Here is a 144,179-nt window from a genome sequence, read left to right on the forward strand (position 1 = left end):
ATACAGGAGATTTACATCACCAAGGTGTTAGAACCAGCCACATGTCAATACACAATGTACAAGAGAAACCAGGCAGAAGAGGAGAGTCACATCACCTAGGTTCTGGACCCAGAAATATATTACAATCCCTTCTTTGGAAAAGTCCAGGAAGTAGAGAAAAGTCACATCACTTGGACATTACTCACAGTGATAACTCACAGTGATATGTCCAATGTCCTCTGTGAAAAGCACTAAGGCAAGAGAATAAACTCACATCACCTAAATGCTGGGTCCAGCAATATGGCACAATCCCATCTGTACGCTGGGCCCTGGCAAGAGAGTCAAATCACTCAGGTGTTGGGCAGAATTGTATGTCACAATCACATCTGGATGAAGGTGGAGGCATGAGATTAACAATTTCACACATTTTTTAGTTCTAGGTATGAGACATAATACCCTCTGTATGTTGGGTATAAGTACATGAATGACAGTCTCAATGACGGTCTGGATTTTTATATGAGAACCTCAATCCCTCCTGCAAATTATGTCATTTATTGAAGTCAATGACTCACAGGTGTGCTGAATCTTGGTACCAGAGACACTAACCTCTCTATGGACTGAATTAACATATGAGATTCAATTTTCCAACTTTTGGCTGCAGCTGGGTATGAGATTCAGAACCTCAACAGTGAGCTGTGTTCATGAGGAAGGTTGACAGTCTTTACTGTTGGCAGGTTATGCATATGAGTGTCACAACCTCCCCTGTGTGCTGAGTTCTGTTAGGACATTCTCTGAACCTCTTGACAACTTTACACAACATGTGACAGAGTGTTAATTCTTTATGACCTTCATACAAAGAGGAGGCCCAGGATATTACTCATTTTCCTGACCCTGGCTATGAGAGAAACTACATCTGCTACTGGTTGTCTAGAGGTATGAGAGTCATTATTGCATCTGTAAGTTTGGATAAGATGTGCATCACAATCTCACTAGTGAATAAGGATGGACCAGTAGACTCACATCACCGCATTTTGGGGCAGTGATATGTCACAATCTTCTCTGAGGGCAGGGATAAGGGAGAAGTGCCACACCCACACGTGGGTGCTCGATTAGGGATATGTTACAATCTCCTCTTGAAAGCAGAATACAGTCAGCAGAGTCACATCACCTGGATGCTAGACCCAGTGATATGTTACAATGATCTGTGGGCAAGGACCAGGCAGGAAAAACACATCACCTGATTGCTGAGTCCAGTGATTTGCCACAATCTTCCCAGTGGTCAAGGTGCAGGCAGCAGAAAAGGGGGGTTAAATCTCCTAGATAATGCATGCAAAGATATGTCACAAGGCCACTTATGTGCTGGGCTCAGGCAGAAGCCTACTGTTTCAAGGGTGTTGAACTCATTGATATGTCACCATACCAAAACTACGCCAGAAACAAGAAAATAAAATCACCTAGGTGATGGAAAGGAGATATGTCATAATACTTCTGTGGGCAATTCCCATGTCATAAAGTTGCTGAATCCAGGCATATGTCACAACACACAATGCATGCAGGGCTTAGGCAGAAGAGGAGAGTCATAACACATAGGTGGTGAGTCCAGCAACACATCACAATCGCCTGGGCAAAGCCCAAGCCATAGAGAACTATGAGTCACATCACCTATGAACTAGGCTCAACAATATGTCACACTACCCTTTATGGGGAGGGCCCATGCAAGAGTCACATCATCTAAATTATGGGCCCAAAAATATGTCAAAATGCTCTGAGTACGGCTCAGGAAAATGAAAGAATCACATGACCTAGGGTTTAGGCCCAACTATATGTAACAAACACCCCAGCTTGCAGAGCACATGCATGAGCAAAGAGTCACATCACCTAGGTGGTAGGCCCAGTGATATTTAACACTTTTTTCACAGTTCCCAGACAGAAGGAGTGTCACATCACCTAGGTGATTAATAGAAAGATATTTCATAATACCTCTGTGGGCGGGGCCCATGCAGGAGAGTTGCATTACCTAGGTGTGAGACCCAGTGATATGTCTCAGTACACAGTGTGTGCAGGTCCCAGGCTGGAGAGGAGAGTCACCTCATCTAGGTTCTTGACCCACTGATATGCCACAATCTCTTTTTGGGCAGAGACCAAAGAGTAGAGTCACATAACCTAGATGTTGGGCCCAGCAATATGTCACAATATCCCAAGAAGAGGGTCTACACAAAAGTGTCACATCAGCCGGGCATGGTGGCTCACGCCTGTAATCCCAGCACTTTGGGAGGTCAAGGCAGGTGGATCACTTGAGGTCAGGAATTCGAGACCAGCCTGGCCAACATGGTGAAACCTCATCTCTACTAAAAATACAAAAAGTAGCCAACTGTGGTAGTGCACGCCTACAATCCCAATTACTCATGAGGCTGAGGCAGGTGAATCGCTTGAACCCAGGAGGCAGAGGTTGCAGTGAGCCAAGATTGTGCCACTGCACTCCAGACTGGGTGACAGAGCCCGACTCCATCTCGAAAAAAAGAGTCATATCACCTAATTAAGTGTCTCAGAGTTAAGACACAGTGCCCCTCATGGGTAGGGCTCAGGAAGAAGTGTGAAGTCACATATAACCTTTCAGCTGGGCCCAGCAAATGTGTCAAAATCACTCCACCAGGCAGGGCCCAAGTCTAAGAAAAGAGTCATATCACATAGGTGCTTGGCCAAGCAATATGTCACAATCCCCACTATGGACAGGTCCCAGGGAGAAGAGTCACACAATCTCAGCGATGGACCCAGATATATGTTACAGTGACTTCTGGGAGTCAGCAGAAGAATCATATCACCTGTATGCTAAACTCAGCGATAAGTCACTCTCTCTTCTGTGGGCAAGGCCCAGGCCGAAGAGGAGAGTCAAATCACCTTGGTGCTGGGTCCAAATATATGTCACAATCTCTTTTTGGGCAACTTTCAGGTAAGAGAGGAGTCACATAAAATAGTTAAAGGGGGCCAAGCAAAATGGCTCACACCTGTAATCCCATCACTTTAAGAGGTCGAGGTGGGCGGATTGGCTGAGGTCAGGAGTTTGAGACCAGCCTGGCCAACACGGTGAAACCCGTCTCTACTAAAAATAGAAAAATTAGATGGGCCTGGTGGTGTGCACCTGTAATCCCAGCTACTAGGGAGGCTAAATAGGCAGGAGAATCACTTGAACTTGCAAGGTGAAGGTTGTAGTGAGCTGAGATTGTGCCGCTACACCCCAGCTTGGGCAAAAGAACAAGACTCTTTCTCCAGGAAAAAAAAAAAATAAAGCTTAAATATCTGTCCTTTTCAGACAATAAACATGTCATTTAAATATTTCCATGAGAGATAATTTAATAAACAACCATATGTGAACATTTCCAGAAGGTGTCAAGCTCCATGTCATAAAATTTTGCATTAAACTTGGACATCGAGACAACGGAATACGGAACAGAGATATCCACCATTACAAATTCTAGACCCTGCAAAAACAGAGGAGCTGATGGTTTGAGAAATATACACAATGCACCAATTAATCTATCACATTTGCTTGTGGAAATGTATTCACTTTCTATAGCCATAATGGAAAAAAGATTTTTCCTACTTCTCTTCTCTGGTAGCATTCCCAAAGCAAACCCTTGGGGTTCTATTTAAAGTCACACAACCAGAAAAAAAACCCATAAATTTAACAAATAAAATATATCACTAGATTTTTCTGAAATATACCTTTCATAGTCTTTGACTTCTTAAACATCTTTTAAGCTCTTCTGATGAAATGTAATTTACAGTTATTAAAAAACTGAAATTGGGCTGGGCATGGTGGCTCGCACTTGTAATCCCAGCACTTTGGGAGGCTGAGGTGGGCGGATCATGGGGTCAGGAGTTCCAGACCAGCCTGGCCAACACAGTGAAACCCCATCTCTACTAAAGATACAAAAATTAGCTGGGCGTGGTGGTAGGTGCCTGCAATCCCAGCTACTCGGGAGGCTGAGGCAGGAGAATCGCTTGAATCCGGGAGGTAGAGGTTGTGGTGAGCCGAGATCGTGCCACTGCATTCCAGCCTGGGTGACAGAGCTAGACTCCGTCTCGAAAAAAAAAACAAAAAAAAACTGAAATTGAAATAAGTGAAAAAATCTTTCAAGGTGACAAACTCAGGAAGTGGCAGTGCTGACTGGGACACAAATATGTCCGACTCCACTGTCAAGTCAGACCATAATATCACTCAAAATATTCTTTCATCCCCATCCTGCCCATTAAATTACTCAGTGACCACCTTCCCAGGAGACACTGTACTGTACCCCACTGTAAGTCTTAGGTACATTTTGCTTGCAGGTTCTTGCATTGCCTTACTGGGGTGGGATCTTCTTGTCCTTTGGAAAAAAATTTATTTCAATAATCTAGAGAAGAAAAATCATTTCTGCCTTTTCTCATCAATACGAACATCTGATTGTCTCATCACCAATGTGTCTACTAAAAATAAAAATCAGGTTGAGAGGCTAGGCGTGGTGGCTCACACCTGTAATCCCTGCACTTTGGGAGGCCAAGGCGAATGGACCACCTGAAGTCATGAGTTAGAGACCAGCCTGGCAAACATAATGAAACCCCGTATGCACTAAAAATACAAAAAATTAGGCCAGGTGCCATGGCTCACACCTGTAATCCCAAAACTTTGGGTGGCTGAGGCGGGTGGAGAACCTGAGGTCAGGAGTTCGAGACCAGCCTGGGCAACATAGCAAAACCCCGTCTGTACTAAAAATACAAACATTAGCTGGGCATGGTGGCACACGCCTGTAGTCCCAGCTACTCATGAGGCTGAGGCAGGAGAATGGTTTGAACCCGGGAGGTGGAGGTTGTAGTGAGCCAAGATTGCACCACTGCACTCTAGCCTGGGCAAGACAGTGAGAATCCATCTCAAAAAAAAAAAAAAAAAGGAAACGAAATATCTGCACCAGCAACATTAACACAAAAAGTTCCATTAAACAATGACAGCCATTCAAATGTCACCTCTTCTATAAAGCCCTCCTTGATATTTCCACTGCTATGTTAGTGGCAGAATTGATAACTATTATCTTTCAGCTCAATACCTTATGTCTTTTCATGTACAAGTATTATTCTAGAGAATAAATTGTTTACACACCTATCCATGCTAATGAGCTATAAACTCCTACATGGCAGGTATGTTGAACCCTGTTCATCTGTGTAATCCAAATTTGATACATAATGGGTGTCATATACACATAAAATCAAAACGCTATCAGGGAATTATTGGAAAAGCTAAAAAAATTTTTTTAACTTTTAAGTTCAAGGGTACATTTGCAAATTTTTTGCATAGGTAAATATGTGTCATGGGGGTTTGTTGTGCAGATTATTTCATAACCCAAGTATTAAGCCTACTACCCATTATCTTTCCTGATCCTCTCCCGCCTCTAATAGGTCCTGGTATGTGTTGTTCCCCTCTACAGGTCTATGTGTTCCCATGATTTAACTCTCACTTACAATGAGAACATGTGGTATTTAGTTTTCTATTCCTGTGTTAGTTTGCTAAGAATAATGGCTTACTTGGCCGGGCGCCGTGGCTCAAGCCTGTAATCCCAGCACTTTGGGAGGCCGAGACGGGTGGATCACGAGGTCAGGAGATCGAGACCATCCTGGCTAACACGGTGAAACCCCATCTCTACTAAAAAATACAAAAAACTAGCCGGGCGAGGTGGCAGACGCCTGTAGTCCCAGCTACTCGGGAGGCTGAGGCAGGAGAATGGCGTGAACCCGGGAGGCGGAGCTTGCAGTGAGCTGAGATCCGGCCACTGCACTCCAGCCTGGGCGACAGAGCGAGACTCCGTCTCAAAAAAAAAAAAAAAAAAAAAAAAAAGAATAATGGCTTACAGCTTCATCCACGTTACTGCAAAGGACATAATCTCATTTTTTTTAATGGGTGCATAGTACTCCATGTTTTATATATGTACATTTTCTTTATCCAGTCTATCACTGATGGGCATTTAGGTTGATTCCATGTCTTTTTTTTTTTTTTTTTTTGAGATGGAGTCTCGCTCTGTCGCCCAGGCTGGAGTGCAGTGGCCGGATCTCAGCTCACTGCAAGCTCCGCCTCCCGGGTTCACGCCATTCTCCTGCCTCAGCCTCCCGAGTAGCTGGGACTACAGGCGCCCGCCACCTCGCCCGGCTAGTTTTTTGTATTTTTTAGTAGAGACGGGGTTTCACCGTGTTAGCCAGGATGGTCTCGATCTCCTGACCTCGTGATCCGCCCGTCTCGGCCTCCCAAAGTGCTGGGATTACAGGCTTGAGCCACCGCGCCCGGCCTCCATGTCTTTGCTATTGTGAATTGTGCTGCAATGCGCACACGCATGCATGTGTCTTTACGATAGAATAATTCATATTGCTTTGGGTACATACTCAATAATGGATTACTGGGTCAAATGGTATTTCTGTCTTTAGGTCTTCAGGCAGTTCCCATCATGTCTTCCATAATGGTTGAACTAATTTACACTCCCACCAACAGTGTATAAGCATTCTTCTGTGAAAAAATAATTTTAATTTTCTAAGAGGTTAGTTTTTTAGACAAATACTATACAAGGAAATTTTCCACAGGCCTAGGCCATCCAGCTGCTCTTCTGAGAGGCTACACTCTTACTCCTCAGGCTGTCCTCTAAGAGACAACTCGGGATGATATTCATTAGACATTCCAAGATACATGGCCACTGTGGGTATCTTGGGTTCTCCCAGACAGTTCTGAAACTCATGACCAAGAATAGAATACAGGGCTGCTGTAAAGGGCCCTGTAATTTCTCCAAAGCAAAACTTCAACCCAAAGACGTACTAGTAAGGTGTGTGTGCCTAGGGAAGATAAAAGGAGAGGTGCAGACATTTTTTTTTTTCTTTTTTACAGTGGAGTTCCAGAAGATTATTTTTCTACTTTTTTTAATCACGTAAAATGTTTATAGACTTGGAAGGCTGAGGCGGATGAATCACCTGAGGTGAGGAGTTCGAACCAGCCTGTCCAAAAAGACAAAACCCAATCTCTACTAAAATTATAAAAATTAGCAGGGCACGGTGGTGGGAGCCTGTAATCCCAGCTACTTGGGAGGCTGAGGCAGGAGAATCGCTTGAACCTGGGAGGCGGAGGCTGCAGTGAGCTGAGATCATGCCATTGCACTCCAGCAAGGGCAACAAGAATGAAACTCCGTCTCCAAAAAAAAAAGTGTTTACAAACAGAAAACAAATCTTTAAAAACCTGCCATCCACTGCTGTGTAAAAACATGATTAACAAAACACTGGGTTTGAAACGTACAATAAAGGACAAATAGTTGATAGTGTTGTAAATTGGAGACAGGAAGTTGTTTGTCGAAATTTATAATTTTACTGCAAGCCTTAGTTAAGCTAGGGGAAGAGGGTAGTGGATTAGAAGTCCTGCTTGCATACATCAGGAAGTCACAGAGGAAAACCAGTCCTCATGTGGAGCGTTAAAATAATTAAAAAGCAGGAAATTAGGCTGAAGTGGCTCTGCCGGGCGCGGTGGCTCACGCCTGTAATCCCAGCTCTCAGGGAAGCAGAGGCGGGAGGATAGCTTGAGCCCAGGAGTTCGAGACCTGCCTGGGTAACATAGCGAGACCCCGTTCTTCACAAAAAGAAAAAAAAAAAAAAAAAAAAAAGACTGAAGTGGCTCTAGTGCCCTTTGTTCATAAGTAAAAAATGTAAAACCTAACTCGAGTTTCTTATAAATTACTATTTTAGGCGGAAACAAAATTCAGGCTTAACCGATCATAAACTTGCAATTAACCTCTGATCACATAACCAGGAAATTTCCACCTGAATCATACAAATAAGGTGACTACATAACTGTAAGCAATTCTTGAATTTCGTTTGCCTTCTCACATGCCCTTTATAAAACTCTTTCCTTTATGCCGCTCAGGTGGGCCACATATTATGGCTGGGTGCTTTCCATTTCACCAATCACTGCTCAAATAAACTCGTTAACGTTTTAACATTGACTCCCTTTAATTTTTAAGAGAAGGGGCTGGGCGCAGAGCCTCATGCTCCTAATCTTAGTACTTTAGAAAGCCAAAGCTGGCGGATCACTTGAGGCCAGGAGTTCCAGACCATTTTCTGCCATGGCGAAACCACTTATCTACTAAAAATACAAAAATTAGCCAGGAGTGGTGGCGCAGTTCCCTAATCCCAGCTTCTCTGAGGGCTGAGGCACGAGAATCGCTTGAGCCTGAGAGGCGGAGGTTGCAGTGATCTCGCACTGCACTTCAGCCTGGGCGGCGGAGCAAGACTCCGTCTCAAACAAACAAAATGTTTCACAAAAGAGACTGGGAGCCCTCACCGGCCGCAGTTCTTCCCACGCAAACACCGGGTCGGGATTCTGCCCTGATGACCCGCCTGGCATCCCTGAACAATCTGGGAAATAATTGGGGCTGCCTGAAGAGCTCCTAAGGGAGGTCCAGACATGGTGCCGCAGGGACCGGGCGGGAGGCTGGGGTCCGGGTATGGGCCCAGCCGCCATCTTGCGGCCAGAGGGGCCTGAGGCGGAGCTGCGCCAGAGGAGACTCTGGTCTGCGACCCGGGAGCGGACTGTGGAGAGGCCGGTCCTGCTGGTTTCACAGCCTGGTCTCCCCTCTCGGGTTGCCCAACCCCGCACACTCACCCTTTCCCAGATTCCAGGATGTCCTGGCATCTTAGCTGTGCGTCTCCCTGCAGATTACAGGTCAACAGAGGCTGTGACAGAGTCACCGGAGGCTCCCGCGGCGTAAGATGCGGAACAGTAGAGACAGATCCGAAACTCTGGAGAGAGCAAAAAGCAAAGTCCCCGCCGAATGTCGGAAGCCACGCCCTCCCCTCCGGCGGCGCCCCTGATTAGGCGGTTCCCGCGCCAGCGCCACTGATTGGATAAAGCAACAGCACTAGTCCCACCACCCGCCCCACTCGGCATTAGTGCATTTTACCGACGTGAAAACATGCTAAAACATGCACACGGAATTACAGTTAATTAAGAAGTAAGCTGAGACATGAATGCACTTACTCTTTTCCTTACCAGGGTCTTGTATAATGCATCTTATTTGCTACTTAAGGGTAAGAAAAGAACATTTGGACTTTTCTTTTTCTTTTTTTTTTTTTTTAAAACCGAGTTTCGCTCTCATTGCCTAGGCTCAAGTGCAGTGGTGCGATCTTGGCTCACTGCAACCTCCTCCTCCCAGGTTCAAATGATTTTCTTGCCTCAGCCTCACGAGTAGCTGGGTTTACAGGCGCACGCCACCACACCCGGGTACTTTTTGTATTTTTAGTAGAGATGTGGTTTCACCATGTTGGCCAGGCTGCTCTCGAACTCTAGATCCCAGGTGTTCCGCCCGCCTCTGCCTCCCAAAGTGCTGGGATTACAGGCGTGAGCCACCGTGCCCTGCCCATTTGGAAATTTTTAAACCACTTTTTAATGATTTTCATAAGGCAGGAAAGAACCTCATCCATCCCTGAGCCCCTCTCTCACCATGCTGTACTGTGCTGCTGACCACATTGTGGGATGGCCATTAGAAATGAGGCGGGGGTCGGGGGCAGCCCAGGCTGAGAATGGTGTAGAAAAAATTATGTTACCGGGCGGGGCACGGTGGCTCACGCCTGTAATCTCAACACTTTGGGAGGCTGAGGCGGGAGGATCACGAGGTCAGGAGTTCCAAGCCAGCCTGACCAACATGGTGAAACCCCGTCTCTACTAAAAAATACAAAAATTAACCGGGCGTGGTGGCGTGCGCCGAAAACCCAGCTAGCTACTCTGGAGGTTGAGGCAGGAGAACTGCTTGTATCCGGGAGGCGGAGGTTGCAGTGAGCAAAAAAAAAAAAAAAAAAAAAAAGGCCGGGCGCGGTGGCTCAAGCCTGTAATCCCAGCACTTTGGGAGGCCGAGACGGGCGGATCACGAGGTCAGGAGATCGAGACCATCCTGGCTAACACGGTGAAACCCCGTCTCTACTAAAAAAAAAAAAAAAAAAAAAAAAAAAGAAAAGGAAAGAAAGAATTGTGTTACCCAAATTTGTTCATCTTAGAAAGGCTCCTCACTTTGGGAGGCTGAGACGGGCGGATCACGAGGTCAGGAGATCGAGACCATCATGGCTAACACGGTGAAACCCCATCTCTACTAAAAATACAAAAAAATTAGCCAGGCGTGGTGGCGGGCGCCTGTTGCCCCAGGTACTTGGGAGGCTGAGGCAGGAGAATGGCATGAACCTACCAAGCAGAGCTTGCAGTGAGCCGAGACCGTGCCACTGCACTCCAGCCTGGGCAACAGAGCAAGACTCCCTCTCAAAAAAAAAAAAAAGAAAGAAAGGCTCCTCAGTCATTCCGTGTGAAGTGGCTATTCCAGGGTAATTGTGCCCTGACTACACTGCATTTCAGTTTGGCTTCTCTTTTTTAAAATCGCTGGTATTTAATTTTCTAATTGAAAATGACCAGCTATTCTTTGTGGGTGTCCTGATTTGATTTGCTAGTTTAGACTCTGGAGGTAGGGGTGAGGAAATATTGGGTCACATCAAAATACCTTATCTCACTTAGAGGATATATAGGAATCTCTTAATAATATCTAACAGTTTTCTCAATATCCATAATATTTAACAGTGATAGCTTACAGGGCAGGAAGGGGACACAGAGGACACAACCTTAGAAATTTAATTTGGTCATAAGTTTTTTTGTTTTGTTTTGTTTTGTTTTGTTTTGTTTTGTTTTTGGAGACAAGGTCTCACTCTGGTGCTCAGGCTGGAATGCAGTGGCACAACTATAGCTCATAATTTGGTTGTGACAGTTCTTTAAAAAATATTGTTGGCAGGGTTTGATGGCTAACACCTGTAATCGAAACACTTTGGAAAGCCATGGTGGAATGATTGCTTAAGCTCAGGGGTTCAAGACCAGTCTGGGCAATGTAGTGAGACTCAGTCTCTACAAAAATTTTAAAAATTGGCCTTGTTTGGTGTTGCATGCCTATAGTCCCAGCTACTCAACAGGCTGAGGTAGAAGGATCACTGGAGGTTGAGGCTGCAGTGACCCTTCATTCAGCCACTACACTCCAGTCTGGGTGACAGAGTGAGACCTCTATGTGTACACACACACACACAAAATCGCACACACATATATATACACATATATACACACACAAACATACACATATATATTCCCTATATATATGTATATATACACCTTATATATATATAATCAAAATAATATATATGTTTGCCAGGCATGGTGGCTCACACCTGTAATCCCAGCATTTTGGGAGGCCAAGGTGGGCAGATCCCATGAGGTCAGGAGTTCGAGACCAGCCTGCCCAACGTGGTGAAACCCCTACTCTACTAAACCTACAACAATTAGCCCGGCGTGGTGGCCCGTGTCTGTAATCCCAACTCTTCGGAGACTGAGGCAGGAGGATTGCTTGGACCTGGGAGGCGGAGGTTGCAGTGAGCCAAGATTGCACCATGGCACTCCAGCCTGGGTAACACAGCACAACTCTGTCTTAAAATAAATAAATAAATAAAGTATATTGAAAGAAATTTAAGCACAGAAGAAGAGTGAAAGACTATGGTGGGGAATGTGATAAAAGGTGAGTGCGGCTCTACAGCTCAGTGAGACTTGGTTTCCATCTTAAGGAACTGCCCTCCCATACTGAAACCACAACCCAGCACATGCCATTTCTCACACTTTATACTTTGCACAAAGGCAGCAGAAGGAGGTCAGCAATATCGATCATGACATGGAAGTCTATTCCCCACTGAGACATTTTAAAAATGTTATTGTCTTAAGCCCTTTTCTTTCTAATAAAGCCTATACAAATACACACAAGCCCGAAGCTACTCAAAATAAAAAATCAGGTTTTTGAAATCCCATAAATAAGCAAACACAAAAACAGCCACTTTGACCAAGGAGAGAGTGGGATGGAGGGGTTTAGGAGGCTGCTCGCTTCACCTCCTGGCCCCATGTGGAGGACGGGATGGAGTCTAGGGAGACCCTGGGAAGTCACTTGTTCTGACTGGGCTTTCCCCCACCTCCACACTTTGTTAACCATTTCCTGGGAAGAGCTTAGGAACCTCCTGTGCTCTAGTGAGTCAGGGCCTCCCCTCACAGGGTATTGGCAAGGAGAAATTCTGAGACTCTGTGACTGAGAAGGTAGCATAGTGTTTGATAAGCACCTGTGGGAACTGTCATCCTCTGTAACTATCATGTGGCCTTGGAGGGTTCAGATGGCCTGGCCTGGGGCTTGGTGGAGCTGTTTGAGGGTCAGCTGCTTTAGGCTCCCACTTTCTCCTCAATCAAAGTGGCTGCTTTTGTGTCTGTTTATGGTTTTAAAAACCTGATATATAGCCAGGCGCGGTGGTTCACACCTGTAACCCCAGCACTTTGGGAAGCTGAGGGGTGTGGATCACGAGGTCAGGAGTTCAAGACCAGCCTGAACATAGTGAAACCCCGTCTCTACTAAAAATACAAAAATTAGCCAGGCATGGCGGCACGCACCTGTAGTCCCAGCTCCTCGGGAGGCTGAGGCAGGAGAATCGCTTGAACCCGTAAGGCAGAGGTTGTGGTGATCTGAGATTGTGCCACTGCATTCCAGCCTGGGCAACAGAGCAAGGCTCCATCTAAAAATAAATAAATAAATAAAAATTAAAAAAAAAAAACCCTGATATATAAATAGAAAGTGCAGCTGGAGGTGCCAACGCTCAGCGTCTAGAGCTGTGCTTCATGGGCTTACTTGCTGGCGTGAGACCAGATGAACTCTGGGTGTGAGGCGGTTCCCACCCTCGACCTACAATCCCCACATCCTTTCCCAGGGCCTGAGTAACCAACACAAGGCAGTGCTAAAGAGCGGGTGAGTGACGGGCTTCAAGCCCATCCAGGAAGATTTGAATGCCATCTGGGCTGGGGGCTGTCAGGGTAGGGACTATGGCTGCCAGAAACCAGGACGGTCATAAAAGCTGAAATTTTAAAATAATCGTTATTATATATGTATTTATTTTTGAATAGCTATCTAGTCTATTATTTGAAATGCATGTGACCTTACACAGACGGTTAAAGGCAAATACCCTTTTGGGTGGGCCCAGCTCAGCTCTGGGAGGGAGCCCTGTCTGAAAAGGCTGCAACTCAGGCTGTTAGTCTTCATTCGGCCGAGCATCTGATCACATCTTCTGTCATTCAGGACCTGAGGGGGTGGGGTTTTACTTATTATCTAATCAGGGACGCTGGGCTGGGAACTGTCCAATCAGGAATGCAGGTAGAGCGGACAGGGCGGCTTCCGGGTTTGGCGGGGCCTTTGTCTCTCTCTGCAGCCGGAGCTCCAGGTTTTGCTTTCACTGCTCTGTGTCCTCTGTTTCTAGGGGCCGAGTCTCTGTGGCTCCGTGACGGGCAGGTATTGGAGATCCATATCTAAGACGCCAGGGTCCCCGGAAACCTAGAAATGGTGAGAATGCCGGGTCCGACATCCCGAGAGAGGGGAAGGGGCTATGGCGAGACGCAGACCTCGCCGCAGTCAGTTCCACAATCTGCGCCCTGAGTTCTCGCCCGGGTCAGCCTTAGTCCCCTTCGACCATAAGATGGCGGCTGCGCAGCCAGCCAGCCCCCCGGGCGTCCTGTCTCTTCCCTGGTCAGTGACTGCGTCCTGGCCTGCAGCTCTCTCTGGGCGGCTCCGCACCCGCAACGCCGGGTCTCTCCCGGATTGTGCAGGGGACCATGGGAGGGTCGTCAGGGAAGAATCCAGACGGATGCCGGGTTCATGAGTGGGAAGAGCTTTGGCCCGTGGCATTCCCAGTTTCTCTTTCCTTCTATTAAAAAATGTATGGGAGTCAAAAGGGTTGGCGCGGTGGCTCATGCCTGTAATCCCAGCACTTTGGGAGGCTGAGGCGGGCAGACCACGAGGCCAGGCTGTTCGAGGCAGCCTCCCGAGTAGTTGTAATTACAGATATGTGCCACCACGCCCGGCTAAATTGTTTTCTTTTCATATGGCCATTAGAAAAATAGATGAAGCAGTCATGGTCCCTACAATCCAGGAGCTTTTAGTGTAGACTAACAGCTGGCTAATGGTTAAATTAAACATTATATAATTGGTACAATAAACAGATGTGTGCAGAAAACTTGGGCTGTATTTGTGCCACTTTCTTTATATAATTGTGACTTGTGATGTCATCACCTGAAGGGATATTTATTTCTTTTACCTTGTTAATACATATTTGTCTTTTAATAAAATTACCCTAGAAAACCTTTATAAATTTGTTTAAATTGCTTATTAGTATATGTTACATATAATTGATAGGGCAGTGTCTAAGAAAGGTTAAAATTATGCGAACTCTGAGATTTAAGTTTTTTTTTAAGGTCAGTTTAGGAAAAACAGAACTGGAAATATCCCAGTGGCATAGAGAACAGAATTCTACATAGAATCCATTCCCTGCCCCAGTTCTGCTCAGGTTCACCTTTTTGGAGGCCTTATATAGGTCTGGCCCTACCCTGAGGTGTTGCCTCATAGAACTGATTAGTGGAGATCAGAGTTTTGACTGGTGAATTCTGCTGCCTTTCTAGAGCTGGTGCTTACAATTCCCGAAACACAAAAGCAAATAAATTTTAAAAATAAAGTATATATTTTAGGGTTATAATTTTTTATTGAAACTAGTACTTGCATTCTATCTAGCAACTTGTTTTCTATTCCTACAGATCTAGGAGTTGCTCCACAAGTCACAAAAAGTAAACATAAAGAATATAAATTGTTCTAAAATACATTAAATTCTTTCTGCATTTCTGTCTATATTTAGCTTTTATTGTTTATATTTAAAAAAAAAATCAATGACAGAGAAACAGAAGAAATAAAAATGCTGGACTTTAAATCCTGGGAATTATTAAACAGTACCAGCTCCCAGGGTGTTATAAAAATTAAATTACATAATATGTTATCTCAGGCACAGTGCCCTGTAACATAATCTTTTTTCTTTTTACTTTTGTAGTATCTCAGCACTTTTAACTATAACTTTTTTTTTTTTTTTTTTTTTTGAGATGGAGTCTGGCTCTGTTGCCCAGGCTGGAGTGCAGTGGCCGGATCTCAGTTCACTGCAAGCCCCGCCTCCCGGGTTCACGCCATTCTCCTGCCTCAGCCTCCCGAGTAGCTGGGAATACAGGCGCCCGCCACCTCGCCCGGCTAATTTTTTTTGTATTTTAGTAGAGACGGGGTTTCACCGTGTTAGCCAGGATGGTCTCGATCTCCTGACCTCGTGATCCGCCCGTCTCGGCCTCCCAAAGTGCTGGGATTACAGGCTTGAGCCACCGCGCCCGGCCTTAACTATAACTTTTATAAGCCGGTTGAGGTGGCTCATGCCTGTAATCCCAGCATTTTGGGAGGGCACGGCAAGTGGATCACGAGGTGAGGAGTTTGAGACCAGCCTGGCCAACATGGTGAAAGCCTGTCTCTACTAAAAATACAAACATTAGCCAGGTGTGGTGACGGACATCTGTAATCCCAGCTACTCTGGAGGCTGAGGTTGGAGAATTGCTTGAACCCATGAGACAGAGGTTGCTGTGAGCCAAGATTATGTCATGGCACGCCAGCTTGGGTGACAGAGCGAGACTGCAACTCAAAAAAAAAAAAAAAAAAAAAAAATTGAAAAATTTTTGTTATTTATTTCTAAGTATAGTCTTTTATAATATATATTTTTTTCTATTTTACTTTAAGTTTCGGGATACAAGTGCAGAACGTGTAGGTTTGTTACATAGGTATACATGTGTCATGGTGGATTGCTGTACTTATCAACCCATCATCTAGGTTTTAAGCCCGGCATGCATTAGCTATTTATCCTAATGCTGTTTCTCTCCTCCTCCCCCCACACCCCGACTGGCCCGGGTGTATGTGGTTTCTCTCCTTGTGTTTATGAGTGCTCGTTTCAGTTCTTACTAATGAGTGACAACATGCAGTGTTTGGTTTTCTGTTCCTGTGTTAGTTTTCTGAGGATAATAGCTTTCAGCTGCATCCATGTCCCTGCAAAATACATGATCTCATTCCTTTTTATGGCTGCATAGTATTCCATGGTTGTGTATGTACCACATTTTCTTTATCCATTCTATCATTGATGGGCATTTAGGTTGGTTCCATATCTTTGCTATTATAAACAGTGATGCAATAAACATATTAGTCTTTCTAGTAGAATAATTTATATTCTTGTGATATATACTCAGGAATGGTATCACTGGGTCAAATGGTATTTCTGGTCCTAGATCCTTGAGGAATCACCGCACTGTCTTCCATAATGGTTGAACTAATTTACATTTCCACCAACATTGTAAAAGCATTCATATTTCTCCACAGCCTCACCAGCATTTATTGTTTCTTGACTTTTTAATAATTACCGTTCTGACTGGCAATTTATTTAGGTCTGGTGTTATAGATCTAATGTGACTTTCTTTTCTCATAGTTAGAGAATAGATCAGAGAATGTTCCTGTGTAAAAAAAATTATTTTATTGGATAATTTCAGTCATTTATGTAAGTCAGAACCAGTTCTCTTCACTTTCTTATTTTACCTTGAGTCAAATTATAAATTCTTTCCATGGCCACTTTGTAAATATGTATGTGTATGTGTGTGTGTGTTTTTCAGGAACCATTGAAATTTAGGGATGTGGCCGTAGAATTCTCTCTGGAGGAGTGGCAATGCCTGGACACTATACAGCAGAATTTATATAGGAATGTGATGTTAGAGAACTACAGAAACCTGGTCTTCTTGGGTGAGGATAACTTCAATACAGAATTCCTATTATATCCTAAAGATTTCATTTTTCTTTTTTGTGTAATGTTTTTAGGTAATTTATGCTTTGCATAAGTGAGTTTCAGATCCCTGTTTTTATAAAAATCTTAGGGTTTCATCTCTGTAGAAAAGAATTTCTTTAAGCTGTTTCATCTTGACCTGAACTTTCTGCATTCCTGAGCTAATCTGTATTCTTCACTCTGGATTAGAGTGGTAATTCCAGAAGTTTAGTGGCATAAAATATTATTGCCCACACTTTAAAATCTAATTACCAACACTAATTTTTGATTTGTTGTACTGGACTGGACAGTGAAATTAAGAACTAACAAATTTAAAATATTTTCTAAATATTTAGAAATTTCTTTTGTAAATCAATATTTTGGAATTGATTTACAAGAATCTTCTATTTCACCCTCTTTACTGAGCACATTGCCATGTTGGTGATTAGAGAATATGAGCAAGATTTATGTTATTTATTTTCAATAAAACAGGTATTGCTGTCTCTAAGCCAGATCTGATCACCTGTCTGGAGCAAGAAAAAGAGCCCTGGACTAGAAAGAGACATAGGATGGTGGCCAAACCAGGTAGGTGAGAGTGAAAGTGAATACAACAGATAACATAGATGAACGGTTTAAAGGTCAAAGAAAAAGCTAGTCCTTAATAATGTGATTTGGGAAGCTATGGTCCAAAGGAAGTAGTTTCTGGAAAGCCTGGGTTTTTCTTTTCTTTTCTTTTTTTTTCCTTTGAGAGATGGAGTCTCACTCTGTCACCCAGGCTGGAGTGCAGTGGCACAGTCTCAATCTAAGCTCACTTCTGGAAAGCCCAAGTTTTTCTTTTCTTCTTTTTTTTTCTTTTGAGAGATGGAGTCTAGTTCTGTCACCCAGGCCGGAGTGCAGTGGCACAGTTTTGGCTCACTGCAACCTCCACCTCCAGGGTTCAAGCAATTCTTCTGCCTCAGCTTCCCAAGTAGCTGGGACTACAGGTGTGCGCCACCATGCCCAGCTAATTTTTGTATTTTTTTTTTTTAGTAGAGACGGGGTTTCACTGTGTGTTGGCCAGGCTGGTCTTGAACTCCTAACCTTAGGTGATCCACCCACCTTGGCCTCTGAAAGTGCTGGGATTACAGGCATGAGCCACAGCACCTGGCCGAGTTTTTCTATTTTGCTCTCACATAACAGCGTCTTCTGTCTTATGCTTTTAAGTTCTCTTAGGACTCTGCTTTCCCTTCAGTGATCTGCCTTCTAATTTAGAGTGAGAGCCAAAGTCGTCTTAATGGCATATAAGAGACTGCACAATCTGAGTGCTTTTCCATTGTTTTGGGGGACACACAGATATCTGCATAATTTTGAGAAACTCTATGTTAAACTATTTTTTAAGTTCTATTTTTGCATCACCTCTGCAATGTGTGAGAGTAGTAGGTTTTTGTTCATTTCTCTGCACATTCCATCCTGTTTGTATTACTATAGTCTTCAAATATAGTTTGAAATTATAAAGTATGATGTCGTTCAGCTTTGTTTTTATTTTCTCAAGAGTGCTTTCACTATTCAAAGTTTATTGTAGTTTCATATATAAATTTTAGACTTGTATTTTTCATTACTGTAAAACGCCACTGGAATTTTGATAGGGAGTTTATTGAATCCATAGATCAAGTGCCATTTTTTGAATCTATAGATCTAAGTGCCATTAACATGGCACTTTTTATTTTGAGACGAAGTCTCACTCTTTCGCCAGGCTGGAGTGCAGTGGCACAATCTTGGCTCACTGCAACCTCTCCCTTCCAGGTTCAAGCTATTATCCTGCCTCAGCCCCCCAAGTAGCTGGAACTACAGGAGCTCACCACCACGCCCAGCTATTTTTTGTTTTAGTATACTAAGAGACAGAGTTTCACTATGTTGGCCAGGATGGTCTCCATCTCTTGACCTCGTGATCTGCCTGCCTCAGCCTCCCAAAGTGCTGGGATTACAGGCGTGAGCCACCACGCCTGGCCAACATGGCACTTTAGCAGTATTTATTCTTTCAATCTATAGACATGAAATATTTCCAATTTATTTGTGTCTTTTCTAATTTCTTTCATTGATATATCTTTCATTGTAAAGATTTTCTACCTCTTTGATTACATTTCTTCTCAGAAATTTATTTTAATGCTGTCGTAAATAAGATTTTTTTTTTTTTGAGACAAAGTCTCACTCTGTTGCCCAGGCTGGAGTACAGTGGTGTAATCTCGGCTCACTGCAACCTCTGCCTCCCAGGTTCAAGCGATTATCCTGCCTCAGCCTCCCAAATAGCTGGGACTACAGGCACGCACCACCATGCCTGGCTAATTTTTGTATTTTTAGTATAGATGGGTTTCAGTATGTTGACCAGGCTGGTCTCGAACTCCTGACCTTGTGATCCACCCGCCTCGGCCTCCCAAAGTGCTGGGATTACAGGCGTGAGCCACCATGCCCGGCCCTTGTCTTCAGTTTCAATGGCTCTTTTTCATTTTTTTGACTGATTCTTTTGCCACATACTTAATGTTCTTTGTTAAAATAGAAGCATTGACAATAGGCAAAATGCAGTTTTGTATTAGTGTCTTTAAACTTGAAAAAGCAAACACCTCTTCAAGTTTTTATAACCTGTTTTCAGAAGGTAAAGATCTTTTATTGGGCCCCCAGGGTCATGAGATGCCCTCTGGGTTTGTAGTGGAAAGGGGATGTAGCTTGGTCACAAGGCTGCTGGGTCTGCACTGGGGTCCACCTTCAGTTGGCTTCTTACAAGGGGTTTGGGTAGTTGTAATTCACATTTTATTTTTTGGACAGACTGAATTTCCCTCAAGACTTTGACCTGTAGGGCAGACACTAGAGCAGGTTTCTGCAGTCAGGTCTGTATATGGTAAGTCTTATTTAAGAATGTGGATGAGTATGGCATTCACTGTGTATCAGAGAGGATTTTTCCAGGTCACTGAGTGGGCTTTAACATAGGCAGAACTGGCTGTGAACTGTGGCTCAGGTATCTGAAACTGAGTCATTGAACTGCTTCAGGGACCAAGGTCTGCAGGCCTGCTGCATGGCTATAAGTGGGTACCTTTCTCAAGGCCTCTGAAAGGGTGTGACCTCTTACAGACTGTGGCTGGGAAAAGTATGAGATGATTACAGGGTAATTTCAGAATTATCAGAACACCAAGTTGGGTAGGCCATTTCCTGGTCTACACTGGAAAACAGGAGTTCTGTAGTTTGCCACCTGCCTTCTGAAAAGGAGCATTCCTCAGAATTGGGCATTAGCAGTTTCACAACTCCCTCCGTGGATCTCAAAGCTCTCCTAAAGGCACTTAATTTGGAGATTGGGTCTTGCTACATAACCCAGGCTGGTTTTGAAATCCTGGCCTGAAGCAATTTTCCAACCTCAGACTGGGTGCAGTGGCTCACGCCTGTAATCCCAGCACTTTGGGAGGCCGAAGTGGGCAGATCACGAGGTCAGGAGATAGAGACCATCCAGGCTCACATGATGAAACCCCATCTCTACAAAAAATACAAAAAAAAAAATTAGCCAGGCATGGTGGCAGGAGCCTGTAGTTCCAGCTACTCAGGAGGCTGAGGCAAGAGAATGGCATGAACCCGGGAGGCAGAGGTTGCAGTAAGCGGAGATCGTGCCACTGCACTCCAACCTGGGTGACAGAGCGAGACTCCGTCTCAAAAAAAAAAAAAAAATTGTCTCTAGTTTCTTTTAAATGCTTATTAAAAGTTTCTCATTAGTTTCTTTTAAATGCTTATTTATTAAAAATTTCTCATTAGAATCTTCTGTTTATGATTGCACTTCATTTTCTTTGAAATTTTACTGCCGTGGAGCACATGCCAGTTATTCAAAATACCTGCCTTCTGTGAGTACACAGTCACATATTACATTGATGTAGAGAATAGAGTTTGTTTTTGTTTTTGTTTCCTTTTTTTTTTTTTTTGAGACGGAGTCTTACTCTGTCTTAAGACTAGAGTACAATGGTGCAGTCTAGGGTCACTGCAACTTCTGCCTCCCAGGTTCAAGCAATTCTCCTGCCTCAGACTCCCGAGTAGCTAGGATTACAGCCATGTGCCAAACCGGCCGGCTAATTTTGTATTTTTAGTAGAGACGGGGTTTCACCATGTTGGTCAGGCTGGTCTTGAACTCCCAACCTCAAGGAATCCACCCGCCTCAGCCACCCAAAGTGCTGGGATTGCATGTGTGAGCCACCACACCCGGCCTATTTAGAGAAATTTTTAATGGTACATCAATATTGCAAACCACATTTTTTTTTTTTTTTTTTTTTGAGGTGGAGTTTTGCTCTTATTGCACAGGCTGGAGTGCAATGGCGCAGTCTCGGCTCACTGCAACCTCCACCTGCCAGGTTCAAGCAATTCTCCTGCCTCAGCCTCCCTAGTAGCTGGGATTATAGGCATATGCCACCATGCCTGGCTGATTTTGTACTTTTTTTTCAGTAGAGACGGGGTTTCTCCATTTTGGTCAGGCTGGTCTTGAACCGCCAACCTCAGATGATCCACCTACCTCAGCCTCCCAAAGTGCTGGGATTACAGGTGTGAGCCACTGCGCCCGGCCTTTTTTTTTTTTTTTTTTTTTTTTTTGGAGATGCAGTCTCACTCTGTTGCCTAGGCTGAAGTGCAGTGGAGTGATTTCAGCTCACTGCAACCTCTGCCTCCCATGTTCAAGGGATCCTACCACTTCAGCCTCCGGAGTACCTGGGACTACAGGCACATGCCACAAGGCCTGGCTAATTTTCATATTTTTAGTAGAGATGGGGTTTCCCTGTGTTGGCCAGGCTGGTCTCCTACTTCTGAGGTCAGATTTGTCCACCTCAGCCTCCCTAAGTGCTGGGATTACAGGCATGAGCCACCACACCTGGCTGCAAACCGTATTTTGAGTAAACATTTCTCTCATTATTGTTTTCCAGTTCATACTAGTGTGTTTTTTTAGTGTAGGTTTCTTAATATTCGTTTCTTGTGCTTTTTAATCTTACATATGTATTATAATTTCAGACAATTTGCAATTCTGTTTGTACATTTTAAGTCAATGTGGGATTTACTTCAGAGATACATCAGCCATATGTCTATCACAATGACAGTATATATATTTGTGTGTTTATCTATAAATATAACCACAATTTTGGTTATGACTTATCTTGTATATATTCTTTCTTAGTTGATTTTTTTTTTTTTTCTTTTTCTTTGTTTTTTTTGAGATGGAGTCTTACTCTGTCTCCCAGGCTGGAGTGCAATGGCATGATCTCGGCTAACTGCAACCTCTGCCTCCCAAGTTCAAGCAATTCTCCAGTCTCAGCCACCCAAGTAGCTGGGATTACAGGTGCATGTCACCACACCCAGATAATTTTTGTATTTTTAGTAGAGATGGGGTTTCACATGTTGGCCAGGCTCGTCTCAAACTTCCGACCTCAGGTGATCCGCTCACCTCGGTCTCCCAAAGTGCTGAGATTACTGGCATGAGCCACTGTGCCTGGCCCACCCCCTTGCCACTTTTTTTTTCTTAATTTTCAGTGGTTGTTTTATCTTGTCTAATTGAGTAGTCATGGAAATAGTTTTATTTTCACCATGTGTTTAATGATGAATATATATTTGCTCTGTGTGAAAGAAATACTTTTGTGATTTGAAGATAATTTATGAAAAGATTTATGATTCTGTATTTTTTCAGATTTATTTTGAGAAAAATTAATTGTAAAAACACATAACATAAAATTTACCATCTTAAGTCTATTGAAGTGTACATTTCAGGGCCAGGCATGGTTGTGGCTTACATGTGTAATCCCAGAATTTGGGGATGTTAAGGCAGGAGGATTGCTTGATCCCAAAAGTTTGAGACCAGCCTGGGCAACATATGGAGATTCCCTCTCTACAATTTTTTTTTTTTTTTTTTAAACCCAGGCATGGTTGGGTGCAACTGTGGTCCCAGCTCTTTGAAAGATTGAGAGAGGAAGATTACTTGAGTCTGGGAATTTGAGGCTACACTTACCCATAATTGTGCCACTGCACTCTGCCTTGCATGACAGAATGAGACCCTGTCTCAAAAAAAAGCTGTACATATCAGGCATGTTAAGTATATTCACATTGTTATGCAAAAGACTTCTGAAAATTTTACATCTTGTAAAACTAAAACTCAATATCCATTAAGTAACAGCTGAACATTTTACCCTTTCTCCAGCCCTTGACAAATATCCTTCTACATTCTGTTTTTATGAGTGTGACTACTTAAGATGTCTCCTATAAATGAGATCATATAGTATCCATCATTTTGTTACTGGCTTATTTCAGGTGACATAATATTATCAAAATTTGTCTTAAAGTGTGTCAAGATTTTTTTTAGGGCTGAATAATATTCCATTGTACTTATATGTTACATTTGTTGATGTATTTATAAGTCAAGAAAGGGTAGCTTCAGTCTTTTGGGTTTTGTGAATACTGGTACAGTAAACATCAGTGTTCAGATATGCCTTCTAGGTCCTACATTGCAGAGTTTGCATATCGATTTACAAATTGAATTGTTGTATTTAATAATTCCATTTTTTTTTTTTTTTTTTTTTTGAGGCGGAGTCTCGCTCTGTCGCCCAGGCGGGAGTGCAGTGGCGCGATCTCGGCTCACTGCAAGCTCCGCCTCCCGGGTTCCCGCCATTCTCCTGCCTCAGCCTCCCGAGTAACTGGGACTACAGGCGCCGCCACCACACCCGGCTAATTTTTTTGTATTTTTAGTGGAGACGGGGTTTCATTGTGTTAGCCAGGATGGTCTCGATCTCCTGACCTCGTGATCCGCCCGTCTCGGCCTCCCAAAGTGCTGGGATTACAGGCTTGAGCCACCGCACCCCGCCTTTTTTTTTTTTTTTTTTTTTTTTTGAGACAGAGTCTCGCTCTGTCACCCAGGCTGGAGTGCAGTGGCCGGATCTCAGCTCACTGCAAGCTCCGCCTCCCGGGTTCATGCCATTCTCCTGCCTCAGCCTCCTGAGTAGCTGGGACTACAGGCGCCTGCCACCTCGCCCGGCTAAGTTTTTGTATTTTTAGTAGAGACGGGGTTTCACTGTGTTAGCCAGGATGGTCTCGATCTCCTGACCTCGTGATCCGCCCGTCTCGGCCTCCCAAAGTGCTGGGATTACAGGCTTGAGCCACCGCGCCCGGCCTAATAATTCCATTTTTAATTATTTGAGTAACATTTATAACATTTAAAAACAGTGGCTGCATCCTTGTTTTACACCAACAGGTAACGGGTTTTCAGTTCATCAACAGATTTAATGTTTTTTTTTTTTTTTTTTTTTTTTTTTTTGAGAGGGAGTCTTGCTCTGTCACCCAGGCTGGAGTGCAGTGGCCGGATCTCAGCTCACTGCAAGCTCCTCCTCTCGGGTTCACGCCATTCTCCTGCCTCAGCCTCCCGAGTAGCTGGGACTACAGGCACCCGCCACCTCGCCCGGCTAGTTTTTTGTATTTTTTAGTAGAGACGGGGTTTCGCCGTGTTAGCCAGGATGGTCTCGATCTCCTGACCTCGTGATCCGCCCGTCTCGGCCTCCCAAAGTGCTGGGATTACAGGCTTGAGCCACCGCGCCCGGCCCAGATTTAATGTTTTTAAAAAATTGATAGTGGCCATTCTAATTGGTTTGAGTTGATTTTTTCACGTGATTTTTATGCATTTCTGTACAAATGTAATTTCCTGTGTCCTTTCAAACGCTTTTTCCCATTTTTGTATTTTTTTGATGAAAACGAATTTCAATTATTAGTCCATTTAAGACTTGTTTATATATTCTCAGTATTAACTGCCATGGACCTTGCTTGACTGAACAAAGGAGGATGAATGCGGGAATAAAGACAAAAACAAAAGAGTATATTTGGAAGAAGGGGTCAGGGGGCTCCTTGCTTCTAGTGAACAAGGGTCCTGAACTTCGATAGCCCTTGGTATTTATTCAGTAAGAGAGAGAGGGAGAAGGGAGAAGGGGGTGGTTGTCAGTCACTTAGGGCAGGCTTGCACGACTGCATTCTTTGAACAGTAGTCTCCAGATATTCCAGTAGATAACCTCGAGGAGCACGGCTCGGCACCAGGGAGTGACTGCCCTCAGCAAACCTTCTGGTGGCAGGCACAGATGTGAATGTGCCTACATCCTGCACTCATGATAAACAGTTTGCTGTTTGATCACATAGCCTTCAGTGGAATGCTGAGTTGGTCATGACCCTCGGGCCTTTAGCTCCCTACAGTTAACTCTTATCACATATAATTTGCAAATATTTTTGCTTATTTTCTACAAGGTATTATCACTCTAATGTTTTTTTGATGTGTGGAAATTTTGAAGTGTAGTGTAGTTACTTTTTTCTTTGTTGTTCATGCATTTAATGTCATATCAAAAAAAAATGGTGCCAAGACCAACATCACGTCATTTCTCTTTCTTTCCTAAGAGATTTGTTAGTAATTTTTATATAAGTATTTTATTTAAAATATTTTTTGTATATGATACAAAGAAAGAATCCAGCTTTATCAGTGTTGGTGTCCAGTTTTCAACATGATTTTTTGAAGAGATTGTCTTTTCTCTATTGTGTGCTCATGGCAACGTTGTAAAAGATTATTTTTTTTTTTTTTTTTTTTTTTTTTGAGACGGAGTCTAGCTCTGTTGCCCAGGCTGGAGTGCAGTGGCCGGATCTCAGCTCACTGCAAGCCCCGCCTCCCGGGTTCACGCCATTCTCCTGCCTCAGCCTCCGAGTAGCTGGGAGTACAGGCGGCCGCCACCTCGCCCGGCTAATTTTTTTTGTATTTTAGTAGAGACGGGGTTTCACCGTGTTAGCCAGGATGGTCAGGATGGTCTCGATCTCCTGAACTCGTGATCCGCCCGTCTCGGCCTCCCAAAGTACTGGGATTACAGGCTTGAGCCACCGCGCCCGGCCTGTAAAAGATTATTTAATCATATACCGAAGAGTGTATTTCTGGGCTGTCTATTCTGTTTTTTCATCTGTTTATCTGTGTTTGTGTCAGTACCACCTTATATTTGTAGCTATTAATATATTTTAAAATCCAGATATATAACACCTCCTTGTTCTTTTTCATGAGTGTTTGGCTCTAGTTTATAATCAAATTAAAAAATTTTAAACAATATTCTTGTAAAAATTGTGCTTTGGGGATTTTTATAGAAATTATATTGAATGTATTCATCACTGTAAGTTGTATAGACATCTTTGAAAAATTAAATTTTTTGACCCTTGAGTAAAACTATGTTGAAGAATATGTGTTATTTTCATATATATTTGGATGTGCCAGTTTTACTTGTGCTCTCAATTTCCAGTTTCATTCAGTTTTAGTCAGAAAACATTCGGTGTATAATTTTTATTTTCTTGCATTTATTTTTTGTTGTTGTTGTCAATTTGAGACAGGATCTCTTTCTGTTACCGAGACTGGAGTGCAGTTACTGCAGCCTCAACCTTCGGGGCTCAAGTGCTCCTTTCACCTCAGCCTCCTGAGTAGCTGGGACTACAGAGATACACTACCATGCCTGGCTAATTTATTGATTATTTGTAGGGACAGAGTACTACTATGTTGCCTAGGCTGGTCTCAAACTTCTGACCCTAAGAGATCCTCCCATCTTGGTCTCCCAAAGTGTTGAAATTATAGGCATGAGCCACAGCACCCACCTGGTATTCTTAATAAGACTTCTTGTGTATCCTAACAGAATACACCAGGTGCAAATAAGAATATTGTGTATTTTCTTGCTTTTAACTGGAAATTTTTTACGTGTCTGTCAAGCGTTGTTGGTCTATGATATAACCTAAATGTTCACAATCCCCAAATATTATGCTGCAATGCAGTCCTCAATGTTGGATGCAGAACCTGGTGGGAGGTGTTACGGCTTGACATCAACCTCTTGGTAAACAAAAACTTTACCCTCTGTTAATTTAAATGAGAACTGGTTCATTATTTCACACTTGCTCTGTCCCTTGCCATGTGGTATGTTCAGTTACTCTTTGCATTTCACCATGATTGTAAGCTTTGTGAAACCCTCACCAGAAGCCAACGTTGGCACACACTTGTACAGTCTGCCAAAGTGTGTACCAAATAACTTTTTTTCTTTTTTTCTTTCCTTTTTTTCTTTTTCTTTTTTTTTTTTTTTGAGACATAGTCTCACTCTGTCACCTAGGCTGGACTGCAGTGGCACAATCTTGGCTCACTGCAGCCTCTGCCTCACTGGTTCAAGTGATTCTCCTGCCTCAGCCTCCTGAGTAGCTGGGATTACAGGCATGCACCACCATGCCTGGCTAATTTTGTATTTTTAGTAGAGACAGGATTTCACCATGTTGGTCAGGCTGGTCTCAAACTCCTGACCTCAGTTGATTCGCCTGTCTTGGCCTCCCAAAGTGCTGTGATTACAGGCATGAGCCACCGTGTCCTGCCAACCTTTTTTCTTTATAAATTATCCGCTCTCAGGTGTACGTCTATATGCAAAATAATTGAAGTTGGCAATTTACTTTTAAAGGTATTATGTTATATTGGGGAGCAGAAAGATCTGTGTTGGGTAAATGTAACAGACTTTTCTTTCTATGTGGCTCTTTGCATTCTGCTCACACACTTAACTAATTTACAAATTTTCCACAAATGTATTTTGGTCAATGTGGTTTTGTTACATTTATATTTCTATTAAGAAATTAGGGCCTTTGGGCTGGGCACGGTGGCTCATGCCTGTAATCCCAGCATTTTGGGAGGCTGAGGTGGGCAGATCACGAGGTCAGGAATTTGAGACCAGCCTGGCCAACATGGTGAAACCCCATTTCTACTAAAAATACAAAAATTAGCTGGGCATGGTGGTGCATGCCTGTAATCCTAGCTACTTAGGAGGCTGAGGCAAAAGAATTGCTTGAATCTGGGTGGCAGAGGTTGCAGTGAGCTGAGATCATGCTGCTGCAGACCAACCCAAGTGACAGATTGAGACTCCATCTCAGAAAAAAAGAAAAAAAAAGAAGAAATTAGGGCCTTTGGTATTTTGCTATGCCATCTTGCTTGTGTAATTTGTATAATGGTATAGGTTGGATTTGTAAAGTATATTTAGAGTCTATCAAGTGAAGTCGTTTGTTATTTTTATTTCTTTCAGTTACTTGTTCTCATTTTGCCCAAGACTTTTCACCAGAGCAGAACATAAAAGATTCTTTCCAAAAAGTGACACTGAGAAGACATGGAAAATGTGAACATGAGAATTTACAGTTAAGAAAATGTGGTAAAAGTGTGGATGAGTGCAAGGTGCAAAAAGGAGGTTACAATGGACTTAACCAATGTTTGCCAGCTACCCAGAGCAAACTATTTCATTGTGATGAATATATGAAAATCTTTCATAAATTTTCAAATTTAAATGGACATAAGATAAGACACACTGGAAAAAAACCTTTTAAATGTAAAGAATTTGGCAAATCATTTTGCATGTTTTCAAACCTAACTCAACGTAAAATAACTTGCACTAGAGTAAATTTCTACAAATGTGAAGACTGTGGAAAAGCCTTTAATGGATCCTTAATCTTTACTAAACATAAAAGAATTCATAATGGAGAGAAACCGTACAAATGTGAAGAATGTGGCAAAGCCTTTAACCTGTCATCACACATTACAACACATAAAATAATTCATACTGGAGAGAATCCCTACAAACATGAAGAATGTGACAAAGCCTTTAATCAGTCCTCAACCCTTACTACACATAAGATAATTCATACTAGAGAGAAACTCAATGAATATAAGGAATATGGCAAAGCTTTCAACCAGCCCTCATACCTCACCAGACATAAGATAATTCATACTGGAGAGAAAGCCTACAAATGTGAAGAATGTGGTAAAGCCTTTAACCAGTCCTCACACCTTACCAGACATAAGATAATTCATACTGGAGAGAAGCCCTACAAATGTGAAGAATGTGGCAAAGCCTTTAGACAGTCCTCACACCTTACTACACATAAGATGATTCATACTGGAGAGAAACCCTACAAATGTGAAGAATGTGGCAAAGCTTTTAACAAGTCTTCACACCTTACTAGACATAAGAGCATTCATGCTGGAGAGAAACCCTACCAATGTGAAAAATGTGGCAAAACTTCTAACCAATCCTCAAACCTTACTGAACATAAGAATATTCATACTGAAGAGAAACCATACAAATGTGAAGAATGTGGCAAAGCCTTTAAGCAGTTCTCAAACCTTACTACACATAAAAGAATTCATACTGGAGAGAAACCCTACAAATGTGAAGAATGTGGCAAAGCTTTTAACCAGTCCTCAATTCTTACTACACATAAGAGAATTCATACTGGAGAGAAATCCTACAAATGTGAAGAATGTGGCAAAGCTTTCTATCGATCCTCAAAACTTACTGAACATAAGAAAATTCATACTAGAGAGAAACGCTACACATGTGAAGAATGTGGCAAAGCCTTTAACCATTCCTCACACCTTACTACACATAAAGTAATTCATACTGGAGAGAAATTCTACCAATGTGAAGAATGTGGTAAAGCCTTTAACCAGTCCTCACACCTTACTAGACATAAGAGAATTCATACTGGAGAGAAACCCTACCAATGTGAAAAATGTGGCAAAGCTTTTAACCAGTCCTCAAATCTTACTGTACATAAGAAAATTCATACTGGTGAGAAACTCTACAAACCTAAAAGATGTAACAGTGGTTTTGAAAACACCTCAAATTTTTCTAAACATAAAAGAAATTATACTGGAGAGAAATCTTAGAAATCTGAAGAATGTAACAAAACCTTTAAAGGTTGTCACGCTTCATTGTACATAAGATAATTCATGCTAAAAACCGTAGTGTGAAGAATGTGGCAAAACTTGTAACCAATGCTCACACCTTATTGCACAGGAAATGATTCGTACTAGAAAAAAAATGTCAAATATACAGAATGTGAAAAAGCCATTAATACCTGTTCACATCTCAGCATCAGAGAGTTCATACTTAATAAAAGCATTATACATGCAATTATGTCAAAAGTCTTTCAGAAAATATAAGCCTCTAAAGTGAAGAGTATTCATTTTGACGACATACATTATGAACATAAAGCGGGTTGTAGTTAGGCAGGAATTCAGACCCAACATGGCGATATCACCTGGCATGGCAGGCCCTTTGTTAGGACTTCCTGCCCTTCACTTCCTGCTAAGACTCAGGGTGCAAAAAAAGCCCGCACCCGCCAAAGAACCCCTGCTCTCCGTCAGCTCCTGAACATGTTATTCCCCAGAAATTGAAACCTACCTCAAGAAGGCTGAAACCTACAAACCCCGCCTACCTCACCCTACAAAAGGCCCCCGATACTCGCCCCAAGCGCGACTTCCTCGGCCCTCCTGCTAGAGGACCGGTTAACCTCTCCCATGAGCCCAATAAAGGCTGCCTTTGTTCTCATATGCCTGGTGTCTTCTTGCTTGGCTCCGTCATTTACATTACATTGCTGCTGAAAGCCTGGGAGGAAGCTTCCCCCAGTCCCCTGCCTGTCCGGGTAGGCTCTCCTCTCCTCTGAGCCGGGACCTCCTCTCTGCGCCGGGAGCCGTTTTCACCAAAATCAAGACTTGATTCGATCACTGCTGGGTAAGTTTTCCCCTGTCCTGCAGGCCCCCTCCGGGAATCCCTGTCTGAAACGCGCGGCCACGTCAGGGGCTCCCTCCGGTCAACTGTGACCTCGGCACCGGGGACTAGGAGACGTCCAACCTCCCCGGAAGCCACCATAGCCGCACTCCATGTGGCAGTGAGAGGACGCTCCTGCTGCCTCCGGACTGCCTGCCTCAGGACCATGAGGGCTGCCCAGTCCAAACCAGACCCAAAATGCCCTCTGGGGTGCCTCTTGGCTAATTTCTAGACTTTAGGTCTCAGCCAAGACCTAAAAGGAAAGCCGCTTATTTTCTTCTGCACAGTGGCATGGCCGCAGTATAAATTGGATAAGTAGTCTCAGTGGCCTGCAGAGGGCACTCTAGACTTTACCATTCTCACGGATCTGACCAACTTCTGCAAGAGACTAGGCAAATGGTCTGAGGTACCCTGTGTTCAGGCCTTTTGGGACTTGCGTTCACACCCGGTCATCTGGGCCCGATGTTCGTTGCCCCAGGTCTTGCTGGTGAAATCTACTCCCTCAAGCAAGGAGAAGGACAATTCTTCCTCCTTCTCTTAGCCTCCTGATACTCTTTCCCTGCCCCCTCTTCGGTCCCCTGCCCAACCTCCCCCTTACCCTGACCCCTCTTCTCCGTCCTCCTGGCACCACCACTTCCCCCCACCCCTCCTGTGTCCCCACTAAACCTGACAGACCCTGTATCTCCTACCTCCTCCTCCTCCTCCTCCTCCTCGCCAGTCTCAGCTTATATCTAGTCCAGGAGTGACCTCCTGTGCCCCTTGCAGGAAGTGGCAGGCGCGGAAGGAGTGGTCCGGGTCCATGTGCCAGTTCTCGCTGGCAGACCTGTCTACAGTTGAAGAGTGTGCAGGCTCAACCCTACCCATTGATTTTATACAATTATTTGACTGGAAAATAAGTATTTTGATAATTTACTCTAAATCAAGAGACTAGATTTGCAATCTGCAGTCTTTCAATATTAGAGCAAGTCGGAGGGCCAGACGCGGTGGCTCATGCCTGTAATCCCAGCACTTTGGGAGGCCAAGGTGGATCGATCACAAGGTCAGGAGTTCGAGACCACTTTGGCCAATATGGTGAAACCCCGTCTCTACTAAAACTACAAAAATTAGCCGGGCATGGTGGTGTGCGCCTGTAATCCCAGCTACTCGGGACGCTGAGGCAGGAGAACTGCTTGAACCCAAGAGGCAGAGGTTGCAGCACTACTGCACTCCAGCCGGAACAACAGAGCAAGACTCTGTCTCAAAAAAAAAAAAAGAAGAAGCAAATCAGGGAAGGGCAATGTGTGTATATAGTATGCATTTTCCTACCTGTCAAAATTCTCCTTGTATTGCCTTGACTACTTTAGTAAGCCACTTACTAAAATCCTTTAGCCAGGATTCTAAATTTCAAAATGTCAAAAACATACTGATTGAGAAAAACGAAAATCTTGTTTTTGCTTCTGGTTAGTAATCTAGCCATTTCAAAAAGCAGGCAACTATGCCAAGCCTTTGGGGAAAAAAAGTGTTTTAGATTATTTATTCCACTTCAAATCTTTTGTTACTTCTCGCATGTTAATTTAAAAGAAACTATCAACATAACTCTTCATGCACTCAAGAAACATTCATATTAAGGTGCTTAAAGTTCAATATTGTATTACAGTATAGTAGAATGCTCCATAATTAGCAGAAGTACTTTTTTTTTTTTTTTTTTTGAGATGGAATCTCGCTCTGTCGCCCAGGCTGGAGTGCAGTGGCCAGATCTCAGCTCACTGCAAGCTCCGCCTCCCGGGTTTATGCCATTCTCCTGCCTCAGCCTCCCCAGTAGCTGAGACTACAGGCGCCTGCCACCTCGCCCAGCTAGTTTTTTGTATTTTTTAGTAGAGACGGGGTTTCACCATGTTAGCCAGGATGGTCTCGATCTCCTGACCTCGTGATCTGCCCGTCTCGGCCTCCCAAAATGCTGGGATTACAGGCTTGAGCCACTGCGCCTGGCCAGAAGTACATTTTTAATAAATTTATGATGTTTTCAAGGTTTTTTGTTTGTTTGTTTTGAAATAAAGTCACTGTCACCTAGGATGGAGTGCAATGATGTGATCTTGGCCCACTGCAACCTCTGCCTCCCAGGTTCAAGCAATTCTCCTGCCTCAGCCTCCTGAGTATCTGCGATTACAGGTGCCTGCCACTGCGCCTGGCTAATTTTTGTAGTTTTTTTAGAGACAGGGTTTCACCATCGTGGCCAGGCTGGTTTTGAACTCCTTACCTCTTGATCCACCTGCCTCAGCCTCCCAAAGTGCTGGGATTACAGGCGTGAGTCACTGCGCCTGGTCATTTTCAGGGTTTTTAAATTGTGAAAACAAATAATTAGGTATGCTTTTTCATAATAAGGTCAATTTTAGCAGGGTACTCACTCATCTCCATAGTATTTCTGTAATGAATAGTATAAAACTGTTCCACTAGAATGCTGATTTAACCAGAATGAGTTCAGACTTGTTGGTAGACTGTTGGTATTCCAGAGGCTGATCATTCACTAAGGCTTACTAAATGCTGCCTAAAAATGCCAGTAAGCACTTTTAACCAGGTTTCCTCTTTTCTCCCATTGATGTGGTCATGTTGTGGTCTCTTCTGTTTATCATAAGCTATTCCAGATTAGAAGTGATTATCTCTTGCACAAATGAGACCTCTTTTTTTCCCTTTTCCATGGGATCCTCCTGTTCTCCCTGCTTGAAGCAACATGTAGGAGGCAGATATAATGACAATATACAAATATATTTCCTTCCATGTTGCCACTATGAGCAGATTACAACATGGCCCAGCTGGAAATCACTTACTTCCAGGCCAGGGAGTTTTTTTCTATGATGTGTCTCTTTCTATTAAAAGCACCTCTGATTTAGTTTACCCAATAGTAACCTAATTTCGTGAGTGATTTCCCACCACAGTCACACATTGTTTTTTACAAGAAAAGAAAAGATTACACAGCAGGTGTACAACAAACTGAGAATCTTGAGGATAATCTTAGCATTTTTTGTTCCCAACTGAATAGACCTTTTATTTATTTATTTATTTATTTTTTATACTTTAAGTTCTAGGGTACATGTGCACAATGTGCAGGTTTGTTACATATGTATACGTGTGCCATGTTGGTGTGCTGCACCCATTAACTTGTCATTTACATTAGGTATATCTCCTAATGCTATCCCTCCCCCCACCCCCTCCCCACAATAGGACCTGGTGTGTGATGTTCCCCTTCCTGTGTCCAAGTGATCTCAATGTTCTATTCCCACCTATGAGTGAGAACATGAGGTGTTTGGTTTTCTGCTCTCGCAATAGTGTGCTGAGAGTGATGGTTTCCAGCTGCATCCATGTCCCTACAAAGGACACGAACTCATCCTTTTTTATGGCTACATAGTATTCCATGGTGTATATGTGCCACATTTTCTTAATCCATTCTGTCACTGATGGACATTTGGGTTGATTCCAAGTCTTAACTATTGTGAATAATGCCAACCTTTTTTTTTTTTTTTTTTGAGATGGAGTCTTACTCTGTCACCCAGACTGAAGTGCAGTGGGACCATGTTGGCTCACTGCAACCTCCATCTCCTGGGTTCAAGCAATTCTCTTGCCTCAGCCTCCTGAGTAGCTGAGATTACACGTGCCATTACCACACCTGGGTAATTTTGTATATATATATATTTTTAGCAGAGACAGAGTTTCATCGTGTTGGCCAGGCTGGTCTCAAATTCCTGACCTCAGGTGATCCACCCACCTCGGCCTCCCAAAGTGCTGAGATTACAGGCATGAGCCACGGTGCCCGGCCCTAAATAGACTTTTTTTTTTTTTTTTTTTGAGACGGAGTCTCGCTCTGTGGCCCAGGCTGGAGTGCAGTGGCCGGATCTCAGCTCACTGCAAGCTCCGCCTCCCGGGTTCGGGCCATTCTCCTGCCTCAGCCTCCTGAGTAGCTGGGACTACAGGCGCCCGCCACCTCGCCCGGCTAGTTTTTTGTATTTTTTAGTAGAGACGGGGTTTCACCGTGTTAGCCAGGATGGTCTCGATCTTCTGACCTAGTGATCCACCCGTCTCGGCCTCCCAAAGTACTGGGATTACAGGCTTGAGCCACCGCGCCCGGCCCTAAATAGACTTTTAAAAGTATTTCAGTTACTTTTGTTATCTCAGTAAGCAGACATCATCTGCAAATGATAGTTAACTACTTTCCAGTTATATTTATTGCAAATATTAGCTATTGTTTTCTGGCTTATTTATGTACCTTTTTTTTTTTATCTTCATACTCACTTAGAACAATAAAAATGCATCCAATTATTTAATTTTTGTAAAATGTTTATTTAAAAATGAGTGTTAAAAATTATTTTGTCTTTTCTGCTTGAAGAGGGTTTTTATTGTTATACTGAAGAGGGTTATCTCTGGATACCAAGCTGCCTTTGGTTTTTGTTTTTGTTTTCCTGATGGAGTCTTGCTCTGTCACCAGGCTAGAGTGCAGTGGCATGATCTCGGCTCACTGCAACCTCCGCCTCCTGGGTTCAAGCGACTCTCCTGTCTCAGCCTCCTGAGTAATTGGGACTACAGGTGCATGCCATCTCACCCAGCTAATTTTTGTATTTTTCATAGTGATGGGAGTTCACCATGTTAGTCAGGCTGACCTCATGATCCTCCTGCCTTGGCCTCCCAAAGTGCTGGATTACAGGCGTGAGCCACAGCTCCCAACCTCTGTTTGTGTTTTAATACTGGCTTCGCTAGTGTGACCAAGTCCTTTCTCACAGTGGCTTTGTTTCTTCCTCTGTAAAATGAGAATAATAATAAGACCTATGTTATTAAGTTACTGTGAAAATTGAATTCAGTAACACATACATAGTGTTACAATTAGTGATCAGTATAAATTAGCTACTTTTAATGAGATATTTATATGCTGAAAATTACACTAACATATGCTTTAACATAGAAATATTCTTTCGTAACATGAGTTTTTCCACCAACAGATAAATATATATTAAAATTAATTCTTCTAAAAATGTAGTATAAGCAATGGAACACTATTCAGCCTTAAAAGTGGGTAAATCTCATCATTTGAATCAACAGAAATAAATTTAGAAGACATTGTGCTACATGAAATAAGCCAGACATGGCCGGGCGCGGTGGCTCAAGCCTGTAATCCCAGCACTTTGGGAGGCCGAGACGGGCGGATCGCGAGGTCAGGAGATCAAGACCATCCTGGCTAACACGGTGAAACCCCGTCTCTACTGAAAAATACGAAAAACTAGCCGGGCGAGGTGGCGGGCGCCTGTAGTCCCAGCTACTCGGGAGGCTGAGGCAGGAGAATGGCGTGAACCCGGGAGGCGGAGCTTGCAGTGAGCTGAGATCCAGTCACTGCACTCCAGCCTGGGCGGCAGAGCGAGACTCCGTCTCAAAAAAAAAAAAAAAAAAAAAAAAGAAAGAAGCCAGACATAAGTAGGCAAGTACTGCAAGATGTATTTATATGTTAAACCTAAGAAAGTTTAACTCAAAAAAGCAGAAAGTGGAATAATAGTTATCAGAGGCTGGGGGTGGTGGGAAAGAAATAAGAGAGTTGTGGCCAGGCGCAGTGTCTCATGCCTGTAATCCCAGCAGTTCCGGAGGTCAAGGTGGGCAGATCACCTTAGGTCGGGAGTTTGAGACCAGCCTGACCAACATGGAGAAAGCCCATCTCTACTAAAAATACAAAATTAGCCGTGCGTGGTGACGTGCACCTGTAATCCCAGCTACTCAGGAGGCTGAGGTAGGAGAATCGCTTAAACCCGGGAGGCGGAGGTTGCAGTGAGCTGAGACTGTACCACTACACTCCAGCCTGAGCAACAGAGTGAGACTGTCTCAGAAAAAAAAAAAAAAAAAAAAAAAAATGCTAACTGATGTAATTCTCTCACCTGTGGAGAGTGTATGCCTCTTATTTTAATTAATCTGAAAGTTACATTACTAAATAAATTTTCTAGTTAAAACCAATTTTCTGTGCAATAAAAAGTATCAACTTTTAAATTAGAACCTACAAAGTACCATGTAAAATGTCATGGCATAAAGACAGCAATAAGAAAACTGTCATCATAAAACAGTAAATAAAGAAGGACTGTGATGCATACATTCTTGGAATCCACATAATAAGACAAACAAAACTGAGAATAATTAGGAAAGGAAAAAGTCAGAATTTATATTTAAATTCAGCAAGAGTCAGTTTTGCAGCGTGGAAAAAAATATCCTCTCCACGTGAAGAATAAATGTTATTTCTTCACCGTTGCTATTTTTCATCCCTGACTTGAAGTTACAAACTAACTCCACCAGGAATAATTATGGCTTATTATAAAGCATCTGTGACACAGCAAGCACGGTCATGTTTGTTTGCTGCATTTATGTATAGAAACGTACTCCTGAAGTCTCACTAGTACTTACCTAAACAAATCGGCTCAATCAATCAATAAATTTACTTATGTCATTTATAAAAAGTGAAAGGAACAATAACTAAAGAAATGTAGGCTTATATAGGGTTCTCCAATTAATAAATGAAAATGGAACGTTCCAACTAAATAAAATATAAATTAATGTATTAGTCCATTTTCATGCTGCTGCTGATAAAGACATACCCAAGACTGGGCAATTTACAAAAGAAGGAGGTTTATTGGACTTACAGTTCCATGTGACTTGGGAAGCCTCACAATCATGATGGAAGGCAAGGAGGAGCAAGTCACTTCTTACATGGATGGCAGCAGGCAAAGAGAGACCTTGTGAAGAGAAACTTTGGTTTTTAAAACCATCACATTTCATGAAACCCATTCACTGTCATGAGAACAGCACAGAAAAGATGCTGTTCAATCATCTATGATTCAGTGATTCAATACTCTCCCACTGAGTCCCTCCCACAAGAGGGAGGAATTATGGGAGCTACGAGATGAGATTTGCGTGTGGACACAGAGCCAAACTACATCATTCTGCCCCTGGCCTCTCCCAAATCTCATACATTCACGTTTCAAAACCAGTCATACCTTCCCAGTAGTCCCCCAAAGTTTTAACTCATTTCAGCATAAACTCAAAAGTCCACGGTTTAAAGTCTCATTTGAGACCAGACAAGTCCCTTCCACCTGTGAGCCAGTAAAATCAAAACCAAGTTCGTTACTTCCTAGATACAATGGAAGTAAAGGCATTGGGTAAATATAGCCATTCCAAATGAGAGAAATTGGTCAAAATAAAGGGACTGAAGGCCCCATGCAAGTCCAAAATCCAGTGGGGTGGTCAAATCTTTTTTTTTTTTTTGAGATGGAGTCTCGCTCTGTCGCCTAGTCTGGAGTGCAGTGACCGGATCTCAGCTCACTGCAAGCTCCGCCTCCCAGGTTTACGCCATTCTCCTGCCTCAGCCTCCCGAGTAGCTGGGACTACAGGCGCCCGCCACCTCGCCCAGCTAGTTTTTTGTATTTTTTAGTAGAGGGTTTCACCGTGTTAGCCAGGATGGTCTCGATCTTCTAACCTCGTGATCCGCCAGTCTCGGCCTCCCAAAGTGCTGGGATTACAGGCTTGAGCGCCGCGCCCAGCCCAGGGGTGGTCAAATCTTAAAGCTCCAAAATGATCTCCTTTGACTTCATGTCCCACATCCAGATTATGCTAATGCAAAATATGGATTCCCATTGTCTTGGGCAGCTACACCCTTGTGGCTTTGCAGAGTACAGCCTCTCTCTGCTGCTTTCATGGGCTGGCACTGAGTGTCTGTGGCTTTTCCAGGTGCACAGTGCAAGCTGTCGGTGAATCTACAATTCTGGGGTCTGGAAGATGGTGGCCCTCTTCTCACAGCTCCATTAGATGGTGCCTCAGGAGGGACTCTGTGTGGGGGCTCTGACCCCACATTTTCCATCCACACTGCCCTAGCAGAGGTTCTCCATGAAGGGCCTGCCCCTACAGCAGTCTTTTGTCTGGGCATTCAGGGATTTCCATACATCTTCTGAAATCTACGTAGAGGTTCCTAAACCTCAGTTCTTGACTTCTGTGCACCTGCAGGCTCAACACCACATGGAAGCTGCTGAGGCTTGGGGAGTCCACCCTCTAAAGGCACAGCCTGAGCTGTACATTGGCCCCTTTCAGCCGTGGCTGGAGCAACTGGGACACAGGGCACTAAGTTCCTAGGCTGGAAACAGCACGGGAACCCTGGGCCCAGACTATAAAACCATTTTTTCCTCCCGGACCTCCAGGCACCTGATGGGAGAGGCTGCCATGAAAGTCTCTGACATGGCCTGGAGACATTTTCCCCATGGTCTGGGGATTTACATTAGGCTCCTTGCTACTTATGCAAATTTCTGCAGCCAGCTTGTATTTCTTCCCAGAAAATGGGTTTTTCTTTTCTATCGCATAGTCAGGCTGCAAATTTTCCAAACTTTTATGCTCTGCTTCCCTTATAAAACTGAATGCCTTTAACAGTATACAAGTCACCCCTTGAATGCTTTTGTGCTTAGAAATTTCTTCTGCCAGACACTCTAAATCATCTTTCTGAAGTTCAAAGTTTCACAAATCTCTAGGGCAGGGGCAAAATGCCACCAGTCTCTTTGTTAAAACATAACAAGAGTCACCTTGGCCGGGCGCGGTGGCTCAAGCCTGTAATCCCAGCACTTTGGGAGGCCGAGACGGGCGGATCACAAGGTCAGGAGATCGAGACCATCCTGGCTAACATGGCGAAACCCCGTCTCTACTAAAAAAAAACACAAAAAATTAGCCGGGCGAGGTGGCGGCGCCTGTGGTCCCAGCTACTCGGGAGGCTGAGGCAGGAGAATGGCGTGAACCCGGGAGGTGGAGCTTGCAGTGAGCTGAGATCTGGCCACTGCACTCCAGCCTGGGCGACAGAGCGAGACTCCGTCTCAAAAAAAAAAAAAAAAAAAAGAGTCACCTTTACTCCAGTTCCCAACAAGTTCCTCATCCCCATCTGAGGCCACCTCAGCCTGGACCTTATTGTCCATATCACTATCAGCATTTTGGACAAAGTCATTCAACAAGTCTCTAGGAAGTTCCAAACTTTATTACACCTTCCTGTCTTCTGAGCCATCCAAACTGTTTTAACCACTGCCTGTTACCCAGTTCCAAAGCTGCTTCTACATTTTTGGGTATCCTTTTAGCAGTGCCCCACTCTACTGGTACCAATTTACTGTTTTCGTTCATTTTCATGCTGCTGATAAAGGTATACCTGAAACTGGCGATAAAAAGTTTTAAGTGGACTTACAGTTCCACATGGCTGGGGAGACCTCAGAATCATGGTGGGAGGTGAAAGGCACTTCTTACATGGTGGCAGCAGGAGAAAAATGAGGAAGAAGTGAAAGCAGAAACCCCTGATGAACCCATCAGATATGGTGAGGCTTAATCACTATCACAAGAATAGCACAGGAAAGACTGGTCGCCATGATTTAATTACCTCTCACTGGATCCCTCTCACATGTGGGAATTCTGGGAGATATAATTCAAGTTGTGATTTAGATGGGGACACAGCCAAATGATATCACTGATGTTTATTCTGAATTAACACATCCCTTCCTAATAAGGGGTGGGGCATTCAGGAGAAAATCAAAGTCTCTGAAGAGCAGCTTAAAGGATAGGTAAAGCATGGTGGGTCAAAACAGAGTTAGCATTCTGGAAGGAATTTAATCTTACTTGCCAAGTCAAGGGTTACCCAAGGCTCCTCCATAGATACAGTTAGTTGTCCAACAGAAGCTGTGGCAGAAGGTCTCAGTCCCGTCGCTCTTGGGCTTACCTGGCTATTTCAGCCATCTTGGGTTTGGGTGCTGATGGATCCCTTCAGAATGCTGGGCAATCCCTTTCCCAATGGCCAGTTTTCTTACAATGTGCCCACTGATTTATGCCCAAGGCATGGTGACTCAGATGCCCAGTTTTGGGCTTCCCACCTTTCAGCTTCCCTTGTTCAGGCCAAGAACCAGGAGGCAACCCCATGTTTGAGGTGAGCTTAAGGCTGCAGCCAAGAGCCATACTTGTGGGAGGTCCTGCTTGCACTTTCTGCTTTTCTGCTTTGTCCCTGTTATCAAAAACTAAAAATTCCATAACCAAAGCTGTTCCTTAGAAGTTTGGGGATCCATAGCTGCTTTTAATAGTTTTCTGTGGATATCAGGGGCAGACTGGGTTATAAAATGTACTCCCAGAAGGGTTCATCTTTCCCTTGAGGCAGGATCAATGTTAGTATATTTCCCGATTGCCTCAACTAAATGCCCTTGAACAAAGTTGGATTCTCGGCCGGGCGCGGTGGCTCACGCCTGTAATCCCAGCACTTTGGGAGGCTGAGGTGGGCGGATCACGAGGTCAGGAGATCGAGACCATAGTGAAACCCTGTCTCTACTAAAAATACAAAAAATTAGCCGGGCGCGGTGGCGGGCGCCTGTAGTCCCAGCTACTCGGGAGGCTGAGGCAGGAGAATGGTGTGAACCCGGGAGGCGGAGCTTGCAGTGAGCTGAGATCTGGCCACTGCACTCCAGCCTGGGCGACAGAGCGAGACTCCGTCTCAAAAAAAAAAAAAAAAAAAAAAAAAAAAAAAAGTTGGATTCTCATCTTTGCCCGCAGAAACTTCCTTAACTTTTTTATAGTCAATAGGCTTTTTCAAACATTTCTTCATCCCTTTCAAAAAACAAGTGACCATATGCTCTCTTCACCCCAAGTCCTCACTGCCTCTTTGATAGTTCCCTTCTGGATCTTGATCTTGAACTGCTAAACCTCTTGCCTGATATATATTATGGTTCAAGTTGCAAGCCAATACCTCATCTGCATGGGCCCTAACTGTCCCCAAAATGCATTCTCTTTTACTCTTTTACTGTACAACACAGAGACAACAAAACGTGCAGATCCTGCCCAGTTAAACTGTAGGTCAGAGTTAATTTCTCAAACTCATCTAGGAATTTTCCTGGATCTTCAGAGAAATGACCAAACTTCTCTTTACATAGAGCCAAATCAGACATAGAAAAGGGGACATGTCCACTCACAGTGCCTTCTTCCCCATTTGCCACCTCTGTAAGTGGACAAAGATTTCCCTTTGGAGGTTGATAGGCAGCTCCACTATGAATAGTACTCACTGAGCTCAGTTACCCAGGGAGTGGTGGGTATACAGAGGGACTAGATGGGAAAGGAGGAGCAGATGAAGGATTCTCAACAGAACTTTCAGGTGGACTAGAGGAAGAAAGGACTGACACATCTGAACCTTTAGAGCTGACAGAGAAGGGTCTGCTCCACTAAAAACTGCCTGCTGAACCGGGGGTCGGGGATGCTTGCATTAAAGGATCATCTTGCATGTCTAGTTCTTTTTCTTCTTTTTCTCTCATCAAACATGTTTCACATTATCCAACTAACATAAGTGAGCCAAGCCATGAATCTTAAACCACAAATGAACCTTGGCAAAAATGTCGAATAAGGCAAAGGAAATGAAGAAGATTTAGATGGGAATGACCAGAGCAAGCAGGTTCTGGGCAATAGTGACTGTGTGGATTAAATAAGCAGAGTTGGTTTGCCTGAATCCAAGAAAAGAAAGAATCGCATTTTTCGTGTGCAAAATGAAACAAAACAGCAAGGACAGAAGTCCCCTGATTTCCATCCCAGTGCTTCTCGATCACAGTCGCTATAGCAGCAAGAAAATATAACCACATCTATGTAATTTTATTGCTCATAGCTGTTAAATACTAAATCAGCAATTTTAGAGATGGTGCCTTCAATACTTTTTGTTCTCAAAGTTTCACAAGCAAAAGGACGGAAATCAGGAGGTACATAGAAAAAGAGTAAGTTAACATCCCTAAGATCAGTTAAAGTCTCCTGAAAATGACGGTGAAAGCCGGGCATGGTGGATCACACCAGTAATCCCAGCACTTTGGGAGGCCAAGGCGGGCGGATCACCTGAAGCCAGGAGTTTGAGACCAGCCTGGCCAACATGGTGAAACTCCACCTCTACTAAAAATACAAAAATCTGCCGGGCATGGTGGCAAGAGCCTGCAGTCCCAGCTACTTGAGAGGCTGAGGCAGTAGAATTGCTTGAACCCAGAGATGGAGGTTGCAGTGAGCTGAGATCACGCCACTGCACTCCAGCCTGGGTGGCAGAGTGAGACCGCATCTAAAAAATAAAATGAAATAACATAATGACAGTGAAACAGAGACAGCGCCCAATAAATTGATTCATGCAGCAAGTAAAAGGCAGATTAATACAAAGGGCTTAGCCTGCAGTGCCAAACCCGTTTTTATGTGCGAGGGACTTTACTGAGAGGTCCCTAAACCTTAGAAGGGACTCTAACCCTCCTAAATCAGGCATCTGACCTCAGGGTCACTCAAGCATTCTTTCCTTTTATTAAGAGGGGCCTCTAACCCAATCCCATTATTTAACCCCACCACTTACCCAAAGTCATCCAATCAGTGCTGCAGCCTATTTCCTTTGGGTTAGAGGTTTCTTTAGTATCATCCCTTCCGTGGTTCACCAGAAAGATGTTACAGGACCCCAACACTTACGCAAAGGTAGCCAATGGGTCAGGGTTTCTGCACTATAGTCCCTTCTGTGGTCCCAGAAACGTGTTACAGGAAAGGGGTCCCGATCCAGACCCCAGGAGAGGGTTCTTGGATCTCACGCAAGAAAGAATTTAGGGCAAGTCTGCAGTGCAAAGCAAAAGCAAGTTTATTAAGAAAGCAAAGTGGTGAAAGGACAGCTACTCCATAGACAAAATAGGACGTTCCTGACATCCACCCTAGGTACAATGCTTGTATATCAGATGTGTCCTGCTACAAGGGTTTGTAATACATAATTAATTTTCTTAATTACTACATTTTGCGAGAACTGATATTATTATCTTTATTTATTTATTTATTTTTTTTTTTTTTTTGAGACGGAGTCTGGCTCTCAGCTCACTGCAAGCTCCACCTCCGGGGTTTACGCCATTCTCCTGCCTCAGCTCCCAAGTAACTGGGATTACAGGCGCCCGCTATCTCGCCCGGCTAGTTTTTTGTATTTAGTAGAGACGGGGTTTCACCGTGTTCGCCAGGATGGTCTCGATCTCCTGACCTCGTGATCCACCCGTCTCAGCCTCCCAAAGTGCTGGGATTACAGGCTTGAGCCACCGCGCCCGGCAGATATTATTATCTTTAAAGCAAAATTAGGAATGCCTTTGTTCTCCAGATATCAGGATATCTGGACACTCCCAAGTCTGAGTCTGTTTAGTAAACATTATTAATTTGTTCCCTTAACCATAAACATTTAGAGGCTAGGAATGCCTAATTTTCTGGGAATGCAGCCCAGCAAGTCTCGGCCTCCTTTTTTTTTTTTCTTTTTCTTTGAGACGGAGTCTTGCAGTCTCTCTCTGTTGCCCAGGCTGGAGTGCAGTGGCGCGATCTCAACTCACTGCAAGCTCCGCCTTCCGGGTTGACGCCATTCTCCTGCCTCAGCCTCCTGAGTAGCTGGGACTACAGGCCCCCGCCACCGCGCCGGATATTTTTTGGCACTTTTAGTAGAGACAGGGTTTCACGGTGTTAGCCAGGATGGTCTTGATCTCCTGACCTCGTGATCCGCCCACCTTGGCCTCCCAAGGTGCTGGGATTACAGGCGTGAGTCACCGCGCCCGGTTTCAGCCTCAATTTTGTAGCCCTCACTCAAAATGGAGTTCTCTGTGTGGAACCCCTCTGACATAACCACTGCAGGAACATACCAGGAAAAACCAAAAGATTTCACAGACCCTTTGAAAGAAGCAGATTGTTGCTGCAAACCCCGTGACACAGCTGAAGAATTGTGAGTTCCCCAAAGTGTGAGAGAAAGAAAGTCTGCCTTTGAATGCACATCCCCACTGGGGGACCTGAAAAGTCCAGATCAAGGGAAACGTATTTAACCTTACCTAGAGCTGAAATGAATTTAGGGAGCTGAGTGAAATATAAAAGAAGAAGCAAGAGAAAGAGCCTGTAGGCATTCCCAGCCCCCAGCTCAAGACCAAAGGAGTCATTCCTGACTTTATCTCACAAGGGTCTTTGCGAAAGGCAGCTAGCAGAATTAGGAAGGGGCCAAAAGAATAAAAAAGCTTTTAATGAACTGTGCAATAATTTTGACCGAGGATAAATGTTACTGTGCAGAGTCTGTAGGGGTAAATAGGAAGTGCAGATACAAGCACAGAAGCTGTCCAGCAAAAGGTGTGGGCAAGGGGGGAGGGGTGAAGCCTGAAAGCCTTTTTGGCTTTCTCAGCGGGAGGCATGTAGCCTGGGTCAAGATCTCAACTCTGCACGCTGGCTGCCTTGATATAAACTTCATGCTTTTGGCAGGACAGGGTGGGAATGGAATGAGACTGGCCTTGCTGGCTGCATGGGAGCTGGGTGAAGCCCGTCACTGCCAGCTTTGTCTCACTTTCTTGGTGCTCTGTATGGAGCAGCAAAGGCAGCCATAACTTCCCTTAAAACATAACTCCATTGGCTTGAGAACCACTTCTCCTCCAACAGTGACTGCAGCAAGCCACACCCACTGAGAGTCTGAGTTCAGACTGGTCTAATCCTGCCTCCCCCTGATGATTTTTCTCTACTCAACCTGGTAGCTGAAGGTGAAATAAAGTAACTTTTGGAAGATCTATGGTCCTACCCATCACCTGAGAATCCTGAACGGGTATCCTGGTTAACATAGAGACAGTCTATACCCCCTTTCTACTACCACAGCTGGTGCTCTCCTGAAAGCACCACCATTTGGCTGGAGGCCAACTGACACAAGCCATGACAGCAACTCATAACAGAACAGCCCTGCTCCAAGGAAAAAACAAACAACAACAACAACTAATTCCACTACCTGTAACATCCTGGCTAACCAGAGTTCCTGAGTCTGTCCACATGACAAATTCACTGCTTGCATAACAAAGCACTTGAGAAAACCAATGCACTAAATAAAACTACAACCAAGGTCTCTCACACAGTCAATTTCACTTCCCTGCCACCTCCACTGAAGCAGGTGCTGGTATTCATGGCTGAGAGACCTGAAGACAGCTTACATCACAGGACACTTTGCAGACATTCCTCGATATCAGCCTGGAGCTGTGGAGCTCCATTGGGTTACTAGTCCCAGGAGAGCAGTAACAATCACTGTAGTCTGACTTGCAGAAAGCTCATCCCTAGGAAAAGTGAGAAAGCACCACATCAAGAAATCACTCCATGGGACAGAAGAATCTGAACCGGAGCCCTTGAGTCCAAGATCTTTCCACTGAAATAGTCTAGCCAAATGAGAAGAAACCAGAGAAGTAATTCCAGTATGACAAGACAAGGTTCTATAACACCCCCAGAATATTGCACTAGCTCTTCTGTAATCATTCCAAACCAAAAAGAAATGTCTGAGTTGCCAGAAAATAAATTGAGAAAGTTGATTATTAAGCTACTAGAACAGTAACCAGAGAAACAAGAAAACCAACTTAAAGAAATTTTAAAAATTAATACAAGATACGAATTTAAAAATTTCCAAAGAAATAAATGTTATAAATTAAAAAACAATCACCACTTCTGGAAATGAAAGATACACTTACAGAAATACAAAATAAACTGGAAAGTTTAAACAATAGACTACAACAAGTAGAAGGAAGAACTTCAGAGCTTGAAGAAAAGTCTTTCAGATTAAATCAGTCTGACAAAGACAAAGAAGAAAGAATCAACAAAATGAACAAAGCTTCCAAGAAAATTGGGATTATGTTAAATGACCAACCCTAGGAATAATTGGTGGTCCTGAAAAAAAACAAAAAGATAAATTTACATGTTTGGAAATTTTATTTGAGTGAATAATTGAGAAAAACTTGCTAGTGATCTAGATATCACAAAAAATTTATCACAAAAGGATCATCACCTATTCACATAGCCATTAGGTTATCTAAATTCATGATGAAGAAAAGGATCATAAGAGCTGTGAGGAAAAACATCAGGTACCCTATAAACAAAACCTACCAGATTAACACAGATTACTCAGCAGAAACGCTACAAGAAAGAAGGGACTATGTTCCTGTCTTTAGCCTCCTTAAACAACACAGTTTTTAGCCAAGAATGTTGTATCCAGTTAGAGTAAGCTTCATAAATGAAAGCGAGATAAAGTCATTTTCAGAAAAACAAGTGTTGAGAGAATTTACAAGTACCAAGCCAGCAATAGAAGAAATGCTAAAAGAACTTCTAAATCTTGAAAGAAAACCTCAAAATACAGCAAAATAGTACCTCCTTAATGTATAAATCTCACAAGGCCTATAAAACAATAACAAAAAAACGCGAAGATATTCAGGCAACAGCTAACCTGATGAATACAGCAGTACCTCACATCTGAAAACTAACATTAAATGTCAATAACCTAAATGCTCTCTACTTAAAAGATGCAGAGTGGCAGAATAAATAAAAATTTACAGCAGGGCACGGTGGCTCATGCCTGTAATCCCAGCACTTTGGGAGGCCGAGGTGGGCGGTTCACCTGAGGTCAGGAGTTCAAGACCAGCCTGGCCACCATGGTGAAACCCCATCTCTACTAAAATAGAAAAATTAGCCAGGTGTGGTGGCGTGCGCCTATAAACCCAGCTACTCAGGGTGCTGAGGCAGTAGAATTGCTTGAACCTGAGAGGCAAAAGTTGCAGTGAGCTAAGATCATGCCACTGCACTCCAGTCTGGGCAACAAGAGTGACACTCCATCTCAAAAGAAAGAAAAAAATAATTAACAACCAAGCATCTACTGTCTTTAAGAGACTTGCCTAACAAATAAAAACTTAAATAAACTTAAGGCAAAGAAGTGGAAAAAGATATTCTGTGCAAATGGAAACAAAAAGTAAGAAGGAGTAGCTATTCTCATAGCAGACAAAACAGACAATGATAAACAAAACAAAATGAAACAAAAAAACAAAGAATAACATTATATAATAATAAAAGAACTGGTCCAACAGGAAGCCATCACAATTCTAAATCCATATGCACCTAACACTGGAGCTCCCAGATTTATAAAATAATATCTGCTAGGCAAAAGAAAGGAGATAGAAAGCAACAAAATAATAATGGGGTACTTTAATATCCCACTGACAATACTAGAAAGGTCATCTAGACAGAAAGTCAACAAAGATACAATAAATTTAAACTGTACACTAGAATAAATTGACTTAACAGATATTTACAAAACATTCTACTCAACAACTGCAGAATATACATTCTATTTATTAGCACATAAAAATTATCCAAAATAGACCATATAATAGGCTACAAAATAAGTCTCACCAATTTTAAGAAAATCAAAATTATATCAAGTATTCTCTCAGGCCACATTGGAATGAAATTGGGAATCAATTCCAAAATGAATCCTCAAATGCATTGAAATTACATAACCTGCTCTTGAATAATTTTTTCATCAACAATGAAATCAAGATGGAAGTTTAAAATTTTTTATAACCAAACAATAGTAGTGACACAACCTATCAAAACCTCCGGAATACAGCAGAAGTGGTGCTAAGAGGAAAGTTCATAGCATTAAATGCCTACATCAAAAGGTCTGAAAGGGCACAAATAGAAAATCTAACCTCACACCTCAGGGAACTAGAGAAACAAGAACAAACCAAACCCAAACCCAGCAAAAAACAAACAAACAAAAAGCAATAATCAGAGAATTAACATAATTGAAAATTTAAATAACACAAAAGACAAATGAAACAAAAAGCTTGTTTTTTAAAAGATAACCAAAATTAATAGACCATTAGTGAGATTAACCAAGAAAAGAAGAAAGAGAGAAGATCTAAATAAGCTCAATTAGAAACAAAATGGGAGATATTACAACTAGTACCACAGAAATACAAAAGATAATCCATGGCTACTATGAATACTTTTACATGCACAAACTAGAAAACCTAGAGGAGTTGGATAAATTCCTGGAAATGTACAACCCTCTTGGATTAAACCAGAAAGAAATAGAAACTCTCCATAGACCAGTAATGAGTAGTGAGATTGAAACAATAATAAAAAATTGCCAAAAAAAAAAAAAAAGGTCCAGGACCAGATGGATTCACAGCTGAATTCTATGAGGATTCAAGGAAGAACTGGTACTAACCCAAATAAAACTATTTCAAAAATAGAGAAACAGGATATCTTTCCTAAATCATTTCATGAAGCCAGTATCACCCTAATACCAAAACCAGGAAAGAACATAGCACAAAACTGCACACTAATATTCCTGATGAACATAGATGCAAAAATTCTTAACAAAATACTAGCTAACCAAATACAACAGCATATCAAATAATAATACACCATGATCAGGTGCATTTTATACCAGGGATGGAGGGATGGTTTAACATATGTAAGTCAATAAATGTGATACATCACATAAGCAGAATTAAAAACAAAAACCACATGATCATCTCAATAGATGCAGAATAATATTTGTTTTTCCTTCACATGAAATCTCTGTCACCTGGGCTGCAGTGCAGTGACATGATCTCGGCTCACTGAAACTTCTGCCTCCGGGGTTCAAGCGATTCTCATGCCTCGGCCTCCCAAGTAGCTAAAATTACAGGTGTTCACCACTACACTCAGCTAATTTTTTGTAATTTGGTAAAGAAGGAGTTTTACCATATTGCCCAGGCTGGTTGAACTCCTGAGCTCAGACAACTCACCAGCCTCGGCCTCCCAAACTGCTAGGATTACACGCATGAGCCACCACACTCAGACCAGAAAAACATTTTAAAAATCCAGCATCTTTTTATGATTGAAACCCTCAGCAAAATCGGCACAGGGGGTACATACCTTAAGGTAATAAAAGCCATCTCTGACAAATCCACAGCCAACATTATACTGAATGAAGAAAAATTAAAACGTTCTTCTTGACAAGTGGAACAAGACAAGAATGGTCACTTACAACACTTCTATTCAACATAGTGCTGGAAGTCCTAGCTGGAGCAATTAGACAATAAATTTAAAAATAAATAAATAAATTGCATTCAAATCTGTAAAGAGGAAGTCAAACTGTCACTGTTTTCTGAATTTATGATTTTATACCTAGAAAACCCTAGAGATGGCCGGGCACGGTGGCTAAATCCTGTAATCCCAGCACTTTGGGAGGTCGAGACGGGTGGATCACGAGGTCAGGAGATCGAGACCATCCTGGTGAACACAGTGAAACCCCGTCTCTACTAAAACTACAAAAAACTAGCCGGGCGAGGTGGCAGGCGCCTGTAGTCCCAGCTACTCGGGAGGCTGAGGCAGGAGAATGGCGTGAACCCGGGAGGTGGAGCTTGCAGTGAGCTGAGATCAGGCCACTGCACTCCAGCCTGGTCGACAGAGCGACACTCCGTCTCAAAAAAAAAAAAAAAAAAAAAAAAGAAAACCCTAGAGATTTCTTAAAAAGCTTCTAGATCTAATGAATAAATTCAGTAAACTTTTAGAATACAAAATCAGTGTACACAAATCAGCACCACTGCTAAACACCAACCACTACCAAGCTGAAAATTGAATCAAGAACTCAACCCTTTGCAAAAACCTGAAAAAAAAAAAAAATTAGAAATATACCTAACCAAGGAGGTGAAATACATCTACAAAGAAAATTACAAAACACTGCTTAAAGAAACCATAGATATCACAATCAAATGGAAACATATCCCATGCTCATGGATAGGTAGTGTCAATATTGTAAAAATGACCATACTGACAAAAGCATTCTACAAGTCAGTTTTCATCAAAATACCACCATCATTCTTCACAGAACTAGAAAAAAATCCTAAAATTCATATAGAGCCTTAAAAAAGCCCACATAGCCAAAGCAAGACTAAGCAAAAAGTAAAAAATTAGAGGCATCACATGACCTAACTTCAAACTACACTACCAGGCTGTAGTTACCAAAACAACATGCTACTGGTATGAAAGTAGACACACAGACAAATAGAACAGAATAGTGAACTCAAAAATAAAGCCAAATACTTTCAGCCAACTGATCTTTGAGAAAGTAAATCAATACATAAGGTAGGAAAAGGACACCCTATTCAACAAATGCTCTTGGGATAATTGGCAAACCACATGTGGAAGAATAAAACTGAATCTTCATCTCTTACCTTATACAAAAATTAATTCCATATGGAGAAAAGATTTAAATCTAAAACTTGAAACTGTAAACATTGTAGAAGCTAACATCAGAAAAACTCTTGTAGACATTGGCTTGGGCAAATAGTGCATGACCAAGAACCCACAAGCAAATAAAACAAAAACAAAGAAAAATAAAATGGGACTTAATTAAACCAGAAACCTTCTTGACTACAACAGAAATAATCAGCAGAGTAAACTTACAACCCACCAAGTGGGAGAAAATCTTCACAGTCTATGCATCCAACAAAAGACAAATATTCTGAATCTACAAGGATCTCAAAAGAATCAGAAAAAAAAAAAAAAAATCCCATGAAACAGTAAGCTAAAAACATGAATAAACAATTCTCAAAAGGAGATATACAAATGGCCAACAAACATATAAAAACATGCTAAACATCACTAGTTATCAGGGAAATGCAAATCAAAACCACAATGTGATACCACCTTACTCCTACAAGAATGGTCTTAATTTAAAAATTTAAAAATGCCAGATGTTGACAAGAATGTGGTGAAACAAAAGCACTTTTACACTGCTGGTGGGAATGTAAACTAGTACAACCACTATAAAAGAAAAAACAGAATGAAGATTTTTTAAAGAACTAAAGGAGGCCAGGTGCGGTAGCTCAAGCCTGTAATCCCGCACTTTGGGAGGCCCATACGGGCAGATCACGAGGTCAGGAGATGGAGACCATCCTGGCTAACACGGTGAAACCCCGTCTCTACTAAAAAAAAGAAAAAAATACAAAAAACTAGCCGGGCGAGGTAGCGGGCGCCTGTAGTCCCAGCTACTCAGGAGGCTGAGGTAGGAGAATGGCGTAAACCCGGGAGGCGGAGCTTGCAGTGAGCTGAGATCAGGCCACTGCACTCCAGCCTGGGCGACAGAGCGTGACTCCATCTCAAAAAAAAAAAAAAAAAAAAAAAAGAACTAAAGGTAGGGCTGGGCCTGGTGGCTGACGGCTGTCATCCCAGCCCTTTAGGAGACTGAGGCAGGTGGATCAGGAAGTCAGGAGTTCAAGACCAGCCTGGCCAAGATGGCGAAACCCTGTCTCTACTAAAAATACAGAAAAAATTAGCTGGGCGTGGTGGCAGGCACCTGTGATCCCAGGTACTTTGGAGGCTGAGGCAGGAGAATCCCTTGAACCCCGGCAGCAGAGGTTGCAGTGAGCCAAGATCATGCCACTGCACTCCAGCCTGGGTGACAGAGTGAGAATCTGTCTCAAAACAAAAACAAAAACAAACAAACAAACAAAAACTAAAACCTAAAGGTAGAACTATCATTTGATACAGCAATCCCACTACTTGTTATCTACACACAGAAAAAGAAATCATTATATTAAAAAGACACATGCACACACATGTTTATAGCAGCACAATTTGCAACTGTAAAAATACAGAACCAGCCTAAATGCCTATCATCCAATGAGTGGATAAAGAAATGTGATATATATGTGTGCATATATATCACTATATATATCCATATATATATACACACATACACAAACAATGGAATACTACTCAGTCAAAAAAGGAACAAAATATTGGCATTTGAAGCAACCTGGATGAAGTTGGAGACAATTATTCTAAGTGAAGTAACTCAGGAATGAAAAACCAAATATTGTATGTTCTCACTCATAGTGGGAGCTAAGCTCTTATGCAAAGGTGTAAGAATTACAGGACTCTGGACTCTGGGGACTCAGGTGGAAGGGCGGGGACTCTGGGGACTCAGGTGGAAGGGCGGACATAAATTCAATGTTAAATGTGAACTCATGGAGAACCTAGACAGCCAACAGCCACTTGTTCATTCCTGAGTTTGGAGGGGCCCTTCTGAATTGTGAGACGATGTACCCAAGGTTAAAGGCCCTGAAGTGTTGCTGAAGGACATGTTGACTCTCATACTTGGGCCAGGAATATGTCACAATATTTTCTGAGGGCAGGGACCAGACAGGAGTGTCACATCACCTGAATACTCAGTCGGGAATATGTTACAATTTTCTCCTGACAGCAGGACACAGGCAGCAGAGTCAAATCACCTGGATGCTGAGCCCAGCAATAGGTAACAATGCTCTCTGTGGTTCAAGGCCCAGGCAGGAGAGACACATTACCTGGTACCTAGGCTTAGTGATAAGTCCCAATTTTTCCTGTGGGCACAGTGCAGGGAAAAATGGAGAGTTGCATCTCTTAGGTGATTGATGTAGAGATATGTCACAAGGCCCTCTGTAGAAAGGGCCCAGGCGAGGGCCTCCCGTTTTATATATGTTGGGCCTAGTAATATGTCCTATTGTGCAAAATATTCTGGGCCTAGGTAAAAGAAAAAAGTCACATAACCTGAATGCAGAACTTAGCAGTATGTCACGATGCACCCTGTGGGCAGCGCCAAGGCAAGAAAAAAGACTTACATTACCTTTATTCCTGATTTAAAGTCCAATGTCTTGTAAGAGAATATTGACTAATGCAAAAATACATATAGACATGTCTGCGTGTGATTGGTGCTTATATTCACACAGTCCCCCATACCACAGGAGAAAACAGATAACCGTCAGGCCTCTGAGCTGAAGCCAAGCCATCGCATCCCCTGTGACTTGCACGTATAGGCCTGTGACTTGCACGTCCGCATCCCCTGTGACTTGCATGTATACGCCCAGATGGTCTGAAGTGAAAATGCCCTGCCCCACCTTAACTGATGACATTCCACCACAAAAGAAGTGAAAATGGCCGGTCCTTGCCTTAAGCGATGACATTACCTTGTGAAATTCCTTTTCCTGGCTCATCCTGGCTCAAAAAACTCCCCTACTGAGCACCTTGTGACTCCCACTCCTGCCCGCCAGAGAACAACCCCCCCTTTGACTGTAATTTTCCTTTACCTACCCAAATCCTATAAAACAGCCCCACCCTTATCTCCCTTCGCTGACTCTCTTTTCGGTCTCAGCCCGCCTGCACCCAGGTGATTAAAAAGCTTTATTGCTCACACAAAGCCTGTTTGATAGTCTCTTCACATGGACGCGCATAACAATAACCACAGACTGACCATTAGGGCCAAGTCCAAATAGCAAAATAAGTTTGCCTTTAATCTATTTTCTCCATATCTAAACATTGGAGGTTAAGACTGTGGACAGATCTGAAGATACAGTTTTCTTGTTTTGTGGCTTCATCATTCTTTGTTCACTGTCTGATGTTTGGAATTAAGGTGAGCAACAGGGGGGCAGCAGTGGTTAATAAAATAACCAGAGGTAACCACAGGTCGACCTGTGGTTATTTTTTTTTTTTTTTTTTTTTTGAGACGGAGTCTTGCTCTGCCACCCAGGCTGGAGTGCAGTGGCCAGATCTCGGCTCACTGCAAGCTCTGCCTCCCGGGTTCACGCCATTCTCCTGCCTCAGCCTCCCGAGTAGCTGGGACTACAGGCGCCCGCCACCTCGCCCGGCTAGTTTTTTTTTGTATTTTTTTAGTAGAGACGGGGTTTCACCGTGTCAGCCAGGATGGTCTCGATCTCCTGACCTCGTGATCCGCCCGTCTCGGCCTCCCAAAGTGCTGGGATTACAGGCTTGAGCCACCGCGCCCGGCCGAACTGTGGTTATTTTATTCTATCTGTCTTCTGTTCTTTCTATGGTCACTAACTGTTTCTTCCTTGGAATTGAAGAGAGATGTTGGTAGAGAGAAGCTGTCCATTCACCTCTGGCAAAAAAGGGATGTTCAGGCTCTTCACTCCCCTGACATCAGAGCTGCACTTTAATGTGGCAGCTATTGGCCACGTGTGGCTACTGGGTGCCTGGAATGTGGCTGGTCTGATTGCAATGTGTTAGAAAGGTAAAATACAGTTATTTTCAAAGATTTAGTTCCACATATATGTGTGTGTGGTGTGGTGTGTGTGTGTGTGTATATATATATATACGTGTTTCATTAATAATTTCATATTGCTCCCATATTAAAATAATACTTTGGATATATTGGGTTAATTAAATTGTTACAATCAATTCCATTTGTTTTTTTCTTTTTAAAATTTGACTACTAGAAAATTTAAAATTCACATGTGGCTCACATTTTATTTGAGGATTGCTTCTTTTTAAAATTCTCGGGCTGCCTACTCAAAGGACCAGAAGCCAGGAAGGTCATAAAATCTGAAATTCTAAAATAATAATTATTATATTATTTTTATTTGTGAGTAGCCATATATCATTTACAAGTGTATATGACCTTATACACAAGGTTAAATACAAATACCCTCTGGGATGGGCCGGGCTCAGCTAAAAGAGGAAGCCCTGGCTGAAAAGGCTGCAGCGTAGGCTGTCACTCTGCATTCAGCCCAGTGTCTGATCACATCTTCTGTCACTCAGGGCCTGAAGGGTCAGGACCTTAAACGTTGTCCAATCAGGCACGCTGGGCTGGGAACCGTCCAATCAGGCACGCAGCTGGAGCAGACAAGATGGCTTCCGGGATTTGGCGGCGCCTTTGTCTCTGGCTGCAGCCGGAGCTCCAGGTTTCGCCTTCACTGCTCTGTGTCCTCTGCTCCTAGAGGTCCAGCCTCAGTGGGCCTGTGACCTGCGGAAACTGGGAGATCCACAGCTAAGACTCCAGGACCCCCTGGAAGCCTAGAAATGGTGAGCGTTCCGGGTGCGACACCCCCAGAGGTGGAAGGGGCTGGTTGGAACCGGTGGGAAGTGGCTATAGCGGGACTCAGGCCTCCCAGCAGTCAGCTCCACAATCTGCACCCCGAGTTCTTCCCCAGCTCGGCCTCAGTCCCCTGCAGCCATAAAATGGCGGCGCCCTGACAGCCAGGCCCCGGGGCGTCCGTCTCTTCTCTGCGTAGTGACTGTGCCCTGGCCTGTAGCCCTCTCTGGCAGCTCTGTACCCGCAGTGCCGCATCTCTCTCAGATTGTGCAGGGATCACGGGACGGGCGTCACGGGAGAATCCTGACTCAGGGTGCGGGTTCATTAATGGGAACAGTTTTCGTCCATGGGGTTCCCAGTTCCTATTTTCTCCTATTAAAATTTTATGGGAGGGCCGGGCGCGGTGGCTCACGTCAGTAATCCCAGCACTTTGAGAGACCGAGGCAGGTGGATCACCTGAGGTCAGGAGTTCAAGACCAGTTTGACCAACATGGTGAAACCCCGTTTCTACTAAAAATCCAAAATTAGCCGAGCGTGGCGGCACATGCCTGTAATCCCAGATACTCGGAAGGCTGAGGCAGTAGAATCGCTTGAACCCGGGAGGTGGCGGTTGCGGTGAGCCGAGATGGCGCTATTGCACTCCAGCCTGGGCAACAAGAGCGAAACTCCGTCTCAAAAAATAAGTAAATAAATAAATAAATAAATAATAGGGGTCACCACAAAAATATTGTAGAATTTAATCAAAGATTGAATCAAAAATTGTGGAGCACTCAGCTGTGGTTTGTAGCTTGTGACTTATGAGAGCGACTTGAAAGACTTTTAAAGGTACATGATGAAAAAAACCAAATTAAATAATTGGTTAGGTACAGTTCATAGTTACTTGATTTGTACGATTAAGGTGGACATTTCCTGGTTATGTAATCAGAGGTTAATTGGCAGTTTATGATTGATTAAGCCTAAATTTTGTTTCCGTCAGTCCAGTAATTTACAAAAAAAAAAAAGCATTTGAGTTAGGGTTTTTAAAAAGTAGGAACCCAGGGACTAGAGTAACCTCAGTCTCATTACCTGCTACTTAGTTATTTTAACACTCCACAGGGGACTGATTTTCCCCTGCATTTTTCCGCAGTTCTCTCAAGCTGGGTCTCAAGCCTACCCCTCACATCCCATTCCTCCAGACTAACTATGACTTGTAGTAAAATACTAAATTTCCAGTTTCTTCTCACATTGTCAAATGCCACTTTCCCCTTTCTAATTCACATTATCAATTATTTGTCTTTTATTTTACACTTTAGATACTGTATTCTAACCATTTTTTGACATTGGCACTAAAAAAATCGTTTTCTGTTTGAAATTTTTTTTTTTTTTTTTTTTTTGAGGCAGAGTCTCGCTCTGCCGCCCAGGTTGGAGTACAGTGGCCGGATCTCAGCTCACTGCAAGCTCCGCCTCCCAGGTTTACGCCATTCTCCTGCCTCAGTCTCCCGAGTAGCTGGGACTACAGGCGCCCGCCACCTCGCCCGGCTATTTTTTTGTATTTTTAGTAGAGACGGGGTTTCACCGTGTTAGCCAGGATGGTCTCGATCTCCTGATCTCGTGATCCGCCCGTCTCGGCCTCCCAAAGTGCTGGGATTACAGGCTTGAGCCACCGCGCCCGGCTGAAAATATTTTTTATGAGAAGAAAAAGAAGAACAATCCCCTGACACTGTATTGTAAAAAAATCTTTTCGCCTCATTTTAAAAAATCTTCTCTAGGCACAGAGATAGTATCAGAATATTTTTGGGTCAAGATTTCCCTTTGGAAACTTTATGGGTGATGTGGCCTCAGCCACCCTTCAGTTTTTTCTAGTTCTGGGCTTCAGTAGTTTCTGTGAATAAACCAATATACCTCCGATGGCTATGTCTGCTTGAGTGTCTAGTGAATATAATCTACTGGGTTGTTTTCTTTCATAAAACAACCTGAGGTATGGAGTGTAGCCTCTCAGTGGAACAGATGGATGCCCTTGGACTGATAGGACTCTCACCTGCGCTCTTCCTTTGAAAAACTAACCCTTGCCTGCACGGTGATGCATGCCTGTAATTCCAGCACTTTGGGAGTCTGAGGCAGTGGATCGCCTGAGGTCAGGAGTTCGTGACCAGCCTGACTAACATGGTGAAACCCCGTCTCTACTAAATACAAAAAAATTAACTGGGCCTAGAGGTGCATGCCTGTAATCAGAGCTACTTGGGAGGCTGAGCCAGGAGAATCGCTTGTACCTGGGAGGTGGAGGTTGCAGTGAGCCGAGATCGCGCCATTGAACTCAAGCATGGGCACCAAGAGCGAAACTCCATCTCAAAAAAAGAAAAAATAACCCTTGAGACATTAAGATTGCCTTTACTCAACCCAGCTTCCATTTCTTGGAGACACATTGCTGATGACAGCCAATCAGATACTGGTATTGAGGGAAAAACAGAGATAATTTCTGTCCCCTGGATTGTCTAAGATTTGTGAAAGAAAAAATAGCATTTCAAAAGACAAAAAAAAGTGACGTCAGTGAAACGATGCAAAAACTTGCAAAGTAAAATGCACTTGGGGCGGTCACTGAGGCATAGTGCAGTGAGAGGGTGGTCACTGAGCACTTAAGTGAGCAGGATGGGGTGGGAGAGTCTCTCACGTGATTGGTGACCTGACTTGACACATGAATTAGACACATCTGTTTTCTTTTTTTTTTTTTTGAGATGGGGTTTTGCTCTTGTTGCCTAGGCTGGAGTTCGGTGGCACCATCTCGGCTCACTGCAACCTCTGCCTCCCAGGTAGCTGGGATTACAGGCATGTACCACCATGCCCAGCTGATTTTGTGTTTTTAGTATAAACAAGAGTTTTGCCATGTTGGCCAGGCTTGCCTCAAACTCCCCACCTCAGGTGATCCACCCCTCTCGGCCTCCCAAGATGCTGGGATCACAGGCATGAGCCACCATGCGGGGCTGACACATCTGTTTTCTAATCAGCATTGCCACTCCCTAGCTTTGTCACCTTGAAAAGATTTGTGCACTTATTTTTACTTTTTTTTTTTTTTTTGAGACGGAGTCTCGCTTTGTCGCCCAGGCTGGAGTGCAGTGGCGTGATCTCGGCTCACTGCAAGCTCTGCCTCCCGGGTTCACGCCATTCTCCTGCCTCAGACTCCCCAGTAGCTGGGACTACAGGTGCCCACCACCACACCCGGCTAATTTTTTTGTATTTTTAGTAGAGACGGGGTTTCACTGTGTTAGCCAGGATGGTCTCGATCTCCTGACCTCGTGATCCACCCGCCTCTGCCTCCCAAAGTGCTGGGATTACAGGTGTGAGCCACCACGTGTAGCCGGTGACTTTAGTTTTTTTAAATGTAAATTGCATTTTATTAGTAGCATTTCAAAGGTAAGGAAATATGTCCAAAAAGCATATAAGAGTTGGGTTTCAGGAAAAAAAAATCTAATTTTATATTCTATTTATTAAAAGTTTTTATTTACCTTTTTCTTTCCCATAGTGAGTTTAGAAAATTTGTCAGTTGTGTTTATGGCTGGGTGATTTCAAACAGAATTCCAAGGTTTAGCTGTTAGAATCCTACTAAGGAAAAGAATAAGGGCCAGATGCGGTGGCTCACACCTGTTATCCCAGCATTTTGAAAGGCTGAGGTATGCGGATCATGAGGTCATGAGTTCAGGACCAGCCTGGCCAGTATGGTGAAACCTCATCTCTACTAAAAATACAAAAATTAGCCAGGCATGGTGGCGCATGCCTGTAGTCCCAGCTACTTGGGAGGCTGAAGCAGGAGAATCGCTTGAACCCGGGAGGTGGAGGTTGCAGTGAGCTGAGATCGTACCACTGCACTCCAGCCTGGGTGACAGAGTGAGACAATCCCTCTTCCTTTTTGGCTGTAAAGATTAAATACATTTCCACAAGAAAATGTAGTAGATAATTGGTGAGTTACATAGATTCATGAAAACATAGTTCCTCTTTTTGCACCATAAATTTGTGACAGTGAATATCAGTTCTGTATCCTATGATCTTGATTTCTGAATTTAATGCTAAGTGTTATGAGATGAAATTTGGTACCTCCTAGAAGTGTTCTCATATGACGAATTGTTTACTACATAACTTTCTTTTTTTCTGAGACAGAGTCTCGGTCTGTCACCCAGGCTGGAGTGCAGTGCCATGATCTCGGCTCACTGCAACCTTCCGTCTCCCAGATTCAAGTGATTCTTCTGCCTCAGCCTCCCGAGTAGCTGGGATTACAGGTGCGCATCACCAAGCCTGGCTAATTTTTGTATTTGTAGTAGAGATGGGGTTTCACCATGTTGGCCAAGCTAGTCTCGAACTCCTGACTTCAGGTGACCTGCTGGCCTTGGCCTCCCAAAGTGCTGGGATTACAAGTGTGAGCCACCGTGCCTGGCCTACTACATAACTTTTAAAATAAATAATAAAATAATACTTTTATTGTTTGAAAGGTATAGACACTTTTGGTTTTCTTATAGAGGTATGAAATGGAAGCACCTTAAAATTTTCTTTTTGTATGCCAACACTGTGTTTCAGTAATTTTGCTGGATTTTTCAAACACTTAGTTTCAGACACCAAGGGAATAACTCAGATATGAAAATTAAAGCTTGAACTCATCTAAAGCTAATATTGAGCCTGCAAAAGGAGGTTATTAAAGGTCCAGTTGGTTCTTTCTGGGGAGCCTTTTCTGCAGATATCTCAGCCTGCTCACCTCAGCCATGGAAGAAGGCTTTATCCTGAGAAGCTTGAGAGCCCTGGGAAGCTGGAGATGCACAGGCAGGTGCAGTTAAGATTAAAATGAAAAAGGACTGGGAAGGTCTTACTGAAGATAAAGTTATTATTGATTTGAGGCAGTTTCTAAATTTTATAAAATGAAACAAAGTTAGATTTATGTAAAAAAATTTAATTCCAAAGGAGTATTGCAACAGGAGGAAGTACCAACTATTATTGCAAAGTTCAGGCAGACAAGGGCTTTTTTTCACAGAGGGGAGAAAACAAGATTAGAAAGAAAATAGCAGAAGAATGGCGAATAGAGGGTGAAAAAATCAGGTTTTAGATCAGAAAATGTTTTACCCTGAAGTTAGCATGTTCTTAGGATGAACATAAAATGGGGTTGAATATTGGCTCAGACTGAGTGTAGCTCAGTTTAGGAGCTGTGGGAAAAGAAAAACTTAAGTTTGATTAAGAAGTATTTTATTTTGACCACTGAAGACAAATTTAGCTGATTTTTTAATAAGAAAAGGAAGGAAATGTGCAGTCTATGTCTGGCTATACGACAGGTGAGAAAAGAGAGCACCACCTAAGTCATATAAGAGGGTGTTTCTTTTTAAAAACTATTTCTGGAGAACACAAAGGATGGAGAATTTTATTAATCATAGTTCTTTATCAGGATTATCTACGTGCTTCATCTTTGCCCACCTTTTTTCCTGGTCCTATGTATTTCTTCCATTTGACTTTTTCTGAGTTGTATTTTTTATAATAAACTGGTCAAGATAACTACAGTGTTTCACTGAGTTCTGTGAATAGCTCTATTATATTACTGAACTTGAGGAAAGTTCTGGGAGTCCTCAGTTATTAAACAGTGGCTCAGAAGCATAGATCAGCCCATGAAGTTTGTGACTGGAATCTGCAGTAAAGACAATGTTGTGGACTGTGCTCTGAATCAGGGTCTGTGCTGACTCTGGGCATTGTCAGAATTCAAATGTTAGACAGTGAGTGTTGGAGAATTGCTTGGTGTTCAGTAAACTCTACAGATTTGGTGCCAGAAAAAAGATATTACAGAGGCCTGGCCTGGAATGGAACTCTGGGTGCCTGGGAATGGGAGGCTCTGCTCTCCTGTACACAAGCTGTCACACTGCTCATTGTCCTGTGATTTCAGGTCTCCTCCAAGGGTGAGCGAGGACTGAAAACTTAGAGGACAAGAGCTGTGATAACAAACCCCTTTTTCCCACAGCTGCCACCACAAGATTTCCACCTACTCACAAACACAGCCCCTAGGCATTGACGTGCCCAAACCCCTCCCAGGACTAGGCACCACCCTCAGAAAATTCACAACAGCATTTTTTATCCCAGTGCTTCTTGCCAAAAACCCAAAAAATGACTGCATCTCCTAGAATATCCCCACGCCCAGACTCTGAATCTGTAGCAGTAATCTGTTTTCTCCACCATCCTAGGGTTTTGACCAACTGTTCGTAATCTCATCTGCCTGACTTCGTGGACACAAAAATAAGTCAGAGTGCAGCCTCACCTAAGCCACTATCTGCAGTACAAACCAGTCCTTCCACCTACATTGCACTCTCCTCCATCTATAGATTTTTTACTTTTAACTTTTATTTTTGGTTCATGGGTACATCTGCAGATTTGTTATATAGGTAAAATTATGTCATGAAGGTTTGGTGTGCAGATTATTTTGTCACTGAGATGCTAAGCATGGCACCAAACAAGTATTTTTTTCTGATTCTCTTTGTCCTCCTACTCTCCACCCTCAACTGAGTCTCAGTTTTTGTTGTTCCTCTCTTTGTGTCCATGTGTTCTTATTATTTAGCTCTTATTTTTTTAAATTTATTTTTCTGAGACAGAGTTTTGTTCTTGTTGCCCAGGCTGCAGTGCAATGGCTCCATCTCAGCTAACTGCAACTTCCGTCTCCCAGGTTCAAGCGATTCTCCTGTCTCAGCCTCCTTGAGTAGCTAGGATTACAGGCACCCACAACCATACCTGGCTAATTTTTGTATTTTTTAGTAGAGATAGGGTTTCACCATGTTGGCCAGGCTGGTCTCAAACTCCTGACCTCGTGGTTCACCTGCCTCGGCCTCCCAATGTGCTGGGATTACAGGCGTGAGCCACTGCTCCCAGCCAGCTCTTATTTATAAATAATAACATGCATTTGGTTTTCTGTTTCTGCATTAGTTTTCTAAGGATAATGGTCTCTAGTTCCATCCATGTTGCTGCAAAAGAAATGATCTTGGTATCTTTTTATGGCCACACAGTATTCCATGATGTTTATGTACTCTTTTTTTTTTTTTTTTTTTTTTTTTGAGATAGAGTCTGACTTTGTCCCCAGGCTAGAGTGCAGTGGTGCAGATGCTGGCTCACTGCAACCTCCGCCTCCTAGTTCAAGCGAGTCTCCTGACTCAGCCTCCCTAGTAGTTGGGATTACAGGCGCCCACTACCACACCCAGCAAATTGTATTTTTAGTAGAGACGGGGTTTCACTATGTTGGCCAGGATGGTCTCGATTTCTTGACCTCATGATCTGCCTGCCTAGGCCTCCCAAAGTGCTGGGATTATTTTGTTTTTATTAATTAATTTTTTTTTTTTTTTTTTTTTTTGAGACGGAGTCTCGCTCTGTCGCCCAGGCTGGAGTGCAGTGGCGCGATCTTGGCTCACTGCAAGCTCTGCCTCCCGGGCTCACGCCATTCTCCTGCCTCAGCCTCCCGAGTAGCTGGGACCACAGGCGCCCGCCACCACACCCGGCTAATTTTTTGTATTTTTAGTAGAGACGAGGTTTCACCGTGTTAGCCAGGAAGGTCTCGATCTCCTGACCTTGTGATCCGCCCGCCTCAGCCTCCCAAAGTGCTGGGATTACAGGCGTGAGCCACCACGCCCGGCTTTATTAATTTTTTTTGGGGGGGGATGGAGTCTCGCTGTTGTTGCCCAGGCTGGAGTGCAGTGACACAATCTTGGCTCACCACAACCTCCGCCTCCCTGGTTCAAGCGATTCTCCTGCCTCAGCCTCCTGAGTAACTGGGATTACAGGCACCTGCCACTACGCCTGGCTAAGTTTGTATTTTTAGTAGAGACAGGATTTCACCATGTTGGCCAGACTGGTTTCAAACTCCTGATCTCAGGTTGATTTACCTGCCTCAGCATCCCAAAGTGCTGGGATTACACGTGTGAGCAAGTAGGTGGCCGTGCCTAGCCACCTACTTTTTAATGAGGTTGTTTTTTTCTTGTAAACTTATTTAAGTTCATTGTGGATTCTGGATATTAGACCTTTGTCAAAAGCATAGTTTGCAAGTATTTTCTCTTATTCTGTAGGTTGTCTTTACTCTGTTAGTAGTTTTCTATGAAGAAACTCTTTAGTTCAGTTAGATCCCATTTGTCAATTTGTTGCAATTGCTTTTGTTATCTTCATTATAAAATTTTCTGGTTCCTATGTCTGGAATGATATTTCCTAGGTTATCTTCTAGAGTTTTTTATAATTCTAAGTTTTATGTTTAAATCTTTAATTCATCTTGTTAATTTTTGTATATGTTGTACGGAAGGGGTCCAGGGCTAGCCTTGTATATAGCGCTAACTAGTTATTACTGTACCATTTATTAAATAGAAAATTATTACCATATTTCTCTTTGTCAGTTTTGTTGAAGATCATATGGTTGTAAGTGTGTGGCATTATTTTTAGTAGGATTATTTAAATATTTAAATTTAAATATAAAATTTTAAATAACATTTAAAATTAAATAGGAAATTATTCCTGTATTTCTCTTTGTCAGCTTTGTTGAAGATCAGATGGTTGTAAGTGCATGGCATTATTTTTTGGCTCTCTATTCTGTTGCATTTGTCTGAGTCTGTTTTGGTTCCAGTACCATGCTGCTTTGGTTACTGTAGCTTTGTAGTATGGTTTGAAGTTGGGTAATGTAATGCCTCCAGCTTTGTTCTTTTTGCTTAGAAAAGTTCCTTGGCTATTGGAGTTCTTTTTTGGTTTCATATGTATGTATTTATTTATTTATTTATTTAGTTCTGTTAAGAATATTTTTGATAGTTTCATGGAAATAACATCTGTAAATTTCTTTTGGCAGTAAGACCATATTAACACCAACCTTTTCTATCAATGAGCACAAAATGATTTTCCATTTGTTTGCGTCATCTCTGACTTTTTTTTCCCCCCAAGACAGTTTTGCTCTTGTTGCCCAGGCTGGAGTGCAATGGCACAATCTTGGCTCACCACAACCTCTACCTCTGGGGTTCAAGGGATTCTCCTGCCTCAGACTCGCGAGTAGCTGGGATTACAGGCATGCACCACCACCCTGGGCTAATTTTGTATTTTTAGGCAGAGATGGGGGTTTCTCCATGTTGGTCAGGCTGGTCTCGAACTCCCGACCTCAGGTGATCCGACCGCCTCGGCCTCCCGAAATGCTGGGATTACAGGCGTGAGCCACTGCGTCCGGCCATCTCTGACTTCTTTAAGAAGTGTTTTGTAATTCTTGTCCTAGAGATCTTTCATCTCCCTTGTTAGCCATATTTCTAGATATTTTATTCTTTTTTGTGGCAACTGTAAATGGCATTTTTTTTTTTTTTTGAGACGGAGTCTCACTCTGTTGCCCAGGCTGGAGTGCAGTGGTGTGATTCTGGCTCACTGCAACCTCTGCCTCCTGGGTTCAAGCAATTCTTCTGCCTCAGCCTCCTGAGTAGCTGGGATTACAGGCATGTACCACCACACCTGGCTAATTTTTGTATTTTTAGTAGAGACGAGGTTTCCCCATGTTGGCCAGGCTTGTCTTGTACTCCCGATCTCAGGTGATCCGCCCCTCTCCACCTCCCAAAGTGCTGGGATTACAGGTGTGAGCCACCGTGCCCGGCTGAGATTGTATTATTAATTTGGCCTTTGGTTTGGATGTTGTTGATGTACAGAGTTGCTACTAATTTTTGTATGTTTATTTTGCATTCTGAAACTTTGCTGAAGTTGTCAGCTTACAGAATTTTTCTGCTGAGACTATAGGTTTTTTTTAGATATAAAGTCATGTCATCTGCAAATGGGGATAGTTTGAGTTCCTCTCTTTCTTTTTGGGTGCTTTTATTGTTCATCTTGCCTGCTTGCTCAGTGAGGACTTCAAAATTCCATGTTGAATAGGAGTGGTGAGAGAAGGCACCCTTGTCTTGTGCCAGTTTTCAAGAAAAAAATGTTTGCAACTTGTGTCTATTCAGTATATTGGCTGTGAATTTGTCATAGATAACTCTTTTGAAGTATGTGCCTTCAATGCCTAGTTTGTTGAGGATTATAACATGAAGGATGTTAAATTTTACGGAAAGTTTTTTCTGCATCTATTGAGTTAGTTTTGTGGTTTTTGTCTTTAGTTCTGTTTATGTGATGAATGACAGTTATTGATTTGTATGTATTGAACCAACCTTGTGTCCCAGGGATAAATCCTACTTGATTATGGTGGATTAACTTTTTGATGTGCTGCTGGATTTGGTTTTTCAGTATTTTGTTGATGATTTTTTGTTAATATTTTAAAAATATTGGCCTGAAGTTGTTTGTTTGTTTGTTTGTTTTGTCTCTGCCAGGTTTTGGTATCAGAATGATGCTGTTCTTATATAATAACTTGGGGAGAAGTCGTTTCTCAATTATTTGGAATAGTTTTAGTAAAAATAATACCAGCTCTTATTTGTACATCTGGTAGAATTCAGCTGTAAGTCCATCTGGTCCTGGGCTTTTTTTGGTTGGTAGGCTACTTATTATTTATTTGATTTTGGAGCTTTTTATTGGTTTATTCAGGGGTTCAGTTTCTTTTTTGTTCAGTCTAGGGAGGAGGTATTTGTCCAGGAATTTATTCATTTTGTCTAGATTTTTTAGTTACTGTGCATAGAAGTGCTAATTGTAGACTTCCATCCTCGTTTGTATTTTTGTTGGGTCAGTGGTAATGCCCATTTGTCGTTACTCATTGTGTGTGTGTGTGTGTGTGTGTGTGTGTTTTATCTTCTCTTTTTTCTTCATTAATCTAGCTAGTGGTTTATTTATCTTACTGAGTTTTTTCAAAACATTTACTTCTAATTTTTTAATCTTTTTTGTAGTTTTTTACATCATCTAAATATACCTCAGATATGATTTTAGTTATTTGTTGTTTTCTGCTGGCTTAGGGGTTGCTCTCACTTCTCTCATTCTTTTATTTAGGATATCAGGTTATTAAATTGAGATATTTCTAGCTTTTTGATGTGAGATTTTTTTTTTTTTTTTTGACGGAGTCTTGCTCTGTCGCCCAGGCTGGAGTGCAGTGGCCGGATCTCAGCTCACCGCAAGCTCCGCCTCCCGGGTTCACGCCATTCTCTTGCCTCAGCCTCCCGAGTAGCTGGGACTACAGGCGCCCGCCACCTCGCCCGGCTAGTTTTTTTTTTTTTTTTTTTTTTTTGAGATGGAGTCTTGCTCTGTCGCCCAGGCTGGAGTGCAGTGGCCGGATCTCAGCTCACTGCAAGCTCTGCCTCCTGGGTTCAGGCCATTCTCCTGTCTCAGCCTCCCGAGTAGCTGGGACTACAGGCACCCACCACCTCGTCCGGCTAATTTTTTTGTATTTTTTAGTAGAGACGGGGTTTCACCTTGTTAGCCAGGATGGTCTCGATCTCCTGACCTCGTGATCCGCCCGTCTCGGCCTCCCAAAGTGCTGGGATTACAGGCTTGAGCCACCGCGCCCGGCCTATGTGAGCATTTAATGCTATAAATTTCCCTTTTAATACTGCCTTAGTTGTGTTGCAGTGATTCTGGTATGTTGTGTCTTTGTTCTCATTTATTTTAAAGAATTTGATTTTTGCCTTAATTGTATTATTTACCCAAAAGTCATTCATGTTCAGGTTAATTTGCATGTAGTTGTCTTGTTTCAAGTGGTTTTCTTTGTATTGAATTATATTTTTATCAAGCTGTGGTCTCACTGAGTATGTTGCTGATACCATTTTGAAATTTTTGAATTTGCTGAGGATTGTTTTATTTCTGATTTTGTGGTCGATTTTAGAGTACATGCCCTGTGGTGGTGAAAACATTGTATATTATGTTGTTTTTAGATGGAGAGTTCTGTAGATGTTTACTACTATTTGGTCAAGTGTTGAGTTTAGGTCCTAATATCGCTGTTAATTTTTCTGCTTCAGTAATTTGTTTACTAGTGTCTGTGGCATGTTGTAGTCCCCCACTATTTTTGTGTAAGAATCCAACTGTCTTCATAGGTCTCTAAGAAGTTGCTTTATTTATGTGGACCCATGGATTTTTTATAGCACCTTTTTCTCTTCTGCTTTTTTCCCCATAAACATTCTTTCAAGTGAATACAGTGTGCTCAGTGCTACTCCTTAGATGCCTGAATCCAGTGTCTACTAAAATTAAGATGTCCAAGAGTTCAGCATATCCAGAGACCTGGCTGTTGTAAGAGAAAATATAAGTTAGAAATAAAAGGCTCTCTTTTCTTTTTTTTTCTTTTTTCTTTTTTTTGTTTTTTGAGATGAAGTCTTGCTCTGTCACCCATGCTGGAGTGCACTGGCGTGATCTTGGCTCACTGCAACCTCTGCCTCCTGGGTTCAAGTGATTCTCGTGTCTCAGCCTCCCAAGTAGCTGGGATTACAGGCACGTGCCACCATGCCCAGCTAATAATTTTTGTATTTTTAGTAGAGACGGGGTTTCACCATCTTGGCCAGGCTGGTCTTGAGCTTCTGACCTCAAGTGATCCACCCATCTTGGCCTCCCAAAGTGGTGGGATTACAGGTATGAGCCACTGCACCCAGCCAAAAGGCTCTATTTTTATACCTGAAAATAAGAAAGAATGTTTTGCTCATCTCTCTCCTTTTTTTTTTTGAGATGGAATCTCGTTTTGTCAACTAGGCTGGAGTGCAGTGGCATGATCTGAGTTCACTGCAACCTTGGCCTCCTGGGTTCAAGTGATTCTCCTGCCTCAGCCTCCCGAGTAGCTGGGATTACAGATGCCCGCCACCACGCCTGGCTAATTTTTGTGCTTTTAGTAGAGATGCCGTTTCCCCATGTTGGCCAGGCTGGTCTTGAACTCTGGACCTCAGGTGATCCGCCCACCTCAGCCTCCCAAAGTGCTGGGATTACAGGCGTGAGCCACCGTGGCCTGCCCATCTCTGTCTTCTTCAAGCATTTAGGTTATATGTAGATATTTTTCTCTGCTTTTTAAAAATATATGTATATCATATTAACAGCTAAATAAACCTTTTGGCATTCTTTGTGACTCAGGATTTTATTTTTGTTTTTATTTATTTTTTTGAGATAGAGTTTTGCTCTTGTCACCCAGGCTAGAGTGCAATGGCTTGATCTCGGCTCACTGCAACCTCCGCCTCCTGGGTTCAAGCAATTCTTCTGCCTCAGCCTCCTGGGTAGGTGGAATTACAGGTGCCCGCCACCATGCCCAGCTAATTTTTGTGTTTTTAGTAGAGACAGGGTTTCACCATGTTGGCCAGGCTGGTTTCAAACTCCTGACCTCAGGTGATCCGCCCACCTCAGCCTCTCAAAGTGCTGGGATTACAGGTGTGAGCCACTGTGCCCAGCAAACAGTTTTCTTAATGTTCTATCATTGTCGAGTTTCTCTGGGGCTGGAGAAAATGTTTTCTTTTACTATTATTTTTTATTATACTTTAAGTTCTGGGATACATGTGCAGAACGTGTGTGCAGGTTTGTTACACAGGTATGCGTGTGCCATGGTGGTTGGCTCCACCTATCAACCTGTCATCTAATTTTAAGCCCCGCATGCATTAGATATATGTCCTCATGCTCTCCCTCCCCTTGCCCCCCACCAGAAAATTTTTCTTTTAATGGTATTTCCCAAACACTGTCTAGAATTACCAGATATGATAGATACATACAAGGTGCTAACCAGGATCTACTCTAGAGTGGGCTTACCCTCTCAGGCTTCCAGTCAACTCCCAAATTTGCTGCAGAGCGCATGCTGTCACCTAAATATGCAGGCAGAATTGTCTCTCTTATTTTGTATCTATAGTCCTCTACAGTGACTTCTAGAGGGGCTAGGCCAGATTTCTACAAACTTCACAGGGCAGCAATCAGCCATTTTACCTCTTTCAATTACTCTTGAATCTTCAGGCCTGAAACTGATTTAGAGAGCATGGGGCCCACAAATCCAACTAGAGTAACAGGTGTGCATTGAGTATACACATAGACATGAGAATCTCCACTTTCCACTTCCTCCTGTTACCGAAATGCTCACAAATGTGCAGGTAACATCTGCTGATACTCTGTCCACCCAGAACCTAAATCTGCAGCTCCAAATTCTGAATCTAGGTCTTGAAATTTTGGAAATTAAAAAACTTGTATCTGAGAAATGCAGATCCTTTTAGTTGTCAAACTTGAAGAGACATTAAAATGAGAGCACAATTATGTCTTTCTCCCCACTTTCATCTATATGTATTCATCCCTTGAAACTGTTTGCTATTGCCACCAGTAGTTGTGAATTAAATTAATAATGCCACACTGGACACTCTAAACCTTAGCGATGTACATCCAATCAATAATTAATGTTATTCCTGTAAATAAGAATTTGACAAACAAGTTTGTACCAGCCCAAAGAGGGACCATCTTCTGTCCTCTTTTTACCTTTACAAATACCCTTGTAACTGGTGGTAAACTTAAGTGTAGATTCCAGGCAACTTGAATCTTTCCTTTCATGTTATAAATCTCAAGCTTGGTCCCCCCAAAACTGGGGGGGACCAGTTTTCTGTATGTTGCCTTAGCTTTTTCCTTTTAGGTAGAAATATCATTTAGAATGAGCTAGAGCAGCCTCTATGAGTGGACCTCTTCTTTGATTGTACTCCACTTTCTGTGACACACAAGAATGCAGAGCCAGGTTTCTCTGACGTAGAATCTGCACATAAGGTCTAACCTCTGTCTGGGATTCACAAGTCAAGGTTAGGCTTTGGATTGAGAATGTACAGAAAACATACAAGAGACATTTTCTCTATTGTGAGATGTCAGCATAGAAATGTTAAAACCCCTTTTTGAGAATGCAGTGTTTTGAACTTCTCAGATCTCGTCCAGTGACTTTCTACAGTTATGTGAGGGGCTCCAGGTGTAAATAGATTCTGATTGCAGAATCTGTAAGTGTAAACAAGCATCTTCAGAGTAAGAGATTGAGACTACAAGGTATCCAGTGCCATGACCAAACTATACCTACCCATAAAATGTGATACCGGAGTGGAGTATTCTAGTCCTTTTTTTTTTTAACCCAAGAGCAAACTAATCAGGACATGCAATTCAAGTTCTGGAGCTCCACCAGAACAGTTGCATTCTTCATTTAGCCTGAGTCTCTCCTCCCTAGCTTATCATTGGGCCACCAGCTCAGGGGCACTGAGAACCCTCTCACAATCACCTAGGCATCTTTGAGAAATTTGAAAATGTCCAGAACAGAATTATGTAAGGCTGACATGAGTGGTTAATTCTGCTTCTGTCTCAATGTAAGAGAAATAAGTCATCCTGTGTTTGTTCCTCCCCCCCATACAAGAGAGATCTTTGGTTGGTACTCAGATGAGAGTTTCTCCAGTTTCCTGGTACTTAGGTGAAAAACAAGGAAGAGGTCTGGAGACTCAAACAGATAAACTAATTGCTTCCATTTCATATGACCATTAGAAAAATAGATAAAGCAGTCATCATCCCTATCATCCAGGAACTTTTAGTCTAGACTAGCAACTAGATAAATGGCTGAATTGGGCATGATATGGTTGCTACAATGTTCCTAGACAGAGGCAGTGAGGAAGACCCCAGGACCCTTCAGTCTTCATCTAATTCCTCCTTCTGCACTGCTAGAGTTTTGTCTGACACAACCCCATGGTGGCACAGGGGCAGTCAGTTCTCCAGGGGTAATGACTGGTACCTTTGCATTGACAGCAGGGGCCTGGCAGGGGCTTAGTACATCCCTTTGCCCAATGCCCACTTTTCTTGCATTTGAAGCAAGAGTCTCTGCTGGCTTTATCTTTATGGCCCTTCAGATTTTCCTTAGATGCTCTTTGGGCATTCAGGACATCGCCAATGATGGCTGCCATAATTTTGGCTTGCCGTTTTTCTTTACTCTGTTTCCATTATCCTTCCTTCAGATCACAAGTGTTATACACCATAAACACAGTATCAAGAATCTGGTTTTGATTAGTCTGTGGCCCCATCTGTAGCTTGTGGAGCTTATGTCTAATGTCAGGGGCAGATTGGCTAATAAAATGCTTTGCCATTAATAGTTTCCCTTCCGGAGAGGAAGGGACTAGATTAGTATATTTTTTAAAAGGCTTCCTCCAACCTGCCATAAAACATGGCTAGATTTTTCTTCTTGCTTTATGTAACCTTCTGTACTATATCAAAATTTTCTGCCTTAGTTGTTCCCTTTCTCATTCCTCCAAGGAGAGCCTCAAGCAATTTAACCTGGTTGTTTCCCACAGTGGTGTTATAGTTTCAATGAGGATCAGTAGTGGGAACTGTTTCTGGTTCTGAGTGATTGGCCTGAGGGTTTCAGGTGAATAATCCATCTGCTTCCTTGTAGGTGGCCTCAAAGATGTGTTCTTTTTCTGAAGGGATGCAACAGGTTGCTAGAATAAATTGAACATCTCTTCATGAGAGATCATAGTTTGAAACCCATCGGCAAATTTCCCAAGATTCTCAGAATAGCTTTCTAGCTTCTCCTTACATTGTTGTGTATCAGTTATAGAGAAGGGGACCTTCACTAGGACTGGCCCCTCAGCTCCTGCTACCCTGAGAGGTAGCAGGGCTGGAGAGAGGGTTCAATACAGTGTTCCCCCTTGAGTATGAGGGGAACGTGTAGGATCACTGGTGTTTGCTCCTGAGTTTTAGCCTCAGAAGCATTTGGCAAGGGACTATGTAAGGATGGTCGCTGCTCACCCTGGGAACCAGGTGACCCTGTGAAAGAAGGTTGTCTATAATATCAACTTCTGCCTTAGAACTTTCCTTTACGGGGTAGGTTCTGGGAGTTTCACAGATTGTTAGGTTTTGATATAGGGTCATGAAGGACTGTACCTAGATTTCTGACCATTTGCCCTGCCTCTTGCAAAATAGGCCTGTTTGCAGGATAGTGTCATAATTAATGCTACCACTGACTGCCCACTATTCTGAGCTGAGCAGCTCATAATAGGGCCAGACAGTATTGCAGAAAAATATACATTTTCTCTTGAGATTGTCAGGGTCAAATTGATTCTAATGGTGGAGGATATAGCCAAGCAGGGAATCAGAATTGGAAATAGAGTTGCCCACAGTGGAATCAGGTGAAATAGATTGAGAGTTGCTCATAATGGTCTAGAAAAAAGAAAAAAGAAGAGGACCTTGCAAACTAGAGGGCTTATTAGTGACCCAAATTTTTCCTAGGGCATCTCCCTGGAAAAATTCTTGGCCCAGACTGAGGTCTCTGGGAGCATCCCCTCTTTAAGCCTCAGACTTAGTCTGTCAGATGGCTTTGACCTTAGAAAGGTGCCAGCACCACTGTAGAATGGTTCCCTCCACCACTGATGACCTACTATGAGTTTTTTTTTTTTTTTAATTTTTTTTGAGACAGAGTCTCACTCTGTTGCCCAGGCTGGAGTGCAGTAGCATGATCCTGGCTCACTGCAACCTCTGCCTCCTGAATTCAAGTGATTCTCCTGCCTCAGCCTCCTGAGTAGCTGGTATTACAGGTGCGTGCCACAATGCAAGGCTAATTTTTTTGTATTTTTAGTTGGTCAGGCAGGTCTCAAACCCCTGACCTCATGATCCGCCCGCCTTGGTGTCCCAAAGTGCTGGGATTACAGGCATGAGCCACTGCACCCGGCCTACTATGAGCTTTTTTTAAGGCTTGTCTATCCCATTTAAAGCAACCCTTTCTCTCTCTCAACTTAGGCAATAATACATTTTCTTTCATAAAATCCCCCCTCCATCACACACCTCACAGACCACCTGCAACATGCTTGGACCCTCTGACTTATATAACCTTTTTGCATAGCTAGGTGGGTTTTCTGTCCATAGCTAGTTGAGTGGGGGAAGGGAAGAATTTAGCATAAGAAAAGAAGGTTTCAGTCACCTCAAATGTGTGAGTTCACCCTGGGCAAACTGCCACTGCCAACTGTGTCACATGTAGGGATCAGGGACTATAACCAGAATCTGGGATAGAAAATCTTTCCCCCTTCTGGGCAGGACAGCCAGCCTGTTTGCCCCTTGGCCTTCCGAGAACATCAGAGAGTGGCTCTGGCTAGTTCCACTCAATTACCAACAGCTACTAGAAAATGGCTGCTGAAAGACTGAAAAAGGAGAAAAGGAAAAGATCTCAGAAAACAGACAAAAACAATAGGACTCAGAAAAAGGAAAAAAAAAAAAAAAAAAAGGTCTCAGGTCCCTCACCCAGACTGAGAGGTGGCAGTCAGGCGCTTCCACATGGAAACCTTTCAGTTTCATCAAAAAGTGGCCCTGGCCAGCAACTTGCAGTTGTCTTCATGCTTAGGCACTGTCCACCAAGGGTCCTGAGTAGGAAAGGAAAAGATAGAGAGAGAGAGAAAGAGAGAAAGAAAAAGACTTCCCTGTATGTAAAAGGAGAAAGGAAAAAATTAAGTCCCATACTTTGGGCCTACCTCCTCTCCTGCCTGGCTCACCAAAATAAGTTACCAGTAGGAAGGTCTTGACTGCAGGTTATCCAGGTTCTTGGCCTTTTGAACAAAGAATTGGATGAAACAGCAAAGCAAGAAAAGAATGAAGCAACAAAGGAACAAAACAGGTTTATTGAAAATGAAATTATACTCTGCAGTGTGAAAGTGGGCCCGAACAATGGCTTAAGGTCCCAGACACAGAATTTTCTTGGGTTCATATATCTCCTAGAGGTTTCCCATTGGCCACTTGGTGCTCACCTCATGTAAATGAAGTGGTGGCCCACAATTGCTCTGATTAGTTGCAGAAAGCAACCAATCAGAGGCTGAAGCGAAGTTACAAAGGTCGCAGTCCTCTGCAAATATCCGATTGGTTGCAAAAACAACCAATCAGGCTAAGGTGAAGTTATAAAGTGTCAGTTTTATTCAAATAGAGACTCAGCCCACAATCAGTCTGATTGGTTGTGGACAGCCAATTTCCTATCTGCCTCACGGAAAAGGTGGGGATTTGCAAAGGCAATCCTCTGGTCTTTTTGTTACTTAGGCATGGAAAGTTAGTTTTCCTTTCCATTTAGGTCTAGGAATTCGGTATGAAATGGTCTTAGGTTCCCTGCCTCCAGACCCTATTCTCCTGCCTCATTAGTACATGTGTACCTCATGGTTTCCAAATGCAGACTTACTTAGACGTTGCTGCTTTCTGCTTATTCTGTAAACTTTAAAGAGCCAGCAAAGAATATGAAAATTGGTAGTCTTCATTTGAGAAATATTTGTGTTGTGACAAGAGTGCTGAGTGTAAGGGACTCCATGCTGTGCCTGCTTTCTCTAATGCTAATACATGAGCCCCAGAGGAGCAATGTCAGCATTGATCGGGAACATTAATGGGTTTAAAATACCCATTAATGGCTGACTGCTGTGGCTCATGCCTGTAATCCCAGCACTTTGGGAGGCCAAGTTGGGTGAATCAGTAGAGGTCTGGAGTTTGAGATCATCCTGACTGGTGAAACTCTGCCTCTACTAAAAATACACAAAAAATTAGCTGCTTGTGGTGGCAAGCACCTATGTAATCCCAGCTACTCAGAAGGCTGAGGCAGGAGAATCACTTGAACCCAGGGGACGGAGGTTGCAGTGAGTCGAGAGCCTGCCACTGCACTCCATCCTGCACTACAGAGCAACGCTCCATCACACACACACACACACACAACCCAAAAAACAAAAAAAAAACAAAAAAAAAATTCATGAACGCTAAGTCTGCAGAATTACATCACAGAGAGTGGGGCCATAGTTTCCAAGTATTTTTTAAGCTCATTAAAGCTTTAAAGGCAATGCCCAGCTAAGTGGTTTTCAGCCCAGGTTTGATTTTTTTTTTTTTTTTTTTGAGGCGGAGTCTCACTCTGTGCCCAGACTGGAGTGCAGTGGTGCGATTTCAGCTCACTGCAACCTCCACCTCCTGGGTTCAAGCGATTCTCCTGCCTCAGCCTCCTGAGTACCTGGGATTATAAGCAAGCACCACCACGCTTGGCTAATTTTTGTATTTTTGGTAGAGACGGGGTTTCACCATGTTGGCCAGGCTGGTCAAGAACTTCTGACCTCAAGTGATTCGCCACCCCCCAGCCTTGGCCTCCCAAAGTGCTGGGATTACAGGTGTGAGCCACCATGCCCAGCCCAGGTTTCTAATTAAGGTTACATGGCCATGGCCAATTTGCAGAAATACCTACTTGTGCCCTATCCATGGGTCTGTTTATTCTTCTGGGCGGAGGTATCATGTTTTGTTTTTTGTTTTTGAGATGGAGTCTCACTGTGTTGCTCAGGCTGGAGTACAGTGGCCTGACCTCCGGTCACTGCAACATTCGCCTGCCATGTTTAAGCGATTCTCATGCCTCTGCCTTCCAAGTAGCTGAGATTACTGGTGCATACCATTATGCCTGGCTAATTTGTGTATTTTTAGTAGAGATGGGGTTTTGCCATGTTGGCCAGGTTGTTCTCAAACTCCTGGCCTCAAGTGATCTGCCCACCTCGGCCTCCCAAAGTGCTGCAATTACAAGTGTGAGCCACTGTTCCCACCCACGTTGTTTTTAATTAAGTGCCTCATGTGACTCTAACGTGAGCCCAAAATCAAGTATGAGGGGTTCAAGATACATTCATGAGAGTTAAGTTCCACCTTTGCTCTAAAGAATGGTCAAAGGGCTGGTTCTGTTTGGTTTGGTAGTGACAGAAAAGTGTGGCTCGTATTTTCATTGCTGTAGCAGAAATTGCTGGTGTCCATGGCAGGGCAGGGCACCTGAGGACAGAAGGAAAGAAACTTTTACTTTTATCTCCATGGAGCAGCTCATGGTTCCTGAATCTCTTCTGGTATGAAGGACAGAAATGGGTGGACTTTTTCAGTTAGTCTTGGTCCTTCTGCCTGTGGGTATGATAGGAGCAGGTAAACATGTGGTACTGATACCTTTAAAGGCATATTCTAAAGATGCAGGTGTAATTTGTCCAGAGAATCACATCTGAAAAGAATTTTCAGAGAAAGGAAAAAATGGCTTTTTTTCAGTTAAACATGTCTCAGATCAAGAGCTGTGTCCACTCTGCCTCCTGGAATGCCATACGTTTACTTTGACTTCTCTACTTGTGTTTTTTCTCCCTAATGAGTTTGTTTTAACTACTTCTAAAAACTCTTACGATAGTCAAGACTCTGAAAAATATTTCTTTTCTATATACCAGAGCCTTCTCTACATCATGGCTTCTTATATGCCATGCAGAATTCTCACCATTATTTTATGATCTGCAATATTAAAAATGTTGCCTGTGGCTGTTGAACATGGGAAGGTGTAGATACTCAAGATTCCTATTGGGAAAACCTGGGGTCCTTAGTAAAAATGGGGAACATCTAATGTTGAGGTTCCATCTGTGTTCTCAATTAGCTATTATTTAAACAAGATAGCATTTATTACACAGAAGCTTCTGAAGCACTCAAAAAGGTACATGTTTGTGTTTATGTCCTTAATTATATATATATTGTTTGTTGTTTTTTTGTTTGAGACGGAGTCTCACTCTTGTTGCCCATGCTGGAGTGCAATGGCACGATCTCAGCTCACTGCAACTTCCACTCACCACAGCCTCCACCTCCCAGGTTCAAGCGATTCTCATGATTCGCCTGCCTCTGCCTCCTGAGTAGCTGGGATTACACACATGCGCCACCACGCCTGGCTAATTTTGTATTTTTAGTAGAGGTGGGGTTTCTCCATGTTGGTCAAGTGGGTCTTGGAACTCCCGACCTCAGGTGATCCGCCTGCCTCGGCCTCCCAAAGTGCTGGGTTTACAGGCATGAGCCATTGTGCATGACCTATTGTATATATTATTATCCATAAAATTATTATATATACACTGGTGTTGTGGCTCTTGTGCCACTGTTTTCTCAGGGTTAGAGAACACATAAGGAAATATTTCTGTGTAAAAAAATTGATTTTATTGGATAATTTCAGTCACTCCTGTAAATCAGAAGCAGTTCTCATTACTCTCTCATTTTACCTTGAGTCAAATTATAATCTCTGTTGGCTACCTCGTGAATATGTTTGTGTGTATGTGTTTTTCAGGGACTGTTGACATTTAGGGATGTGGCCGTAGAATTCTCTCTGGAAGAATGGCAATGCCTGGACGCTGCACAGCGGAATTTATATAAAAATGTGATTTTAGAGAACTACAGAAACCTGGTCTTCCTGGGTAAGGATAACTTCAACACACAGTTTCTTTTTGTTTTTCTTTTGAGACGGAGTCTGGCTCTGTCGCCAGGCTAGAGTGCAGTGGTACGATCTTGGCTCACTGCAACCTCTGCCTCCTGGGTTCAAGCGATTCTCGTGCCTCAGCCTTCCAAGTAGCTGGGACTACAGATGTGAGCCACCATGGCTGGCTAATTTTTTTTGTATTTTTGGTAGATACACGGTTTCACCATGTTGGCCAGGCTGGTATCGAACTCCTGACCTCAGGTTAACCACTTGCCTTGGCCTCCCAAAGTGCTAGGATTACTGGTGTGAGCCACCATGCCTGTCCCAACACACAGTTTCTAATATACCGTAATTTTCTCTTCTTTGTAGAATGTGTTTTGGTAATGTATGCTTTGAATAAATGAGTTTCAGATCCCTGTTTTTGAGAAAATCTTAAGGATTTGTCTGTATTGAGAAGAATTTCTTCAGTATGTTTCATCTTGATTTGAACTTACCACATTCCTGAGCTGATCTGTGTCCTTCACTCTAGATTAGTGGTAATTTCAGAAGTTTAGTGGCATAAAACATTGTTGCCCACACCTTCAAATCTAATTGCCAACACAAAGTTTTGATTCATAAGTAGTGGGTAATGAAATTAAGAACCTGCAAATTTAGAATATTTTCTTTTTTTTTTTTTTTTTTTTTTTTTTGAGACGGAGTCTCGCTCTGTCGCCGGGGCTGGAGCGCAGTGGCCGGATCTCAGCTCACTGCAAGCTCCGCCTCCCGGGTTTACGCCATTCTCCTGCCTCAGCCTCCTGTGTAGCTGGGACTACAGGCGCCCGCCACCTCGCCCGGCTAGTTTTTTGTATTTTTTTAGTAGAGACGGGGTTTCACTGTGTTCGCCAGGATGGTCTCGATCTCCTGACCTCGTGATCCGCCCGTCTCGGCCTCCCAAAGTGCTGGGATTACAGGCTTGAGCCACCGCGCCCGGCCCAGAATATTTTCTAAGTATTTAAACATTTGTTATAAGTCAGTATTGGGGATTAATTTGCTATTCTATTACATTCTCTTTACTGAGCACATTACTAGGTTGGTAATTGGAGAATATGAGCAAGATTCATGTTATTTGTTTTTTAATAAAACAGGTATTGCTGTCTCTAAGCCAGACCTGATCACCTGTCTGGAGCAAGAAAAAGAGCCTTTAACTATGCAGAGACATGAGATGGTAGATGAACCCCCAGGTAAGTGAGAGTGAAAGTGAATACAACAGGTGACAAAGATGAGAGGTCCAAAGGTCAAAGAGAAAACCAGTCCTTAAAATGTGATTTGGGAAGCTGTGTTTTAAAGGAAATAGTTTCTGGAAAGCCTGAGTATTTTTTGCGCTCACATTTGAGCATTTTCTGTCTTATGCTTTTAAATTCTCTAAGGTTTCTATTTACATTTTTAGTAATTTCCCTTCAAATTTTCAGTGAGAACCAATGTCCTCTTCATGGCATATAAGAGACTGCGCAATCTGAATCCTTACTCATTTGTTTTGGAGACACAGAAATATCTGCATAATTTTGAGAAACTCTATTAAATGATTTTTTAAGTTCTTTTTTTCCATCATGTCTGAAACATGTGAGAAGTGTTTTCTATTGTTTTCTTTTCTTCTTCTTCTTCTTTTTTTTTTTTTTTTGAGACAGAGTCTTGCTGTCTTACTCTGTGGCCCAGGCTGGGGTGCAGTGCTACAGTCTCAACTCACTGTAACTTTTGCCTCTTGGGTTTAAGCAGTTCTCCTGTCTCAGCCTCCCAAATAGCTGGGATTACAAGCACATGGCCACCACGCCTGGCTAATTTTTTGTTTTTAGTAGAGATGGGGTTTCACTGTGTTGGCCAGGCTGGTCTCAAACTCTTGCCCTCAAGTGATTTGCTTTCCTTGCCTTCCCAAAGTGCTGGGATTACAGGTGTGAGCCACTATGCCCCGCCGCCCCCCCCTTTTTTTTTTTTTTTCCATTTTTCTACATATTTTATTTGTTTGTATTTCTGTAGTCTTCAAATGTAGTCTTGAAATTATAAAGGGCTGGGTGCAGTGGCTCAAGGGCCGGGCACGGTGGCTCACGCCTGTAATCCCAGCACTTTGGGAGGCCCAGGCGGGCAGATCAGGAGGTCAGATAAAAACTAGAAAGAAGCTTTCTGAGAAACTGCTTTGTGATGTGTGCATTCATCTCACAGAGATAAATCTTTTGATTCAGCAGTTTGGAAACCTGGCTAATATGGTGAAACCCCATCTCTACTAAAAATACAGAAAATTAGCTGGGTGTGGTGGCACACGCCTGTAATCCCAGCTACTCAGGAGGCTGAGGCAGGAGAATCACTTGAATCGGGGAGGTAGAAGTTACAGTGAGCCAGGATTGTGCCACTGCACTGCAGCCTGGCTATAGAGTGGTACTCCATCTCAAAAAGAAAAAAGAAAAGAAAATTATTATAAAGTATGATATCCTTCTGCTTTGTTTTTTTTTCTCAAGGTTGCTTTGGCTATTTAAAGTATATCATAGTTTCATTTACATGTTAGAATTACATTTTTTATTACTGTGAAAAATGCCACTGGAATTTTGATAGGGAGTCTATTGAATCTATATATCATTTTGGATAACATGTCACTTTAACAGTATTTATTCTTTCAATTCATAGACATAAAATACTTTCAAATTTATTTATGTCTTTTCTAATATATTTCACTGATATATCTCTCACTGTAAAGACTTTGTACCTCCTTGGTTAAATTTGTTCTCAGAAATTTATTTTAATGCTATTGTAAATAAGATTTTTTTTTCTCTATTGTATCAGACAGTTTAGATTTATGGAACCCTAACTTGTATGTTAGTTTTATATTTTTCTAATTTACTGAGTGTATTTACAAGTTTTAATGTACTGTTTATGTTTATATATATATAATCGTATGAGCTACAGCTAGCAACTTTTTACTTATGTGTCTTCAATTTCAATTGCTCTTTTTCATTTTTTGACTAATTCTTCTGCCAGTACTTTCAGTGTTATGTTAAACTAGCAGCATTGACAATGAGCACAATATAGTTTTGCATTGGCATCTGTGTATAGAAGGAGAAAACAGCTCAAGTTTTTATAAACTGGTTTCAGAAGGTAAAGATCTTCTTTTGTTGGACCCTCAGGGTAGTGGGATGCCCTCTGGTTTGTAGTGGAGAGGGCTTTGTCACAAGGCTGCTGGGTCTGCACTAGGGTCTACCCTTAGTTGGCTTGTCCTAAAAAACTTGGGTAGTTTAAATTCCCATTTTGGACAGACTGAATTTTGGCAGAGGATTTTGCTCTGTAGGGCAAACACTAGGGCAGGTTTTTGCAGTAGGGTCTGCATATGGTGGGCCTTATATCAGAATGTGGATGACTATGGCTTTCAGCGAGTACCAGAAAGGATCTTTCCAGGTCACTGTGTGGGTTTCTATATAGGCAGAACTGACTATAAACTGTGGCTCAGCGAGCTGGAACTGAGTCATTGTACTGCTTCAGGGACCACGGTAAAGGCTAAGGTCTGTAGGCCAGCTGACATGGCTATAAATGGGTATCTTCCTCCTGGCCTCTGGAAAAGCCGAATCTCTCCCAGACTTTGGCTGGGAGGAGTTTGGGATGATTACATAGTAAATTCAGAATTCTAGTGGGACCAAGTTGAGTGGGCCATTTCCTAGTCTGTAGTTAAGAACAGGGATCCTGTAGTTTGCACCTGAATGAGGGCCTGCCTTCTGAAAAGAAGACTTTAAAATCTTGGGCTTTATCAGAATTCCACAACTCCCTCTCTCTCTGGATCTCAAAGCTCTCAAAGGCACTTATTTTGAGATGGAGTCTTGCTACGTACATAATTCAGGCTGATTTTGAAATCCTAACCTGAAGTCATTCTCTAAACTTAATATACCATGTATCTTTCATTACAGGTGTGAGTCATGATGCCTGGCCATCTCCTAAAGGCGTTTTTGTCAGGGATGGCTGACAAATTGTCTTGCTGTGCAGGAGATAACAAAATAGGTTACCTTTTATTCTCCCATCTTACTGATTTCACTCCTGCTATACATTTTTATTCTCCATTTTCTATTTCAATTTTGTCTGTAATTTTACATTTAGAAATTTAGAACAATATGCTAGAATTTACATGTAATGCCTGAAGTAAATTAGATAATTTGTAGGCACTCCATATTTACTAAAACTTTACTTATAAATTTAGGCTTGATGTAGGAAAAAAGAATTCTATGATTTGCACCCATTTTGTCCAGCCTATATCTAAATAATGTAATTTATTTGCAGATATTTATTTTATATATCAGACACTCTAACTATATTCTGCAATATATATTTTTTTATATATTTAACATTTATATATTTAGCATTATATATATTTATATATGTGAGTTTGTATATATATATATATATATAGCAATGTAAGGCTTTTTTTTGCTTCTAAAGTTGGATTACAGCAGTTTCATTTTGTGTAACAATAGCATATATTTAAAACATAAAATTTCTTTTTTTTTTTTTTTTTTTTGAGACAGAGTCTCACTCTGTCACCCAGCCTGAAGTTCAGTGGTACAATCTCTGCTCACTGCAACCTCCACCTCCCAGGTTCAAGCGATTCTCCTGTCTCAGTCTCCCGAGTAGCTGGGACTATAGGCACACACCACCATGCCCGGCTAATTTTTGTACTTTTAGTAGAGACGGGGTTCACCACGTTGGCCAGGCTGGTCTTGAACTCCTGACCTCGTGATCCATCCATCTGCCTCGGCCTCCCAAAGTTCTGATACAGATGTGAGCCACTGAGCCTGGCCCAAAATTGTCTTTTTTTTTTTTTGAGATGGAGTTTTGCTCCTGTTGCCCGGGCTGGAGTGCGATGGTGCAATCTCGACTCACTCCAACCTCTGCCTACCGGGTTTAAGCAATTCTCCTGCCTCAGCCTTCTAAATAGTTGGAATTACAGGCGCCCACCACCACACCTGGCTAATTTTTGTATTTTTAGTAGAGGCGGGGTTTTACAACGGTGGCCAGGCTGGTCTTAAACTTCTGAGTTCGGGTGGTCCACCTGCCTCGGCCTCCCAAAGTGCTGGGATTACAGGCGTGAGCCACTGCACCTGGCCTTCTTGTTTTTTTAAATGCTTATTTATTAAGTTTCTCATTAGAGTCTTTCATTTATGATAATACTGCATTTCCTTTGGAATTGTACTGCCATACAGTGCATGTCAAGGATTCAGCATACCTGCCTTCCATGAGTAGAGTTACAATCAAATGTTGCAGTTATCTGGACACATTATTATTTTTTAATTTATTTATTTTTCTTTTTCTGAGACAGAGTCTTGCTCTGTTGGCCAGGCTGGAGTGCAGTGGCACGATCTCAGCTCACTGCAACCTCCACCTCCCAGGTTCAAGAAATTCTCCTGCCTCCGCCTCCTGAGTATCTAGGATTATAGGTGTACACCACCATGCCTAGCTAATTTTTTTGTATTTTTAGTAGAGACAGGGTTTCACTGTGTTGCCCAGGCTGCTCTCGAACTTCTGAGCTTGTGATCCGCCTCCCAGAGTGCTGGGATTACAGGCGTGAGCCACTGCGTCTGGCCTAGACACATTTTTAATGCTACATCAGTGTTGCCTGCAAGATTTTATGAGTAAACATTTAACATTTATATATATTACGGTTTTGCCATTCCATATTAGTGTGTTTTTTCAGTTTGACATCTGTTTATTGTGTTTTTTTGTTTTACCATTTTAGACAATTTGCAATTGTTTGTACACTTTAAATCTATGGGATTTAATTAAGAAATAAATCAGCCATATATCTATCCCAGTCAGATTATATGTGTGTGTTAATAAATTTGACCCCAATTTTGGTTATGGCTTATCTGGTGTGTATTCTTTCTTAGCTGATTTTCAATGGTCGTTTTATCTTGTCTAAGTGATTAGTCATGGAGATAGTCTTTTTTTTTTTTTTTTTTTTGAGATGGAGTTTCACTCTTGTTTCCCAGGCTGGAGTGCAATGGTGTGATCTCCACCCACCACAACCTCTGCCTCCCAGGTTCAAGTGATTCTCCTGCTTCAGCCTCCTGAGCAGCTGGGATTACAGGCATGCGCCACCACGCCCAGCTAATTTTTGTATTTTTAGTAGAGACGAGGTTTCTCCCTGTGGTAGGCTGGTCTCCAACTCCTGACCTCAGGCGATCCACCTGCCTCCCAGAGTACTGGGATTACAAGGCGTAAGCTACCACGCCCGGTGAGATAGTCTTATTTTCACCATGTGTTTAATAATAAATATATATTTCTTTTGTGCGGGAGAAACACTTTTGTGATTTGAAGATAATTTATGTAGAGATTTATAATTCTGTATTTTTTCCAGTTTTTCTTTTAAAAAAATTAATTGTAAAACCACATAAAATAAATTTTACCATCTAAAATCTATTGAAGTGTACATTTCAGGGCCAGGCATGGTGGTGGCTCACATCTTTGATCCCAGGATTTTGGGAGGCCAAGACAGGAGAATTGCTTGAGCCCAAAAGTATGGGACTAGCCTGGGAAACGTATGGAGATTCTCTGTTTACAAAAAATTTTTAAAAATAGCCAGGCGTGGTGGTGTACACCTGTGGTCCCAGCTTTTTGGTAGATTGGTGGTGCAGGATTGCTTTAGCCTGGGAGTTTGAGGCTACAGTGAGCCATAATTGTTCCACTTTACTCAAACTTGGATGACAGTGAGAACCTGTCTCAAAAAAAACTGTACCTTTCAGGCATGGTTTGTATATTTGTATTCATCTTGTGAAACTAAAATTCAATACCCGTTAAGTAACAGCTGCCCATTTTATCCTCTCTCCAGCCCTTGACAAACACCATTGCACTTTCAGTGTGATTAATTAAGATATCTCATATAAGTGGAATCATATAGTATCCATCATTTTGTTACTGGCTTACTTCAGGTGACATAATATTCTCAAAGTTTTATCTTAAAATGTGACAAGATTTATTTAAGGCTGAATAATCCATTTGTGTGTGTATGTGTGTGTGTATATGTGTGTGAGTGTGTGTGTGTGTATATACATATACCTTTTTTTTTTTTTTTTTGAGATGGAGTCTTTGTCACCCAGGCTGGAGTGCAGTAGCACTATCTCGGCTCACTGCAACCTCTGCCTCCTGGGTTCAAGTGATTCTCCTACCTCAGCCTCCTATGTAGCTAGGACCAGAGGCACATGCCACCACACCCAGCTAATTATTGTATTTTTAGTAGAGAAGGGGTTTCACCATGTTGGCCAGGCTGGTCCCAAACTCCTGACCTCAGGTAATCTGCCCACCTCAGCCTCTCAAAGTGCTAGGATTATAGGCATGAGCCACTGCTAATGGGATTTTTATAGAGATTTTGTTGAATTTGTTCACCACTTTTGGTTGCATTGGCATTTTTGAAAAATTAAGTGGGCCGGGCGCGGTGGCTCAAGCCTGTAATCCCAGCACTTTGGGAGGCCGAGACAGGTGGATCATGAGGTCAGGAGATCGAGACCATCCTGGCTAACACGGTGAAACCCCGTCTCTACTAAAAAATACAAAAAACTAGCCGGGCGAGGTGGCGGGTGCCTGTAATCCCAGCTACTCGGGAGGCTGAGGCAGGAGAATGGTGTAAACCCGGGAGGCGGAGCTTGCAGTGAGCTGAGATCCGGCCACTGCACTCCAGCCTGGACCACAAAGCGAGACTCCGTCTCAAAAAAAAAAAAAAAAAAAAAAAAAAGAAAAATTAAGTGTTTTGGCCCTTGAGCCAAGAATATGTTGAAGACTGTTTTCTTTTGATATATTTTTCAATTTGCCAATTTTACTTTTGCTTTTAATTTTTTGTTTTATTCACTTTTGGTCAGAAGATGTTTATAATTTTGATCTTCCTAAATTTATTTATTGTTGCTGCTTGAGAGAAGATTTTACTGTGTCACTCAGGCTGGAGTGCAATGGCATAATTTTGGCTCACTGCAGCCATAACCTCCCAGGCTCAAGTGATCCTTTTACCTCAGTCTCCCAAGTAGCTGGCACTACAGACGTGTCATGGCTACTACCATGCCTGGCTAATTTTTTGATTATTTGTAGGTCTTGCTATGTTGCCCAGACTGGTGTCAAATTTCTGGCCCAGCTGGGTCTTCCAAAGTGTTGAGATTGTAGGCATGAGCCACTGCACCTAGCCAGCATTCTTAAATTTAATAAGACTTGATTTGTGTCCTAACAGAATACACCAGGTGCAAATAAGAATATTGTGTATTCTCTTGATTTTGATTTAAAAGGTTTGTACAGGTCTGTTAAGCCTGTTTGGTCTGTGATGTGGCTTGGATGTCTGTGTTCTCCAAACCTCATATTGCAATGTAATCATCATTGTTGATTTGGGTCCTGATGGAAGGTGAATATGGGACCTACTGGGAGGTGCTTAGGTCATGAGGGAAAGTTCCTCATGAATGGCTTGGCACTATCCTCTTGATAATCAGTAAGTTTACACTCTGTTAATTCAAGTAAGAGCTGGTTCATTAAAAAAAAAAAAAAAAAAACAAAAAAACCTGGCTTCTTTATCACACTTGCTTTGTATCTTACCATGTGATATGTTCAGTTAATCCGTGCATTCCACTATCATTGTAGGCTTCTGAGACCCTCACCAGAAGCAGATGCTGGCACACACTTTTTGTACAATCTGCCAAACTGTGAGCCAAATAAACCTTTTTTCTTTATAAATTATTCACTCTCAGGTATTCCTCTATATGTAAGTAATTGAAGTTTGCAATTTTTTTTTTTTTTTTATGAGACAGAGTCTTGCTTTGTCACTCAGACTGGAGTGTAATGGTGCGATTTCGGCTCACTGCAACGTTAGCCTCCCAGGTTCAAGCAATTCTCCTGCCTCAGCCTCCCAATTAGCTGGGACTACAGGCTCCTGCCACCATGCCCAGCTAATTTTTTTTTGTATTTTTAGTAGAGACTGTGTTTCACTATATTGGCCAGGCTGGTCTTGAACTCCTGACCTCGCGATCCGCCCACCTCAGCCTCCCAAAGTGCTGGGAGTATGGGTGTGAGTCACCACGCCTGGCTGCAGTTTACTTCTAAAAACATTATGTTATATTGGGGAGTAGAAAAAGCTGTGTTGGGTAAATGTGACAGAATTTTTTTTTTTTTCTATGTGGCTCTTTGCCTTGTGCTTACCTGGGCAATGCATACACTTAATTATGGCCTGTGGTGCCATCTTGCTATGTAGTTTGTGTAATTTTATAAGTTAGGTTTGGAAAGTATATTTATCTGAGTCTGTAAAGTAATGTGTTATTTTTATTTCTTTCAGTAATGTGTTCTCATTTTGCCCAAGAGTTTTGGCCAGAGCAGAACATAAAAGATTCTTTTGAAAAAGTGGCACTGAGAAGATATGAAAAATGTGGAAATGATAATCTTCAGTTAAAAGGCTGTAAAAGTGTGGATGAATGTAAGGTGTACAAAGGAGGTTATAATGGACTTAACCAATGTTTACCAACTACGCAGAGCAAAATGTTTCAATGTGATAAATATGTGAAAGTCTTTAATAAATTTTCACATTCAGATAGACATAAGATAAAACATGTGGAAAATAAACCTTTCAAATGTAAAGAATGTGGCAAATCATTTTGCATTCTTTCACACCTAACTCAACGTAAAAGAAATTATACCAAGGTGAATTTCTGCAAATGTGAAGAATGTGAAAAAGCTTTTAACCAATCTTCAAAGTTTACTAAACATAAAAGAATTTATACTTGTGAGAAACTCTACAGATGTCAAGAATGTGACAAAACTTTTAACCAATTCTCAAACCTTACTGAATATAAAAAAGATTATACTCGAGAGAAGCCATATAAATGTGAAGAATGTGGCAAAGCCTTTAACCAGTCCTCACACCTTACTACACATAAGATAATTCATACAGGAGAGAAACCCTACAAATGTGAAGAATGTGGCAAAGCCTTTAACCAGTTCTCAAATCTTACTACACATAAAAAAATTCATACTGGAGAGCAACCCTACATATGTGAAGAATGTGGCAAGGCTTTTACCCAATCCTCAACCCTTACTACACATAAGAGAATTCATACTGGAGAGAAACCCTACAAATGTGAAGAATGTGGAAAAGCTTTTAACCGATCCTCAAAACTTACTGAACATAAAAACATTCATACTGGAGAGCAACCCTACAAATGTGAAGAATGTGGCAAAGCTTTTAACCGATCCTCAAATCTTACAGAACATAGGAAAATTCATACTGAAGAGAAACCCTACAAATGTAAAGAATGTGGCAAAGCTTTTAAACACTCCTCAGCCCTTACTACACATAAGAGAATTCACACTGGAGAGAAGCCCTACAAATGTGAAGAATGTGGCAAAGCTTTTAACCGATCCTCAAAACTTACTGAACATAAGAAACTTCATACTGGAAAGAAACCCTACAAATGTGAAGAATGTGGCAAAGCTTTTATCCAATCCTCAAAACTTACTGAACATAAGAAAATTCATTCTGGAGAGATACCCTACAAGTGTGAGGAATGTGGCAAAGCTTTTAAACACTCCTCATCCCTTACTACACATAAGAGAATTCATACTGGGGAGAAACCCTACAAATGTGAAGAATGTGGCAAAGCTTTTAGCCGATCCTCAAAACTTACTGAACATAAGATAATTCATACTGGAGAGAAACCCTATAAATGTGAGAGATGTGACAAAGCTTTTAACCAATCTGCAAACCTTACTAAACATAAAAAAATTCATACTGGAGAGAAACTCTACAAAACTGGAAGGTGTGACAATGCTTTTGACAACGCCTCAAACTTTTCTAAATATAAAGGAAATCATACTGGTGAAAAATTCTAGAAATGTAAAGAATGTGTCAAAGATTTTAAATGGTTTTCACACTTCATTGTATGTAAGATAATTCATACTGGAGAAAACTACAAGTGTGAAGAATTTGGCAATACTGTTAATTACGGCTCAAACCTTATTGCACAGGAAAGCATTTATACTTAAGAAAAATTGTACAAATATAAAGAATGTAAAGTAGCCATTAATATCTGTTGACATCCTAATATCAGAATGTTGGTACTTAATAAAAGCATTATAAATGCAATTACTGTCTAAAGATTTTAAGAAAATATAAGCCATTAAAGTGAAGAAGAGTATTCATTTTGAAGACAAAGGTTACAAACATAAAGAGGGTTGTAGTACATGTACTGGTATCACAAATCTTACCATACACATTTTGTACTAGAGAAAAACTGAAGCAGTTGCTCAAACTTTTTTCAACATCAGTGAATCTATATGGGAGAAAAACTCTGCATATTTTCTCAAAAGAAAAATAAGCAGATTTTTTCAAAATCTGTAAAACAGATTTTTTCAAAATCTAGAAAAGCATATTTTTTCAAAATCTGTAGCTTAGAAAACATCTAGAGTTAATACTAAAATATGTTTTTGCAGGCCAGGCATGGTGGCTCACGCCTGTAATCCCAGCACTTTGGGAGGCCAAAGTGGGTGGATCACCTGAGGTCAGGTGTTTTGAGACCAGCCTGGCCAACATGGCGAAACCCTGTCTCTACTAAAAATATAAAAATTAGCCAGGCATGGTGGTGGGTGCCTGTAACCCCAGCTACTCAGGAGGCTGAGGCAGGAGAATCGCTTGAACCAGGGAGGCAGAGGTTGCAGTGAGCCAAGATCGCACCATTGCACTCTAGCCTGGGCGGCAAGAGTGAAACTGTCTCTCTCTCTCTCTCTCTCTCTCTCTCTCTCTCTCTCTCTATATATATATATATATATATATATATATATATATATATGTATTTTTTTGCAGATGTAAATGTAAAACTATTCTAAAATTAAGTCTATGTAAATGTCAGATAACTCAAAAGTAGCAATATCTAAGGCACTTCAGACATTACAGTAAATCAGTGCTGAGTATAAAAAATAATCCAGAACTAGAGTTGGTAGATAAATTATTTGTGTATAACTTTAAAAGATGTAAAAAATTTCTTGAAAAGTTATAATTACATTGAAAGTATACTTTTTTCCTTAAAAAATAGAGGTTGTTTGCAACATGAATAACGTTGTTAATTCAACTCTCAAATTACTTCTTGCTCTTCTTCATTTGTATTCACATATAAAAACTTGTGACTAATTGTTGCTACATCAGAGATATAATTTTTTTTTATTAGGTGGGCGTTATGATCTTTATGGAAGGGTAAGAACATTAAAATGTAAGACATGATAAAAATCTAAGTGGAGAGGCTCTTTATTAATATAAGTGACACATGAAGTAGGTGTTCAGAGTAATCTGCATTATAGTGAGAAAACATTTTAAATTTTAGTTAAAATTAGTAAATTACTAATTGTACTTTTATGTAATAAAATGTACATTCTTAAAATTTTAAATTATGTGTGAACAATATTTTATTAAAATTTTATTTAACATGTTTATAAAATTGTGCATTTAATAAAGTTATTATGCCACTAGTTTTAACCTATTTCACCTTACTCAAGGGTGTAGGCAAAAGATGGTACCATACTCTTTGGTAACATAATGGACTAACATTTCTAGTAATCCCCTTTGCCAGTGACTTTAAACTGCAAGGAGGTTAAAGAATATTGTTCCCATAGGTTAAATATTTATTTCTTATTTAAATTTATACTTTTTAATTTTTGTGGATACATTGTGTATATGCCATATGTAGCATATTTTGATACAGACATATAATATGTAATAATTACATCAGGGAAAATTAAGTATCCATCATCTCCAGCATTTATCCTTTGTATTATAAACCAACTCTACAGTTTTAGTTTTTTTTAATGTAGGATTGTTATTGACTACAGAGCTATTTTTATGGTTATACTAAAAATTGTATAGAAGTGTAAATAAAGTCCATACATTCTGAGTCCTAAATAAACATTAAAATGTTATATATTTTTGAACATGTGGCTTCTCTGCCTGCAAACACGTACAGTTTTGATTTACATAAAGTTAAGTATATACATACATTTAAGTTAAACCCTAGGTGTAAGAAAATTGAGTAAGTAGGCATGTTTGTGTGAATATAAATTTGTACCTATTTTCAGAAGAAAAGAGCAATATTGGAAGAAAACATTTTAGTAAGTTAATTTACTAGAAAACTATAAACCTCAAAAATGCTGAAAGCAAATCTATACTCTTTCTACTGAATTACTGTAAAATAGTATGGCTTATGGATTCAAAATCTGCTTATGCAAATTTTGCTTTTGCTTGATTGGTACTCATGCTAGGCCCACTTTTTTTGTTGTTTCTTGTAATTTTTTTCTTTTATAGTTTATGGGGTTTTCATTAGGTGAAGTGGTCAAAGATATACCCTATTTTTATAAAATTTAGTAGGGCACACAAAATAATTTTAGATGTAATGACACGATCAGTGTATTGTTTCATTGAATTAAAACTTTCTATTTTGTTCTTTTAATTGAAGAACCTTATGTAAGCCTACTTTAGTTATTATTCCTTTCACTTTTTATAATTGACAGAAGTAAATTTATTTGTTGATTGAGCCAGTTCAGGTATTGGGGGAACCCGCCCCCAGTATTTCAATATAGGTTATTTCTGTTTTCCATAAGTGTCAGCCAGCTGAGAAAGAGAGACAGTACAAAGAGAGGAATTTTATAGCTGGGCCGCCAGGGGTGACGTCACATATCAGTAGGACCGTGATGCCCGCCTGAGCAGCAAGTCTTTTATTAAGGGTTTCAAAAGGGGAGGGCGTGTAAGAACAGAGAGTAGGTAAAACAATCACATGCTTCAAAGAGCAAAAAACCACTGATAAGGGTCTAACAAAGATCACATGTTTCTGAGGGAACAAGGCAATGGGCAAAAGCAGAACCACTGATAAGGGTTCAACAAAGATCACAGGGCAAAGGGCAAAAGCAGAACCACTGATAAGGGTCTATGTTCAGCAGTGCATGTGTTGTCTTGATAAACATCTTTTTTTTTTTTTTTTTTTTTTTTTTGAGACGGAGTCTCGCTGTGTCGCCCAGGCTGGAGTGCAGTGGCCGGATCTCAGCTCACTGCAAGCTCTGCCTCCCGGGTTTTTACGCCATTCTCCTGCCTCAGCCTCCCGAGTAGCCGGGACTACAGGCGCCCGCCACCTCGCCCGGCTAGTTTTTTGTATTTTTTTAGTAGAGACGGGGTTTCACCGTGTTAGCCAGGATGGTCTCGATCTCCTGACCTCGTGATCCGCCCGTCTCAGCCTCCCAAAGTGCTGGGATTACAGGCTTGAGCCACCGCGCCCGGCCGATAAACATCTTAACAGAAAACAGGGTTTGAGAGCAGAGAACCAGTCTGACCACAAATTTACCAGGGTTGAGTTTTCCCAACCCTAGTAAGCCTAAGGGTTCTGCAGGATACTAGGGCTTATCTCAGTCCTTAACTGCCCAAGACAGACATTCCCAGAGTGGCCGTTTATAGACTTCCCCCCAGGAATGCATTCTTTTCCCAGGGTATTAATATTCCTTGTTAGGAAAATAATTTAACGATATGTTTCTTACTTGCACGTGCATTTAGAGGCCCTCTGCAAGAAAAAAAAAAATATGACTCTTTTTACCCAACCCCACAGGCAGTCAGCCCTTGTGGTTGTCTTCCCTTGTTCCATAAAAATTGCTATTCTGTTCTTTTTCAAGGTGCACTGATTTCATATTGTTCAAACACACGTTTTACAATCAATTTGTACAGTTAATTATCACAGTGGCCTTGAGGTGATGTGCATCCTCAGCTTACAAAGATAGCAGGATTAAGAGATTAAAGACAGGCATAAGAAATTACAAAAGTATTATATGAGAACTGATAAATGTCCATATTAAGATGAAATCAACAATTTATGTTCCTCTGCCACGGCTCCAGCTGGTCCCTCTGTTCGGGGTCCCTGACTTCCCATAACATTCAGGTAAGTACTAAGGAGGCTTCATAAGTCATGAGGATGTTTTAATATATAAATGTAGCAAAAAACATGACAGTGCTTGCTGAGTAACATGTTTTATAATCTATAAATATTCCTGCTAGAGTTAGTTTGTAACTTTAAGTCAGATGTAAAATATAAATGATAAAGAAAAAACATTGATTCTTTATGTGGAGAGGATCTTTTTTTAGGCAGCAAACTGGAATCTTGCTGAATATAAAGCAAAATTATATTCTGCTGCTTTTATTTTCCAGTTATCTTCAGTTCTGTTTGTCTTATTATGTGTTTTTCAACTATGTATGGCATCACAGCCCTTCTTTTTTTCTCTCTCTCTTTTATAGCTACAATTTTCTCACTTTTTTTAATGCCATGTCATTTCACATGCTACTTTGTAGGTTTTGATGAGAAAATTGGTATTTTTAATACACTTGAAAAATTGTTTTTTTGGCCAGGCGCGGTGGCTCACACGTGTAATCCCAGCACTTTGGGAGGCTGAGGTGGGCAGATCATGAGATCAGGAGTTTGAAACCAGCCTGGCCAATATGGTGAAACCCTGTCTCTACTAAAGATACAAAATAGCCAGGCAGGGTGGCATGTGCCTGTAATCCCAGCTACTCAGGAGGCTGGGGCAGGACAATCGCTTGAACCCAGGAGGCGGAGGTAGCAGTGAGCCAATATTGTGCCATTGCACTCCAGCCTAGGCAACAAGGCGAGACTCTGCCGCAAAAAAAAAAGAAAGAAAAATTAATTTTAACTGGAGAGTTTGCTTATCAATGTAAGTGTTTTGTTTTGTTTTTTTGAGAAGGAGTCTCACATTGTCACCAGGCTGGAGTGCAGTGGCACGATCTTGACTTGCTGCAACCTCCACCTCCCTAGTTCAAGCAATTCTCCTGCTTCAGCCTCCCAAGTAGCTGTGACTATAGGCATGCACCACCACGCCTAGCTAAGTTTTGTCTTTTTAGTAGAGATGGGGTTTCACCATGTTGGCCAGGATGGTCTCGATCTCTTGACCTCATGATTTGCGTGCCTCAGCCTCCCAAAAGTGCTGGGATTACAGGCATGAGCCACCATGCCCAGCCCAAACACCTGCCTTTTTAGTGTCTTTCATACCATTACCATCTGTAATAAATAAATGTGTATTTATTTTGTAGAACATTAGATTTTGAAGTATATATACATTGTCAAATGCTTAATTTTATTTAATGCTTCACAGTTAACTTTTTTTGTGGTGAGCACATGATACTGTCTTAATTTTTTTAAAAAATGCAAATACATTATTATTAACTAGAGTCACTATGCTGTAGAACATATTGTTTGAACTTATTTCTCCTGCCCAGCTATAATTATGTATTATTCAATAGATATATTTTCAAGGTTCCCTTTCTGAATACCTTGGCATCTGGTGGTCACTATGTTACTCTCTACTTCAATGAGATTAAGTTTTTTAGAATCCATCTGTAAGTGAAATTATAAAATAATAATCTCTATGCCTTGCTTCAACTAATGTCCTCCAGATTAATCATGTAATTGAAAACAATATTTTCTTTTTTAAAGATGAATAATATTTCATTGTGTATATATACCACATTGTCTTTATGTACTAATTATATGTTGAACCATTGATTTTATGTTTTGGTCATTATGAAGTGTTGTAAACAACACAGAGTTGCAAATGTTTCTTCATTCCGATTTTGTTTTGGATATGTATCCAATATTGCACTCGCTGCATTTGATAGTTCGATTTTAAATTTTTTGAGGTATCTCTCTTTTGTTTTTCATAATGGCTATCCTCATTTGCATTCAACCCAACAGTGTGCAAGCAGTCCCTTTTCTGCACAGCTTTACAAACACTTTTTAATAAGAGTCATTCTAACAGGAGTGAGTTGATATCTCACAGTAATTTTTTTTTTTTTTTTTTTTTGCTTTCCTTTTCTGATATTTGACATTGAGCATTTTTTATTTATAGCTTGGCAATATGTATGTCTTGAAAAATATTCAAATATTTTGCTCATTTTTAAGGTTATTTTTGTGGTGTAGTAATTTTAGTGTACAACAAAAAACTTGTCACACATATGATTTGCCTGTATTTTCTCTGATTCTTTAGTTGTCTAATCCTGTTAATTGTATGAGAATTGTGTGCAGCAACTTTTTAATTTGAAGTAATATGACTCATCTGTTTTTCCTTTATTTTCCTGGGGTTTTGAGATTACAACAAAAAAGTCACCATCCAGATCAATGTTATAGGGCTTTCACCCTATATTTTTTGTAGTAATTCCAGTTTCAAGCCTTACAGTTAAGTATCTAATTCATTTTGAATTGATTTATATATATGATGTGAGATACAGATCTTGTTTTATTGCTCATCATGTGGCTATATAGTTTTCTCAACACCATTTGTTGAAGAAACTGTCCTTTCCCTAAGAAATTGTCACCTATTTCTAAAATCACTTTTAGACTTCTAAAAATGCATGAATATATTTCTGCTCTCTTCTGCTTCATTTGTGTGTGTGTTTATTTTTATTCAAGTACCATACCATTTTGGTTACTATAGCTTTGTAGTATATTTCTAAGTCAGGTAGGGTGATAATTTCAGTCTTGTTTTTTCCTTGATTGTTTTGGCTATTTCTTGTGGGAAGTCGTGGACCCTGAATGGAGGGACCGGCTGAAGCTGCGGCAGAAGAACATAAATTGTGAAGATTTCATGGACATTTATTAGTTCCCCAAATTAATACTTTTATAATTTATTATGCCTGTCTTTACTGCAATCTCTGAACATAAGTTGTGAGGATTTCATAGACATTTATCACTTCCCCAATCAATACCCTTGTGATTTCCTATGCCTATATTTAATCTCTTAATCCCATCATCTTTGTAAGCTGAGGAGGATGGATGATTGCGTTAACTGCACACATTGTTTGTAGAGCATGTGTGTTTGAACAATATGAAATCTGGACATCTTGAAAAAAGAAAAGGACAACAGCGATGTTTAGGGAACAAGGGAGGCAACCTTGAACTGGCCGCTTGTGAACCAGACAGAACAAAGCCATATTTCTCTTCTTTCAAATGCAAGTAGGAAAAATATTGCTGAATTCTTTTACTCAGCAAGGAACATCCCTGAGAAAGAGAATGCGCCCTGAGGGTAGGTCTATGAACGGCCCCCACTGAGGGTGGCCGCCTTTTATGGTGGAAGCCAAAGGGATGAAATAAGCCCCGGTCTTCTGTAGTGCTCCCAGGCTTATTAGGATGAGGAAAATTCCTGCCTAATAAATTTTGGTCAGACAGGTTGTCTGCTTTCAAACCCTGTCTCCTGATAAGATGTTATCAATGACAATGCGTGCCCAAAACTTCATTAGCAATTTTAATTTTACTTCATCCTGTGGTCCTGTGATCTCACCCTGCCTCCACTTGCTTTGTGATATTTTATTGCCTTGTGAAGTATGTGATCTCTGTGACCCACACCCTATTCATGCACTCCCTCCCCTCTTGAAAATCACTAATAAAAACTTGCTAGTTTTACGGCTTGGAACTTGACGACGTGTGATGTCTCTCCTGGACACACAGCTTTAAACTTTCTCTCTCTTGTACTCTTTCCCTTTATTTCTCAAACCAGCCAAGACACTTAGGGAAATAGAAAAGAACCCACGATAAATATCGGGGGTGGGGTTCCTCTGATAGCTATTCAGGTGTTTTGTGGTACCATGTAAATTTTAGATACATATTTAAAATTTTCTATTTAGGCCAGGCACGGTGGCTCACGCCTGTAATCCCAGCACTTTGGGAGGCTGAGGTGGGTGGATCACGAGGTCAGGAGATCGAGACCATCCTGGCTAACACAGTGAAAACCCGTCTCTACTAAAAATACAAAAAAAAATTAGCCGGGTGTGGTGGTGGGCACCTGTAGTCCTAGCTAGTCGGGAGGCTGAGGCAGGAGAATGGCATGAACCTGGGAGGCGGAGCTTGCAGTGAGCTGAGATTGTGCCACTGCACTCCAGCCTGGGTGACAGAGCAAGACTCCATCTCAAAAAAAAAAAAAAAAAAAAAAAAAAAAAAAAAAAAAATCTCTATTTAGTGTGTCACTGGTACTTTGATAGTTTTTTGCAAATATTTGTAATTTTTTCATTTGTGTATTATTTATTTTCTTTAAGGTTCTTTATTCTATAATGTAACATGTTTCAACTTTTTAGTTAAATTTCAAAGTCTAGTAACTACAGTTATTATAGATGGGATTGGTTTTTAATTTCATTTTCAGATAATCATTAGTGTATAGAAATGCTACTTATTTTGTATGTTGATTTTATATTCTGCCAGTTTAATAAATTTGTTTATTCTAGTGGTTCTCGGTAAAGTCTTAGGCTTTTCTATACTTAAGATGTCATCTACAAGCAGCAATAATTTAATTTTTTTCCAATATGGATGCCTTTGATTTTATTTTCTAATTTTTCTGCCATGGACATTTAGTACTATGTTTAGTAAGACTGAAGAAAGTGGGCATCCTTGTGTTATTCTAGCTCTTAGAGTAAAAGCTCACAACATTTCACTGTCTAGTATGTTGTTAGCTTGCAATTTTTGTTATATGTGGCATTTATTGGCTTAAGGTGCATTTGCCCTATACCTAATTTATTCACGTATTTATCATGAGGGAATGTGACTTTTGTCAAACTTTTATTCTGCATGTATTTAAATGTTAAACATGTGAAAGCACAGCTAATCCCACATAAATATAAAACAAACTCAGAGACTACTATGGACATCTCTATGCATGCAAGCTAAAAAATTTACAGAAAATAAACTCCTGGATGCACAATCTCCCAAAATTGAACCACTAAGAAACAAAAATCTGGAACAGAACAAAAATGTATAATGAAATTGAGTTAGTAATAAAAAACCATAAATAGCCCTGAATCAGATAAATTCACGGCCAGATTTTACCACACATAAAAAAGATGAACCAGGCCGGGCACGGTGGCTCACTCCTGTTAATCCCAACACTCTGGGAGGCTGAGGTGGGTGGATCACACGGTCAGGAGTTCAAGACCAGCCTGGCCAATATGGTGAAACCCTGTCTCTACTAAAAATACAAAAATTAGTCAAGCATGGTGGTGGTGGGCACCTGTAGTCCCAGCTACCCAGAAGGCTGAGACAGGAGAATTGCTTGAACCCAGTACAGGGAGGTTGCAGTGAGCCGAGATCGCACCGCTACACTCCAGCCTGGGTGACAGAGTGAGACTCTGTCAGAAAAAAACAGAAGGATGAACTGGTACTAATTCTACTGAATGTATATAAAAAAATCAAAGTGGAATTTATTCCTAATTCATTATATGAGACCAGTATCATCCTAATACCAAAATCTAGTGAAGACACACAAAAAAACTATAGGCAAATATTCTTGATTAACATTGAAACATCCTCCATGAAATACTAGCAAGCTGAGTTCATAAGCAAATCAAAAAGCTATTTTCCACAATCATGTGGAATGCAAGAATGCATTGATGTTTTTTTATGAATGCAAGAATGTTTTATGATATGCAGTCAATAAGTGAAATTCACCTTATAAAGATGATTAAAAGCAAAAATTATGTAATTATCAAAACATGCAGAAAAAGCATTCAAGAAAATTCAATATTTATAAAAATATTCTCAAACTAGACATTGAAGAAATATACCTCAAAATAATGAGTCATCTATGACAAATCTTCATTTAACATCATACTGAACAGATGAAAGCTGGATGCATTCTCCATAAAAATAACAATATTCACTCAACACTCCCACTCCTATTCAACATAGTTCTGGAAGTCCTAGCCAGAGCAATCAAAAAAATAAATAAAAGGCATCTAAATAGAAAAATAGGAAGTCAAATTATCTTCACAGAAGATATAATTCTCTACCTGTGAAACTTTAAAGATTTCATCAAAAGACTCCTAAGCCTAAAAAATGACTTCAGCAATGTCTCATGATACAAAATCAACATACAAAAATAAGTAGCATTTTTTACACTAATAACATTCAAGCTGAGAACAAAATCAAGAACATAGTTTATGATAACCGCAAACAAAAAAATATATATATATACATTAAATCAAGGAAGTAAAATGTCTCTACAAGGAGTATGACAATACACTGCTGAAAGAGATCAGAAAACACAAATAAATGGAAAAGCATTTTATGCTTATGGATTTGAAGAATCAATATAATTTAAATGCTCATGCTGCCTAAAGCCACCTACAAATTAAGTGCCATTTCTATCAAACCCTTAATGCCATTTTTATAGAATTAAAAAAAAAAATCTTCTAAAATATATGAAAAAACAAGCCTAAATAGCCAAGGCAACGTTAACAAACCTGGATGCCTCACATTACCTGACTTCAGACTTTACCAGAAGCTACAGTAACCAATATGACATGGTTCTGGTATAAAAATATACATATGGACCAATGGAACAGAGAGAGACCTCTGAAATAAAGCTACACTCCTACAACTAAGCTTTTTTTTTTTTTTTTTTTTTTGAGGGAGTGCAGTGGAAAGATCCCAGATCACTGCAACCTCTGACTCCTGGGTTCAAGCAATTCTCATGCCTCAGCCTCCCGAGTAGCTAGGATTACAGATATGCACGACCATGCCTGACCAACTTTTGTATTTTTAGTAGAGGTGGGGTTTCACCGTGTTGGCCAAGCTGGTCTCAAACACTTGAACTCAAGTGATCTGCTCACCATGGCCCCTGAAGTGCTGGGATTACAGGCAGGAGCCACCACTCCTGCCCCCAACTTATTTTTGACAAAGTTAATAGAAATAAAAAGGAAATAACTACCTATCTAATAAATAGTATTGGGAAAACTGGTTAGTCATATGCAAAAGAAGAAAACTGAAACCCTACCTCTCATATATAAAACAAATAAGATTAGTAACTGTGAGACTTTAATATATAAAAATTCTAGAAGACCAATTAGAAAGTACTCTTCTAGACACTGCCCTCTGGATATAATTCATAACACCTTAAAAGTAAATGCAATGGAAAAAACTTGGAAATTGGCACCTAATTAAACTAAATAGCTGCACAGCAAAAGAAACTACTGACAAATTAGACAACCTATAGTATAAAATAAAATATTTGCAAACTACATACAACGAAGTATTAATATATAGAATCTATCAGAAATTTTATAAGAAAAAACAGACAAATAATATGAAAAGTCATTTCTCAAAGAAAGACATAAAGCTGCTAATAAACATACTAAGAAAAATGCTCAACATCCCTAGTCATCAGAGAAATGTAAGTCAAAATAACAATGTGATACTATCTCACGCCAGTTAGAATGACTGTTATTAAAAGCCAAAAAGTGACAAATATTCAAGTTGTGGAAAAAAGGGCATCTTTATACACTGTTGATAGAAATGCAAATTAATTCAACCTCTATGGAACGCAGTTTGAAGATTTCTCAAAGAACTAAAAATAGAATTGCTGTTTAGCCCATCAACCAAATTACTGAGTATATAGCCAAGGGAAAATAATTTTACAAAAAATCTTGCACTGACATGTTTACTGCAGCACTATTCACCATAGCAAAGACCTACAATTTAACTAGGTACTCATGAATTTTAGATTCATTTCCTTTTTCTTTTCTTTGTCTTTTTTTTCTTTTCTTTTTTTTTTTTTTTTTTTTTGAGATGGAGTCTCCTGTCACCAGGCTGGAGTGCAGTGGCGCAATGTCATCTTCAAGTGATTCTCCTGCCTCAGCCTCCCAAGTATCTGGGACTACAGGTATGCACCACCACATCCAGCTAATTTTTGTATTTTTAGTAGGGACGGGGTTTCACCATGTTGGCCAGGATGGTCTCGATTTCTTGACCTTGTGATCTGCCCACCTCGGTCTCCCAAAGTGCTGGGATTACAGGCATGAGCTACCACGCCCAGCCTTTAGATTCATTTTCTTTTCTAATTTGCTTATAATGAGAAAATTAACATCCATATTGCTGCAAAGAACGTTACTTCTGATTCCACATTGCTGCAAAAAACACTTCCTTTTCTGTGGCTGGATAGTATTGCATTGTGTGTAAGTATGTCATATACTACAAGTTCTCACTTATGAATGGGTGCTAAACATTGGGTTAACATGGAAACAAAGATGAAAACAATAAATGCAGAGTTCTAAAATAAAAAAAGAAAGGAGAGAAATACTGAAAAACTACATATCAGGTATGATGTACACGACTGGGGCAATGGAGTTATCAAGTTCCTAAACCTTAACATCATGCAGTATACCTATGTTACAAATCTTCACCTGTACCTCTTGAATCTGAAATAAAAATAGTAAAATATTTTGTGCTATAATGAAATGTTACATTTCTCTAGATCTGGGTTATTAGTTGGAATTAGGAGTCAAAGAAGACACAAAATTATGTTCCCTTTGAGCATAGGGGTGAATGTTTCAATACTAGGTCTCCCCATAGTCTATAAACTAGCATCTTTGAATGCTCTCAGCCTGTAGGCAAAGAAGTGTTTTATTTCCAAGTGTACAGCTAAAATAAATGACTCTACATGTTTGTTTTTTATGAACTGTACACTAGACTATAAAGTTAACTTTTTACTCTGTTTTTGGGAAAAAATGCTGAATTGTTTAATCATACTTCTTTTAGAATAAACCATTTTTGAAAACGTGAGACTGAAAATTATGTTAAATTTCTGAATTAGGAAAAGAAAGTATTTTTCTAAAGAAAAAAGTGGCCGGGTGCAGTCGCTCATGCCTGTAATCCTAGCACTTTGGGAGGCCGAGGTGGGCAGATCATGAGGTCAAGAGATGGAAACCATCCTGGCCAACATGGTGAAACCCCTTCTCTACTAAAAAGATAAAAATTAGTTGGGTGTGGTGGCGCACGCCTGTAGTCCCAGCTACTCGGGAGGGTGAGGCAGGAGAATCGCTTGAACCCAGGAGGCAGAGGTTGCAGTGAGCTGAGATCACGTCATTCTGCACTTCAGCCTGGGCGACAGAGTAAGACTCCGTCTCAAAACAAAAAACAAAAAACAAAAAACAAACAAACAAAAATCTTATGGCCATAGCGCAAGGATGATGAAATGGAGTGTTGGCTATTTAAGACCACACTGCTGCAACCATTCCATCACAACCATACTAATGAATAAAAGAATAATGGATCAGAAAGTATTTTTAGCAAACTTTCCTGATTCTATCACAGTGTTAAATTTTTACTTGTACTTATTATTTGCCACATAGATGTCCGTACTTCTACAAAAGATGCCATAAATTTTAAATTAATATTCTCACCCGTATATTCTCCCTAGAAAGACGCCAGTGTGTTTGCAATCAAGGTGTATCCTTTCTGGCCTTTCTTGTGCTGCTTTGTTTCTCTAAAATAGTAAGGCAAGAAGTAAAGCAGAGTTAACTATGACATTTTCAGTTTCTACAGCCACAGCATGAAAATTGTTACGTTATGTCAGCTAGAAATAATGACAGTGATCCACACAACTCGGCCTTCCAAAGTGCTGGGATTACAGGTGTGCACCATATAGCGCCTGGCCAACTTTGTGTTGTAAAAGAAAGAAGAGCACAATCAAATTTTCTGTGACCTATTGAAGTCCATAAAATTTATCGAAGAATTTCACATACAACCTACATTTTTTGGTAACATGTAGTTCCAATCACGATAAATTATATCTGCAACTAACATCTATAATCAATCCCTTTTCTCTCTTTTTGATAAATACTCTGTCTTCCTCCCGGTTTCAAGCAATTCTCCTGCCTCAGCATCCTCGAGTAGCTGGGATTACAGGCATGTGCCACCAGGCCCGGCTAATTTTGTATTTTTAGTAGAGACAGGATATCTCCATGTTAGTAAGGCTAGTCTCAAACTCCCGACCTCAGGTAATCCGCCCGCCTCAGCCTCCCAAAGTGCTGGGATTACAGGCGTGAGCCACTGTGCCCGGCCAGAAAAAAGCCTTTTAATATACACACAGAAGACCACATTAAGTTAATATTTTTGATGCTATATATGCAAAATAAATATTTTATTTTTCTGATTTCACCAGTTCCACAGGGAAATAATGAACATGCTTATGGTCAGAATTTTTTCAATCAAGCTGTGTTAATAAGAATGACATGTGGAAAATAAAATTTTACAATTCAAAAAAAAGTCTTTTGTTCATAAAAATAGTGATTAATTTTTAAAACTGTATCCTAACAAGGACTAAATAGTTGTGATCTGAAGTGTTTCAGATGTACTCTACTGATTATTTTAGTCTTATACCACATTAACCTGTTTTGTTTGTTTGTTTGTTTGTTTGTTTGAGATGGAGTCTTGCTCTGTCACCTAGGCTGGAGTGCAGTGGCGCAGTCTCAGCTCACTGCAAGCTCAGCCTCCCAGGTTCATGACATTCTCCTGCCTCAGCCTCCGGAGTAACTGGGACTATAGGTGCCCGCTGCCACGCCCAGCTAATTTTTTTTCTCTCTTTTTTTTTTTTTGGTATTTTTAGTAGAGACAGGGTTTCACCGTGTTAGCCAGGATGGTCTCTATCTCCCAACCTCGTGATCCGCTCGCCTCGGCTTCCCAAAGTGCTGGGATTACAGGTCTGAGCCACCGCACCTGGCCTTAACCTGTAAAATTTACTAAAATATTTTTATCTAAAATATTTTCAAACTTATTGTAAATAAGGATTGAAAACATTGTTGACATTTTAAAATTTAATTTAAATTAATTTTAGCTGGACCACGAATCAAAGGAATTCAGGTCTCTGAAGCACAGCTGAAACTGCATGTGCTGAGACTGACTTTTTAAAAAAATTGTTTTTATTTCCAAAGGTTATTGGGGAACAGGTGGTGTTTGGTTACATAAGTAAGTTCTTTAGTGGTGATTTATGAGAGTCTGGTGCACCCATCACTTGAGCACTATACACTGGACTTTATTTGTAGTCTTTTATCCCTCACCCCCTTTCCACCCTTTCTCCCTGAATCCCCAAAGTCCATTGTGTTATTCTTATGTTTTTGCATCCTTATTACATAGCTCCCACTTATTAGTGAGAACATATGATGTTTGGTTTTCCATTCCTGAGTTACTTCACTTAGAATAATAGTCTCCAATCTCAACCAGGTCACTGAGAATGCCATTCATTCATTCCTTTTTAAGACTGAGTAGTATTCCCATCGTATACATATACCACAGTTTCTTAATCCACTCGATTGATGGGCATTTGGGCATGATTTTGCAACTGTGAATTGTGCTGCTATGAACACGCATATGCAGGTATCTTTTTCATATAATGACTTCTTTTTTTCTGGGTACCCAGTTGTGGAATTGCTGGATCAAATGGTAGTTCTACTTTTAGTTACTTAAGAAATCTCCACACTGATTTTCATAGTGGTTGTACTAGTTTACATTCCCACCCACAGTGTAGAAGTGTTCTTTGTTCATTGAATCCATGCCAACATCTACTATTTTTTTGATTTCTTGATTATGGCCATTCTTGCAGGAATAAGGAGGTATCACATTGTGGTTTTGATTTGCATTTTCCTGGTCATTAGTGATTTTGAGCGTTTTTTCCATGTTTGTTAGCCATTTATATATCTTCTTCTGATAGTTGTCTATTCATGTCCTTAGCCCACTTTTTGGAGGGATTGTTTCTTTTTTTTTTTCTTGTTGCTTTTTTTGAGTTCTTTGTAGATTTTGGATGTTAGTTCTTTGTCAGATGTATAGATTGTGAAGATTTTTTCCCACTCTGTGGGTTTTCTGTTTACTTGCTGACTTTCCTTTTGCCATGCAAAGGCTCTTTCGTTTAATTAAGTCCCACCAATTTATCTTTGTTTTATTGCATTTGCTTTTGGATTCTTGGTCATGGAGTCCTGCCTAAGCCAAGAAGGATTTTTTCAATGTTCTAGTTTCAGGTCTTAGATGTAAGTCCTTAATCCATCTTGAGTTGATTTTTGTATAAGGTGAGAGGCGAGGCGAGGATCCAGTTTTATTTTCCTACATGTGACTAGCCAATTATCCCAGCACCATTTGTTGAAGAGTGTCCTTTCCCCCACGTTATGTTTTTGTTTGTTTTGTTGAAAATCAGTTGGCTGTAAGTATTTGGGTTTATCTTTGAGTTCTCTATTTTGTTCCATTGGTCTATGTGCCTATTTTTATACCAGTACCATGCTGTTTTGGTGACTGTCATCTTACAGTACAGTTTGAAATCAGGTAATAGGATGCCTCCAGATTTGTTCTTTTTAGCTAGTCTTGCTTTGGCTGTGTGAGCTCTTTTTCAGTTTAGTATGAATTTTAGAATTGTTTTTTCTAATTCTGAAGAATCATAGTGGTATTTGGATGGGAATTGCATTGAATTTGTAGATTGCTTTTGACAGTATGTTCATTTTCGCAATATTGATTCTATCCATCCATGAGCATGGGAGGTAATTCTATTTGTTTGTGTTGTCTATGATTTCTTTCAGCAGTGTTTTGTAGTTTTCTTTGTAGAGAGCTTTCACCTCCTTGGTTAGGTATATCCCTAAGCATTTAATTTTTTTTGCAGCTATTCCCACCCACAGTGTAGAAGTGTTCTTTGTTCATTGAATCCATGCCAACATTGACTATTTTTTGATTTCTTGATTATGGCCATTCTTGCAGGAGTAAGGTGGTATCACATTGTGGTTTTGATTTGCATTTTCCTGATCATTAGTGATGTTGAGCATTTTTTCCATATATTTGTTAGCCATTTATATATCTTCTTCTGATAATTGTCTTTTACAGTAGTAAAAGGGATTTTACAATACTTTTACAATAGTAAAAGGGGTTGAGTTCCTGATTTGGTCGCTGTTGTTATATAGAAGAGCTACTAATTTGTGTATATTAATTTTGTGTCGAGAAACTTTGCTGAATTCTTTTATCAGTTCTAGACGTTTTCTGGAGGAGTCTTCAGGGTTTTCTAAGTAAACAATTATATCATCAGCAAACAGTGAGAGTTTGACCTTCCTCTTTACTGATTTGGATGCTCTTTATTTCTTTCTCTTGTCTGATTGCTCTGGCTAGGACTTCCAGTACTATGTTGAACAGGAGTGGTGAGAGTGGGCATCCTTGTCTTGTTGCAGTTCTCGGAGAAAATGGTTTCAACTCTTCCACATGCAGTATTATGTTGGCTGTGTGTTTGTCATAGTATGTCCCTTGTATGCCTATTTTGCTGAGAGTTTTAATCATAAAGGGATGCTGGATTTTGTCAAATTTTTCTTCTGCATCTATTGAGATGATCATGTGACTTTTGTTTTTAATTCTGTTTAGGTGGTGTATCACATTTCTTGACTTGCATATGTTAAACCATCCCTGCATGCCTGGTAGGAAACCCACTTGATCATGGTGGATTATCTTTTTGATATGTTGTTGGATTCAGTTAGCTAGTATTTTGTTAAGGATTTTAGCATCTATGTTCATCAGGGATATTGGTCTGCATTTTTTTGTTTGTTTGTTTTTAGTTATATCCTTTCCTGGTTTTGGCATTAAAATGATACTGGGTTCATAGAATGATTTAGGAAGGGTTTTCTCTTTCTCCATCTTGTGAAATAGTGTCAATAGGATTGGGACCAACTCTTCTTTGTATGTCTGGTAGAATTCTGCTGTGAATCTGTTTGGTCCTGGACTTTTTTTTGTTTGTAATTTTTAAATTATCATTTCAATCTTGTTGCTTGTTATTGGTCTGTTCAGGATATCTAATTCTTCCTGATTTAAGCTAAGAGGGTTGTATCTTTCCAGGAATTTATCCATCTCTTACAGGTTTTCTAGTTTATGCACATAAGAGTGTTCATAGTAGCCTTGAATGATCTTTTGTATTTCTGTGGTGTCAGTTGTAATATATCTTGTTTTGTTTCTTGTTGAGCTTATTTGGCTTTTCTGTCTTCTTTTTTTGGTTAATCTTGCTAATGGTCTATCAATTTTTTTTATCTTTCCAAAGAAGCAGCTTTTCGTTAAATTTATTTTTTGTGTTGTTTTCTTTGTTTCAATTTTATTTAGCTCTGCTCTGATATTGGTTATTTTCTTTCTTCTGCTGGGTTTGGGTTTGGTTTGTTTTTGTTCCTCTAGTTCCTTGAGGTACGATCTTAGATTGTCTGTGTTCTTTCAGACTTTGATGTAGGCGTTTAGGGCTATAAGCTTTCCTCTTTTCACCACCTTAGCTGTATCCCAGAGGTTTTGATAGATTTTGTCACCTTTTTCATTCAGTTAGAAGGATTTTATAATTTTCCTCTTAATTTCATTTCTGACCCAATAATCATTCAGGAGCAGGTTATTCAATTTCCATGTATTTGCATGATTTTGGTGGTTCCTTTTGGAGTTGATTTCCAGTTTTATTCCACTGTGGTCTGAGAGAGTGCTTGATATAATTTTAATTTTCTTAAATTTATCAAGGCTCGTTATGTGGCCTATGATATGGTCTGTCTTGGAGAAAGTTCCATGCACTTTTGAATAGAATGTATATTCTGTGGTTGTTGGATGAAATGTTCTCTCTCTCCATGTCTCTCTCTCTCTCTCTCTCTCTCTCTCTATATATATATATATATACACACACACACACATATATATATATCTGTTAAACACATTTGTTCCAGTGTATAGTTTCAGTACATTGTTTCTTCATATACTTTCTGTCTTGATGACTTTTTAATTTTTTTTTTAAGATGAAATCTGCTCTCTCACCTGGGCTAGAGTACAGTGACATGATCTTGGCTCACTGCAACCTCCACCTCCCAAGTTCAAGTGATTCTCTCACCTCAGCCTCCCAAGTAGCTGGGATTACCGGCATCTGCCATCATACCCAGCTAATTTTTTTACTTTTGTAGAGACAGGATTTCACCATGTTGACCAGGCTGGTCTTGAACTCCTGACCTCAGGTGATCTGCCCGCTTCAGCCTCCCAAAGTGCTGGGATTACAGGCATGAGCCACCACACCCAGGTGACCTTTCTAGTGCTGTCAGTGGAGAATTAAAGTCTCCCACTATTATTATGTTACTGTCTATCTCATTTCTTAGGTCTATTAGTAATTGTTTTATCAATTTGGGAGCTCCACTGTTAGATGCATATATGTATAGAATTGTGATATTTTCCTGTTGGACAAGGCTTTTTATCATTATATAATGTCCATCTTTGTCTTTTTTAACTGCTGTTGCCTTCAAGTTTGTTTTGTCTGATTTAATAATAACTACTCCAGCTTGCTTTGGGTGTCCATTTGCATGAAATGGTTTTTTCTACCACTTTACCTTAAGTTTTTGCGAGTCTTTATGTGTCAGATGAGTCTCCTGAAAGCAGCAGATAGTTGGTTGGGGAATGCTTATTCATTCTGCAATTCTATGTCATTTAAATGGATCATTTAGTCTATTTACATTCAGTGTTAGTATTTTTTTTTTTTTTTTTTTTTTGAGACGGAGTCTCGCTCTGTCACCCAGGCTGGAGTGCAGTGGCCGGATCTCAGCTCACTACAAGCTCCGCCTCCCGGGTTTACGCCATTCTCCTGCCTCAGCCTCCCGAGTAGCTGGGACTACAGGCACCCGCCACTTCGCCCGGCTAGTTTTTTTTTGTATTTTTTAGTAGAGACGGGGTTTCACCGTGTTAGCCAGGATGGTCTCGATCTCCTGACCTCGTGATCCGCCTGTCTCGGCCTCCCAAAGTGCTGGGATTACAGGCTTGAGCCACCGCGCCCGGCCACAGTGTTAGTATTGAGATGTGAGGCACCATTCCATTCATCATGCTATTTGTTGTCTGTATACTTTGGTTTTTGTTTTTGTTTTTTTAAATTGTATTTTTGTTTTTTAGGTCCTGTGAGATTTATGCTTTAAAGAGGTTCTGTTTTGATGTGTTTTCAGAATTTGTTTCAAGATTTAGCTCTCCTTTTAGCTGTTTTTGTAGTGGTGACTTGATAGTGGCAAATTCTCTCAGCATTTGTTTGTCTGAAAACAACTATCTTTTCATTATATGTAAAGCTTAATTTTGCTGGATACAAAATTCTTGGCTGATAATAGCTTTGTTTGAGAAGGCTGAAGATAGGTCCTCAATCCCTTCTAGCTTGTAGAGTTTCTGCTGAGAAATCTGCTGTTAATCTGATAGGTTTTGTTTTATAGGTTACCTGGTGCTTTTGTCTCACAGCTCTTAATATTATTTTCTTCATTTTAACATTAGATAACCTGATGAAAATGTGCCTAAGCAACAATCTTTTTGAGATGAATTTCCCAGGTGTTCTTTGTGCTTCTTGCATTTGAATGTCTAAGTCTCTAGCAAGGCCAAGAAACCTTTTCTCAGTTATTCGCCTAAATGTGTTTTCCAAACTTTTAGGTTTCTCTTCTTCTTCAGCAACACTGATTATTCTTAAGTTTGGTCACTTAACATAATTCCAGACTTTTTGAAGACTTTGTTCATATTTTCTTATTCTTCTTCTTATTATTTTTTTGTCTTTGTTGGATTGGGTTAATTCAAAAACCTTGTCATAGAGCCCTGAATTTTTCTTCTACTTGTTCAATTATATTGCTGAGACTTTCCAGAGTGTTTCACATTTCTAAAATTGTGTCCAAAGTTTCCTGAATTTTTTATTGTGTTTTTTTTTTCTTTGAGCTATCAATTTACTTGAATATTCCTCCCTTTACTTTGTATATGATTTTTTTGGATTTTCTTGCATTGGACTTCACCTTTCTCTGATCTCTCCCTGATTAACTTAATAATTAACCTCGTGAATTATTTTTCAGGTAAATTGGGGCTTTATTCTTGGTTTGAATCCATTGCTGGTGAACTGTGTGATTTTTGGGGGAATGTTAAAGAGCCTTGTTTTGCCATATTGCCATATTGTTTTCTGACTTCTCATTTTGGTAGGCTCTGTCAGAGGGAGAGTCTAGGGCTGAAGGCTGTTCTTCAGTTTCTTTTGTCTCACTGGGTGTTGTAGTACTCTTCCCCTTTTCCTATGGAAGTGGCTCCCTATGAGCCAAAATGCAGTGATTGTTGTCTCTCTTCTGAGTCTAGCCACCCAGCAATGGTGTGGCCAGCAAGTCTACGTGACTCTGGGCTGGTACTGGGATTGTCTGCACAGAGTCCTGTGATGTGAACCATCTATGGGCTTCTCAGCTGTGGATACCAGCGCCTGTTCTAGTGCAGGTGGCAGCGGGGTGCAATAGACTCTGTGAAGGTTTTTAGCTTTGGTGGTTTAATGCTCTAGTTTTGTGCTGATTTGTCTCCTGCTAGGAGGCGGTGCTTTCCAGAAAGCATCAGCTGTAGTAACATAGAGAGGGACCGGCAGTGGGCAGAGTTCTAGAACTCCCAAGATTATATGTCCTTTGATTTTTGCTACCAGGGTAGATAGAAAAGGACCATCAGGTAGGTGGGTATAGGTGTGCCTGAGCTCAGACTCCTCTTGGGCAGGTCTTGCTGTGGCTGCTGTGGGGTATGGGGGTGAGATTCCCAGGTCGCTGGATTTGTGTACCTAGGAGGATCATGGCTGCCTCTGCTGAGTCATGTATGTTGTTAGGGAATTTGGGGAAAGCTGACAGTCACAGGCCCCATCCAGCTCCCACACAAACCAAAGGGCGGGTCTCCCTCCTACCATGTACCCCGCAACAGCCCTGAGTCTGTTTCCAGGCAGAGGGTATGATGGGCTTCAAAACTTGTCCCCGGCTACCCACCTCCCAAACATGAAAGAAAGGGGCTTAGTTCTTCCCCTGCCTGTGAAATCTGCACACCAGATGTGTGCCTTCCCCACAGAGATCTGGCCAGGAGGCTTCTTGCCCTATTCAAATTTTTACAAAGTTCAGCTAGAGATTTCCTTCTCCCTGTGGAGTTTTACCCCCTGCTCCTCTGGTCACCCTCCTGATGGATCCCTTTGGTGCCAGACAAAAATGACCTGCTAGGGGATGCAGTGAGCTCCCAGGGCCTTGCTGCTGCTTCCTCTACCCCAATATTTCACTTGGCTATCTAAATTGACTCAGTTCCATGTAAATTCAGAAACTTCTCCCACAAACAGTCCTTTAGCTTCTCCAGTGGGGGCATGTGTTCAGAAAAGGAGACTCTCCCTTTCCCACTTCCACAGTTGGGACACTCACAGTATTTGGAGTGTCTCCTGGATCCTGCAGGAACAGTCTGCTTTCTTCAGAGGGTCTGTGGGTCCTCTTGGGATTTCTGGCTTGTTCTTGCAGTAGATCTGGAGCTAAAATTCACCATGCAAGCTTCAGCAAGCTGCTCTGTCTGGAGCTGCAATCTAGTCCTGCCTCCTGTCCTCCATGATGATCCAACACAAAAGCACAGTATATTTTAAATTAAAAAGAGTAAACTGGGCCTGGCACAATGGCTCACTTTTGTAATCCCAGAACTTTGGGAGGCCAAGGCAAGCAGCCACTTGAGGTCAGGAGTTCAAAACCAGCCTGGCCAACATGATGAAACCCCATCTCTACTAAAAATACAAAAATTAGTCAGGCACGCTGGTGTAAACCTGTAGTCCCAGCTACTCAGGAGGGTGAGGCACAAGAATTGCTTGAGCCTGGGAGGCAGAGGTTGCAGTGAGCTGAGATCATACCACTGCATTCCAGTCTGGGCGACAGAGCAAGACTCTGTCTCAAAAAAAAAAGGAATGAAGCCATGAAGCCATAGGTAACATGTACTGAAGACTTCTCATGTGCCAGGCCCAGTGCTTACTTAACCTAAATGATCCCATTGGATCCTTACATTATGCCAACAGAGACGTATTATTACATGGATGTCTAGAAGTACAGTCGCCCCTTGGTATCCAAGGGGGATTGGTTTCAGGACCAACCCTACTCTCCTCCATGGATACCAAAATCCAAGGAGTCTCAAGTTTCTGATATAAAATAGTGTAATGCTTGCACATAAGCTATGTACATCCTACCATATACTTTAAATTATGTCTAAATTATTTATAATACCTAATATTAATTTATAATACTTAATATAATATCTATGCATTATTTCATTAGCATAAACGCAACATAGTACTTGGTGAGTTTTTACGTTTTGCTTTTGGGTACTTTGTGGGAATTTTTTCCCAAATATTTTCCATACATGGTTGGCTGATTCCATGAAGGTGGAACCCATGGATAAAAAGGGTCTAAGTGTTAGACCCAGAGTAAACTGTATGTATTGGTGTTATATACTTAAGGCTCAGACTCACAAATAATGTTCCTGTTTATGATTTGAAAACTTCAAGGGTTTGTTTTCCATCTGTACATACACAGACGGTGTATAGTGCTAAATTATTTGTTTCTTAAAATGACAGCCACAGTTCTTGTCTGTCTGGATATATTTTGGACTTTTTTATGTTTAATATAACATAAAAAAGAAACTTTATTATGTTTTGGATAATCTAAGATTGGTATACATAAATAAACTTTGCAAATTACTGTAGGGTTTAACAAACTATGTATATATTATGACTTTAATATCTTTACTTTTTGATGTCCAAGTCTTTTTTTTTTTTTTTTTTGAGATGGAGTTTCGCTCTTGTTGCCTAGGCTGGAGTGCAATGGTGCAATCTTGGCTCACTGCAACTCCCCAGGTTCAAGTGATTTTCCTGCCTCAGCCATCCTAGTAGCTGGGATTACAGGTATGCACCACCACGCCCACTAATTTTTTGTATTTAGTAAACACTGGGTTTCACCAGGTTAGTCAGGCTGGTCTCAAACTCCTGACCTCAGGTGATCTCCCTGCCTCGGCCTCCCAAAGTGCTGGGATTACAGGCATGAGCCACCGCTCCTGAGCCACTGATCCTGGCCTAAATTTTTTTTTTTTTTAAACAAAAGATGGGTTTTTAAAAAATGTCTCCACAAATTCAGGCTTATTTTATAAAATGGCAAAATAGTAAAGAAATGAGTGATTAGCATACACACACACACACACACACACACACACACACACATATATGCTACCACTCAATTAAAATACCAAATATTTTAATCAAAATTATTTAGACAGCAGATTAAAATAATTTTTTGATTTTCTGACTACAGTGATAGACATTCACAAACATTTCATAAATCACACCTATCAGTATTAGGTTTTACTTAGTAGTAATATATATATGTGTGTGTGTGTATATATATATTTATAAGAGATCTGTTCAAAATAAATATTTTTCACCAATAATTTAGCATTTTGAAATACCCAGAAGTCTTGCTTTAATCAGATTAAATCAGAGGATAGTTGAGTAATTATATTTCTTGTATGATGTGTTTAAAATTTTCTAGTTTAATTTGATATTGATTGATGATGGGTAAACAAATCAATTTTATAAATATCTCATAGGCCTATTAAACTGTTGAATTTTTTTTTTTTTTTTTTTTTTTTAGACAGAATTTCACTCTTGTTGCCCAGGCTGGAGTGCAATGGTGCAATCTCAGCTCACTTCAGTCTCTGCCTCCCAGATTCAAGTGATTCTCCTGCCTCAGCCTCCTGGGTAGCTGGGATTATAGGCACCTACCACCACGCCAGGCTAATTTTTTTTTGTATTTTTAGTAGAGACAGGGGTTTTCCATGTTGGCCAGGTTGGTCTGAACTCCTGACCTCAGGTGATCCACCCGCCTTAGCCTCCCACAGTGCTGAGATTACAGGTGTGAGCCACCATGCCTGCCTGAAAATGTTTTTAATTTAAAAATTCTGTCTTTCGGTGTTGTTTACAGGGATTTTAGTCAGTCCAATATGCTCCACCTGTTATTAGTGACAGGTGCTAGATTTCAATTTATTTTCAGTGTGCCCATATGACTTTTCTATCCATATTTTTTGAATAAAATTTCTATTACTTATTTGAATGTTTTATAATACAGCTGACACATTTAAAATGAAGCCACCAGGTAAAACAAGTTCCGGCTTAGAATTAAAAAGCTGTTACCAAGATAGAGTTATATATACAGATGGTTGTGGCTCGACAAAAATTTAGACAAAAAAGAGTTGAATATGTTGCTATGACTTAGCCTCTAATGAGCTGATAAATAAATGCAGATTTCAGCACATTTATCCAGTTGCTTCCAGTACCTCTAAAGGTGGAATATCAATAATTCTTATGCTGCTGTCTAAGAAAACATATTTTGCTGTTACCTAAACAATCAACTGGAAGGATTTTTTTTTTTTTTGAGACTGAGTCTCGCTCTGCTGTCAGGCAGGAGTGCAGTGGCGCAATCTTGGCTTATTGCAACCTCTGCTTCCCGGGTTCAAGTGATTCTCCTGCCTCAGCCTCCTGAATAGCTGGGACTACAGGCACGTGCCATCATGCCTGGCTTCTTTTTTTTTTTTTTTTGACAGAGTCTTGCTCTGTCGCCAGGCTGGAGTGCAGTGGCGCAATCTTGGCTCACTGAAACCTCCACCTCCTGGGTTCCAGTGATTCTTCTGTCTTAACCTCCTGAGTAGCTGTGAGTACAGACGCATGCCACCATGCCCAGTTAATTTTTATGTTTTTAGTAGAGACGGGGTTTCACCATGTTGGCCAGGATGGTCTCGATCTCTTGACCTCATGATCTGCCTGCCTCGGCCTCCCAAAGTGCTGAGATTACAGGTGTGAGCCACCGTGCCCGGCTAATTTTTGTATTTTTGTAGAGATGGGGTTTCACCATGTTGACCAGGCTGGTCTTCAACTCCTGACCTCAGTTTATCCACCTGCCTCTACCTCCCAAACTGCAGGGATCAAAGGCGTGAGCCACCACGCCTGGAAGGAATTTTTAAAACCTTACACCACATAAGGAAAAACTGAAATGTACTAATAAATGCAAGCTATATCAGTGAAAAGTAGTAATCCAAAATGTCACTTTCAATATTTAAACTTTGGTTAAAAAAAATTGGTAAAATAAAGCTTTTGGTAAGCTTTCTGTAGCTTAACATGAGCTCTAAAGTAGGCAAAAATCTTTAAAAATGAAAACAAAAACTTAAACCAAAAAAGCTAACATCCACCAATGCATACATATGAATCTTTGTGTTTGGAGAGTCCAAAGGAAAACATTTGGTGAACCTGATGCAGTTAATTTTAATATATTGTCATACGGATACATCATTCATATTTAATTTGAGTGAAACAGGTTCACATCTTAAAAATACTGCTTTGTACTATGAATAATAAATGTAAAGTGTTTATCCTCAAGAGGACGCTTATTCTCAACTCAACATATGTGGCAACATATATGGCAACCCATTCCACTGTTTCCTCCAAACCACTGAGTCTTCATTAAAGCTCCAATATGGAGTGAGAGGGACTGAACAACAGAGAATGTGCAACAAGATGGGTAAGGTAGGATGGTCACTCTAAGGCTCAGGCATTGCCTGGGGGATTCCAACATAATAATGTCAACTATGAAGATTACTAGGTAAAAATAAACATAAGAACCTGAAAACCCCGTGACTTGAATTTGGTGGAAAGGAGTCTCTGGAGTCATAAACAGTTGTGCCAAAAGAATTGAGCCAGAGTGGCATGTATCTAAGGAATATTAAGGCAAATGTTTACAAGCACATTAGTATTTGTTCCTAATCTTATTAATGTAGCAATATCCTTTTCTGTAATGTCAACTTCTCCAAGCTACAGTGCCATAAACAAACTAAGACAAGCGCCTAGTATGTTACAGGCAATTAGATTTGAAATTTAACAAACTTGCAATAATTTCATTGAACTCTGTTTCATGTACAAATCTCACTGAAAGGCACTATCAAGTAACTATTTTCCACAGTCTTTTCTGGGATTTTCTGTTGCCTGACTGCAAATCAACCTTATTGAATCCTAATCATTTCTAAAGCTCCAGATGTAATAACAGAAGGACAGCAGAAATCAAGCCAAGTTACCCCAAACAATCCATGTCAAATATATTTGGTTCCCCAAATGAACTAAAATCACACAAGCTAGACAACAGTGGGTTTAAAATTCAACCTGTATTCAACAGTAGCAGTCAAAACCATATGCAAAAATTAACAAAGTCACAATGTAGAAACCCTTAATATGTTATTGCAGGAAAAATAATAAAATTCTAATTTTGGTATTTTTTAGAAAGAATAAATACATTAAATATGACAAAATACACCCACTCGATTAGAGTATCTTTAAATATGAATAATTTTATTTTTATTGTTAAATATTTAATATACATATATAAAAAAGACTTTCAGTGAAAAGACTTACAGCTACCATGTGTGAATTAAAGCAGCCCTGGGAAAAATAGAATGTTTTACTAATAATGAAAATGGAAGCTCCAAGGATGTAAAATAATTTCTCTTGGGCACACAGCTAATGACTCAAAGCAAGCTCAAATATGTTTGATTTTAAAATTTTGATTTTCCCAGCCAGGTGTGGTGGCTCACGCCTGTAATCCCAGCACTTTGGGAGGCTGAGGCGGGCAGATCACCTGGGGTCGGGAGTTTGAGATCAGCCTGGCCAACATGGAGAAACCCTGTCTCTACTAAAAATACTAAAAATACAAAATTAGCCAGGCATGGTGGCACATGCCTGTAATCCTAGCTACTCGCGAGGCTGAGGCAGGAGAATCGCTTGAACCCTGGAGGCTGAGGTTGCAGTGAGCCGAGATCTCCAGCCTGGGTGACAACGCGAGACTAAGTCTCAAAAAAAAAAAAAAAAAAAAAAAAAAAAAGAAAAAGAAAAGAAAAAACCAAAAACAAACAAACAAAAAAAGAGGACTTCATCATTTTTAAGGGATTACATTTTCTTTCTTTTTTTTTTTTTTTTTTTGAGACGGAGTCTCACTCTGTCGCCTGGGCTGGAGTGCAGTGGCCGGATCTTAGCTCACTGCAAGCTCCGCCTCCCGGGTTTACGCCATTCTCCTGCCTCAGCCTCCCGAGTAGTTGGGACTACAGGCGCTCGCCACCTCGCCCGGCTAGTTTTTTGTATTTTTTTTAGTAGAGACGGGGTTTCACCGTGTTAGCCAGGATGGTCTCGATCTCCTGACCTCGTGATCCGCCCGCCTCGGCCTCCCAGAGCGCTGGGATTACAGGCTTGAGCCACCGCGCCCGGCCACTCTTTCGTTTTCTCTCTACATCCTTCTCATTCTTCAGCCAATGGATGAGAAAAGAGATGCAGAGAAGACACATTTGCTTCTTATCCACACATCACTTCCATTCACTATTAGTCAATATGGGTGTTGCTGAGAATAGCAGTTTCCTAGCGGGACAGCCACTTCTCAGCAATAAACAACACACTGAAAGAAAAGTATAAATCTTTCATCAAAAGATACTGTATTTTAAGCAGAATAAGCATATGCATCAATAATAAAATGCTTGTGGTAAAATAAAGAATTTTTTTATGGCCAAGGGAGGTGGCTCAAGAGTGTAGTCTCAATACTTTGGGAGGCTGAGGGAGGCGGATCACTTAAGGTCAGGAGCTTGAGACCAGCCTGGCCAACATGATGAAACCCCGTCTCTACTAAAAAATACAAAAGTTAGTTGGGCGTGGTGGCATGCACCTGTAGTCACAGCTACTTGTGCAGCTGAGATGGGAGAATCGCTTGAACTCAGGAGGCGGAGGTAGCAGTGAGCCGAGATTGCCACTGCACTCCAGCCGGGGTGACAAAGTGAGACTCCGTCTCAAAAAAAGATAAAAAGAAAATAAACACAAAATAATATATTTTTTAATTTCTATTGAAGGCAGGTAACATTTGACCAAAAGTTCTCATCTATAGCTGTACATTAAATGCTACTTTTTATTAAAAATTGTATTTTATATGTAAGTACTCAATTTATATCACTGTTTTTCACTATTTCAATACCTTCTTCACTTTGTATCAGTGAGATGATAATGAGTTTCAATCTTAACTATTAGGCCCAACACCCTCTCACCCAATACTTGTTTTTATTCCTGACATAACATTTTTGACTTTGAATTTTCTAATTTCGTAGAAATAAAGAGAAATTTTAAAACAGGTTTTTTTTTTTTTTTTTTTTTTTTTTCCAACCCTTAGTATGTAGAACCTGATATTTGGTTTAAAGTTCTCATTACTAAGCCTAACACAAATACTTCAGTAAATGGATTCTAACAATGGCATCCCTTTAGTGACTTAAAAGAGACACTAATTGGCCGGGCACGGGGGCTTACGCCTGTAATCCCAGCACTTTGGGAGGCCCAGGCAGACAGATCACCTGAGGTCTGGTGTTAAAGAGACCAGCCTGACAAACATGGTGAAATCCCATCTCTACTAAAAATACAAAATTAGCCGGTCATGGTGGTGTGCGCCTGTAGTCCCAGTTACTGGGGAGGCTGAGGCAGGAGAATAGCTTGAACCTGGAAGGTGAAGCTTGCAGTGAGCCAAGATCACGCCACTGCATTCCAGCCTGGCGACAGAGCGAGACTCCACCTCAAAATAAATAAATAAATAAATAAATAAATAAATAAATAAATAAATAGATAGATAGCACGTCACTGCATTCCAGCCTGGAGACAGAGCGAGACTCCGCCTCAAAATAAATAAATAAATAAATAAACGAATGAATTAATGAATAAATAAATAAAAGACCTGGTGCAGTGGCTTATGCCTGTAATCCCAAGACTTTGGGAGGCCCAGGGAGGCGAAACACGAGGTCAAGAGATCAAGATCATCCTGGCCAACATGGTGAAATCCCATCTCTACTAAAAATACAAAAATTAGCTGGGCGTGGTGGCCCACTCCTGTAGTCCCAGTTACTTGGGAGGTTGAGGCAGGAGAATCGCTTGAACCTGGGAGGCGGAGGTTGCAGTGAGTCCAGACGGCACTACTACACTCCAGCCTGGCGATAAGTGAGACTCTGTCTCAAAAAAAAAAAAAAAAAAAAAAAAAAGCCACTAATTTTACTTTTGAATTTTTATATTAAAAGGTAGGATGAGGCCAGGCGCAGTGGCTCACGCTTGTAATCTGAGCACTTTAGGAGGCTGAGGCGGGTGGATCATGAGGTTAGGAGTTTGAGACCTGCCTGACCAACACAGTGAAACCCTGTCTGTACTAAAAATACAAAAGTTAGCCGGGCGTGGTGGCAGGTGCCTGTAATCCCAGTTACTCGGGAGGCTGAGGCAGGGGAATCTCTTGAACCCGGGAGGCAGAAGTTGCAGTGAGCCAAGATCATGCCACTGCACTCCAGCCTGGGTGACAGAGCTAGACTCCATCTCAAAAAAAAAAAAAAAAAAAAAAAAAGGCTAAGATGAGTCTATTATTATATAGAACATTTGTGTTCTGCATCTACATCATCATCTATTGAGTGGTCTATAGTTTCTGAAAGTTTCAGGAACACTAATATAAGAATATTCTTTTCCATTGAATAATTAAAGTATACTAAGTTTTCTCAGTGACTAAAATAAAGATTGGAATTACTAATCTGTCACTTACAATGTGGTTTTAAATGTTATTTAACAAACACATGTAGTTTCTTTTAAACACTTTTTTTTTTTTTTTTTTAACAACTGGTAATCAATTTATTAAAATAGTTGACTTAAGCATCTGCAATGGTGACTTCCACCTCAACTCCTGGCTCAATACTGATGGAAGTAATCTGCTTAACAATCTCAGAAGGACTGTGCAAGTCAATGAGTCGCTTGTGGATTCTCATCTGGAAACGATCCCATGTCTTAGAACCTTCACCACAAGGAGTTTTTCTTGTAGTGATTCTCAAAGTCTTGGTAGGCATTCGAACTGGTCCTTTCACTTTCAGGTTCTTTTCCTTCGCGCCTCTGATCAAGTCAGCACACACCTTTTCCAGGGATTTAACGTTGCGGCTCGTTAGGGTGATTCGAATTCGGTGAATTGCCACCTCCGGCTCCACGGGTGTTTTTCCGGTATCCTTAAAAGCCAAGGCTGCTGCGCGGCTTCCTGACCGACTTGTTCCTCGGCGAGAGCGAACAGCGGTGAGTCAGGAGCAGGAGCGTGCGAACCAAAGATCCGCAAGTCCTACGACCGCGTCTTCCTCAAAAAAAAAGCTTTTAAACACATTTTTAACAACATATTTATATTGCTGTTTTATTTCTACTAGAAACAATGCTAAATTTTTTATTGCTAAAAACCTGTAAATTTTATTCAAATCTAAACAAAGTGCTAATCTTAATAAATCTGTATGCTTAAGATTATTAAAATCCTCTTCTCTGTTTACATTTAGAAGGTAAATAACTGCTTTACAGTAAACCCAATAAGGCAGTAGTGATTCACAATCATAAGATATTAAAATATTAATACTATCGTCCAAATAGAACTTTTAGGTATCTGCATATTCAACTTGTTTCACTTATAATTTAGAAACTATGAATTTTTATAAACTATTACAAATAAACATATAAAGTATTTATCAATTTATTTCTTCAGCTTTGAAATATTGTCATTATTTCTAGTTGACATAATACTAGATTTCAGATGCTGTAGTTATAGAATCTAGAAATGTTATGATTAACTTTGCTTCACTTCCTGCCTATTTCACACAAACATATCAGCAAAAAAAACAAAACAAAACAAACAAAAAAAAACGGCCAGAAATGCTGCACCTTGACTGCAAACACAGTAGTGCCCTTCTAGGGAAAACATATTTGTGAGCATATTAACTTTGAATTCATGGCATCTTTTGTGGAATTAGAGACTTTACATGGCATATAATAAAGACAAAAAATTTAACACTGTAGTAGAATCAGAAAAGTATTCTAAAAGTACCTGCTGAACCATTATTCCTTTTTTCACAAGAATGGTTGTGATGACCTGAGCATTTAGTAGTTGTGTGGTCCTAAATATCCCACACTCTGTTTCATCATATTTGGGCTATGGCTATAAAACTTGTATGCTTTTCTTTACAAAAACATTTTCTCTTTCCAATTCAGTAATTTAGCATGATTTCCACAGCCTCACATTTTCATAAATGGTTTATTCTAAAGAAGAAATGTGATTAAACCACTTATCATTTTTCCCCAAAAAAGCAGGGTAATACATTAACTCTGTAGTCTAGTGAACAGTTAAAACTTGAAAAATAAAGATGTAGAGTCATTTGGTTTAGGTGCACACTTGGAAATAAAACACTTCTTGAGATAATAGGTTTAGAGCTTCCTGAGAGGTTGGCTTATAGAATGTGGGGAGACCGGGTATAGAAACATTCACCCTTATGGCCAAAGGTGACATAATTCTGTTTTTCACTCCTAATTTCAATAGCAACCCAAAACTGGAGAAGTGTAACATGTCATTATACCACAGAGCTTTCTATTATTTTTATTTTAGATTCAGAGGGTACAGGTGCAGACCTGTAACATAACGCATGATGTTGAGGTTTGGGAACTTGATAATTCCATTGCTCAAGTAGCATACATCATACCTGATACACAGTTTTTTAATGTTTGTCTCCCTTCCTCCTTTTTTAGAATTTCCAGAGTTTATTTTTTCCATCTTTGTTTCCATGCGCATGCAATGATTAGCTCCCATGTATAAGTGAGAACATGTTGATTTTTTCCTGTTCTATGTTAATTTGCCTAAAATAATGGTCTTCTGCTGCATCCATGCTGCTGCAAAAAACTTTACTTCATTCTTTTCTGTGGCTGCATATTATTGCATGGTGTAGAAGTACCTCATTTTTTAAAAATCCAATTTAAGATGTATGGGTATCTAATTTAATTTTGTTTGACCAGGTGTGGTGGCTCACGCATATAATCCCAGCACTTTGGGATGCCGAGTTGGGGGGATCATGAGATCAAGAGATTGAGACCAGACTGGCCAACATGGTGAAACCCCATCTCTACTAAAAATACAAAAATTAGCCAGGTGTGGTCGTAGGCACCTGTAATGCCACCTACTTGGGAGGCTGAAGCAGGAGAATCGCTTGAATCTGGGAGGTGGAGGTTGCAGTGAGCTGAGATCGTGCCATGCTGAGCAACAAGAGCAAGACTTTGTCTCAAAAAAAAAAAATGTTTTTGCTATTGTGAATAGTGCAGTAATAAACAATGAATGCAGATGTCTTTTTGATAAAATAATTTATTTTCCTTTGGGTATATACCCAGTAATATGACTGATGGGTCAAATGGCAATTATATTCTTAGTTCTTTGAGAAACCTCCAAACTGCTTTTCATTGGGGATGAATTAATTTGCATTTTCACAGTGTTTCAAGATTTCCTTTTCTCCATGACTTAAAATTCTGTTGTTTTTTGACTTTCTAACAACAGCCAATCTAACGGATGTGGGATGATATGACATTGTCATTTTGATTTATGTCTCTCTGATTATTAGGAATGTTGAGCAACTTTTTGTATGTTTATTCACAGCTTTTGTATTTTTCTTTGAGTACTGTCTATTTAGATCATTTGCTTTTTTCTTATTAAATTTCTTATAGATTCTATATATTAATCTTACTTTGTATTCAGTTTGCTAATATTTTATTTTATACTGTAGGTTGTCTGTTTACTTTGTTGATAGTTTGTTTCACTGTGCAGAAACACTTTAGTTTAATTAGGTGCCAATTTGTCAGTAGCATTTCTATACACTCATCATTAACTATCTCAATATGAAATTATAATGCAAAACAATCTCATCTGCAATAACTGTAGTAACTATAATTTGAAATAAATTTAACTAAAAAGTTGAAACACTTGTACATTATAATCTAAAAAACATTAAAATAAAATCATATGCAAATGGAAAATGTTACTCATTCATGCATTGGAGTTATTAATATTGTTAAATGTGTGTATTACACAAAATGATCTACATATATTATGCAACCTCTATCAAAATACTGGTGACATGTTTAATAGAAAATTTTAAAAAATCTAAAATTTATGTGGTACCACAAAAGACTCTGAATAGTCAAAGAAATCCAGCAAATAAGAAAGACAGAAGTTACCACCGTATCTGACTTTGAAATATACTACAAAGCTACAGCAAATAAAACAGTATGTTACTTGAACAAAAACAGATACATAGGCCAATGGAGCAGAAAAGAGAAATTAGAAATACATCTATGCACTTCCAGCTAACTGATTTTAGATAAAGGTAACAATTTCTTAGAAAAAGAACAGTATCTTCAATAAATGGTGCTGAGAAAAATTTAATAGCCACATGAAGAGCAATAAAATGCAACCCTTATCTTACTTCATATATAAAAATCAAATAAAATAAATTCCTAAATGCAAGGCCTGAAACTCTGAGACTACTACAAAAAATATAAACTGAAAGCCCCATAACGTTGGTCTGGGCTGTGACTTTTTTTGATTTAAACTCAAAATCCCAGGGAACAAAAGAAAAAATAGATGAGTAAGATTAATGCAAATTATAAAGGTCCTGCACAGAATCTGACACACTTAAAATGAGACGACTAAAAATATTTTTTGAAAATTATACATTTGACAAGGGGTTAATACTAAGAATATGTAAGAAACTCAAATAATTATACAACAAAAAGCAAATAACTACCAAAATGAGCAGAGGGCTTAAATATTTTTTAAGAAAAGATACATAAGGCCAATAGATAAATTTAAAAAGACTCAATGTGGCCGGGGTGCAGTGGCTCATGCCTGTAATGCCAGCACTTTGGGAGGCCAAGACAGGTGGATCACCTGAGGTCAGGAGTTTGAGACTAGCCTGGCCAACATGGTGAAACTCAGTTTCTACTAAAAATACAAAAATTAGCCAGGCATGGTGGTGGGCACCTGTAATCCCAGCTACTTGGGAAGCTGAGGCAGGAGAATTGTTTGAACCTAGGAGGCAGAGGCTGCAGTGAGCAGAGATTGTGCCACTGCACTCCAGCCTGGGCAACAGAGTAAAACTCAGTCAAAAAGAAAAACCTCAATGTCAATTATTATCAGGGAAAGGAAAGCCAAAAAATCTATAATATATCAACTCGCTCTTATTAGAATGACTCCTATTAGAAAGAAAAAGGAAAAAAAAAAAGATAAATATGTGAAGAGAATGTTTGCATACTGTTGGTGTGAATGTAAATGAGGACAGCCATCATGAACCATAAAAACAAAGTAGAGATTTCTCAAAAAATTTAAAATCAAAGTACCCTATAACACAGCAATTTCACTATTGCATATATATTTAAAAGAAATAAAATGAGAATGAAGAAACCTTTGCACTTCTGTGTTGTTTGCAACACTCTTCACAATAGCCAAAATGTAGAATCAACAGTTCAACATCTAATGAATCAATAAAGACAGTGTGGTATATACACACAATAAAATACTATTTATTTTTTAAAAAGAAAATTCTATTATGTTCAATTACATGGATTAACTTGGAGGACATTATATTACTTGAAATAAGCCAGGCACAGAAAGATTAAAATTTCCTAATTTCACCTACACATGGATTCTTTTTTTTTTTTTTTTTTTTGAGACGGAGTCTGGCTCTGTCGCCCAGGCTGGAGTGCAGTGGCCGGATCTCAGCTCACTGCAACCTCCGCCTCCCGGGTTCACGCCATTCTCCTGCCTCAGCCTCCCGAGTAGCTAGGACTACAGGCGCCCGCCACCTCGCCCGGCTAGTTTTTTTTTTTTTTAGTTTTAGTAGAGACGGGGTTTCACCGTGTTAGCCAGGATGGTCTCGATCTCCTGACCTCGTGATTCGCCCGCCTCGGCCTCCCAAAGTGCTGGGATTACAGGCGTGAGCCACCGCGCCCGGCTACACATGGATTCTATAAAACTTAATTTCACTGAAGTAGAGAGTAAAATGGTGACCATCAGATCCCAAGGTATTTAAAAGAAAGGGGTGTTTGGGAAGATGTCTGTCAGATAATACATAATTATAGTTGGATAGGAAGAATACATTCAAGAGATATATTGTACAGCATGGTGTCTATAGTTAATAATAATGTATTATATTGCGAAGGGCCCAGATGGCCTAGGAGAAACAGCTCTGGTCTGCAACTCCCACCGAATGTAAACAGTAGGTGAATTCAGCATTTCTAACTGAGGTACCCAGATTCTCTCACTGGAACTGGCTAGGCAGTTGGTGTGACCCACAGAGAGCAGGAAAAAGCAGGGTGTGGCCACAGTTCACCCAGGACCTTCACAGGGTGAAAGGGAACTCCCTCCCCCAGCCAAGAAAGGCAGTGAGGGATTATGTTACTCAGATGAAAAACTACACTTTTCCCATGGAATTTTGCAATTTGTCGTTTAGGAGAGCCCTTTTTGGTCCCACACTACCAGGCCCTTGCATTCCAAGCATGAAGCTGTGCAGACCTGTGGCAGCTGCCAGGGTCAGCGGCCATTCAGACAGGCACTTAGTTGCAGGAATTTTTGCAAACTCCAGTGGCTTCCAGAACTCATGAGGCAGGAGATTCATCCACTTATGTGGGAAGGGGGCTAAAGTCAATGTGCCAAGTGGTCTCACTCGGCAGATCCCACTCCCATTGAATCCCACAAGTTAAGACCCACTGGATTGGAACCCCTGCTGGCCAGCAAAGCAGCCTGGAGTATGCATAATGCAACCAAGTTTATTTTGGAGGGAGGGGTGACTGCCATAACTGTGGCTCTAGTTGGTAGTTTTCCTCTGCCAGTGGTAGAAAGACTGAGGTCTGGACTGCGTGAAAGTCCCCACAGCACAGCACAGTGGCTGTGGCAGATCATGGCCAGACTGCTTCTTTAAGTGGGAACCAGATACATCTCTCCTTACTGGGCAGAGTCTCCCTGGACAAATTCCAGGAACTTCAGCCATAAGTTTACAGACAGAACTTTCATCTCTCTGGGTCAGACCACCTGGGGGAGGGGCGGTCATAATCTTAAGGTTCAGTGGACACAATCTTTTCTGCCTGCTGGCTCTGAAGTGTCCTAGTGATCTGGATGAGGGAGAGATTCCCCAGAGCACAATACACTGACACCAGTGAGGGGCATCCAATCTGCTTCTTTAAATCAGTTCCTGAATCTGTGCCTCCTGATTGGGTGAGACCTCTCAACAGGGGTTCCCAGACACCTCATACAGGAGAGTTCAGGCTGGCATCAGGTCAGTGTCCCTGTCGGAAGAAGCTTCCAGAGGAAGGAGCAGGTGGCAATCTTTGCTGTTCTGCAGCCTTCACTGGTGATACCCAGGTGAACAGCATCTGGAGTGGACTGACCCCCAGCAAACTGCAGCAGACCTGCAGAAGAGAAGACTGTTAAAAAAGAAAGAAAAAAGCAACAACATCAAGAAAGACCCCACTAAAACCTCATTCAAATCTCAAAGGTAGATAAATCCACAAAGATGAAGAAAAACCAGTGCAAATATGCTGACAATTCCAAAAGCCAGAATGCCTCTTCTCTTCCAATTGATTGCAAAAAACCTCTCCAGCAAGGACACAGAACTGGGCTGAAGCTCAGATAAATGAACTGACAAAAGGAGGCTTCTGGAGGTGAGTAAGTAATAATGAACTTCGCTGAGCTAAAGGACTATGTTGTAACCTGATTCAAAGAAGCTAAGAACCATAGTAAAAGATTACAGGAGCTGTTAACTAGATAACCAGCTTAAAAAGAAACATAAATGATCCAATGGAGCTGAAAAACAGAGCATGAGAACTCCATGAAGCAAACACAAGTATCAATAGCTGAATTGACCAAGAGAAAGAAAGACTGTCAGAGCTCGAATACTATCTTGCTGAAATAAGGCAAGCAGACAAATTAGAGGGAAAAAATAAAGAGGAATGAATAAAAACTCCGAGAACTATGGAACTTTGTAAAAAGACCAAACCTACAACTGAGTGGCATACCGAAAAGAGACGGGGAGAATGGAACCAAGTTGGAAAACACACTTCAGGAGATCATCCAGGAGAACTTCCCCAACCTGGCAAGACAGGCCAACATTTAAATCCAGAAAATCCAGAGAACCCTAATAAGATACTCCATGAAACGTTGACCCCCCAAAACAGAATCATCAGATTCTCCAAGGTTGAAAAAAAAAAAAAACGTTAAGGGAAGCCAGAGAGAAAGGCCAGGTCACCGACAAAGGGAAGCTCATCAGACTAACAGCAAACCTCTCAGTGGAAACCCTACAAGCCAGAAGAGATTGGGAGCCAATATTCAACATTCTTTTTTTTTTTTTTTTTTTTTTGAGACGGAGTCTCGCTCTGTCGCCCGGGCTGGAGTGCAGTGGCCGGATCTCAGCTCACTGCAAGCTCCGCCTCCCGGGTTTACGCCATTCTCCTGCCTCAGCCTCCCGAATAGCTGGGACTACAGGCGCCCGCCACCTCGCCCGGCTAGTTTTTTGTATTTTTTTTAGTAGAGACGGGGTTTCACCGTGTTAGCCAGGATGGTCTCGATCTCCTGACCTCGTGATCCGCCCGCCTCGGCCTCCCAGAGTGCTGGGATTACAGGCTTGAGCCACCGCGCCCGGCCTCAACATTCTTAATGAAAAGAATTTTCAACCCAGAATTACATATCTGGCCAAACTAAGCTTCATAAGTGAAGAAGAAATAAAATCCTTTGCAGACAAGCAAATGCTCAAGAATTTCATCCTGCCTTGCAAAAGCTCTTGAAGGAAGCACTAAACATGGAAAGGAAATCCATTACCACCCACCACAAAAAGACACTGAAGTACGCAGACCAATAACACTGAAGCAACCATGTTAACAAGTCTGCAAAATTAACCAACCAGCATCATGATGACAGGATCAAATTCACATATAACAATATTTTTTTTTTTTTTTTTTTTTTTTTTTTTTTTTTTTGAGACGGAGTCTTGCGCTGTCACCCAGGCTGGAGTGCAGTGGCCGGATCTCAGCTCACTGCAAGCTCCGCCTCCCGGGTTCACACCATTCTCCTGCCTCAGCCTCCCGAGTAGCTGGGACTACAGGCACCCGCCACCTCACCCGGCTAATTTTTTGTATTTTTTAGTAGAGACGGGGTTTCACCGTGTTAACCAGCATGGTCTCGATCTCCTGACCTCGTGATCCGCCCGTCTCGGCCTCCCAAAGTGCTGGGATTACAGGCTTGAGCCACCGCGCCCGGCCACATATAACAATATTAACTTTAAATGTAAATGAGTTAAATGCCCCAATTAAAAGACACAGAATGGCATGCTGGATAAAAAGACAAGACTCATCACTGTGCTGTATTCAAGAGACACATCTCATGTGCAGAGAACACATAGGCTCAAAGTAAAGGGATGGAAAAAAATTTACCAAGCGAATGGAAAGCAGAAAAAAGGAGGAGATGCAATCCTTGTTTCTGACAAAATAGACTTTAAACCAGAAAAGGTAAAAAAACATCATTACATAACAGAAAATGGTTCAATTCAACACAAAGTGCCAACTATCCTAAATATATATGCAACCAATACAGGAGCATGCAGATTCATAAAACAAGTTCTTAAAAACCTACAAAGAGACTTAGACTCCCCCACAATAATAATGGGAGACTTTAACTCCCCAGTGTCAACAACATTAGACAAATCATTGGGAAGAAAATTAACAAAGATAATCAAGACTTGAACTCAGCTCTGGATCAAGTGAACCTGATAGATATCTACAGAATTCTCCCCACAAAAACAACATAATATACATTTTTCTTGGTGCCACATGGCACTCACTCTAAAATATATTACACAATTAGAAGTAAAACACTCCTTAGAAAATGCAAAATAACTAAAAATCATAACAGTCTCTCAGGCAACAGTGCAATCCAATTAGAACTCAAGATTTAAAAACTCACTTAAAACCACACAACTACATGGAAATTGAACATATTGTTCCTTAATGACTTCTGGGTATATAATGAGATTAATGCAGAAATTTTAAAACATCTGAAACTAATGAGAACAAAGAGACAACATACCAGAATCTCTGGCACACAGCTAAAGCAGTTTAAGAAGAAAACTTATAGCAATAAATGCCCATATCAAAAAGCTAGAAAGATCTCAAACTGAAATCCTAACATCACAACTAAAAGAACTAGAGAGCCAAGAGCAAAAAAAAAAAAAAAAAACAAAAAAAACCCCAGAGCTAGCAGAAGAAATAACCAAGCTCAGAGTAGAACTGTAAAAGATAGAAACGTTAAAAATGACTCAAAAAAATTAATGAATCCAGAAGCAGATTCATGGAAAAAAATCATAAAATAGACTGCTAGCTAAACTATTAAATAAGAGAAGAGAGAAGATTCAAATAAACATAATTAGAAATGAGAAGGGGGATACCACCACTTACCCTGCAGAAATGCAAATAACCATCAGATAATACTATAAACACCTCTATGCAAATAAACTAGAAAACCTAGAAGAAATAGATAAACTCCTGAACAAATACACCCTCCTCCGACTGAACCAGGAAGAAGTTGAATCCCTGAATAGACCACTAACAAATTCTGAAATTGAGGCAATAATAGCTTACCAACCAGAAAAAGCCCAGGACCAGATGAATTTACAGCTGAGTTCTACCAGAAGTACAAAGAGGTGCTGATACCCTTTCTTATGCACTATTCCATACAATTAAAAAGGAGGGACTTCTCCCTAACACATTGTGTGGGGCCAGCATCATCCTCATACAAAAACCTGGCAGAGACACAACAAAAAATGAAAACTGCAGACTATAATCCCTAATGAACATCAATGCAAAAATTACCAACAAAATACTTGCAAACTGAATATACCAGCACATCAAAAAGCTCATCCACCATGATCAAGTTGGCTTGATTCCCAGGATGCAAGGCTGGTTCAACATATGCAAATCAATAAATGTAATTCATAATATAAACAGATCTAAAAAAAAGAACCCACACGATTAACTCAATAGATGCAGGAAAGTCCATCAATAAAATTCAACATCCCTTCATGTTAAAAACTCTTAGCAGGCTGGGTGTGGTGCCTCATGCCTATAATCCCAGCACTTTGGGAGGCAGAGGTGGGTGAATCACCTGATGTTGAGAGTTTGAGACCAGCCTGACCAACATGGAGAAACCCTGTCTCCGCTAAAAATACAAAATTAACAGAGTGTAGTGGCACATGCCCATAATCCCAGTTACTCGGTAGGCTGAGGCAGGAGAATTGCTTGAACCCAGGAGATGGAGGTTGCAGTGAGCCGAGATAGTGCCATTGCACTCCAATCTGGGCAACAAGAGTGAAGCTCCATCTCAAAACAACAACAATAACAACAACAACAACAACAAAACTCTTAATAAACTAGGTATTGAAGGAACGTACCTCAAAATAATAAGGGTCATTTGTAACAAACTCACAGCCAATATCATACTGACTGGGTAAAAACTGGAAACATTTCCCCTTGGAAACCAGCACAAGGAAAGAATGCACTCTCTCACCACTCTTATTGAACATATTATTGGAAGTTCTGGTCAGGGCAATCAGGCAAGAATAAAAAATAAAGAATTTTCAAACTGGAAGATAGTAAGTCAAATTGTCTTTGTTTTCAGATGGTATGATCCTATATTTAGAAAACCCTATATACTCAGCTCTTAAGCTTCTTAAGCTGATAAGACCACTTCAGTGAAGTCTCAGTATACAGAATAAATGTGCAGAAATGACAGGCATTCCTATGCACCAACAACAGACAAGCAGAGAACCAAATCATGAATGAATTCTCGTTCACAATTGCCACAAAAATAATAAAGTACCTAGGAATACAGCTAATAAGGGAAGTGAAAGACCTCCTTAAGGAGAACTACAAAACACTGCTCAAGGAAATTAGAGGACAAAAACAGATGAAAAAACATTCTATGCACAGGGACAGGAAGAATCGATAATGTGAAAATGGCCATACTGTTCAAAGCAATTTATTCCCATTAAACTACCATTGACAGTCTTCACAGAATTAGGAAAAACTATATTAAAATTTGTATGGAACCGAAAAAGAGCCCATAGGCTGGGTGTGAAGGTTCACACCTGTAATCCCAGCACTTTGGGAGGCTGAGGCAGGCAGATCACCTGGGGTCAGGAGTTCGAGATCAGTCTAACATGATGATACCATGTCTCTACTAAAAATACAAAAATTGGCCAGGCATAGTTGTGGGCATCTGTATTCCTAGCTACTCGGGACACTGAGGCTGGAGAATCACTTGAACCCAGGAGGCAGAGGTTGCAGTGAGCTGAAATAGCATCATTGCACTCCAGCCTGGGTGACAGGGTGAGACTCTGTCTCAAAACAAACAAACAAACAACAACAACAAAAACAGCCCATATAGCCAGGACAATCTTAGACAAAAAGAACAGAGCTGGAGGCATTACATGACATGACTTCAAAGTATACTACAAGGCTACAGTAACTAAAACAAGAATGGTACCGGTTCAAAAACAGACACATAGGCCATATAGAACAGAATAGAGAAATTGGAAATAAAACTGCCTGTCTACAACCATCTGATCTTCAAGAAACCTAACAAAAACAAGCAATGGAAAAATTTTTTTTCGATTTAATAAATGGTGCTGAGAGAACTGGCTAGCCATATGTAGAAAACTGAAACTGGACCTCTTCCTTATACCTTATAGAAAATAACTCAAGCTGAATTGAAGACTTAAATATAAGCCCAAAACTATAAGAACCCTGGAAGAGAATCTAGGCAATACAATTCAGGACATAGGCATGGGCAAACATTTTATGATGAAATCACCAGAAGCATTTGCAAAAAAAGCAAAAACGGATGAATTGGGATCTAATTAAACTAAAGAGCTTCTGCACATAAAAAGAAACTATCATCAGAGCGAACAGACAACCTACAGAAAGGGAGAAAATTTTTGCAATCTATTTTACAAAGGTCTAAGATCAAGAATCTAGAGGGAACTTACACAGATTTATAAGAAAAAAACAAACAACCCTATAAAAAAGTGGGCAAAGAACATGAACACTTTTTTCTTTCTTGAGATGGAGTCTCGCTGTTGCCCAGGTTGAAGTGCAGTGGCATGATCGTGGCTCACTGCAACCTCTGCCTCCTGGGTTCAAACGATTCTCCTGCCTCAGCCTCCTGAGTAGCTGGGACTACAGGCGCGTGCCACCATGCCTAGCTAATTTTTGTATTTTTAGTAGATATGGGGTTTCACCATGTTGGTCAGGCTGGTCTTGAATTCCTGACCTTGTGATCTGCCCCGCCTTGGCCTCCCAAAGTGCTGGGATTACAGGCGTGAGCCACTGCACCTGGCTGAACAAACGCTTTTCAAAAGAAGACATGCATGCAGCTAACAAACCTGTGAGAAAAAACTCACCATCACTAATCATCAGAGAAATGCAAATCAAAACCACAATGAGATACCATCTTACGCCAGTCAGAATAGTGGTTATTAAAAAGTCAAGAAACAACAGATGCTGGCTATGTTGCAGAGAAACAGGAATGCTTATATACTGTTGGTGGGAATGCAAATTAGTTCAATTATTGGAAAAGATAATGTGGCAATTCCTCAAAGATTTAAAACCAGAAACACCATTTGACCCAGCAACTCCATTACTTGGTATATACTCAAAATAATATAAATCATTCTATTATGAAGATACATGCACGTGTATGTTCATTGCTGCACTATTCACAATAGCAAAAACATGAAGTCAACCCAAATGCCCATTAATGAAAGACTAGATAAAGAAAACTTGGTACATATAAACAATGGAATACTATAGAGCCATAAAAAGCAGTGAGATCATGTCTTTCAGAGAGACATGAATGAAGCTCGAAGCCATTATCCTCAGCAAATTATCACAGGAACAGAAGGCAAAACACCTCCTGTTCTCACTTGTAAGTGGGAGCTAAACAATAAGAACATATGGACACAGGGAGAGAAGCAACACACACTGGGGCCTATCAGGCGAGGGCAGGGTAGGAAGAGCATCAGGAAAAAATAGCTCATTCATGCCGGGCTTAATACCTAGGTGATGGGTTGATAGGTGCAGCTGACCACCATGGCACACATTTACCTATGTAACACATTCGCCTGTGTAACAAACTTGCACATCTACTCTGGAATATAAAATAAGAAAAAAAAAACCACAATAATTTATTATATTTTTTTAAAATGCTAGGACAAGGTCATGTGGCCTCACCACAAAAAATTTTAACTATGTGAGGTAAAGCATTAATTACCTAAAATTAAGCATTTGACAATGTATATATACTTCAAAACATCATGTTTTACAGAATAAATACACGTATCTATCAAGTTAAAAAGATATTTTTAAAATATTACAGAAGAATACCAATGTGTAAAATACTGTCTCTTTGTCATTAATTTGGATAAATAGCATCAAAAACATATGATTTCTGTGCTGCTTCTGCCATTTAATTTCTCAGTCGCAATCATAGAAAACTCTGATATTTAGAGCATGTTCTGAACCCAGCACAGTGCATGGGAGGAGCCCATGTACATTAGGGCTTTTATTTTAAACTTGAGAGCACATGAGGCTTCTGGTGCTGATCCTAAAGGTATAAAAGACACTAAGAAACCAGATGTTGCTTATGGTCCCATCACAGGGCACTCTGTGAATATAGTAAACAAGCTTGTGTGCAAAATAACAGAAAATGTTTTAATCCAAAAGCTGCCACGATCTTTAAAATTTTTCCAGAAAAAAAATGACCAAGGAGTTAACGACAGATAGGTGACTAAGAATAAAAACTGTAGCCTGAACTTCATCCACTAAAAATATTATATACAATAAGAGCAACTCCTCAAAATTGTAGTATCATGTGAAACAGAAATATTATTTTGAATTTCAAATCCACCGAGTTCATTTTATTATTTTGCAAAAGTTAACATTATTGCTTAAAAAACAAAAGATTCTGCGTGAGAACATAAATTGTGCTATTTGATGAAAAATTAAATTTTTTTTACTTATGAGTAAGTCTTAAAAACCTAATTTGTAAGATATATTTTCTAACAAATTTTATATTTGTCACGCTTTGTGTAAGAATCTCATGAGATTTTTCTGTTGCAAAGAAAGACGATGCTAACTGAGGACGGTGTATGCGGGTTATTTATTTATTTATTTATTTATTTATTTATGAGACAGAGTCTCACTCTGTCTCCCAGACTGGAATGCAGTGGCCCGATCTCGGCTCACTGCAACCTCTGCCCTCTGAGTTCAAGCGACTCTCCTGCCACAGCCTCCCGAGTAGCTGGGATTACAGCCGCCTGCCACTGAGTCCGGCTAATTTTCGTATATTTAGTAGAGACAGGATTTCAGCATCTTGGCCAGGCTGGTCTTGAATTCTGACCTCATGATCCACCCACTTCAGCCTCCCAAAGTGCTGGGATTACAGACGTGAGCCACGGTTCCCGGCCGCTTCTTAATTAACTGATCTGAAAGTTATATCGATAAGCTAATTCTTCAGTTAAGACGAATTTTTCAGTGCATTAATAAAATACCAACTTTCTTATTAAAACCTACAAAGTACAATGTGAAATGACATGGCAGGAAGACAACAGTGAGGATACTGTAGCTGTAACTCGTATAGCAAAAAGAAGGTCTGTGATGCATACATAGTTGGAATGCCAATAATGAGACAAACAAACCTGAGATAATTTGGTAACATAAGAAGCAGAATTGGCCAGGCGCGATGGCTCACACCTGTAATCCCAGCACTTTGGGAGGCCGAGGCAGGTGGATCACCTGAGGTCGGGAGTTGGAGACCAGCCTGACCAACATGGAGAAATCCCGTCTCTACTAAAACTACAAAATTAGCCAGGCATGGCGGCACATACCTGGAATCCCAGCTACTCAGGAGGCTGAGGCAAGAGAATCGCTTGAACCCGAGAGGCAGAGGTTGCAGTGACCCGAATCATGCCTTGCACTCCAGCCTGGGTAAGAAGAGCGAAACTCTATCTGAAAAATAAAAATAAAAAAAGCAGTATTTCTCTTTAAATTCAGCAAGAGTCAGTTGTGCAGCCAAAATAAATAAATAAATAAATAAATAAATAAATACATAAATACATAAATACATAAATACATAAAATAAAAATTAAAAAATCCTCTTCGCATGACACATCCACGTTATTTCTTCACCACTGATATTTTCTCTCTCTGACTTGAAGTTACAAACTAACTCCAGGAGGAATACTTATGGTTTATCATGAAGCATCTGCTACACAGCAAGCACTGTGAGGTTTTTTGCTGCATTTATACACAAAAACATCCTCTTGACTTACGGAAGCCTCCCTAGTACTTACCTGAGCAAATTTGCTCAATAAATAAATTAATTAACTTATGACAATTTTAAAATCTGAAAGGAACAGTAACTAAATAAAAGTGGGCTTATATAGTATTCTTCAAGCAAAAGAACAGAATGGAATCTTCTAATTAAATACAATATAACTTCATACACTAATTGTAAAATTACATATACCAATTATTTTGTGTGCACTACTGAATTTCATAAAAATCATTATTATAATCCCTGACCAGCTCACATAATGAATACTGCATAAACTTCAAAACAAAAAAATATAAGAAACAAGGAAATTATGGGTTTAGCAAGAGTACCAGACAAGTAAAACCAGACGAATTGCATGGGGAGACTCTGAACCATAAGCCATAAAATTTTAAAGAATTCAATACAAAGCAGACAGTATAGAATTGCTTTCCACATTTTTTAGGTTTCTACTTTTCTACCAAATTAGTCACCTTAATAAAAAAATTTACTGTTTTCTTCTGAAATTATGCCCTAACTCATACTTACACACACAGTCATCATAATTTGCTAATACCTAGTGTTGTCTTTAAAATAATATATGTATATATATATATACACACACATACATATAACAAATTTTTGAAAGTTTTTTTAGGACTCAGATATGTATGAATTTTATTTATGTAATTTTAATTATGACCATAAAAATGATCCTGTACTCAATGGCAATTGTACATTTAAAAATAGCTAAAAATGTAGAATTGGATTATTTGTAATACAAAGAACAAATGCTAGTGGTGATGGATACCTCATGTACTCTAATGTTATTATTACATATTATACGCCTGTATCAAAATATGCCATTTATGCGGATCACTTGAGGTGAGGAGTTCAAGACCAGCCTGGCCAACATGGTGAATCCCCGTCTCTACTAAAAATACAAAAATTAGCTGGGCATGGTGGCAAGTGCCTGTAATCCCAGCTACTTGGGAGGCTGAGGCAGGAGAATTGCTTGAACCTGGGAGGTAGAGGTTACAGTGAGCAGAGATCGTGCCACCACACTCCAGCCTGGGCGACAGAGTGGGACTCCATCTCAAAGAAAAAAAAAAAAGGCACTTCATTGAATGTGCAATAGATGTAACATTTTGAACAATGTTTAACTAGAAAAATTAAGTTTACATATAATTGAAAAATTTTTAAATGTACCGCATATTACATAAAAGTACAATTAATAAGTTACTGCTAATTTAATTAATTTTAACTAAAACTTAAAAAAATTTTTTTCACTATAGTGGACAAAAATATGACTCAGAACACCTACCTCACACATCACTTAACATTATAAGTGAACTACAATGAGCCTCTCTACTTAAATTTTTGTTATATATTTTATATTTTAATGTTCTTACTCTTTCACAGAAAAGGTCATAAATAATGCCTACCTAATAAAAAAGAATCCTTATATCTACGATGCCGTAGTACTTGATCACATGCTTTCACATGTAAATACAATAGGAATGGAGAGCATGAAGTAATTTGAGAGTTAAATTACGTCATTATTTGCTTTTCAAAAAAATCTGTAATAATAAAAAAGTATACTTTTAATGTAATTATAACTCTCCAAACAATCTTCTACTTCTTTTGAAGTTATATACTAGTAACTTACCAAATAATTTCAGTTTGGGATTATTTTCTGTACTCAAAACTCTGATTTAGTGTAATGTCTGAAGAGTAAGTGCCTTATTATTTCTACTGTTTATTCTCTGTGATTTACATAAAGTTAATTTTGAAGCTTTTTAAATATTTACTTCATTTACAAAAATATCTTAGTATGAACTCTATGATGTTTTCTAAGCTGTAGTTTTTGAAATGTGTTTCTTTCAAATTCATTACATTTGCAGGGTTTTTCTCCAGTATATAAATTTCCTGACACTGAACAAAGTTCGGGCAACTTCCTTTTTTTTTTTTTTTTTGAGACGGAGTCTCGCTCTGCCGCCCAGGCTGGAGTGCAGTGGCCGGATCTCAGCTCACTGCAAGCTCCGCCTCCCGGGTTTACGCCATTCTCCTGCCTCAGCCTCCCGAGTAGCTGGGACTACAGGTGCCCGCCACCTCCCCGGCTAGTTTTTTGTATTTTTTAGTAGAGACGGGGTTTCACCGTGTTAGCCAGGATGGTCTCGATCTCCTGACCTCGTGATCCGCCCGTCTCGGCCTCGCAAAGTGCTGGGATTACAGGCTTGAGCCACCGCGCCCGGCCAGTTCGGGCAACTTCTTTAGGGTTTTCTTCTAGTACAAAATGTATACAATAAGATCTGTGATACAAGTAAAGGTACTGCAATCCGTTTTATAGTTGTAATGTTTGTCCTCAGAATAAATACTTTTTCACATTATAGGCTTATATTTTCTGAAAGACCTTTTCAGAATAATTGCATTTATAATACTTTTATTAAGTATGAACTCTCTGATATTAAGATGTGAGCAGATACCAATGGCTTTTCTATAGTCTTTACTATTTACAATTTTTCTCAAGTATAAATGGTTTCCTGTGCAATAAAGTGTGAGCATTGGTTAAAGGTTTTGCCACATTCTTCACACTTGTAGAAGTTTTCTCTAGTATGAATTATCTTACCTACAATATAGCATAACCATTTAAAGGCTTTGTGATATTCCTCACATTTTTAGACTTTCTCACCAGTATGAGTTCTTTTATGTTTAGAAAGGTTTGAGGTGTTGTCAAAGCACTGTCACATCATTCAGGTTTGTAAAGTTTTTCTCCAGTATGATCTGAAGACTTGTTAAAGGCTTTGCCACATTCCTTCACATTTGTAATTTCTCTTCAGTATGACTTATGTGTAGTAAGACGTGAGGAGTGGTTAGAGGCTTTGCCACATTCTTTACATTTGTAAGTTTTCTCTCCAGCATAAAATTTTCTCTCCACCATGCCCAGCTAATTTTTGTATTTTTAGTAGAGATGGGGATTCACCATGTTGGCCAGGCTGGTCTCAAACTCTTCACCTCAATCCATGTTTAGCATTGAGAAATGAGTTAAAGCTTTGCCACATTCTTCACCCTTGTAGTTTTTCTCAAGTATGAATTCTCTTATGTTCAGTAAGTTTTGAGGACCATTTAAAAGCGTTGACACATTCTTCAAATTCTAGAGTTTCTCTCCAGTATAAATTATCTTCTGTTTAGCAAGGTTTGAGTACTATTTAAAGGCTTTGCTACATTCTTCACATTTGTAGGGTTTCTCTCCAGTATGAATTATCTTATGTTCAGTAAGGTTTGAGGACCACTTATAAGCTTTGCCACATTCTTTGCATTTGTAGGGTTTCTCTCTGGTATGAATCATTTCATATAAGGTAAGGTTTGAGGAGGAGTAAAAGGTTTTGCCACATTCTTCACATTTGTAGAGTTTCTCTCCAGTATGAATTATCTTATGTCTAGTAAGGTTTGAAGAGCACTTAAAAGCTTTGCCACATTCTTCACATTTATAAGGTTTTTCTCCAATATGAATTATCTTATGTTCAGTAAGATTTGAGGACCACTTAAAACTTTGCCAAATTCTTCACATTTGTAGTGTTTCTCTCTAGTATGAATTCTCTTATGTTCAGTAAGATTTGAGGACTATTTAAAAGCTTTGCCACATTCTTCACATTTGAACAGTGCCTTTTCAGTATGACTTCTTTTATGTTGAGTAAAGGTCGATGGCTGTTTAAAGACTTTGCCACATTCTTCACATTTGTAGGAATTCTCTCTAGTATGAATTTTCTTATGTTGAGTTAGGTGTGAAAGCATGCAAAATGATTTGCCACATTGTTTACATTTGAAAGAATTTTTTTCAGTATGTCTCATTTTATTATTATTTGAATTTGGATATTTATAGAAGACTTTCACATATTTATCACACTGAAATATTTTGCTCTGGGTAGATGTCAAACATTGATTAAGTCCATTATAACCTCCTTTGTGCATCCTACCATCATCCAAACTTTTACAGTTTTTTTTTCTTAGTTGTAAATTCTTATCTCCACACTTTGTATATGTTCTCAATATCAAGTTTTGGAAGGATTCTTTTATGCCCTTCTCTGGCCACAGGTCTTGAGCAAAATGAGAGAACATAACTGAAAGAAATAAAAATAACAAGTTACTCCAGTTGTTAGACTCAGATAAACATACTTTACTAATCTAACCTATAAAGCTGTACAAACCACGTAATCAAGATGGCACAGCAAAATGCCACAGGCCCTAATTCTTTCATAGACATATACATGCAGCAAAAACATACTGATCAAAATACACTTGCAGGAAATGTATAAATGGGTTAACCGTGTGCAATGCCCAGGTAAAAACAGTGCAAAGAGCCACACAGAAAGACTGTGTTACAGTTACACAACACAGTTTTTCCTGATCCCTAAGATAACAAAGCTTTTTAGGCAGTTAATTGCTGGCTGGGCACGATGGCTGACACCCGTAAATCCCAACCCTTTGGGAGGCAGAGAGAGGTGGATCACCCAAGGTCAGAATTTTGAAACTAGCCTAGCCAAAATAGCAAAACCTCATGTCTACTAAAAATTTAAAAATTTGCCAGGTATGGTGGCATACACCTGTAATCCCAGTTACTCTGAAGGCTGAGGCATGAGAATCACTTGAACTTGGGAGGTGGAGGTTGCAGTAAGCCAAGATCTCACCACTGCACTTCAGCCTGGGTGACAGAGCAATGTTCTGTCTTTTTAAAAAAAAAAAGTAATTGCCAACTCCTGGTTTCTTTTTTAAAAGATGAGAAAAACACTGGTGCATACATACTTATTTCTGGCTTCAAGGGGCCTTTCCAGACACTAGTTTCTTTCCTGCATTACATAAAGTGCTGAAAGAAATGGTGGGATACTTTGGATTGACAGTTTGAGTCTGCTGAGACCAAACGTAAATGTTATAGCAGCAGAGACACTGCAGTATCACATACAGGAAACACGTGTAGCAAGTAGTTACTGACTATTAAAACAGAAATAAACTTTTTTTTTCTTTTTTTTGAGACAGAGTCTTGCTCTGTTGTGCAGGCTGGAGTGCAGTGGCATGATCTCGGCTCATGGCAGCCTCCACCTCTTGGGTTCAAGCAATTCTCCTGCCTCAGCCTCCAGAGTAACTGGGACTATAGGCGTGTGCCACCACTCCCAGTTAGTTTTTGTATTTTTAGTAGAGACGGGGTTTCACAGTGTTAGCTAGGATGGTCTCAATCTCTGAACCTCATGATCTGCCTGCCTTGGCCTCCCAAAGTGTTGGGATTACAGCCATGAGCCACCGTGCCCGGCTGAAATAAACTTTTTTAACTAAAAAATAAAAACAAAATTTTAGACAGGACACATCCTAAGTACATGTTTGAGAGACTCCCAGAGACTCTAGCAAAGACAATTGGTTTCAGACTATGCCAGGACAAAGCTATATTATAAGGATTGTTAGAGGTAGCTTTTTAATTTTTATTTATTTTTATTTATTTTTATTTTTTTTTGAGATCGAGTCTCGCTCTGTCGCCCAGGCTGGGGTGCAGTGGTGTGATCTCAGCTCACTGCAAGCTCCGCCTCCCAAGTTCATGCCATTCTCCTGCCTCAGCCTCCTGAGTAGCTGGGACTAAAGGCGCCCACCACAGCGCCTGTCTAATTTTTTGTATTTTTGGTAGAGATGGGGTTTCACCGTGGTCTCTATCTCCTGACCTTGTGATTCACCCGCCTCGGCCTCCCAAAGTGCTGGGATTACAGGCGTGAGCCACCGTGCCCAGCAGAGGTAGCTTTTTTAATGTTCAAATCTCAATAAAAGATTACAATGTATACAAAATATTAAGGCATCATGGCCCAATAAAAAAAAATATATAAAATATTTAGAAGGCAACCATAGCCAGGTGTGGTGTCTCAAGCCTGTAATCCCAGCACTTTGGGAGGCTGAGTTGGGCAGATTACGAGGTCAGGAGTTTGACACTAGCCTGGCCAACATGGTGAAACTCTGTCTTTCCTAAAACTACAAAAATTAGGCGGGCATGGTGGTGTGTTCCTGTAATCCCAGCTACTCAGGAGGCTGAGGCAGAAGAATCACTTAAACCAGGACGTGGAGTTTGCAGTGAGCCAAGATCATACCACTGCACTCCAGCCTGAGTGACAGAATGAGATTCTCTCTCAAAAAAAAAAAAAAAAAGAAAAAGAAAAGAAAGGAACCATAAAGAGGGGGCGCCCAAGATGGCCGAACAGGAACAGCTCCAGCCCCCAGCTCCCAGGGTGAGCAACAAAGAAGATGAGTGATTTCTGCATTTTCAACTGAGGTACTGGGTTCATCTCACTGGGGCGTGTCAGACAGTCTGTGCTGGTCAGTAGGTGCAGCCCAACCAGCAAGAGCTGAAGCAGGGTGAGGCATCACCACACCTGGGAAGTGAAAGAGGAAGGGAATTCCTTTTTCTAGCCAAGGGAAATTGAGACACACAACACCTGGAAAATCAGGTAAATCCCATCCTAATACCATGCTTTACCAAGGGTCTTAGCAAATGGCACACCAGGAGATTATATCCCACACCTGGCCTGGAGGGTCCCATGCCCATGGAGCCTCCCTCATTGCTAGCACAGCAGTCTGAGGTCTAACTGCAAGGTGGCAGCAAGACTGGGGGAGTGGTGCCCACCATTGCTGAGGCTTAAGTAGGTAAAAAAAGCAGCTGGGGAGCTCGAATTGGGTGGAGCCCACCACAGCTCAAGGAAGCCTGCCTGCTTCTGTAGACTCCACCTCTGGGGACAGGGCATAGCTAAACAAAAAGCAGCATAAACCTCTGCAGATGTAAATGTCCCTGTCTGACAGCTTTGAAGAGAGCAGTGGTTCTCCCAGCATGGAGGTTGAGGTCTGAGAATGGACAGACTGCCTGCTCAAGTGGGTACCTGACCCCTGAGTAGCCTAACTGGGAGACATCCCCTACCAGGTTCAGACCGACACCTCACACCTCACAGGGCTGGGTACACTTCTGAGACGAAGCTTCCAGAGCAAGAATCAGACAGCAACACTCACTGTTCAGCAATATTCTATCTTCTGTAGCCTCTGTTGCTGATACCCAGGCAAACAAGGTCTGGAGTGGACCTCAAGCAAACTCCAACAGACCTACAGCTGAGGGTCCTGACTGTTAGAAGGAAAATTAACAAACAGAAAGGACACCCACACCAAAACTCCATCAGTACATCACCATCATCAAAGACCAAAGGCAGATAAAACCACAAAGATGGGGAAAAAGCAGGGCAGAAAAGCTGGAAATTCAAAAAATCAGAATGCATCTCCCCCTCCAAAGGAACACAGCTCATCGCCAGCAACGGAACAAAGCTGGACGGAGAATGACTTTGATGAGTTGAGAGAAGAAGGCTTCAGTCAATCAAACTTCTCATTTCTCAGAGCTAAAGGAGGAACTACGTAACCAGTGCAAAGGAACTAAAAACCTTGAAAAAAGAATGGATGAATGGATAACTAGAATAGTCAATGCAGAGAAGACCATAAAAGAACTGATAGAGATGAAAACCATGACATGAGAACAACGTGGCAAGTGCACAAGCTTCAGTAACCAACTCGATCAACTGGAAGAAAGAGTATCAGTGATTGATTATCAAATGAATGAAATGAAGTGAGAAGAGAAGTGTACAGAAAAAAGAGTAAAAAGAAATGAACAAAGCCTCCAAGAAATATGGGATTATGTGAAATGACCAAATCTACGTCTGATTGGTGTGCCTGAAAGTGACGGGGAAAATGGAACCAAGTTGGAAAACACTCTGCAGGATACCATCCAGGAGAACTTCCCCAACCTAGTAAGGCAGGTCAACATTCAAATTCAGGAAATACAGAGAACGTCACTAAGATACTCCTCGAGAAGAGCAACTCCAAGACACATAATTGTCAGATTCACCAAAGTTGAAATGAAGGAAAAAATGTTAAGGGCAGCCAGAGAGAAAGGTCGGGTTACCCACAAAGGGAAGCCCATCAGACTAACAGCAGATCTCTCAGCAGAAACTCTCCAAGCCAGAAGAGAGTGGGGGCCAATATTCAACATTCTAAAAGAAAAGAATTTTAAACCCAGAATTTCATATCCAGCCAAACTAAGTTTCATAAGTGAAGGAGAAATAAAATCCTTTACAGACAAGCAAATGCTTAGAGATTTTGTCATCACCAGGCCTGCCCTACAAGAGATCCTGAAGGAAGCACTAAACATGGAAAGGAACAACCGGTACCAGCCATTGCAAAAACATGCCAAAATGTAAAGAGCATTGATGCTAGGAAGAAACTGCATCAACTAACCAGCAAAATAATCAGCTAATATCATAATGACAGGATCAAGTTCACACATAACAATATAACTTTAAATGTAAATGGACTACATGGTCCATTGAAAGACACAGACTGGCAAATTTGATAAAGAGTCAAGACCTGTCAGTTTGCTGTATTCAGGAGACCCATCTCACATGCAGAGACATACATAGGCTCAAAATAAAGGGATGGAGGAAGATCTACCAAGCAAATGGAAAACAAAAAAAAGCAGGGGTGGCAATCCTAGTCTCTGATAAGACAGACTTTAAGCCATCAAAGATCAAAAGAGACAAAGAAGACCATTATGTCATGGTAAAGGGATCAATTCATCAGGAAGAGCTAACTATCCTAAATATATATGCACCCAATACAGGAGCACCCAGATTCATAAAACAAGTCCTTAGACACTTACAAAGAGACTTAGACTCCCATACAATAAAAATGGGAGACTTTAACACCCCACTGTCAATATTAGACAGATCAACGAGACAGAAAGTTAACAAGGATATCCAGGAATAGAACTCATCTCTGCACCAAGCAGACCCAATAGACATCTACAGAACTCTTCACCCCAAATCAACAGAATATACATTCTTCTCAGCACCACATTGCACTCATTCAAAAATTGACCACATAGTTGGAAGTAAAGCACTCCTCAGCAAAAGTAAAAGAACAGAAATTATAACAAACTGTCTCTCAGACCACAGTGCAATCAAACTAGAACTCAGGACTAAGAAACTCAATCAAAACCGCTCAACTACATGGAAATTGAACAACCTGCTCCTGAATGACTACTAGGTACATAACGAAAGGAAGGCAGAAATAAAGATGTTCTTTGAAACCAATGAGAACAAAGATACAACATGCCAGAATCTCTGGGACACATTTAAAGCAGTGTATAGAGGGAAATTTATAGCACAAAATGCCCACAAGAGAAAGCAGAAAATATCTAAAATTGACACCCTAACATCACAATTAAAAGAACTACAGAGACAAGAGCAAATACATTCAAAAGCTAGCAGAAGGCAAGAAATAACTAAGATCAGAGCAGAACTGAAGGAGATAGAGACACAAAAAATCCTCCAAAAAATCAATGAATCCAGGAGTTGGTTTTTTTAAAAGATCAACAAAATTGATAGACCACTAGCAAGACTATTAAAGAAGAAAAGAGAGAAGAATCAAATAGACACAATAAAAAATGATAAAGGGGATATCATCACCGACCCCACAGAAATACAAACTACCATCAGAGAATACTATAAACACCTCTACGCAAATAAACTAGAAAACCTAGACGAAATGATTATTTCCTGGACACTTACACTCTCTCAAGACTAAACCAGGAAGAAGTTGAATCTCTGAAGAGACCAATAGCAGGCTCTGAAATTGAGGCAATAATTAATAGCCTACCAACCAAAAAAAGTTCAGGACCAGACGAATTCATAGCCAAATTCCACCAGAGGTACAAGGAGGAGCTGGTACCATTCCTTCTGAAACTATTCTAATCAATAGAAAAAGAGGGAATCCTCCCTCATTTTATGAGGTCATCATCATCCTGATACCAAAGCCTGGCAGAGACACAACAAAAAAAGAGACTTTTAGACCAATATTCCTGATGAACATCAATGCAAAAATCCTCAATAAAATACTGGCAAATCGAATCTAGCAGCACATCAAAAAGCTTATCCACCATGATCAAGTGGGCTTCATCCCTGGGATGCAAGGCTGGTTCAACATATGCAAATCAATAAATATAACCCAGCATGTAAACAGAAGCAAAGACAAAAACCACATGATTATCTCAATAGATGCAGAAAAGGCCTTTGACAAAATTCAACAGCCCTTCATGCCAAAAACTCTCAATGAATTCAGTATTGATGGAACTTATCTCAAAATAATAAGAGCTATTTATGACAAACCCACAGCCAATATCATACTGAATGGGCAAAAACTGGAAAAATT

General features: G+C 40.8%; 2 protein-coding genes across 3 annotated transcripts; one reads left to right on the forward strand and one right to left on the reverse strand.

The window, feature by feature from the left end:
- The first annotated feature begins 13,241 nt into the window (after nt 1–13,241).
- LOC105494272 (zinc finger protein 675) lies at nt 13,242–88,136 on the forward strand. 2 transcript variants are annotated; one of them, XM_071088066.1, is made up of 6 exons: nt 13,242–13,418; nt 16,589–16,715; nt 17,227–17,319; nt 27,819–29,357; nt 31,104–31,106; nt 86,865–88,136. In XM_071088066.1, the coding sequence occupies exons 1-6, from the start codon at nt 13,416–13,418 to the stop codon at nt 87,881–87,883; spliced, it is 2,784 nt and encodes a 927-aa protein (XP_070944167.1). In that variant the 5' UTR covers nt 13,242–13,415; the 3' UTR covers nt 87,884–88,136. The 2 variants fall into 2 exon arrangements, with proteins under 2 accessions (XP_070944167.1, XP_011760863.3); XM_011762561.3 differs by lacking the exons at nt 13,242–13,418; nt 16,589–16,715; nt 17,227–17,319; nt 27,819–29,357; nt 31,104–31,106 and adding exons at nt 54,759–54,980; nt 76,901–77,027; nt 78,154–78,249 and having other exon boundaries at nt 86,334–88,136.
- A 30,179-nt stretch (nt 88,137–118,315) lies between these two features.
- LOC139360492 (small ribosomal subunit protein uS10-like) lies at nt 118,316–118,779 on the reverse strand (the record flags this gene model as incomplete). The annotated part of the gene is made up of 1 exon (XM_071087867.1): nt 118,316–118,779. A coding segment is annotated over one exon (417 nt), but the record flags the coding sequence as incomplete, so codon positions are not given.
- Between the last annotated feature and the right edge of the window lie 25,400 nt (nt 118,780–144,179).

This window comes from Macaca nemestrina, chromosome 20, assembly GCF_043159975.1.
Source record: "Macaca nemestrina isolate mMacNem1 chromosome 20, mMacNem.hap1, whole genome shotgun sequence".
NCBI classification, from domain to species: Eukaryota; Metazoa; Chordata; class Mammalia; order Primates; family Cercopithecidae; genus Macaca; species Macaca nemestrina.

Coding starts and splice junctions, on each gene's coding strand:
- LOC105494272 (XM_071088066.1), top strand. Junction 16,716..17,226: donor CAGAAACCTGGTCTTCTTGG/GTGAGGATAACT, acceptor TCAATAAAACAG/GTATTGCTGTCTCTAAGCCA. Junction 17,320..27,818: donor TAGGATGGTGGCCAAACCAG/GTAGGTGAGAGT, acceptor TATTTCTTTCAG/TTACTTGTTCTCATTTTGCC.